Source organism: Sphaerodactylus townsendi, linkage group LG03, assembly GCF_021028975.2.
Source record: "Sphaerodactylus townsendi isolate TG3544 linkage group LG03, MPM_Stown_v2.3, whole genome shotgun sequence".
NCBI lineage: Eukaryota > Metazoa > Chordata > Lepidosauria > Squamata > Sphaerodactylidae > Sphaerodactylus > Sphaerodactylus townsendi.
This window is the reverse complement of record NC_059427.1, coordinates 104,460,634-104,604,812: the sequence shown is the minus strand read 5'-3', so window position 1 is coordinate 104,604,812 and position 144,179 is coordinate 104,460,634. Positions and strand designations below refer to the sequence as shown.

General features: G+C 41.3%; 1 protein-coding gene and 2 long non-coding RNA genes across 3 annotated transcripts; 2 read left to right on the top strand and 1 right to left on the bottom strand.

The window, feature by feature from the left end:
* The first annotated feature begins 45,290 nt into the window (after positions 1–45,290).
* On the top strand, positions 45,291–52,957 carry LOC125430290. The gene is made up of 3 exons (XR_007244122.1): positions 45,291–45,302; positions 45,693–45,694; positions 52,755–52,957. It is a non-coding gene; the product is annotated as an uncharacterized LOC125430290 (long non-coding RNA).
* Positions 52,958–65,442: 12,485 nt separating this feature from the next.
* Positions 65,443–104,356, bottom strand: LOC125430289. The gene is made up of 4 exons (XR_007244121.1): positions 104,292–104,356; positions 81,282–81,413; positions 67,268–67,355; positions 65,443–66,659 (listed from the first exon to the last, which is right to left on the bottom strand). It is a non-coding gene; the product is annotated as an uncharacterized LOC125430289 (long non-coding RNA).
* Positions 104,357–138,664: 34,308 nt separating this feature from the next.
* TPX2 (TPX2 microtubule nucleation factor) lies at positions 138,665–140,266 on the top strand. The gene is given in 2 exon segments (XM_048487387.1): positions 138,665–138,911; positions 139,890–140,266. Coding segments are annotated over 2 exon segments (624 nt in total).
* The last annotated feature ends 3,913 nt before the right edge of the window (positions 140,267–144,179 follow it).

Genomic DNA, 144,179 nt, shown 5'->3' with positions numbered 1-144,179 from the left:
ACCAATTTGTACCCAGGGTGTGGCAAGCCATTGTGCTTGCCCCAGGCACCATTTTGTTACCGCGGGGTAACAAATTTAAGAGAATTAAGCCCAAAAAGCTCAAGCCGACAATGAATAAAATTTAAGGAAATGTTTATTCAGGCCAACATACGGGCAAGCTAGTATCAGAGGAGCCACACAAAATGGATGCAGTTTCTTATTTTTATAGGTTACATCAGAACAGCATTTGAAAGAGTACACCCCAAAATGCAACCATCATCAATCAATCACTGTAAAGGGAGGGGATCATCCCTTTCCCCAAAACATTCAGGTCAGGCAAGTGCCCTTATTGGAAGATGTCAGTATCCCACCCTTTGATGTCCTGTGAACTAAGGCCCAGCCTCACCTTATCAGTATTGTTCTCTGTTGCCCTACTTTTCTAGACAAATCGCCTAAACATTTAGCCATGTTCTTGCTTTGTATCAGAAAAAGGGCAGACTCAAGGTTCCAGCAGGGACAATAAGACCTCAAAAACAACTTAGTTCACAATCTCTTACATTCCCTTGTAGAACAAGAAGCATTCTTCAGGGTTGTTACAAATCTGGTTAGCAAAAGGGAAAAGGGCAAAGAGCAAAAAGGCCTGCATGTATTCTTATTCAGCAGCTTTATGGATGCCAACACCCCATTATAAGAAAGGGAAATAATGGGGGGAAAACAGTCCTGCTTAGGTTACCTATAGGGATTGCGGAAATCCTTTTAACCTGGCTCTGTGCCTACAATTTTAGATAGTTACATCCCTGCTCTAAAACAACCCCATTCTGACAAAGTGGCTAAATGAAGCAGGTGAAAAAGAACTCTTTCTCAACCTGTCAGAAATGTATTGCTGGATGGTTAGCTCTGAATGGCAAGTGCTTGCTCCTCCCTCTTGATTTGTGGGAAGTTCAGTCATCCAGCCTGCTCCCTCAAGAAAGCATATTCCTTATTTAATAAATGGGAGGAACGCCCAAACCACTAGCAATTGGAACTGAATTTGGTGACAAAATAATTGTTGAACATTGTGCAAATTAGAAACTCTGTTCTGATATGCAATATTACAGAATTGTTGTTGGTGTAAAATATAAAATAGCTAGCAGAGTAAATAATCACAGACACTGCTGTAAATAATCACAGACACAATCTGGCCATGTCAGCAAAAGAGACTTCTCCAGCTTCATGGCTGGTCTGCACTGTGAACTGAATTAATTTGTTAGCATGGAGTATATTGCTTTAATTAATGTGCATCACATTGCATATTTTGATCAAAAATGTCTTAGGGCCTATAATTTTGTAACCTTTCCCACTTGGAACATAGCCAGTGAGGATTCTCTCCTGAGCTCTGGGATCCAGCTTCCCCCTTCTCTCCTTGGAAATGTGGGCATAAGCTTTAGACCCAAATGCCTTCAAATGATTTAGGCCTGGCTTCTTCCCATACCACAGTTCAAATGCTGTTTTCCCTATACCTTTGCAGGGGTTCCTATTATAAAGATAGACAGCTGTATTTACAGCCTCCACCCAGTAGGGGTCAGGCAAACTAGCCTGAAAGAGCAGTCAGTGTGTCATTTCTTGGATGGTTTTATGGAGGCACTTGATTGCACCATTTTGCTGAAACGAGTATGCTATACTTTTACTGTGCTCTATTCCCTCTTGTTCAAGGAACTTTTGGAACTCATTTCTATAGTACTCAGTCCCATTGTATTGTATTGTATTGCATTATTTGATTTATATACCGCCCTCCCCTGAAGGGCTCAGAATCAAAACCTCTGAAGCCTGTTGGAACTTGTTTTTAACATCTGCCACATAACCTGTGAATCTCTCAAGCATCTAATCTTTGAATGTTATAAGATATAAATAGATAAAACAACTGCCAGCATCCATAAAATATAAAATGCATTTATTTCCTCCAGCTGAGGGACTAAATGGGTCAATTAAATTCCTCATTGTACACAATCTTATTCCCTTTGTAGCTGGATGCTGTCCCCTATATACATATTTCACAACAACAATCACATTCATCCACATCAATATCACATTCCTTCAGTGGCTTGTGCACAGATTGAAGATTCCTATGGTCCAGTCTTACATGCCATCTTGAATGAGAGCATTCCACTCTCTCTTCAATATTCCTCAATAGTAAAATGTACCGATTCCCTCTCCAAGGATCTCAACATTTGATTCAGAATGAACAATGCTGCCAATATTTCTTTTAAGAAGAATTGAGTTCCACTGTCTACAATTTTTCTCACAGATAATAGGCTCTCACTGAATTGGGATACATGCATGGATTCCTTTAAGTGGAACTCAACCAGCCCCTCTTCTGCATTGAACTTAAGGAGTTTTACAACACCAGTTCCTTCCACAGACAAAGGAGTATCTTCAACCTGAAATAAGCTCTTCCCTTTTATGTCATTCAGTTCCACAAAGTAATTCAAATTGTTACAAACATGAGAAAACGATTTAGAGTCTAAAAGTCACAGATTCTTTCCATTGGAGCTTTTGCTTTCAACGATATAGGCAAAATTCTGAGCTTTTTGCTTTTTCCCAGAGAATCTGCCTCTGGAACTTGCACTTCAATTTTATTTACAAATGTGCACATTCTCCTGATTCTGTTTGCTGGAGTCCTTTTTAAATTGACAGAAATTTGCAATATACCTTTTATGGCAATTGTAACACAGAGAACCTTCACTTCCATGCTGTAATTTTAATACAGACATTCCAACAGAAATTTTATTAGAATGTCTCTTTTCAAACTCATCCTTTGAGAAGGTTAGCCTGTATTCAATATCCACCTCATCTCAAGTTTCTGCAACAACAATGTGATGAGCATATGAGCTTGGCAAACTGTTCAGAATTGTGGCATTAATTTCTTCATTTGCGATTGAGAAATACTGCTGCTTTAAGTAGATTCACACATTCTATTAATTTGTCAAGATGTTCATATAAATCTCCACTTTCATGCAATCTAAAGGTATATAGTTTTCTCCTCAAAAGCTGTGTTTGGTTAGAAGACTTTACACAGCATTTATTTTTCAATTTTTGCCACAAGTTTTTTGCAGTTTTACATTCATTAACTAAAGAGCATTCAGCATCACTAATTGAGCTCAAAATTATACAGCATGCCTTGCAATCTGCTTTTCATGAAGTTCACCAAATGCTATTACCAGGAGGGCCTCCTGGAGCCACCTTGAAAGTCCGGTGCCTCTATCTTCAAAAATGTGCAACCTGCTTACACAGTCAGAAATTTCCCATTGAGTACAACAGAGCCAAGGCACTGCAGAGCAGAGAATCTGGGCAAATTTTTTGGGATGCCTGTCAGACACTCATTTTTAAAGCTAGTGGCACCAAATTTCAGGGTCTCATCCAGAGACTGTCCTGATGATACCACCCAAGTTTGGTGAAGTATGGTTCAGGGGGTCCAAAGTTATGGACCCTCAAAGGGGTAGCCGTTCCAAAGATTACCATAGTGATTGGGTAGATTTTTTGGGGTGAGGGCTAAGTGCCATCAAGTTGCTTCTGACATTGTAATCCTATTAAATAATGATCTCAAAAACATCCTGTCACTAACAGCCTTATTGAAGTTTGTTGAAAATATTCAGGTCCCAAGCCATGTAGTTTCTTAAATGTCAATACCAGAAACTTGATTTGGCATAGAAGCAAACTGGGAGTCAGGTGTAGTAGAATCATGTGGGAGTAATATGGTCCCCACCTCACACTCCTGACAGAATTTTGGCTGCAACATTCTGAACCAATTTTAACTTCCAAAAACTCTTAAAATAGTAGTCTCATTATATGAAATGTGATACCACTCAAAATATACCTTTCAATTGCTTTGAACACTAATTTCTAAAAGGATGGGATAGCTCAGCCCTTGCACCTGTCATTTTGTAAATGAGACCATAAGAAGAATGTTATGAGAAGCACATCTAGTCCAGTGTCCTGTTTCTCATATTAGCTGATCAAATGCCCTGAAGGAACTCCTTCCGCTGCTGTCCCACTGCAAATGGCATTCAAAAGCATACTGGTTCTGAACTGGTCCAGCTAACTATTGGTAGATCTGGCTAATTCCCTTTTACAGTCAGCTAAGATAGTGGCAATCACCAAATTCCTTGAAAGTAAATTTCACAAGGTAATTATGCTTACAGGGATAGTGTTACAAGCCATTTATCATTTTAGTACCCCTTTTGACACCCTATATTTTTCTATATCACTTTTTGACATGGAGCACTCAGAACTGTACACAGTACTCAAAATATGGCTGTGCCATAAAATATAAAAATGCTTAAATGCTGTTCATTATATTTTAAATTCTGTCTCAGAATTGAGTTTGTTCACAGAATTGAGTTTGTTCACAGAAATATGATGGTTACCTGAATCAAAGAAGATTTCCATAGCAAGATGAATGCTTTGGAGCTTTGTCCTTTTTTTTTAGAAATGTAGGCTACAGAAATTCTATCCTCTTTCCCCTTGAGCTTCCAAACTTAACTTCCATGCTAGAAACCCCAAATAAACCAGTATGCCATCTTACAAAGTGTGACCTCCAATTAATTTATGTTTATTCTCCCATCTACTGCAGACACCCTCTATTGCTTAAAGTCCACTGATCATGAAAGCAAAATATTCTGAACTCAGTGGACTGTGTGTGAGGAAATAAAATGGGAAAGTACTACTGCACTGTAGCTTTTTAAGAACCTTACTGAAAAAAAAACAGTGGCGTAGTTGTCACGGGAAAATGTGGGAACATGTGCCCCAGGAGCACACCAATTAGTCACATGGGGGTGAAAAATGCCCCCTTGTGACTATGCCTCTGAGCCTGAGAGCAGGAAGCAGTGCAGCCATGGCTGGAGTGCTCCAGCCATGGCCATACCACTTCCCACTCTGAGAAGAGGCTGGAGCACCCTGCCCTTTCAAAGAGGGAGGGGCATTGCACCCCCCAGCTTTGATGCTTTTTTTAAGCCGAGAGAGACCTCAACTAAAAAAAGTGCCGAGGGAGAAAGGGAGGGACTTTTCCCCGGCCCGGGCGTCTAGCAGGGCTGCTGCCTCACCACCAGTAGCTCCCCAGCCAGTCAGGGAGGGGCTTTCCCTCAACCCCAGCAGCCTGGCTGGGCTGCAGCCACACCTCCAGCAGCTCCGCAGCCAGTCCCTGGGCCATAGAGGGAGGGGCTTTCCCAGGCCCAGGGGTCTGACTGGGCTGCAGCTTCACCCCCAGCAGCTCCCCAGCCAGTCCCTGGCCCTGGGAGGGAAGGGCTTTCCCCTGCGTGGAAGTCTGGCTGGGCTGCTGTCAGGCAAAGCAGGAGGGAAGGCAGCACTCTGGACCCAGGAAGTAAGTGGCGCATGAGGGTGTGGCATGGGGGCATACTGTGGGGGCCCATGGGGACCCCAGAAAACTCAACATCTGCTATGGGCTTCATTTTTGCCAACTACGCCTCTGCAAAAAACCCTGAGGTTTTGTTTTGAAAACATTCAGCTAATCTGATCATGGTTCAAAGTTTGGTTTTCCTTTATGTTTGTTGTTTTAAAGAACTATTGACATCTGCTTCTAGAACTTTTCTGTCACTAAACTTTTTGGATAGAGAAAAGTAACTGCACTAAAATTTGGCCTGGCTCCTCTATAAAGCTACTTCCTGAACTGAGAGACTAGTTTTGTGAGGCCACCTGGATTCAATTTTAAAGAAGCTCAAAGATGATACTGATAAAGTTTACTGTGTGCTAATTGTTTATTTGACAAACAAGATTCTTCTTAGCACCTACCAGAAGCCCAATTAGTAAGAAACTAAAGCCCTATACCTAAGTTTTAACTTTTTGAAGGTTTTTAACCAATTCCTAATACGTCCTAATTAAAACTGACTTCTTTTTAATTCTATCAACTATGGTATCAAAGTGGCTCAGTTAAACCTGTATGGAAAAGCACAATATAACTCCACCAACTCATCATCAGCATCAGCATCAGCATCATGTTTATTTGGACATTGACCCACAAATAAATAAAAAAACAAATGAGCAGATGAACTTCAAAAAACTAACAGTCATTCTATCACAAGGAAATACATTCACATTGATTTTAAAGAATAAAACATTTCATAAGTGTTAAAACATTAAACCTTAGATTGTTGTAACCTTGTGCCAATATAAAGAAATTTAGCCACTTGGTATGTTATATTAAGAACTTTGTCTTCCAATAAAAGTTTAATTAAAATTTCATCCACACTATTAAAAGAACAGGAGTGGCCAAATTGCCGTGATAATGAAGGTAATATTAATCCCTCCCTTGAATCTACATAAAATTGACAGCGTAGTGGTACATGAGCAATTGTCTCAATCTCATTATTAGAACATGGGCATAAACATGCTTCCATAGGCTGCCTGTTAAATCTTCCTGTCAGTAGAGCAGATGGAAAAGCATTAAAGTATGTCCTTGAAAAAGCCCATTGATATTTTTTTTTAAATAAGGTTGGTCAAATAATAAGCTGGGACAACTTCTTTCCATGATTTCAGAGTTCTGTGTGGATTTGGAAGTTGAGCCATTTTATTTTGCAATTCAATATCAAAGATGTGTTGGCTTACCACTTCTCTTGCTTTTTTCAATCCAAATTATATCAAGTGAGTGGGATCTAATCCAATCATATATAATTTTTGGATAACTTTCTTATGCCAAGAAGATTGGTACGTATCTGCTAGGAGTTTTGTTATTAGGTCACTTGGTTGTAGGTGGATTTTCAGCCAGTAACAAGTTATATCCCTCCAAATTCTGGTCTCCACCTCATGGAGACCAGCCTCTGCGTGAAGTACTGCATTTGCCGTGCACTTAGGAGCATTGAAAAGAACTCTTTAAAAGCTTGATTTTACCCGTTCCAGCATGGCAGTACTGATATAGGGGCCCAGTTGGGCTCCATAGGTTAACTGTGATAAACACTTGGCCATAAATAATCTAAGTGCTGCTGGAATAAAATTCCCACCTTTGTACAAAAGAATTTAAGTATGGCTGCAGAGCTTTTCTTAGCCGCATTAACAACTGCTTGGATATGAGCCATTTGTCCACCATTACATTGGAAAATTACTCTTTAAGCCCCTTCCGCACACGCAAAATAATGCGTTTTCAAACCACTTTCACAACAGTTTGCAAGTGGATTTTGATATTCCGCACAGCTTCAAAGAGCACTGAAAGCAGTTTGAAAGTACATTATTCTGCATGTGCAGAATGAGCCTTAGATATTTGAAACTCTTCACCTGCTCTATTTTATGTTTCTCAATTTGCCATAAGGATCTTCTAAATCTGTTATTGAAATGAATTATCTTTATTTTATCATAATTGATAATTAGATGCTCATCGCAACAATGCACCTTCTGAATTTTCAGAGCTCGTTTTGACCCTATTTTTGGCTGTGATAAAATCACAGCATCAGCTGCATACATCAACAATGCTAGTTTTTAATTGTCTAATTTTGGTGCATGAATGTCTACATTCTGAAGCTGCTTTATTAGGGAGTCAATAGGAAAAGAGCCAGGATACACCCCTGTGGAGAAATTGGTCATATCGGTTTAATTTCTCCAACCTGTAGCTCTGTTAGCTGAAAGTAAGGCCCAGCTGAAAACTATGTTCTTTTTAAATAGGACCTTAATCATCTTAGTAAGTAATTACATCTGTTAGCAATCATGACTGTTGGCCAAGCTGACTCAGCAAATTACCATGAGAACGTTACTGGTCTGTTCATACCACCTGATGGGTAGTTTGTGTATAACTACCTCTCAATGCTCTCATTAGTATCTATCTATCCATCCTTTTCTCTTTATTCGTTTTCGCTGCTGTTACTTTGTTTGATATACTGTCTGTTATCTGAAGTATTTTCAACTTGTTCATTGTTGCCAGTTAGTCTTATAAGTAATAGTCATTGTTATTCTCTGCTTGCATTGGCTGTAAGAAAAGCTATGCTACTGAATGTTTTAAACTGTTATAATTATATCTTGCATATGCAGTTTCAGCTGAGTTGTTTATTGAGGAGGAGCAGCTCTCAATAAACCTTAAAAATATTTTTCTAAAAAGTTTTGTGTTTCTGCATTCATGCGTGCACTTTTACAAAATCCTAACCCACATTTCTTTGTAAAGAGTAGGCAGTAAGTTTATCTCTTTCTTTACAACCCCTGTATCACTCCTTTCTGTGTTAAAATTGGGTTTGACAAGTGACCGCAACTATGGCCCTTTCCCCACTCACCTTTTCTTGCGCGCTACTCGAGCCAAGTAATGCGGGGTTCCACAGCACTCCCCACTGCATCCATGGCAGCAACGCAGCCCCCCTGATTCTGCTGCCCTCCTTCTCCTTAAACCGCGCGGCTTTTCTAACCCTGGAAGGAACTGCAGCTTTTCCAAATGCCATGGGGAAGTCCAGGGGCGACGCCGCGTTTCAAGTTCCCGCCACTGATATTTTGCCCTTATTTTGCCCTTATTTTGCCCAATAAGGAAGTAGTTGGGTTTTTTTCCAGTTCCTTGGAGGCTGGGCTGAGGGGATGGGGGCATAGAGGGGGAGGCGACTTCCATTCAAACATTGCATGTCCGCCCGACCAACTCTGCAGGGACAGCCAGAGTCGCTGCCCCGAGGAGGCACAAGCAACTCTGTTTTCTAAAAGCACAGTACATATGCTTGGGTGAGCAGGCAGCTCTCCTTGCAGCCATTAATCAAGTCATTTCACCCGTCTGCAGCCCCTTCAATTGCTCTTCAGTGGTTGAGCTGCGGAGTTTGGCAGCGCTTCCCTCATTCCAATCAGCCCCATTCAGGAGCTCCCCTTGATGCTATTTGTGCTGGAAGGACTCGCCTAGTTTGCCTGCAGCATGATTAATTGAGATGGGGGGCCCTCGCTTTTGTTGGTGTTAGGGAGCCAGCTGCCCATGTAAAGAGGAAGTAAGATAAAGACGTAATGTTATTTATTGATGTGGATACGACGGGGGGGGGGGGAATAAAAAAAGATCCCACCCAGCAGCAGCCGCAGCCAATCAGGATGGCCCCTGCATTGATTTGAACACGCGGAGTGGGGAATCCTGATGGCTGCTTACTGAGGATCGTTTGAGGGCCAGAAGCTACGGTGGGGAACATGAACCCACGCCCAAAAGGTCCCACATTAAACAAACCCGGTGCATTTCTCCTTCTTTTTTGAAGTGGGGAAAAGCCCTATATCTCACTTGGATTCTGGTATTCTAATGTAATGACCAATGCAACAGATCAACCCTCCCTCCCCAATCTTTTAAAAGAATGAAAGAACAAGTGCCTGGCTCAGTCCTGAGGGAATTAGTAGCACCTGGAAGGATACCCATTGTTTCACAGTTGACATTCCATTAAGGGTGTGGTAAGGGATGCATACCACAGCTTTTTGTGGTCCTGTAGTTTAATGCCCACTTTGCTGTTCCATGCCTTTTTTGCCATTCCAGAGGCATTTTCGGCCTGGAAAGGGTTAATAAATGCACATTCTTTCTGAATTTTTCATTTTGGATTGTAGTTCTGGAGTGCATCTAATGCATGCCACAGTTTTTTGTGGCCCTCTAGTTCTTTTAATGCCTGTTCCAGGCCATTTTCTTGCTCCGAAGGCATTTTTACCCAGAACAGGATAAGAGAGGCAGGTTGATTATTTGCTGTAGATTGTAGTTCTTGAGTGTGCCTAATGCATGCCACAGGGGTTTTTGGGGGCCTCTAATATGCTTAATGCCCATTCCGGGCTATTTTCTTGCTCAGATGTGGCATTTAATGCATGCCACATCTTTTTTAATGCCAGTTCTGGGCTGTTCCATGTAGTGACGTAGGTATAAATTTTTTATGGGATGGCTTCGGGAGTGAGGCTCAGGGGGTGAGGCCCCTGAGATCCCTGGGGGCATGGCGCCACCCACCCCTGGAAGCATGGCCACACGTCCCTAAGGCCTGCCCCCTCAGCTCCGCCCCACCAGTCCCCGCCTGGAGATGGACGCTTCGCCCTCACCTGGCTCCACCTATATGTTTAAATAGTATCACTTTTTTGTTAACACCAGTACCTATTTCTTATTCATCTGACCCTTCAGTCCCTCAAACAGAGTAACTTAAGTAACGTAGGATGGTGCCCCTTTGGCACACACCCATTCATAAGCTCACTCTGAAAACACCTCCTAGCCACCAGAGAATGGATACATGCATCAGTTTACTCTGGCACTCTGACCAGCACTCCCCTCAAAATCTCCTCACACAGCCTTTAGAACTCTACTTTTTGCAGCCAGCTAATCACAAGTAGTCCTGACATAACTCCTTGTGGGCTGCAGTCCACCTGCAATAAATTAGGCTTAGTGTTGGAATTTGCCATTGCAGGATAGCCAAGCAGAACTCATATGGAAGCCCACCAGGACTCCAGCCGAGGTAAGTTTAAAGGGGGGGGGGTGTTAACATTTATTTTCTGTTTGGCTGATCTAAATAAACAGCCTTAGGCCTGACTTTAATAAAGCTATTAGCTGGATGGCAAATTGCCCTGCTGCATTGGTCATAGGTTTGCTAAATTTTTGTTAGTAGCTGGAGTTCTCCCACTATTACAACTGTTCCCCAGGTGACCAGGATCAGCTCAACTGGAGAATATGACTGCTTTGAAAGGTGACTTCATGGCATTATGCCCCATTGAAGTGCCTTCCCTCCCCAAACCCTGCCCTCCTCAGACTTCACCTCCTCAAATCTCCAGGTATTTCCCAACCTAGATGTGGCAACCCTAGTTGACCATCAGAGACAGAACTGAGTTCTGCTTTATGCAAGCTGTTGCCAGGTGCACATTTCTTCATCTCTGTTAAGTATGTGGCCATTAGCATTATTCCTGGACTCATACATGCACATAGGGTATTCAACTCATGACAATTTTTTGTTCCCTTAGAGCTTGAGACAAAGGTCAATGATAAAGGAAATCTTCTGTGAAGTATTTCCTTCACAGATTTTGCCATGGTGAAGTTAGATTCTGGAGAGTATAGTCTGCTAAAGCTACCATATATACACATGTATAAGTCGAATTTTTCAGCACATTTTTAATGCTGAAAAAGCTCCCCTCGACTTATATGCGGGTCATTAATTTTTTTTGTGTTTTTACTTTGCTGGACAGCAGGGGGTGCAGTTTTTATGCTAGCGACAACAAAATTTCAGGGTACCCTCAGGAAACACTCCTGATGATACCAGCCAAGTTTGGTGAAGTTTGGGTCAAGGGATCCAAAGTTATGGACCCCCAAATGAGGTGCCCCCATTCCTCATTGTTTTCAATGGGAGCTATTAGTAGATGAGGCTACCCTTTTGAGGGTCCATAACTTTGGACCCTCTGAACCAAACTTCACCAAGCCTGGCTGATCTCATCAGGAGAGTCTCTTTATGATACCAGTCAGGTTTGGTGAAGTTTGGGTCAGGGGATCCAAAGTTATTGATCCCCAAAAGGGTGCCCCATCCCCCATTGTTTACAATGGAAGCTAATAGTAGATTTTCCATTTCTGATAATATCCCTCTTAAAATCTAAGTTGGGTTACATTTGGACATACAGATGATGATGAGGAATCCAGTTTTGAAGGATTTTAACTCCTGTGTTTTAAGCTTGAGTTTGCTTCTGATTGAGCTAAGGTTTTGTACTTTTTTAAAAGTTACTGGTTGAGGATCCATATTGTTCTCATTTACCCTCTTTTCCACTTTGCAAGAGCCAGTTTACTGTTTTTCTTTTGAAATAAATATTCAAAAAGAAACATTTAACCTACTGATGCCTCACAGATTGATGTAATTTTTATTGGTAAAATCTATTTTTTTATTTTTTGAAATTTACCAGCAGCTGCTGCATTTTCCCACGCTCGACTTATATGCGAGTCAATAAGTTTTCCCAGTTTTTTGTGGTAAAATTAAGTGCCTCTAATTTTATATCTGCTTGAGGCCGACTTATATATACACGAGTATATATGGTATATTTGGCTCTCTGAAAAACCAATTCACAACTTCCAAGTAATAAATCTGAATTTCAGTTGCTAATTTGTACAAGAGAGATCACAACTACATGGATATATTGCCCAGGTGTTTTCAAATTACATGAAGTAATGCTCTGCTGCCTGATGTTTCTTACCACTGTTCACTGGCATATGTTTATTGTTGTATATGTGAGCCACCTTGAGAGATGGCATAAATAAATGTAATAAGAAGGTAAAAGAAATGCTGAGGATTGAAGTTAGCCTTTGCTTGATTCATAACTCTATGTCAGAATCTGTCACCGTTGAAATCAGAACCAGAGCAGATGGGTTCTTAAAGGCTTAAAATGACTTAAAGCAAAATTTGTAGCTCATGCTGGAATAAATGTTGCCAGACTTAAACTTCTATTTTTTTTTTGCCACTATAGATAATACAGCATTCCCTCTAGAATTAAAGGAAACTGCCTCAGGTTTTACTGAAATAAGATTATTCAACAGGTGTTTGAATGCTAAAGATGATTGGAACACTTATATGAATGCATACGTTTAAAGGGTGTAACATTCAGACTGAAAGTTGAAATGGCGAGGTGTTTGTACACTCCCTTACTTTAAAAACTGTGAAGAGATCCTGATCATTCATTTCATAAATATAAAACATACAGAACACACAACATTAGAATCACTTCTCTTCTGATGTAAGTAGTACTATGAAGTAGTCAAAGACAAAATGAAGCCGCTCCAGAAAATAGTTTTTTTTACATTTTCAACATATTTCTCAGATAACAATCCAATGAGAAAATGATAGATGCATTTAACTTAAAAATGACTATTTATATTTATGCATTAGAAGTATGGATTGTGGTGGAAATGGACTAGTTCAATTCTCTGTTCTATCTACTGTCTCTGATGTTGATTCAGATTTTTTTTGACACAGACAAAAGGTCCCTCAAGTATTTTTCTAAGGTTGTAGTCTGTGACCTGCCACTGTTGCCATTTTCCCCTTTGGTTTTTCATCTTATCCAAATGCATGAGTTATCTTTATTGGCTGCTGATCCCTGAGGCATTCCTTATTACCACCAGTTTGGAATGCAAATGTGGGTCAGCATACAAGACTAAGGACTGGCATTCAAAAAAGCAAAACCTTTCTAGAAAAGGTGTCAGAAGTTCCCCCTTTATCACCTGTGACAGCAGGTTTTACTTTGAGAGGAAAAACCACTGACTCCATCTTTAGAATATTATCTATCTGCCTGACCAAGGTAAAAACAAAAGTTTTTAGAAGAAAGATTAATTGTCTTTTTTGTTTCAGCAGACAAGCTTCTTTTGCTACTCATGAATAGTACTTTTCTGCTTTTCTTAAATGTAAATCACATTCATTTTGGATTATTTAATTTAATTTCTTTTCCAGATGAACTGGCTTTATTAAATGCCTGTCATGGATGGGAAAACAAAGTTTGTATAGGCTATAAATATCTTATGATTAACCTGGTAGAATATACTGCACTAGTGAGGTGAACTGCCTAACAGTTTGAGTTAAACATGGTACATCACTGGGGAACAAAACACACACATTCCAAATTCATGTTGAATGAGAGCGGGGGAGCTGAAAAAGGGAACTAGTGAGGTGAATAACAGGTCATGAGTTTATTAACGCTTCCAAAAAGGTTGGCATTCAGGGACAGATAGTTTAGCCCTCACTTAACTACTAAAAAGGACCTAGCATGCAATCCAGCCCAAACAATAAGTAAACTTGGGTGGGGGGGAGAATTGGTGGTTCAGACTGTCACTGGTGGTTCAGACTATCCAGACAGCACAATTCAGATGAGGGGGGAAACTTCAACAGCTGGATATAATGTTGTAAAGGCAGTGCTATGCTGCCTCCAAAGGGGCTTTGGGCAGCATGGAGAGGAGATAAATTAAAAAACCCTCTTGCTGCCTGAAAAGCCCAATGGCCAAAACAGGCTTATGGCACATATTTGTATGATATAAGTCTGGGGCTCTAGGGGTGGCATTCTCTGGGAGACCAGTCCGCCTCTCTGTGCTAGTGTTCACTTGAACATGAGCGCAGTTCTGCAGTTGTGCCCACTTCTGAGTTTGCCCACCATGGAGCTGTGGGACAGTTGGCAGTGTTTGCCCTCTTCACCAACTTGGGTACCCCTTATGCTGGTGGAGGGGTAAACATGTTGAAAAGCATTTGCCCCCGCCCCCATTGAGGTAATAGTCATTTCTTTCCCCAGGTTTGATTCCAACATCAGGAAATGAGGAATGTCAAAGAGTATACTAACATTAGAACAGCATGCCACATTTTAATTTTCCTCCAAACTAAATTTTGTTGAGTAGGTAAAAGCAGTGAACACTGTAGCATTTGATCCAGCCACCATACCACTATGCATGAATCCAAACATATAAAGAAACCAGTTTATTTTAACAATGGTTATCATATGATACTAGAATTTGCTTTAATAAATGTTAGTATCATTGTATTCACTCTTTGTGTGCCTCCCCTGCAGAAATGCAAGTCTTTTTGAAACCTGCAAATCATATCCAATCCTGCAGAGACTATGGTTGATTCCACACAGCATATGCATAACAGGTTGCAGCTGTGATAAATGAACCTGTTTCTCCTTTGTTCCATTCACAAGTATTCAGGGAACAATCTCTCTCCCTGCATCTTTGCACAAAGGCATTTTGTTGTTGTTGTTGTTGTTGTTGTTGTTGTTGTTGTTGTTGTTGTTGTTTATACATGTGTAGATACGCATTCACACAGGGAAGAGGCAATGCAGGCACCATTTTTTACCAATTGGACATGCTGGGCCCCCGTCCACAGTTTGATTGGATGTGTCCAGTGGTCCCCGGTCCATTTGGTGTGTCATTGGTGGCCATGGCATGGACAGCCCTCTCCCCACCTTGTTTCTGTCCTGGTGCCCACAATTGAACCTGAAACATGGTGCTCAGATAGGAGAACAGTTCAGGAACCAGGATAGCGATGGCCACCATGGAGCTGGAACAGCTATGGAGCTATTTCTGGAGCTCTGTGACAAGCTACTGGTCCAAATGCAGCAGACTACTGATATCTGGTGGTGCAGTACCACCAGACCCTCCCTCAAGCTGCCCAGAGTGATACTCACCCCTACCACAGAGCCATACAATGCTGGTTCACCCTGGGCAGCACCCCAAGCCACGCATTGTACTGGGTGTACCCCAAGAGCCAGAGCTGGTGGAACAATTGTATCTTGGCTTTCTGGGGAAATGAGCAGTTGCTGGCCAACTTCAAGATGACAAGGAGGACATTCATGCAGCTCTCCGAGCCCCTGAGACACTGTTTGCAGTACCAGGACACCAACATGCAGCATGCCATGCCAGTCAAGAAGCAGGTGAGCACTGCCTGGAACCATTTATAGAATCTAATAATCAGAATAACAAAAGTATCATGGAAAAGCCAAGACAACAGCAAGTTCAAAAGCAGAAAGCAGTGCTTTCCTCCCCATCCAAATAGCACACACATAAAGCTGCCATGTCCCAAGTTGTACTCTTGCAAAGTCAGTATTGTCTACTCTGATTAGCAGGAGCTCTCCAGTTTCAAGTCTTTCACACCACTTTCTATGTGATCCTTTTACCCAAAGATGCTGATGTTTGAATTTGGGCCCTTCTACTTGTCAAGCAGGTGCTCTACCACTGAGCCACAGACCTTAAGTCTGAAAAAATAGGAACATTGTGCATTGTCCTAATACATTGTCCTAGACAAGTCATTGTGGAGAGTAAATTCCAAAGGGATATGCTACAACAGAGAGCTGTTTTTACAGTAAATAGATGTCTGAGCTCAGATATTGGAGGGAGGGGACAGGGTAGTGGTCACATGGTATTCATAGTAAAACCAGCAGTAATCCTTAGACATAATTGCAATGAGTAGCGGCGACTCACTTCCCACCAATCACCATGTGTTCCATTGCTGTAGTCTAGCAAGAAGCCTCCCCATCTCCCTGGCACCCTCTCCCAGTCCAAAACCCAACTCCATCCCAGCTGGGCCACAACAACAAGCCATGATCCTGCCAGAAGCCCCCCCTTCTCCCACACACTCTCCCTCACTCCAAACGCAGACCCAGCTAGGCCACAACAGCAAGCCACAATCCTGCCAGAAGAATCCCATGCACCTCCTCCAGCCCCAAATCCAACCAGGATCTAGCCTGGAGGACCTACAACCTGCACTCACCTTGCATTACCCCCTCCCCCCCACACACAGCCATCCCACCTGGAGGACCTAAAACCTGTGTCCATCTAGTCATAGCCATTCCCCCACAACTGCCCAGAGTCATCCCAGCTGCTGGCCTGCCCAGAGGATTCGCAATTTGCACTTAATTTGCTGTGGCAACAGCTGGCATTGGAAGAAGCTAGCCCAGGGGAGTGGAGGCCTTGGGCAGAAGCAATGGTCTGGCACCAAACAGGCAGACTAGTGTCTTGGAGTTCCCACCAACTGTCCCCTTTCACATTGTCCCTCTGGTAAAGGAGGCACAGAACTCTTCCTTTCTATTCAAGAAGCTCATGGCGATATTGGGTAAGTAAATGATTTACAGAGTATGTGATTAGTTCATTGTCACTCAGCAAACTTCTCTGCAAAATAAATATTTAAAAATGAGTTTCTGTAGTTAGCCATGGTAGCTGCCATGCCCCCTGCCTTTGATGACATGACTTTTCCCTCAGCCCTCATATTTTGAAAGTTCAAGAGAGAGCGGAATAGAGATTACTGGGTTTGAGGTTGAAGTTTCACAAAAAATATTAAAATGTGCTATTTTGTGTACTCAGAACTTGGCTTGCCAACCTTCTGGTGGAGCCTGAAGACCTGACATTACAATTAGTATTTGTCAAAGCATGAATTTATTTATTTATTACATTTATACCCCCCCATATCTCCACAACTCAAGGCGGCTTACAATAAAAGCAGTCAAATAAATACAAGAAATATTATAAATATAAACATTTAAAACCGCATAAACACATACATCTTTTAAAAAACTGATACACAGATGGTGTAAAAGCAAACTAAATAACAATGTAAAAATGTATTGTTGAAGGCTTTCATGACTGGAATCAACTGGCTGTTGTGGGTTTTCTGGGCTATGTGGCCATAGTCCAGTAGTTTTGTTCTTAACGTTTTTCCTATATCTATGACTAGCATCCTCAGAAACATCATGGTAAGAAAGTGTTGAAAAATATCCAGGTACACACTACAATCTAGCTTTTCAGCATTTAACACAGAATACTAGTTTACTAGTCAAGATATATTTCAAAACCAGAGTCATTAAATAGTTTCCTCTTCCTTGGGGCCAAAGACCAGGCAACTAGGAAAGTATGGAGGATCAGGAATTAAATCAAGGAGTCTAAAACACCGTAATGTGTTTTACTGGCCAGTACTCTTGCTTCTAGAGAAGCATTCCATTAGCCTGTAGACTAAATTAAGCTTATAAAATTAAGAAGACAATTGGCTTTTTATAACAGAGGTAGTGAGGCTGCTCTACATAATCACATGTACCAAACCTGAAATGGTGGAGTCATTAAGGAATAATGTGTCATGATTAGCAATGTAATTGTTTCCCAAAGACATTACTTTTCTCTTCAGTTTCCTCACTTTTTTTCTGGCTACTTATTCTCTCCTAATGATTGTCATTATGTTCAAGCAGGCTTAAATATATATTAATTTGTGCATTAAAACCATGTTTTAGTTTCAAATAGCTAGGTGGTTATCTTAGTGGCTAGAACCCTAATGCACAAAAATGAAAACTATTGGGGCTTGAGCTTAACCACCTTTGAATGTGCCCTGTCTTCCCCATACAGTGGATAAATTATTACAGGTTAAAATATTGTTTCCACAAGTGTTTTTTTGGTTAGGCACAATAAAGTTAGTGATATTGCTGAATTATACAATTAATTATCTGATTTGGAATATTAATTTGTTCAGTTCACAATGCTCAGATGTATTACAAAATTATTTGTTTAAACTTACTTCTTAGAGTGGAATTTAAAATTAGAGATTGTAAAATTTAACTGTCCTTTAAAATGCCTTATCTCAGGCAAACATTTTCAGGAGCTCCAAAGGGTTGATTATAAGGTTTTGGCAACCACATAGTCCCTTTATGTGTACGCTTTAAGTCATGGGGAAAGGCACTGGGCTTGGAAAAACAACATGAGGAAGTGGTTCCTGCCTTCCCTCCCATGCAATTTTTCTGAGCAAAACAGCTAGCAGGAGAGTAATTTGCCCATTTGCTAAAAATAAGAAAATTAATCCCTCCCACCCATCCACCATGGCCAATCCAGCTCAGGAAAACCACCTGGAAGGAGGAAGGCATGGATCCCTCTTTCCCCTACATTGTCCTTCTGGGACACACTGGGTTCTACGGACTTTGAAAATGCTTTTTTTTTTTTTGTAATGTGTATTTTAACTCACAGGAATTATATATCACCAGAACCTCTGGAACTTTCTCCTGATTCTTGCATTACAAAGAAGATGAACAAAAGTCAGAAATCAAAATGCATTCTTCAAAGTAAGTGAAAGTCGCAAAAGAATGTGGTTTGTGTTCTTATAATGTTAATGTAATTTTTATTACCTCCTTATACTGTGCTTATTGGCAAAAATAATTCACATGTACCCAATTTGTGGAAAGAGACTTTCTTGCTTATTTATTTATTTTATTTATTTATTATATTTATATACTGCCCTCCTCTGGAGGGCTTCCTGCCGACAGCATGGAGTAGGGAAGAAGAAAATAGACATCAGCTCAGTGATGACTTTCCCCAAACTGGGGTCACCAAACTTGGAGCATAGCAAGTCTGGGAGGCAGTAAAGGATGGGGGATTTGAAAAAACCTCATTTCACTTCACCTGGAAGCAAGATCTTCCTCTCCCCTAAAAAATAACAACTCCCAGCAGCAGATCAGAAGCCAAATCCCTCATCAGCAAGGAGCTGGCTTTTCATGGCATTAAGTAGCCTGTTCCTGCTGATACAAATAAACAGGCTGATTAACTGCCTGCCTTATCACTACTGGCAAACAGGGACTGGCAAATGTTGCAGAATCTGTTTACATGGGTCTGATGTTGATGGTTCCACTAGTGCAAGAAAATCTTTTTCTTTAAATGCAAGAATAAATGCAAGAATGCAAGAATAAAAAAGATTGAGCATATATATTATTATTTATTTCATTTATATCCCACTTCTCTCTTCACTGGGGACCCAAAAGGGCTTACATTATTTTTCCTTCCTCCATTTTAGCCTTACAACAAATCTGTGAGGATGAGTAGGCTGAACTTACATGACCAACCCAAGGACCAACCCATGACACACTAAGGATTCAAACCCAGACCCATATACAATATTCTAATCACTCACCAAACAGGTTCTCGTATAACCATGTCAAAGAACAATCCAGTATCACAAACAAAATGGCTTGGCTGCATGACAATGATACCTGGGCAATGCAGTTGGGCTCTGTGATGACATCTAAAGCCAAATCAGTGTGGCCAAACTTATCTGTCTTCCCCATAGTGTCATATGGGTTTAAAAGTGAAACAAATGTTGCCCAGTTCAGGCAGGAAAGAAATCACTGCTCACAGTAAAAGTTTGACTAGCCAAAAATTGCTGTAAGGGGTATCTAAACCTGCAAAAATGACAGGAAGAGCTAGGAGAGAATTTTGATTTGACACTTGTGACACTTTATCTAACCTCTGATGGGTATATCATTCAATAATAAGGAGGTTTCAGGACATAATTTCACAGTATATCTGCCTAATAAATAAACAATCAGCCAATGGCTGTGACAATCCTTATATAATCACTGTCAAAATATAAAATATAAGTAGCCACATTTAACATTCACTTGTATTCATTTTGAAACATCTATAAATATTTCTCTGGGTTTGCAGAAACATATACCATAACCTCACATTGCTGTCTTTTACAATTTTTAAAATCTACATCAGGAGGAGGAAAGTGGTCACCCATCACTATACTGCTGCCAAGAGAGGCAACAGCAGCATTAGAAATAAGACTACAGAAGAAAAAGGACTCGGCTCTTATTCAAATTCCCATGCATCCATCCTGCAGTACAGGTGGTACTACACCAGGGTATCTAAATGAAGTATTGCTGCAGGAGTGAAGTTTAGCTGTTCCCTTGTAGCAAGTCAGAATGCAAGCTCTTTGCTGAGATTCAACTTCTGTGGATATTCCAGAGGAAGTAAAAAAAGTGGTACATAACTTGGTATGTTGTCTTCAAGAAGCATTCATGTATAAAAAAGCAAGTAGGCACTGATATATTTTGACATTTTGCTTCACAGAGAATCCTTCAGTTGAAATAATGCTCTATTCCAGTTTGAAGGATTTCAATCACAGCAATGGTAATTACTTTTTTTTTTGGGGGGGGGGGTCATCACTGTACCAGAAAAAAAAAGAATGCTACAATGGTTCTGATCAACAAGAACCATAATGCACAATGAATGGTGTTTTGGCAGTTGTTCTCTGCTCCATTGTAGCAGAACTGATAGGTCGGACATATTCCAGTTTATGGGAAAATATCAGAGATCAGAAGTTGTTTTTCAAACTTCTGTAAACGTAGCTCTCATTTGCATCATTTAGTTTGCTAAATGTCACTTTTTAAATATGAATGTATTAAATGTCAGCAGAGCTGGATAATTTGAATAGTTATTTCCTCTCCCTATTATTTTCTTAGCATCTTCCAATTATTAGGGGCATTTCAACCATTGATTGCTTGTTTTCTTGATTGGGACCTTTGTCTGTTTAATTATGTTTTAAAGAAATTAAATTCAAATTCATTCAGGCTATGAAGTTATTCTTAATGTTGCTTCCCCCCCCCCCCTTTCCTTGGGTACAACAAAACACACAATGGAATATAATTGCAAAAGCACCGTGCAGACTCCCACGGAGAGGCAGTTTATCTTGTGCAGTAGATGATCCTGTCTCATGTCCACAGTGCACTGAGTCCTCAATGTGCTTTCACTTTACTATGCCTCATCAGGAGCCTTCTACAGAGACCCAATTAATTGCAACTACAAGTGTTGCTATCAAATTATCAATCTTGTGAGAAATCTGATTTTCTAATTAATGTGGGAGCATATGTGCATTAATCTGTCTGCTACTTCTGCTCTCTAATGAGACAGATACTTATAATGCTTTCTTAAGAAATAATAATAAACTGACTGGCTGTGCATGACACCACAGGCTAATTAATAAAATAGTGGCAGCTCTTCGATTTCCCTGTGCTGTGTATCTTGCATCTTTAACCTATCATTTACCATTTGTAGCTTCAGATCTGGATTGTAGGAGTTCAACTGATTGTGTAAATATGGCAGTTGGGAGTCTTGAAATGAAAAGAGAAGGTGCAACTAGTGCTTCTTGGAGAATATCCTCATGCTTCTCTTTATAAATTGTAAACACAATGGATTTGAAACAAAAATGGTCTGTTAATACTGACATCTAGTGGTATATGGCTCCTCTATCTGTAATGAAGGACCAAGTAGGATGTGATCTCAGAGGGTTTCTCAAAGGACATTATCTTCATCAGCTGAGAAACCACTTTGAACTCCAGAAGATTTACACTGGATGGAGATTTATTCTGAAATGTACCAGTGTACTGCAAATGAATACAGCAGATAACCCTTAAAGCAAATGATCAAATCATGCCTTAAGAGTCTGAACCAGTTGTAAAGGCCTGCACTAGCCATAGCATCAGCAGACATTGCAGCCTGACTTATTTTTGCTTTTGAAAAACAATGTCTTTCTTACAATAGTTATGCCAAAGGAAGAAGTAAGGCCATTTGGAACATCAACATCAAAAAGCAATCAAATAGTAAAATTTCTCTTTTTGGTAAAGTTCTTTGTTTCTAGTAGTGAGCAATTCAAGGGAAAAAGGAAGACTGTTGTCAAAAACATTTTTGAAACAGTGAAAATGGTGTTAAATTGGATGAGCATGTTAGGCAATATTCATGGACTTTTTAATGAAAATGTGCATGTCTTCTGTATTATAATTTAACTTACGTATTATATTTAGAATCAGTTTTGTGCTTTTTAAATTATATTTATTTATTCCAATAGTTATATCTTGTCTTTCCATGTAGCTAAAGGTGGTTTCACCAGTAAATGTAAAAAGGAAACTCTACTTAGTGCTATATATAGCTACCCATCTGTTACTGAAAGTAGAATGTATATTTCATACCAGATTTTAAGCTTGGGCAGCCCATCCAAACCTGGAGGTGGAGGCTACGGCACTGATGCAGTGCCACCCTGCTGCCTCCAGAAGGACTTTTCAGTGGCACAGGGAGCAGGGAAAAGCCCTTACCCTCCCCAGCGCCAAAAAGCTGCTATTTGATTGAATGGATATACGCTGCCAAACGCCAGGCATACATTCGAGGGGCAGTGTTCTTATAGGGAGCCAAATAAAGTTGACTCTGTCCCAGGAATGCCCCAGTCCACCTTCTCCCATACTGGCTTCCAAACAGGATGCCAGCACAGCCCCACCACAGCCCAAACTTTCGGGTTCCATGGTGGCCAAGCTGTGGGACCGCCAGTGTGTCTGGCCTTCCATCGGGGTAAGTGCTCCGGGAAGGGCAAATGCACTGGCTTGAAAACCCACTGGCCATCTTGTTCCCCTCCCCTTTGGATGGGGCTTTAAGACTTCTTCAAAGTGCTGGTTCTTATATTACATGTCTCTCATATCTGAAAGATTAACATTCTCTGTATGAACACATGGTATAAGCAATTAATGTTTGTGGTACACTCATTATGATTGGTATAAACTTCCATGGACCATTTGCAAAACATCTCTGTTGTAGCACTGATCTTGTGGAATGGTATTCTAGAGGAAAAAATGGAAACCTTTGTTAGGATGTGTTCTTTCTGTGAGCCTTTTTTTTTTGAAAAAACCATGGGGTGTTAACTATCAGAAAGTGGCATTGCTGGCTTAATATAGGCAATAGTAAGTACAGGGTGAATATGGGGATGCTTGTAAGTTTCCTTGAGGTAACCATGAGGATAAAACTTCTCAAACATACACATATGTGTAATCCTAGTATAATGTGCCTGCAAAGATGGAGGGTAGTTTATATGTGCAAATCAGGAATTAAGTTGTTTGGCAAATTTTAATATAATTGGGTTAGAATTATTATAGAAACCTGATATGAAATCATATTTTGTCATATTCAGTCATTGTTGTATTGTGTAAATTATTAAAAATAATAGATATTAATCTGCACATAAAATATATTAGCCTTATTTAATCATAATTATTTGTAAAACTCTATATTTTTCTTCTGGTCTAAGATATTTGGGGGATGCAGGATAATTGAGAAAAGTACCTATACATGGAATACACATAGATCATGTGGAAAAATATGTCATAAAACAAAATTCATGTGAACATATTTTCCTGCTAACTTAGATTCTTTTTGTATGTTGGGCCAGGCTGTCACCTTCTTGTTTATCTATAGTTTAAGAGACAGAATGACATTAAAAACAGAGTAACAATCTCTGAAATGATAATTACAAACACTACAAGGAGACCCCTGGGAATATTACAAAGTGATTTTTGTAGACTTTTAAAAAAATGGCAGCAGTACAGCTGAAGATTTTAAAGGTCAAAACATACACACACATACACACACACACACATAATGACCTAACTTGGTGCACTGAAAATTCCTTGCACAGAAGTAATTGTGACAAACACCAATTGCATCCAGATGTGCAGATGCTTTCTGGTGAATAACCACAGGACATGTTCTTGAATAAATTGGGCCGCAGCCCTTTTATTATATTTACATCATTAAGGTGGAAGCTGGGTGTGCAAGAGGAGCGCATCCAATCACCAGCTGGTCAGCACCCCTGGCTGACCCCAGAACCACCCCAATCCATCTTGGGGAGGACAGAAAGGTCAGGGCCACTGGGGCGCCCACCCTTTGTGGCCCTCTAACTGCTGAGGTGTCAGGCTCAAATTCACAGAGCAATAGCAAATAAAAGGCAAGTAAGGGAATCCGAAAATACTAAACACAAGTCAGGGAGCCTCTCCCCCAAACAAAAACTTGCCAAAAAACTCAAGGAAGTGAAGTAAATACTATTTATGGTGATCAATACTAAATATATATACACATACAAGCTAATATAAGAAAAACCACGGTACTTATCATGTAATCAATGCTTATCACGCTCAGTCCATTCATAAGTGCGAAAACTTTTTCTGAATGACGTGCGCAAACGGGAGTAGCTGAATGGAAGCTGATGCGAAAAGTCGCTGGTAGATGGAACTAAATCCTGACGAAAGGAAAGGAGTAGGCAAGCTTCTTCACAGTAAATTTTCTTAGATGATCACAGCCATGGCTAAGCTGGAGTGTATTAGATCTGGCGGTACAAACTGCACCGGCCACAGCAAACTCCTCAACTAGAAATCTTCCTGCGCCGCATCCGGGCCGCGACTTCAAGTATGTGTATTCAACGAAGCAGTATCAATTCGCTTAATAAGCACTAGATAGCAAGCTGCAACTTCTTGTGAATGTGTTCAACAACACGGCACAAGCTGCTTACTTTGCACAGATAACAAGCAAAGCCGCTTAATTTGCACTGATAACAAGCAGAACGCTATGCACTAGAAGGCGTTTTCGATTCTTCATCAGTGCCATCATATTAAAGTGCCCACATGCAATAAATTCATTATATACGTGCAATATCGATCACTCAACTGTATGAACCAGTCACCGGAAGAGGATACATCCGGTGACAGGTTCATGCAGTTGAGTATTCGGTAATGCACGTATAATTTATTACGTAATGGCTATGATGGCACTGATGAAGAATCGAAAACGCCTTCTAGCGCATAGCTGTTCTGCTTGTTATCAGTGCAAATTAAGCGGCTTTGCTTGTTATCTGTGCAAAGTAAGCAGCTTGTGCCGTGTTGTTGAACACATTCACAAGAAGTTGCAGCTTGCTATCTAGTGCTTATTAAGCGAATTGAAGTACATACTTGAAGTCGCGGCCCGGATCGCGCAGAAGATTTCTAGTTGAGGAGTTTGCTGTGGCCGGTGCAGTTTGTACCGCCGGATCTAATACACTCCAGCTTAGCCATGGCTGTGATCATCTAAGAAAATTTACTGCGAAGAAGCTTGCCTACTCCTTTCCTTTCGTCAGGATTTAGTTCCATCTACCAGCGACTTTTCGCATCGGCTTCCATTCAGCTACTCCCGTTTGCGCACGTCATTCAGAAAAAGTTTTCGCACTTATGAATGGACTGAGTGTGATAAGCATTGATTACATGATAAGTACCGTGGTTTTCTTATATTTTAAAGCTTGGCAATATGTGTATATATATTTAGTATTGATCACCATAAATAGTATATACTTCACTTCCTTGAGTTTTTTGGCAAGTTTTTGTTTGGGGGAGAGGCTCCCCGACTTGTGTTTAGTATTTTCAAATTCACAGAGGCCTCCGCAGCATGCCCATAAGCCCGTCCCACCCCAAGCCTCTTAAGGAGACCCCCAAACACGAGGAGGTCCAGGTGCGAGGCCGTCCTCCACAGAAGAATGTGCTCCTCTGCCCAAACCACCAGACCTGCGACGAATAGAGCAGCACAACCCAACAGCAAGTTAGGTATAACAGTTAAGGAGAGGAGGGTAATCTCAACACTCCTGTAAACTAGTCCTGGCCTCGTCCTACTGCTAGCTGCCTTCAGCAAACAGCACCCTCTCAACTTTGCTTCAGGCATCGAAGAGGCCAGAGCAACCGCATGCTGCCTAATATATATGCTCCACCCTTCCAGCTCATGCATATCACATGATCAGGGCCGGGTCTGACTCAGATGCCCAGCCAACCCAGGGCATGCATGCTCACCCACCAGAGCTCACCATGTGCCCTGCCCCCTGTCACAATTTTTTTTTTAGAACAAGCCAGCTGGATCAGACCAAAGTCCATCTAGTCCAGCTCTCTGCTACTCGCAGTGGCCCACCAGGTGCCTTTGGGAGCTCACATGTAGGATGTGAACGCAATGGCCTTCTGCGGCTGTTGCTCCCCAATCCACACCTTTTGGTCCTGAAAGTTAAAGGCATTTGCAATCTCAGATCAAGGAGGATCAAGATTAGGTAGCCATAAATCGAAGCTTCTCCCTCCATAAAATCTGTCCAGAAGCCCCTTTTAAAGCTCATCATCTGAATTAGCAGGTAAGTGGCCATCACTTGCACCTCCTGTGGCAGCATATTCCAAACCCACCAATCACACCGCGTTAAGTGAAGAAGTGTTTCACTTTTATTAGTCCTTAATTCTTCCCCCCAGCATTTTCAATGAATGCCCCTGGTTCTAGTATTGTGGAGAAAGAGAGAAAAATTTCTCTCTGTCAGCATTTTCTACCCCATGCATAATTTTTGTAGAGCTTCAATCATATCCCCCCTCAGCCACCTCCCTCTCCAAAACTAAAGAGAGTCCCCAAACGGCACCAGCCACCTCTCCTCATAGGGAAGGTGCTCCAGTCCCTCAATCATCCTTGTTGCCCTTTCTCTGCACTTTTTCTATCTCCCTCAATATCCTTTTTTTGAGATGGGAGGCGACTCAGAACTGGACACAGTACTCCAAGTGCGGAATTCAGCATCTCACTGCTTTATATAAGGGCATGACAATCTTTGCAGTTTTATTCTCAATTCCCCTTTCCTAATTATCCCCAGCATAGAGTTTGCCTTTTTTTACAGCTGCCCATGCATTGAGTTGACATTCCCATGGAACTATCAACTAAGACGCCCACAAACCCCTTTCCTGGTCTGTGACTGATAGCACTGACCCTGCTGTAGCGTGTAATGTGAAGTTTGGATTTTTGCCCCTATGTGCATCACTCTTACATTTTTTTGCTACATTGAACTGCATTTGCCATTTCTGAGTTTCTCCACTCACCTAATTTCTATTCTGTCATCAAGGTCCGGCTTGGAGCTCTTCCAGCAATCCTTTGTGGTTCTCACCACCCTACATAATTTGGTATCATCTGCAAACTTGGCCACTGCACGCTACCTGGCACCCCTACTTCCAGGTCATTTGCATGAATAGGTTAAAGAGCACTGGTCCCCAAAACAGATCCTTAGGGGACACCACCCTCCCGACATCTCTCTCCATTGGCAGAGAATCTTCCCATTTTACACCCACTCTTTGTTTCCTGTTTCCTCAACCAGTTTTTTTAATCCATAGGAGGGACTTCCCCTCTTATTCCTTCATTGCACTGAGTTTTTTCTCAACAGGTCTCTGGTGAGGGAACTTTTTTTCAAAAAAAGCCTTTTGGAAATCCAAGTAGACAATGTCCACCGGTTCACTGCCCCTGTCCCACATGCCTGTTTACACCCTCACAAAGAGACTCTAGAAAGTTTGTAAGACAGGATTTGCCTCTGCAAAAGCCATGCTGACTCTTTCTCAGCAGGTCTTGCTTTTCTACATGTTTTATAATTTTTATCTTTTAATGATAGATTCTACTTAACTTACCAGGAACAGATGTCAAACTGACTGGCCTGTAATTTCCCGGGTCCCCCCCTAGATCCTTTCTTAAAGATTGGTGTGACATTGGCCATCTTCCAGTCTTCAGGGATGGAGCCTGATTTCCAGGGATAAGGTGCATATTAAAGTGAGAAGATCCAGCAATTTCATGCTTGAGCTCTTTTAAAGCACTCTTAGGGTGAATGCAATCCTGGGTCAGAGGGATTTTGGTAACATTTAGTTTATCAATGGCTGCCAGGAAATTTCTTCTTCCTTGTCTACCACTATCTTCGCTAGTTCCTCTGGATTCACCTCCTAAGAAGCTTGGTTCAGGTGCAGGGAATGTTCCTCCACCTCCTTCTTGGGTGAAGACAGATGCAAAAGAATTCATTCAGCTTCTCTGCGAAATCTCCCTGCCATCTTTTTAGCACACCCTTTGTTCCTTTTGTCATCTAACGGGCCTACTAGCTTCCCTTGCTGGCTTCCATAGCTTTTGATGTACTTGAAGAACTGTTTTGTTGCTGGTCTTGATGTTCGCGAGCCATGCGTTCCTCATGAGTCCTTTTGCCTCCCTTACAGCTAATACTCTAGCTTCTCTTTTGCCCACTCATTTTGGTGTTTCCCTTTCTCATATTCTTTCATCAGTCAAACTGGACTTCCATTTTCTAGCAAAGACATTTTCTTTTTTTTCACTGATGTAATTCCCTCAACCTCTCTTGTGTTAACCATGGTGGCTTTCTTTTGGACTGGGTGCTGCCTTTTCTAACCTGTGGAACACATTCCAGCTGAGCTTTTATTACTGTGTTTTTAAATAACCTCTCCAAGCATCCCTGGACAGTTTTGACTCTCTTGATTTCTTCCCCTTTCAGCTTCCTCGCGACTATCCCCTCATCTTTGAGAAATTTCCCTTTTCTGAAGGCGAATGCTTAACTACATTAGTAGTTGCTATATACTTTGTTAAGCATGCTGAGATGCACTGAATCTGACTTAGCATTGTGGTGCGCTGTTCCCTATCGGCTCAACAACACTGACTTCCTGCACCAGGTCCTGGGTCCCACACATAGAATTAGATCTAGGATCACCTCTCTCCCTGGTTGGTTCCACAACCATCTGCTCTAAGCCACAGGTCATTTAGCATATCCAGGAATGCTCCTTACTATGACCTGAACATGCATTTTTCCAGTTTATATGGGGATAGTTAAAATCACCCATTACCACTACATTTTTGTTTTTGTTGGCCTCTCTAATTTCTTTTTCCATCCTCCTGTGAATCCTCTTTTGGCTGCACTTTGGTCTGGGGGGACGATATTATATTCCCTAATATTAAACTGTCCTTCTCACACCTGGTATTGTGATATCCACAGTGATTCTGTAGGGGGAACTCAGCTCCACCTTGCATTGTCTATTTTATGTGATGCTATGCTCTCTTTTGATGTAAAGGGCAACGCTCCACCCCCAATGCGCCTCTGTCCTATCCTTCCCAAAGAGGCACCTGTATAGCCTGGTATAACAGCATCCCACTGGTTCTCCTCATTCCACCATGTCTCTGTAATGCCCACTATATCAAAGTCCTCCTTTCAAAACTCTTGTACTCTAAGCTCCCCCCCATTTTAGATTGAGATGCTTCTACTATTAGCATAGAGACACCCTGTATACCCTATCTCTGTATCCTTAACCTGGGATTTATGTGCTTTACCCTCAAGTCTTTTTTTGCAGACACTATCCCACTTGTCCCACATGCACATTGCTTATGTTTCCCTCGCTTGTATGTGGTTGATTTAGAAAAAACCGCCTCCCCTCTCTGTCTGCATCCCCCCACTTAGATACTGTATTCCAGAACCCGAAGTCACCCCTCTCCCAACTCCTGTCGGCTTTCCCCAGTGATCAGTTTAAAAGCTGTTCTGCCACCTTTTTTTTTAATGTTGAGCTCCCAGCAGCCTGGTTCCTCTTTGGTTAAGATGAAGCTTCCGTCCCATTTGTACAGAGCCTGCCTTGTCCCAAAAGGTTCCCCAGTTCCTGACAAATCTGAAACCCTCTGCCTTACACCACCTTCTCATCCACTTGCATTTGAGACCCTGTATCTCCGCTTGCCTAGCTCGCCCTGCGCTGTGGAGCAGGTAGCATTTCTGAGAATGCCACCTTGGAAGTCCTGGACTTCCAACCTGTTTCCCTAGCAGCCTAAATTTAGCTTCCAGAACCTCCCGGCTACATTCCTTCCCAATGTCGTTTGGGTGCCAATATGGACCACAACTGCTGACTCCACTCCCAGCACTATCTAAGAAGCCTATCTAGGCAAAGCGTGACATCCAAGCCCAATCCTTAACCGGCACTCAGGCAAGGAATGGCAAGTCACCATCGCGGTCATCACGCCTCTCACAAGAGCTCCAACTCTCTACATTTCCCTAATGATCGAGATCACTTCCACTACAAAGGGAGCTTCCCCCCACCTCCCCGAGGGGAATTTATCCTCCACGTGCGAGGAGGATAGCTGATCACCAGTTAAGGAAGGGATCCCATCTAAAGGGGAGCATCTTCCCCCACCTCAGACTGGCACCCTCCGTCCCCTAGAGACCCAACTTTCATTCTCCATGACATCTAAAGAGATGTCACCTTGGGAGTGGGACCCGACTGTTAGGTCCCTTGAAAAGCCCTCGTCTGTCACCCTCTCTGCCTCTTTCAGCTTCTCCAGGTCTGCCACCTTGAAAGCTTCAAGAGAACGCACACGTTCCTTGAGTGCCAGGAGTGACTCATTGCAGCTGTGGCACACCCACGCACTTCTGTCCTGAAGTGGCAGATAGAGTCATACATGTGACACTCAGTGCAAAAGGCACTTTGGAAGAGCCCCCCCCCTCCCCCTGCTGGCTTTCTGCCTTCATATCTGATTTGTTTAGATATTTCAATATTAAGCTTTTAGTCAGTGCCCCCCTTTATTATGTCCTTATTAATTTAAAAAACAAAACAAATTAAATTAAAATCGCCATGGCCTTGAAAAGCCCTCCAAAATGCAGACACCGGCAGGTCACTCCTGCTCTTCCCTGGCCAAAGTCTTCTTCCATAACTGCTGCTACTCCTCTCCTGCCTGGTTCCAGAGACTGAACTAAAGCCCCACCTCTCAGGACAAAAGCCCCACCGCTTAGGACAAAGGAGGAACAAGAGATGAACTCTGTTAACCCCTGGTTAAGCCCACCTTCCAGATTCAGCAGGCTTAGCTCACAGGAGCCCTTACAAGGAGGAGAAAAAAGAGGATAACCCCTGTTAAAAGATACTGCACTGTTTTAAAAGCTGTGGCTTTGAGAAAAGCCCTCCAAAAAATGCAACACCAGCAGGTCACTCCTGCTCTTTCACAATGGCCAAAGTCTTCTTCCCACTGCTGCGCTCCTCCTCTCTGCTGGTTCCAAAGACTGAACTAAAGCCCCACCTCTCAGGGACCAAAGCCCCCACCTCTTATGACAAAGAGGAACTATAGATGAACTCTGTTAACCCCTGTTAAGCCCCACCTTCCAGATTCAGCAGCCTTAGCTCACAGGAATTGCCTTACAAGGAGAGAAAAGAGAATTAACCCCTAAAATTAAAATACACTGTTTTAAAAGGTGTGGCTGTGGGAAAAGCTCCCTCAAAATGGAACGCACCAACCCAGGTCACTCTGCTCCTCCTGGCCAAGTCTTCTTCCCACTGCTGCTACTCCTCTCTGCTGGTTCCAGAGACTGAAATAAAGCCCCACCTCTCAGGACAAAAGCGCCACCTCTTAGGACAAAGAGGAACAAGAGATGAACTCTGTTAACCCCTGTTAAGCCCCACCTTCCAGATACAGCAGCCTTAGCTCACAGGAGCCTTACAAGGAGAAAAAGAGATAACCCCTGTTAAAATACACTGTTTTAAAAGCTGTGACTTTGAGAAAAGCCCTCCAAAATGAACACCAGCAGGTCACTCTGCTCTTCCTGGCCATTATTTAGCTTTTATAAGATTATAAGATTGCTTTTATAAGATTATAAGATTGCAAATTCTAGGGAGTTAAAAAACCCCCAATGATGTTGAATTTCTCATGCAGAAAACAGCAAACCATAATGGTTTGGTTCCAATTGATTTCTAGGAGCTATGGAGCACCACCTCTTTGAAAACAGTAAGTATGTCAGTGTGGAAATCCTAAAGGATATGTGACACAAATATCAAGTCAAAGCAGTTTACAAAGTAACAAGAAAGTTTTCTGGCTCTCATGTTAAGAAATAGTTCATATGTCTTGGATAATATTTTTCCAGATTATGAAGCCTTAGAAGTATTCAGTTCAACCAAATGAAAATCCAAGAGACTGAATCACTATCTTCAGGCTCCTTTTACATGGGAGGCTTGCACAAAAAGGGATTTGATGACATCTGTGTAAGGGTCAGGCTGAATCTGGCTTTCCATATTTCTCACAGAATCCACTAGTTCATCAGATTCATCCAGGAGGTCTGATGTGATGAACCAGACACATTTGAGTATGCTTCAAATTATTTTTGACATGGCAAATTGCAGTTCTACTCAATAGCCTGGGTCTAACAGAGGGAGTAAATTTACATTGCTCCATTTAACAGCCCTGGAGCTATGCCAGGTTAAGACCAATCAACACTGGATATGATTCTAATGCTTATGTAGCTCTTTTATTTTGCTATTTCAACATTTCACTGTGAATAGATAGCTCTTTCTATATGAATGCTGTTGTGCTTTTTTACTGGCAATCTTATGATAGACAGATTAAGCAGTGATGCTGTAGTAAAGAACATTGGACAAACTTCTATGGTCCTTTCATACATTTTAGAGGAAGAACAGATATAAAATTAGGAAGATAGTTGGTCTATCAGTCTATCAGGTTTATTGCATCATCTGAAGTGAAAATAATGGAATGAAATTTCTTTCATACAGCCCAGTGGACAGAATATTAGATTTGGGAGTTATGTGTTTCTTTGAGTGCAACAATGTTCTTCAGAAGATAAATTATTTCCTTGAATAATGTATCTTCTGCTATATGGCTAACAGCACAATCCAGAGCTGAAGCAAACAAGGACCACACTGCTTCTACACTGCTCTGCCTGCTCCACAGGGCTTTCTAGCAACACATGCCTGAAAAAAGTTTTTTTACTTTTAAAAAAGGGAAACCTCCAACTCTCCCACAGGGTAGAATAGAGATATGCCATAAAAATCATGATGTATCTCCACTAGCAGCTCCACCTGCATATGGCTCCACCACCCTGAAACACCCCCAGAACACTGACTTAGCTAGGGGTGGTGTGCAAGCACTGGCATGAGGTCAGATGTTGCAGCCAGGCACTGCAGTAGCCAGGCGCTGTCAGATTTACCCTATACTGCCAGCAGGCAGGGGCATGGTCAGGTCTGAAGGCCAAATGGGCAGAAAGCACAAAAGTGGTTAGGTCACAGGCATGGGAGAACCGAGAAGCAGGCTGGGAATCAATGAAGAACCAGGCACACAGCGGTGACAGGTTACACACTTGTACCCAGGCAGAAGCAAGCTCACAGGAAGGCTTACACAGAAAGCCTTGTTCAAGAGGCTGGGATTCTGCAAGGAGTTAATCCTCATCAGATTCAGAGACTTCTAATCTCCCATATCTTGCTGCCAGATGAGCACTCCTTCTTTGCTTTTGCAGTAGCAGCCTCTGCTTCTCCCTCCTATGCAAAGCGGGCTCATCACTAGGTTCCCTAGGAGGATCTGCAGGTTTCTCCACCTGTATGTCATCAGGCAGGAAAGGGTTAGCATTGGCTATGCTGCCTGGTCTTCCTCAGGAGCAGCCAACTCTGGCTGCACTTTGTCTTCAGGTTCTGCCTCAGAGTCCTCTGTGTCCTGGTAAGTACCCAGGGGCTGGCTCATGAAATACCCCTTCCCCAGTATAAATGCTTCAGAAAGGGGAATTCAGCACTGCCCTTCTGGATTGTACTGTAGGCTGATCAAATGGTTACACACCCAATCTATTAGGGTTTTGTCACCAGAATGGTAATTCAATATGAAATCTATACGAACAATATGGGAATGTCAACTCAATGCATGGCAGCTGTGAAAAAGGCAAACTCTATGCTGGGGATAATTAGGAAAGGAATTGATAATAAAACTACAAAGATTGTCATGCCCTTATATAAAGCAGTGGTGCGACCACACTTGGAGTACTGTGTTCAGTTCTGGTCGCCACATCTCAAAAAGAATATCGAAAACGTAGAAAAAATGCAGAGAAGGGCAACAAGGATGATTGACGGACTGGAGCACCTTCCTTATGAGGAGAGGCTGCAGTGTTTGGGACTCTTTAGTTTGGAGAGGAGATGTCTGAGGGGGGATATGATTGAAATCTATAAAATTATTTATGGAGTAGAAAATGTCGCCAGAGATAATTTTTTCTCTCTTTCTCATAATACTAAAACCAGGGGGCATACATTGAAAATGCTGGGGGGAAGAATTAGGACTAATAAAAAGAAACATTTCTTCACGCAACACGTGATTGGGGTTTGGAATATGCTGCCGCAGGAGGTGCTGATGGCCACTAACCTGGATAGCTTCAAAAAGGGCTTGGACAGATGTATGGAGGAGAAGTTGATCTATGGCTACCAATCTTGATCCTCCTTGATCTGAGATTGCAAATGCCTTAGCAGACCAGGTACTTGGGAGAAGCAGCAGCAGAAGGCCATTGCTTTCACATCCTGCATGTGAACTCCCAAAGGGATTTGGTGGGCCACTGAGAGTAGCAGAGTTCTAGACTAGATGGACTCATATACTTATGAGGTATATATTAATCAAAGCAGCATGAAAGTCACTGAAGATGTGATACCATTCAGGTTGTTCATTGAAATATGTAAAAAGACCTTAGGCTTGAGAAACATAATTCAAATTCCATAGAACCAATATATCCATTATGTGGTATTTGAACAAAATATGTCATTGGATAAAATTGGAATATCAGAGAGGTTGCTATAGGAGGGAGAGGTAGCAAAACTGTTAAAAATGTTTCACATTCAATGAATTTTATATAATGGGGATAATTTTTCTTGATCCATTAGAAGACTTAGCATTCCCCCATTTTAGGGGATGGAAAAAGTCATGGAACCCTGTCATTAAAAATCATTTTATATGTTTCCTTGATACAGTTGTACTACCATGTTTCAACAGTATCTAAAAGCTGCCACTTAGTGATTTAAAAAATGCTTCATGGGAATGGGAGGAAAACATTGTGAGGGTAAAAGCTGATACCAAACATCATGTAAATAACATCAGTATTTCAGAATTGTTGAGACATAAGGACACTACTATCTAGCTATATTCAAGTCTACTTCACATATTTTGGTGGTACTCATTCCTTGATTTTTGGCTCATTTCTTTCTTATCTATTAAGAGTTATTTCTTATCTATTCAGAGTTATTTAACCACTTAATTTTCTGGACTCTTTGTCAATACTTACTGAAGCAAACAAATACACAAATATATATATTTACATCATGCAGCTTCTAAAAATAAGCCCAAGCACATTCTCAGTCCAGGAGTTTTTGGCAGATGGCACTGAAAGATACAGAGTAAAAAATCCTCTGCAAATGTATAGCAGTGCAATAGTGGCATCCTTTTACTTATCCAAATCCCTAGTGTTTAGTTAGAAGCTCAAACATTTTCTAAGGCAATCTAGTATAAATTATATTATCTCCAGATGTTTTGGTAGTATGAAGGAACTCAAATTCACTTTTAATGAACTGTATTTTAATGTCAGTCTTTCCTATCTCCTTAAATGACAAAGAGCTCATCTGACTTTGTAATGAATCCCACCACTGTATCATTTTCAACCCAGTCATTTTATTGAGCCTCCCTGTCTGTATCTGTGCTGGTCTGCAGCAGCCGCAGGTTGACAGCCTAAGTAAACTACACTGAAGATTTGTTAGGCGAGCTCAGAGCGTTTAAAGAAATGTCACCAGAAACAGCAGGATGTGTTGAAATGCAGGGCTCTAGACAAGAGACAGGTTAACAAGGGATTGGGGAAATGGAAGAATGCATGAAAAGCCAGAAGGTAGTGTTGAACAAAGACAGAGCAACAAATAATATGGCATGAGATGTTCAATGGAAGGTAGCAGTTATATTAAGGATCATTCTGAAATGTGGAAAACCATTGGGGCAAATTTTAATAGGGATGCTGTCTTGTATAATGTGGCAATGTTCAAGGTAACCACAAAATTCCCTAGAAATTCAATTCCCTTTGACATTAGGTGGACTTTGCTTGACTCTGCCTCTAATACCTACTTCAAGAAATCCTGACAATCCCTTCTTAATGGAAAAATAATTGGCCACTAGTCCAGAATGAAACATGAAATTCTAAAGCTGCAATTTTAAGAACAATACTTATTCAAGATTAAACACCATTGAATGAAATAGGATTCACTTTGGCTCAAGACTCAGTGCAGGCTAGGACTTCATTCATACAAGACTATATAATGCACAATTGTTATGCTAACTGGATAAGACAATCCAGGAGATGATTAATTATGATAGCAAATTATCCAATGATATGTGAGTTTAGCCTAAATCAGTGCTTCGCCTGCATATTTGCAAAGATGAACTGAACAGCACATCCTTGAACAGTTAGCCAGTCCTAAGAGTTCAGTGACTCAGCTTTTTTCTTAAAGAGTCTCTTCACTGGTTCCTTAGATCTGGTGGAAAATGTAATCCAAATCCAGTCCATACCTTTTGGGCTGCTGAATCTGTATAATCTTGCTGATTGGAAAACACCCTTTTCAGTTACAATCATATTATGTTGTGATACTCTTCCCCTCAACCAACATACATGGACTGTAATCCAGACATCCAGGTGCAAGATCAACCACTGCCTTTCTGAGTATTGAATCAATGACCTTTTAAAAAAAATCAAATTAGACTCCTAACGAATAGCATATTTTCAGTTTGGATTTTGATTAGTAAGCATTTGCATCACATTCTTTTCATTCATATTCCACTGATAATTTTAAAAAGGTCAAAGAAGCAATATTTAGACAGATGGAGAAAAGAAATCATGTCTAGGAAAGGCATGAGCAAAATGAATGTATATTGTGTTACATAATTAAATGAGTGCATTAACTAAGGGTAATGCCCATAGAGCCTTGTTTCATGAATGCTGACCCTAAGTCCTGTACTAGTAACTGGTGGCCTCTCTTGCTGAGGCACAGCCAGTGTGCCTTTACAGTGTGGTCTTTACATTTTCTTAAAGGAATGAGTAAAGAGTTTTTGCCATCCTTCTTCCCAGGTGTTATTTTGGATCTGTAGGAACTGCAGTCGAGTAGGAACTACATGAATACATTCCCATTCCTGATAGAAGGATACTAGTTAGATGTTGCTTGACATATGTTGCAGTGCTTCCTTGATGTACTTTACCTACCATGCATTGAGTCAGAATTTAATTACAGTAGTACATGTCACTTCTTGTGCTGCAATCTACGAAGGTAAGGGAGTTAATCTCATAGGACAATGTTGAAAGTGTGTAGGGGGGGGGGCACACATCCTGAGCTGAAATAATAGAATTCAGTAGACAAAGAAGTATATAACACTGTTTAGGATGGCACTCAATACAATGAAATGAAGCAAGAATTACTTGATTACTGTTAATACTTTTGGACAGTCAGAGTGCCTAGGCAGCATTTCTGTTGCTATGGTGCACCCAGATATCTGATTATCATGTCATTTATGGCACAGGCAAATGAGTACCTTCCTGCAGGAATCCATCAGCCTGTAATTTTGTTGTTCATTTAATGTATTTCATATGTGCATGAAATCCAGATTATTACATACTTTAAAAAAATAAAGAGTGTCATATCATGTCAAGTTCCTGTTCATAATGGCTAAACCAATTTACCCACCCACCCCCAATATCATGATGTCAGTGCGCTTGAACATATTCCACAGGAAGAAGGCACATAAATGCATATCATTGTGATGTTTTAAAGGTACTATTGATGGGATTGGGGAGGGAGAAACATGCCTGCCATTTTCTAGGGCAGCAATATACTGTAGTTCTGGCCTGTGAGGCTGTGAACATTACTTCAACTCTGTCACAACCTACAAAAAATCTTATTCCTGATAAAAGTGATTTCTAGATATATGTTTTTGACCAGGCAGGCTAACAATTTTAATTTGACATCCAAGCTATATAGGAAAATGTCCATCACAATTATCAGATCTTACTGGCAACTGTGTTCACTACATTAAATTGGGAAATGTGTACTGCAAGTCAAAACAACTGCAAAATAATAGCTGATCCCTGAAAATGCTTTTTGTAGTACCTGCCATATTTATTACCTGTACTGTATCCCTTTTATTAAATTCTGTATCTGAGATTCAATTGTCTATTCAATAACATCTAGCATTAGTCAGATATCTTGGTTGACATAAATATTGATTTACTCTGACTGATAATAGAATCAATCTCTCCAAGGCACATGAAAATACTCTCTGCTGAGGAGACTATTCAATAAGTGACTGTGCAAGGCCGTTATATGTGTATGGTGTACAAAATATATATGGAATGTATTATAAATACACATACATCAAATGGTGCCAAATTGCACCACGTTACTTTAGTAACAAACTCAATAATTATCAATAAATAGCAAAGGCAAATATAATACTTCAACCGTATTATGCACAAGGTACTAGCCTAATCATTCAATGCAACTGATTTTGAAAGAGATTATGGTTGTAGTAGGTTGATTTAATATGTATTGTCTATTCTTGTGTTAAAATTAAATTCTGTAAAATTATTTTTTTTCATTGTAAGGAGAACCAAATAGTCAAGAAGAGGTGAAGTAGCCTCAGTGCTGAATAAATTGCTGGAAGGTGCCAGTCACCACTATTGGAAGGATAACATTTGAAACTGAAGTTTCATTTGAAGGAAACTCCTTAATGCTATTCCACAATATTTTTAAAAGCTTAAAAGCAGCCACAAGGGATGGGTTGAATTGAATTGAGAACATGGTACTGACTGGAAAGGGGACATTTTTAGCTCTGACACACATGCTCTTTCCCCCAGTTAATATTATTTCTGAAGTTATTTGTTCCAGATAGAAAACACAAAGGAACCATTATTATACATGGGAGGGAAGCCAGAATGGTATGTCCCAATCTCTTCAGATTTAGGAAGGTAAGCAGGGTTGGTCCTTAGAAGAATCTGCTGAGAAAGGCAGTGGCAAGCTATCTCTGTTTATCACTAACTTTGAAAGTCATTTGCTGGGGTCACCATAAGTTGATGGTGACTTAACAGCACTTTACTTTCAACAGCTGCTACTCTAGGGACAGAAACTGGGGGTGGGGTGGTGACAAGTGATTCATTATCACATTGCCATAAGAAGTCACTTTGGGCACAAAATCAAAAGTGATGTCATCACATTGGGGCAATGTTCTAGGATTCACTTAAACAGACTCCTAGACCACTGACCTACACAATGATGCCACTTCAATTTTTATACATTTTATGCCACACATTGGCACAATGCCAAATCATCCCGCATTTTTCCTCCACCATCTTGTGGAGAAGCAGCAGGGGACAGGAGTTCAGGCTAGGAAGTCTTCTGATATATTGGGAACTCCACCTGACACAATATGTGTACTCTGTGATGTATGACTATGGCTCAAGTGATTCCCATATTTCAGTTGTATTTTTTCAATAAATTTGTATAATATCTGTGGTTCTTAAACCTATCTTTTCTGATTGTGTTGGGGTCTTGTGTATGAGTGAAATAAAGCATTTCCAGTTTTCTCCACTGAGGAAACTAAGAGTTCCTAGTATACTTAGGAGATTTTCATCAGTTCATTGGAATCTTAGAATGTTCTCCTAGGAATTTTTCAGCTGATTAAAAGAAGAACCTCCCACCCCAGTGATATGTTTATTTATTTACATTTATTTATTTATATATTACATTTTTACTCCACCAATCTCCCAAGGGACTCAAGGCGGCTTATGTGTAAAACATATAAAAACAATGCAATAATATAAAAAATAGTATAAAAGTATAAACATTAAAAACATTAAAAACCAATTCCAACAAGATAGCATAAAAATGTACATAGTAACATAGAGGGCAGATGTACCAGTTGCATCCAGATGAAGGCCAGATGAATATTAAAAAATTATTCAGACTAGCACGCGTACAGGAGGCCTATAGTTTATATTATCTCTCAACAACATGGGGAACTTCCATATGCACTCATTTTTCCCTCTGCATTGTGAAATCACCTTTTTTACCTAAGTTTCTGTTCTCCATTTTTTCTTCCTTCAAAGCACAGGTGTCAAACTCGCGCCCCTCCAGATGTTATGAACTACAGTTTCCATCATCCCCTGCCAGCATGATGCTGGCAGGGGATGATGGGAAATGTAGTCCATAACATCTGGAGGGCCGTGAGTTTGACACCTATGCTTTAAAGCACTAGTTTTCTAAAAAAAAAAAAACACCTCTGTCTCATGGAAAGTGACAGATGCCTCCCTGAACAGAAACTTGACATATTTAAAATGTGCACTTTTCTTTTCCATTCTTGGTTTCACCCTCATTCTTCAGATTTGTTTTTTTAGCTACAATATTTCATTTATTGTCACATAGCAGCAAAGAAATTATACAAATGCAGTGTACTACCTTGTGGAAAATGGCTTTCTAAAGTATGCGACTACTATTGTGTCAATGAACTATGGGTCAGATCAAAGGTGGGATTCAGATGGTTTGCAATGGCTCACTAGAACCTGTAGCTAATTTTTTTCTAGTTCGCAGAACCAGTTGTTACCAGCTTGGCCTCTCTGTCTCTCCCTTAAACCCAGGCTCTTAAAAAGACAGCACCTTTCCTTTAAGAGGACCTTTTTCTTTAAGAACTTTAAGGGAGGGATGGAGGTCAGTCTGGAAAGTGGAGCTTACCAGGCAGGAGCGGGAGGAAGACCTCCAGGCACTGCTGGCTGCCTGAAACTGAAGCAGAGCCTCCAAAAGGGAGTGGGAGTGGTGGCACAACCCAGACAGAAACCTTCCCTCTCCCCCACTCCCCCCAAAAGGCCAGTTGGACCCTTAGGGGCCTGGCAGAAGCCTTTCCTCTCCCCCCACTTCCTCCAAAAGACCAGTTGGACTTCCCTCCGCCACCCTATTTCCCGCATTCCTAGCCTCCCCTTGCCTCCATTGAGGTGCCACGTGGAGTAGAATGTATGATTGTTGTGTTTAGACGTGTGGCCAGGGACTTCAGCTGTGATGTGCTGGATTCATGGGGATCCCTGTTTTCCAAGCAGGTTTTTGCGCCACTGCTGTGCCATGGAGCATGGGATGTGTGATCGTTGTGTTCAGGCACATTGCCAGGGGCATGATCTGCTTTGTGCTGGTGATTTTGGGGTGACCAAGTGCAAAAATCAGGAGGATCCATGAGAATCCATATGTTTTAACTATTTTTGTGCCACTGTGGTGGCACGGAGCATGGAATGCAGGATTATTGTGTTCAGACATGTGTCTAGGGGTATGAGCTGTGATGTGCAGGTGATTTTTGGGTGACCAAGTGGAAAAATCATGAGGATCCACAAGGATCCACATTTTTCAAGCAGATTTTTTTGTGCCACTGTGGCACCACAAAGCATGGGATGTGTGATTGTTGTGTTCATAGTTCTCCCTTTAAGGTGGATTTAAAAGGAGAATCTGGACTCCCTAGTTTAAACACTATTGAAAATGATGCTGTTTGGGGGTGGATTCCAGCATCACTTGTTTAAACTAGGGAATCCAGATTCTCCTTTTAAATCCACCTTAAAGGGAGAATCTGGGGTTCCCAGTTTAAATAACATTGAAAGTGATGCTGTTTCACCCAATTGGGGAAACTGGATACAACACCATAAAATGTTTTCATAGCAGTAATAAAACATTTTGAAAGCATTTTGAAAATATTTTCAAAAAAAATTATTTCTGCTGTGTGGCATGGCCTATTGCTGTGTTCAGATTTGTGATTTGGGGCATGTTCTATAATGTGATGGTGACTTTGAAACAACCTGGTGTAAAAAAATCATTGCTTGGTCATGGTGGGGGAGGGTGGCTGCCCATGGGGGGGCGCCAAACTCCAGTTTGCCTAGATACACCACTGGGTGTTGCTACAAGGGGGCTGGGGTGTGCGCGTTGCACCGGGCATGCACCTGGGGGGCCCATCAAACTCAGGTTTTGCCCAGGGCTCCAGTTTGCCTAGTTACGCCACTGACAATATCCAGTGAAATGTGGATATATAGCCCTGTAGTTCAGAAGCCCAAAACCTTCTGGTAAAATTTTCAACCATCCTATTAGAACAACAAGAAGGACACGTTTCCCAAACTGAATATATCTGATCAATATTTGAAATGAACATGTCAATTTATTTCAGTTCTATGTAGAGCACTACTGAAGTTTTAGCACATACACATTATTAACAATAAAAGCAACGTGTCACTGGAGGGAAAACAAATGAGACACTGAATGCTGGGAAATGAGATAAGTTGAGAAGTGGTTTATGGAATGGATATGATTTTTAAAACTGAGGTTTGGCAAGAAACAAGAAAATACTATTTTTATTACATAAGTTGATGTTCACCAAGGGAGATTAAATTGAATATTGATTTTTGAGAAAGGTGTGACTGTGCTGTTAAAATGCTACAAAAAATGAAACAAAAGTAAACAGTGGAAGAACAGAAGTGTTTCATATTTTACCAAAATCATAGAAAGAATGTTTCAAGTGTAACTAGTTTTTCATAAAACTGAGACAATGTTCCTACACTAAATTGTTGATCTTTGCAGTAAAGATCCCATCTGCCTTACTCACCTACTAATCAGTCACTATGGCTTGAGAAGATGTGGCATAAAATTATGAAAAAAGAAAGAAAAGGCTACCCTGCATGCTTAATCTTAGATTTACATCAACTGTATGTTTCACGTGTTATTTCTTACTGTGTGGATGTTCTTGTGTACTTAGCTCTTCAAGAATGTGAGAATGACTAGTTATACAGAGAAAGGTATACTGTTAACCTTGACTTAAACACAGTCCCTAACATAACTAACCTGCAAACCTCCCTCCATTAGATTATCTTCCCCCTGCAATTAGATTCCCTCAGTCATTGTTGTTGAAATTTCCATTCAACAACTGTGAACCTATGCTGTAGCTACTTGTTTTACAATGCCAAGGCATTGCGGTTTAATTATTGCAGTTCTGGTTGTCAGCTCTGAACTTCTTGTTGTAGTCACCATTTAAATTTTTTAATGCTATAACACTATAATGCTATAATAAAATTTTAATAATGCTATAACATTATTTCTATCATGAGGCAATATCCCTGCAGTGAATGGCAAAATATCACTGATTGACACAGAGTTGGAAAAATATGGAGGTATTTGGCAGGGTTAAGTGATGGTTAAACTTGGAAACCCAGGTTTGAAACTACTCCCTGCTTTGAAAATATGCTGGGTGATGTTGGGTGAGCCATACTCTTGAATCCTAACGTACCACACAGGAGTTTTGTGAGGATAAAATAGAGGCTATGAAAATAATCAAAGGCCGTTTCCGCACGGCCTCCCTGTCGCCTCCACGCCGGCAAGAATTCCGCCGGCGTGGAGGCGAAGGCCGTTCGCATGCACGCATGCGGTGACGAAAACCAGCAAATGGCGAAGCTCCGCGAACCGCCCTCTTCTACCCGTCCACTCACCTTGTCCCGTCGTGTCGCCTGCTGGCCCGTGAAGCCCGCCCACACTGTCCTCCGACCTCCAGAGTGGGAGGACGTATGGCCGGGCAACGAAGCTTCCAGCAAAATGAACAATTGCGTATGTTCAGCGATTAGGTTACGCCCAGCGCCGCTGACGCTCCCTAACAACAACCCTTTAAAGGGTTGTTGTTTAGAAAGCGACCCTGGCGCCACCCTGGGGAGGGCAAGCGCCAGTCAGGTGGCTGCTGCGTTGCAGCAGCGCCACCTGTCGCGAGCAGCTGACCTGGGGAAGTGGCGTTTTACGCCCAGGCGTGGATTTTGGCCCACATCTTGAGGGCCTAACTCAGTTTGGGTCCTGATAGGGAAGAAAGGTGAGGTATAAATGAAATGAGTAAATAAATGAAACTTTATTGATGTTGACATCAGTAAACAAAGAGGGAAGTGGATGTATGATCACAATGACCTGATACTGAAGACACCCAGGACCATTCTGCATGGGCCTTGCAAGTGGAGACACACCAGCATATTTGCCACTGTGAAACCCTTGGGGTCATTTGCACGGTGCCCTGCAAACAGCCCCAGTGGCCCAGCAGCACACGGGGCTGAGTTCGCCTGGGCATTCTGGTGCAGATCCCTCTTACCTTGTCTCCCGGCCACCGTCACACTGGAGAGGCTGGGGCACGCCCCCATGGCCATGGCAATACCTCCAGGGGCAAAGGCCAGGAGACATGTCCCCTGGCTTTTCCAGAGTGATGGCAGAAGGGGGACAAAGTAAGGACAATCTGCGCTGGAGCAGGGAAAACACTGACATCCAACTGGTGCCATTCGCTTTAGCACTAGGTGGATGCCGGCATTTTCCAAAAGACTCACTCCAAAAAAGCCATTGTGGGGGAAATGCACCACCGCTGCTGCCAGGGACGTAGGTATAGATATTTTTGGGGGGGGGGTTTCAGGGGGTGGGGCCACACCCCCACCCACCCCAGTGCTTGTAAAAGCAGCTCTCTGAGGCTGGGGACAGCAGACTACCCTGCCCTGCCCTCCCCCCCACCAGCTGGGCTCCCAGCTGGCAGCCAACAGCCCCTTCTACCCTCCCCTCTGGGCAGAGGCTAGGGAAAATGGAGCCCAGTGCAAAATTTGTGCCCACCCCTCCCGCCGGGCGGCCACTGTGATGCTGAAATCCACCCCCAAACAGCATCACTTTCAATGGTGTTTAAACTAGAGAGCCCAAATTCTCCTTTTAAATCCACCTTAAAGGGAGAATCTGGGGATTTGGATTAAAACAACGTGAAAGTGATGACTGTTTAGATAGTTCTCCACACTGAAACAGCATCACTTTCAAAGTTTAAACTGGGGACCTCACACTCTTCCTTTAAATCCATTCTGAAGGGGGTGGATTTAAAAGGAGAATCTGGGGAAATTTGGGAAGTGCCTGCTGTCAGGGGTGCAATTATTAAACTAGCAGCACCAAACATTCAGGGTATCTTTAAGAGACTCTCCTGATGATAACTCCCAGGTTTGGTGAATTTTGGTTCAGGGGGTCCAAAGTTATGGACCCTCAAATGTGTAGCCCCCATCTTCTATTAGCTCCCATTGGAAACAATGGGGGATGGAGCACCCCCCTTGGGAGTCCATAGCTTTAAACCCCCTGGACCAAACTTTGCAAAACCTGGGTGATATCAGTAAGAGAATCTCCTGATGATACCACCCATGTTTGGTGAAGTTTGGTACAAGAGGCTTAAAGTTATGGACCCTCAAATGTGTAGCCCCCATCTTCTACTAGCTCCCATTGGAAACAATGGGGGATGGGGACATCCCCTTTGGGAGTCCATAGTTTTGGACCCCCTGGACCAAACTTTACCAAGCCTGGGTAGTATCATCAGGAGAGTCTCTAGAACAATTCCTGAAGTTTGGTGCTGGTATCCTAAAAACTGCATCCCCTGCAGGACAAAACAGAAAAACACAAAACCACAAAAATTACCAAAAAACCCACGAATTGAGGGTGGAGCTTCGAACATGCTATGGGGGGTTGAACCTGAGAACTCCCCCTTACCTACGTCCACAGCAGCAGCAGTGGTGTAAAGTCCTTCCCCTACAATGGCTTTTTTACTGGCCCCATGCCTGTCTATCTGGTCTATGCAGAACGGGCTCCAGAGATGAACTTCCAGGTCCTCAACCATGCCTACTTGCAGATAGAACAAAATGATCAGGGTGGAGTTGGGATTCCCCACAGATCTTCCTTTTAGTTTGCATTACAATATGGCTGTAACTAGTTACTATGAGGCTGAGCAGGAATTTTGGAGAATCTGTTCCAAATTGGCCAGTGTTCCCCATGCCCCAACTGTTTCATACTATGAGAGGAAAGTGGCATTATTCTCCAATATGTCCAATTGCAGTAGACTTGTATGACCTTATCTAAAGTGATAGTATGGGCTGGCTAATTAATCAGTTAAATTGGTAAATATTCTGGGGTGTTGTAGAATGGGGATAGGCATCCAAACAACATACTATATGATAACCAGTCTGAGTGCCTGATTCAGCCATTCTCTTCACAGTGGATGTCAGTATTAGAACCTTCATGCTGACTGGTTGTATATAGAGCTGTGCACCTTTTTGGAATTTTTTTGGGTTCAGTTTTAAAAAATCTAGAAATTTTCAAAAAAGGTTTTTTAAAAAGCCAAACCCCCATGTTGACTCTTTTGGATTCATTGAATTATTATTATTATCGGATTTTGAAAGTTGAACCCAAAGAACTTCAAGCCACAGATTGGGGTGTGCAGATCCTGTGGGCTGCCCCATTGTCTCTACAGCCTACTTTGGATTTAGAGGTGATCGGGCAGTGTTGCATGCAGGGATCAGCTGAGCTAGTCCCTCCATACAGAGGGATCCATGACCCTGCAAATATTCTATTCTCCCTTGATTGTTTTTTTTTAATTTTTGGAGGAATTATCTTTCATTCCTCATTGATTTCTTTTAAAAAAATTTTGGAATATTATTACACTATACTGTTATGTTCATCTTAATGCTTGTTTTTATACATTTTTTTCACCCTCTGGATTAAGATTATTTTTTTAAAAAAATCAATAAAGATATGTAAAAAAGAGGTTGTGTTCTGGAATTTCAGAATGGGCTGGTATTCACCTGCATTGTTTTGATTTCCTTCAATTTGACAAAAGGAAAAAAGGAATATTAATGTCTCCTTCCTAAATCAACAGTGTTTAAAAGGAACAGTCTCTAATTTTGGAACCAGTGGATATTATTGCTGCAAACTGAATCTCCCACTCAGATTTAACATTTCCATGCCATTTATCTTATTTTTTTTAAAAAAAAACAAGAAATAAAGCCATTTATTTTTATGCATAAAAAGTTTTTATCTGTCTTTGTGATCTGATTATTTTTTTCCCCACATAAATGCACCTTCCCCTACCTCATTATGTGAGAAGGTTCACTCTATCTACTTTCCCATGAATGCTGCATTGAGGTATAAATGACAAAATGCATATATTTCTGTGGTTAGTATGTAGTTAACTGGCAGCACTTTGGAGGCAACGGTTACTGCTGTACACAGATGACAATGTCATAAAAGGAAGAACATTCCAGAGACACTTTTTTCTGCTTTCTTCCAAGCAAAAGTACAACTAGGGTAGCAGATTCACCCTGAGGGGTGTTTTAACAAAACCATCAGGGTGCTGCCTTTGAACACATCCACCAACCATTCTGAGTAACTAACCTTACAAAGGCACAGGCATTTACAACAAAACTATAGTATGAGCCTCAAGACAGCCATAATGATATCTCAAGTCACAAAACAAATGAACACTGAAAGTAGGGGAATATAAAAAAGAGAGGGAAAGAGAATAAATCTTGTCTGTATTCAATACAAAAGAAAACATTCAAATGTTTTTGTTCACGTTAAGCAGATATACCCAAAACTTTATTTTGTATGCATGGTGTACATTTTTAATCATCAGAATACCAGTTCTCACTTCCCTAATGCTATATCCATTCATAAAGTATCAGTTTAGTCTATTAAATATATTTAGTTTTGAGATGACATATCCATTGATATGAAAGAGCCAGCATAGTATAGTGCAGTGATGGCGAACCTTTTTAAGACCGAGTGCCCAAATTGCAACCCCAAACCCATTTATTTATTGCAAAGTGCCAACATGGCAATTTAACCCGAATACTGAGATTTTAGTTTAGAAAAACAGTTGGCTCCGAGGCACACATTACTCGGGAGTAAGCTTGGTGAAGCAACCATGCAACACTTTGAATGGGTTGTGCCCAGTGTCCCAGGCCACCCTATATATGTGTGTGTGTGTGTGTGTGTATGGGAGGGTTATTTCCTGCCCCCATGATGAACTCTGTGCGTGTGTGCCCACAGAGAGGGCTCTGAGTGCCATCTCTGGCACACGTGCCATAAGTTCGCCACAACTGGTATAGTGGTTAAAAGCAGGTGGACTCTAATCTGGAGAACTGGGTTTGATTCCGCACTCCTCCATATGAGCGGTGGACTCTTATCTGGTCAATCAGACTTGTTTCCTCACTCCTACATTCTAGCTGGGCGACCTTCATTCAAAACTCTCTCAGTTCCATTTACTTCACAAGGTGTCTGCTGTGAGGACAGGAAGGGAAAGGAGTTTGTAAGCTCCTTTGAGTCTCCTTACAGGAGAGAAAGAGGGGTATAAATCCAAACTCCTCCTCCTCCTCCTCTTCTCCTTCTTCACTGCATTCTATGATCTTTGATTATTTTAATAAGAGACTTAATAAAGGAAATACACAAAACTAAAGCCACATAATCTTTCTTTTGAACTCATGTTTCCATTCAGAGGTATGCCCCAAATGTATTCCACATATGAATTTCATCTCTGAAAGCTGATTTAGCATGTCTGAAAAACCACCCAGTGTTTTAAGAGCTTCACAAAGCTGCCAAAAGTCAGTTTTCAGCAGGACAGAAATTAGCCAAGCATCACTGTGCTCTAAGTTACTCTGAAAACATCTCTCAGCAGTCTACTGGACCCTTCTTAAAAGCTGACACTTTGAATGTAAGCCAAATGATAATGCAGAGACACTACATATGTAGCTCAGGTAAGGAATTATACATTCTTTTGAAATTAATGAGAAACTGTGGAAAACTGGTTATATAACAGCAGCTCATCTTATCTGCTATTACAAATGTCCCATTGTAATTCAGTGTTTTCAGAAAATAGAAATGGGTGCTGATGTTTTCTAGGGAACTGACTCCCCATGCCTGATGAAAATAGACTGGATCTTTTTGTCAAGGATACAACTGCTATTCCATTTTTTTGTGATGGGCAGTTTCTCTCTGTATCTGCATTGCTTTTTTATTTTCTGTAAATGATGATGATGTGTAGGTGACTTCTATGAATTCATGCAGAAATCTAGGTTCAGGTTTCTATTAACCATATTTCTTTGGAGGATCTGGAAATACCAAACATTCTTATTTGAACTCATATAAGGTCACATCCTACATGACACCGAGCACTGTAAATGTTTTCCACAAGGCATGTTCTTTACTTGACCCAAAGCAATCTAGAAAGAGGCATTCATAGCTGTTGAGCCATGGATCAATTCACCCCAGTCCAGCTGCATATGAAGTTCAAGGCCAGATTGGCTGGGAAGTAATGCAGCTATCTAATAGGGGAGCAGCAGGGTTAAGCTATTTATTGATGTATCACCTTAGTATTACAGTTTTTGCTGCCTACTGCCAACTCACCCTATCATATCATGGGACTGGAGCCAAGGTGTTCCTAGACTGTAAAGAGGGGCACAGATCTTTCCACCTGCTTTATGATGTTTAGGATGGTGGTAATAATAAATGATTTAAATAAACCAGATAAACTCATGAAGTTGGCTCAGGTCTTTATTTGGGGTATGGGGGCAACTGTAACTGGGATTGTAAACTTGTGCAGATGAAGGATTTGACTCTTTCCTTATCAAAATTGCTTGTTCTGAACTGCTTTGGTTTCTATTGCATACCAACCAACAGAAACTCAAACAAAGCTGCAACCAGGCCTTAATAAACCTTGAATGGCCTCATGGCAAGACTTGTAAGAATGGAAACAAGCTTTTATTTTGCTGATGCTCTGCTGACCTTTTGTGTCCTTTCACCAGAAAAAAAATCAGATGGGGGAGTGGGGAGAATAATCAGGACAGTTTGGGAATCTACCTTGCAACTAGAACTTAGATGTAAATTGTGCCCAGATGTGCAAAGGTTCCATTTGGTGAATAACCACAGGACACATCTTGGAATTAAATTGGGCCACAGACTTTTTATTGAGGCAGAAGCTGGGCAAGCAAGAGGAGTGCATCCGTTTTGTGGCCGGTCAGTACCCCTGGCTGACCCCAGCACCAAACCCTAATCCATATTGGGGAAGACAGAAGGTACTGGGCCACCTGGGCACCTGCCCACTGTGGCCCCCTTCCTGCTGGGGTGTCAGGCTCGAATTGCAGAGGCCTCCGCAGCATGCGCCATTAGCCCGCCCCACCCCAAGCCTCTTATGGAGGCCCTCAACCATGGGGAGGACCGGCGTGCAAGCTCGGCCTCCCCCTAAAGATGCGTGCCTCTGCCCAAACCTCCAAGGCTGCGACAAAGTGAGCAGCACAAAACCCTGCCCAAATAGGGAGGTAGGATGGGTCAGTTTGCTCCAGGTGTCGGAGAAGGCCAGAGCAACTATGTGGTGCCTAATATATAGGGAGCGTGCTCCACCCCTAACACTCATGCACATCACATGATCAGGCCGGGTGTGGCTCAGCTGCCCGGACGGCCCAAGGCATGCATGCTCACTGCTCCAGAGCTCACCATGTGCCTTGCCCCCATCACAATTATGGCCCAGTTATAAGCAGAGGTTCGCAAGATTTCTGGAAGGAATTCCATCTCTTGCTCTCATCAAGGCTTCAGGCTCCATCACCCACCTTAAACTTGTTTTGCTTTCAGATCTAGTATATCATTAATAATTAGTGTGTTTGTAGATTTGGTAATCATTTAAAACTAAAATAGTGAAAGTGAGTTGGGGGAATGGGGGGAGATTCAGCCAATCAGAACACGGAAAACAGAGGTTGTCCATGCATATGTGGAAGTCATTGCGGAAAAGCTCGTGGTGCAAATGGAAAAGCTCCAGCTTGCGAAGAAACAGCTGGGGCATAATGTGCCAGCCCTGCCTCAAATTCTGGGAAGAACAAGGGAGCCATGGGAAATCAGAAGCAGGGCAAAAACTGCCCCGGCAGGTAAGCTCCCAGATGTACCACGGGGCATTTTGACTGTGTAAAATCAGCCTGTGTGTGTGTTTTAATTGTGTATGTTTTTAACATGTGTTTTTATTTTTAAAATATTTTATAAATATTTTAATATGTATTTCAAAAACTTGTTTTAATGTTTTGATTGTTCACCATCGTGGGGACTTTAAGCTGCATGGAAAGTCAACATAGAAATATATTTAATAAATAAATAAATAAATTCTAGCAACATTAGAAGCATGCTTCTCAAAAAATTGGCCACTTGCATGAGGAAGAATCATAGCTGAAGCTTTTCCACTTTGCATAGGGGAGAATCATAGCTGAAGCTTTCTCACTTTGCATGGGAGAGAATCATAGCTGAAGCTTTTCCACGTTGCATGGGGGAGAATCATAGCTGAAGTCAGTACTGAATGCACTACAGTTGCTAAACAGTAGTAGGGAAGCAGACCAGCATTTGATCATCTTTACTAGAAGCTTAGAATATTTGAGTGCAAGTTCCCTTTGTTGGTTTTTTATGATAAACATGAAAGAAATAATTGCTTTCTTAAATTTTTTTGTCCTTGGAAAGTATATAGACTTGCCTCATTAATACTGAGTCATTGAATCAGTTGTCAAGAAGTACAGCTGTGAATGTTGCTAATTGCCTAATTAATCTAATGATATATTTTTCCTATCATGATCTAACTCATATATTCCTGTTCTGGAGACTCATTCTTCAATAGAATTATCTTTATTTTATTTGTGGATTGTGACTTTTAGAATTATGATATGGATGTATATTTTTCTACTGAACTAAATTCAGTAATATTATTCTATTCTCACCTAATCTCAATGAATAATTACCCTTTACACTTAATAACTATCAAGTAATTAATTACTGTAAACACTTGAAATTTGTGCAATAGTTGATCCAAAGTACATTACAGTGCTATCCCTAAGCAGAATTAAACTTTTCTTAATCCATTGAAATAAATGGTTTGGAATTGTGAAACTCTGTTAGGATTGCACTGTTAATTATATAGTGCGCCAGGGGTTATGGAAATATGATTTTTCCCGCAGACATCTGCAATCACATTTTTCAGAATTCCTAACCTTTCAAATTTGGTCCAATTAATTTGATATCCAGAATGGCTGTCAAAGGCACTAATTAGATAAAACTCAAAAGGCATATAACCATTTATGATTTTGTCACATCCAAATCCTGGTTTAAAAAGTTTGGCAGTTGTTCATAAGCCCACCCAGGGTTTATGTGTGTGTATGTTTTCTTTAGAGATGTATTGCATTTTTGTGTGCAAATAAAGTGTTTTTTTCTCTTTTTCATGCCACCACTACAAGTTATGTCAACTTCCACATTTCCAATGATTTAGAAAAGGACAGGAAAACACAACACTAAGCTAAACTTAACAGTACAGAAGATGTACTTCTGATACCCCCTCATCCTCACTCCCACCAATGTCTGTGAAATATCCACCTGTTCCAGACAGGGAAATCCAACTTCCAGCATTTGAACAAAGACTAATGAATGTTACTAAACTTCTAACCCTTCCTTTTTTGGTGGGAAGCCTCTACCCACTCAAGCTTTAGGGACTTATCCTCATGTGGGAAAGTGAATACCTCACTCCCAGTCAAACTAGGGTGCACATCCTCCATAACTCAACACCCAGATCATGTTTTATGGCAATTCTTCCTCTTGCTCTCCTTGGGAGGTAGGAAAAAATGGTTATTTCTCTGCAGAAATACATCTTGTACTCTTTGACCTCTTGGTGGATTTTATGTCTGTCTTCCCTGGGAAAACAGGCAGCTGTCATGATCACAGGAACAGCTTGATTAACTTCAAAGAACTTTACATCTTTGGAACATGACACCACCATTCCTGAAACTTCCACAGTCATGTCTGTTTGAAGGAACAAAGAATGTCTGCTGTGAATAGCTAATATAGCTTATATATTGATTTGTACTGAGATATTCAATGAATGAATTTGACTCTAAACATTTTTTTTAAAATCAGACACATGATTCTGTCACATCTAAATCCTGGCTCAAAAAGTTTCATGTTCATTCTCAAATCCACCATATGTTTAGAGTTTCCAATTATAAATTCTGCTTGTATGAATGGGTCTTGTGTTTTCCCTATACCTGCATACTCATAATATTACAGAGGCTTTCCGCCGAATAATCATTTGTGTTCTCATTACTTTCACCTTATTTACAGCAGGACTTGATTTTTTTTTAAAAAAAAAAACTTGTTGCCATACCCAAACTTTTTCATGAACATAAATGCTTACATTCATGGACTCTCCGTCTCTCCCCATATTGCCCCATTAGGCCCCTCCGCTCCTCGGAGAAGGGCCTACTGGTGATCCCTGGCCCCAAAACAATCAGGTTGGCCTCTACAAGGGCCAGGGCTTTTACAGCCCTGGCCCCCACCTGGTGGAATTAGCTCCCAAAGGAGATCAGGGCCCTGTGGGACTTGCAGAGCTTTTGCTGGGCCTGCAAGACGGACGTGTTCTGACAGGCATTTTGCCAGCCTGGTTAAGTACATCTACTATTCCATCTGGCCTCCCGTGGGCACAAGGGTGGGGTGGGGAGGGGAGAGAAATACGCCATCTGCAGTATAGGGTTCTGGTTTTATTGAGTATATATTGAATTGATTTTATACCATGTTTTTAAAGTATGTTTTAAAATTGCTCTTCACCGCCCTGAGCCCTTAGGGGGAGGGCGGTTGATAGAGATAGATAGATAGATAGATAGATAGATAGATAGATAGATAGATAGATAGATAGATAGATAGATAGATAGATAGATAGATAGATAGATAGATAGATAGATAGATAGATAGATAGATAGATGGATAGATGGATAGATGGATGGATGGATGGATGGATGGATGGATGGATGGATGGATGGATGGATGGATGGATGGATGGATGGATGGATGGATGGATGGATAAAGTAAGTAAGTAAGTAAGTAAGTAAGTAAGTAAGTAAATAAGTGACATTTTCTTGTGATGTGCATGCATGAGAATGATTGTTTTGCAAAGCATTCACAATCTCAATAGTTTGTGATTGTTCATGAAATATATTGCTGTAAAAACAACCAGGACTTTTAACTGTAGTGAGTGATGGACAGTACTGGAATAACTGGAGCATAGATGAAATCAATGGAAATACAAATGAGTTGATAACTAGAACATTTAAAATTCTGGAATTAGAATTGAAAATAGAATTCCAGTTGCAGATTTTTACACTGGTCGAGTTGTACAAGACAAGAGGAATAATTCTGCATTTTGATGTTGTCTGCCAACATCCATTTGTAATTACTTACCCAATGAGGTGTTATTATTGTCTACCAGTGTTATGTGTTTCATAATGAAACAGTCTTATGATAATATGTGTCAGTTCCAGTGTTGCTCATTCCGCCATGTCCTGACCCCATCCACCTCCCCATCCACCTCCTGGGGTAGGGCAGGATATAAATCCAATAAAATAAATAAATACATCTACAGAGAGAGAGAGAGAGAGAGAGAGAGAGAGAGAGAGAGAGAGAGCTTTCTTTGTGGCCATGCATTCTGTGAAGTTGCCTGCTGGCTTTTTTGGGGTGGGTTTTTTTAACCTACGGGGATGGGGCGGTATAATAAATCGAATAAATAAATAAATAAATAAAAAATAAAAACCTATCAATCATTTGCTGACCAGAATTTAAAAAAATCAAACCAGACCAGGAGGCACAGACCTCATCAGTTCTTAAATGCTGTTACTTGGAGGTGGTAGTGGTGTGGCTGGCTGGCTGGCTGGCAGCAGCATGATAGCAGCACTATTCCACTTAAACGTCCCTCGTCAAGCCTTGTCAATTGTACATGGTTCACTGCATCACAAACAGACAGCACCCACATTTTATAAAAGAAAAAAAAGGAATCTACTTGGGGAACCTCTAAAAATTCTGCTGGTCCAAAATGGAGGAAATGAGTGGTGGAATGGGAGGAACTGCTGTGATGTGAGGAAAGGAAGATGGAGGGAAAAACCCACGGAAATGTTTATGCATAGCTGTACCCTTCACTTTCTCTGCAAAAGGAAAAAAGAAAGTTGTGTTTACAGAGCATGTGTGCATCAATAAAAATCAAACCCAAAGGTAATGTACATTGAAAACAAAGGCAACACACATAAATAAATGGCCTCTGCTGCCTCCTGCAGAAACCTAAGAATTGTCATATCCAATAGTGGGCTTTTGCATTAGTACAAAATCTATCTCATATTTTTTTTTAAGATCAACCAAAATGACACAAAACACTGTGAAAGCTTTTGAGCTTACCCAAATTGTTGGTCAGACCAGGAGTTAAAAAACTAAATAAAAGAAGGGAGAAACAGATTTTTCATGTCACGATATTACATCTTGGTCATTTTGGCATTCTCTGTAAAATTCAGGTAGGCATATTGCCTATCTTTAGTTCTGGTAGGTTTCGCCCACCCCCCACCCCGACCTGGATGGCCCAATCTCAGCAGATCTTAGAGACTAAGCAGGTTCAACTCTGTTTACTACTTGGATAGGAGACCACCAAGGTAGTCCAGGGCTTCTACATAGAGTCAGGCAATGGCAGATCATCTTTTCTTGCTTTGAAAACTCCTACAGATTGTCATAATTTGGCTGCAATGTGGCAGCACTTTCCACCACTACCATTATATTTCAACATATCCTCTGGGAAGAGGGATCCAATAAAGGAGACCACTGATTGTCCACTCAGTGAAAATATATAAAGATTAGAAAAAGTCCATCCAAATTTCTCTCAAAAGCCAGATGAGACAGAATTCCCTTGAAGCCTGACAACAAAATGAAGCACCTGGTAGTCCTTGTTAATAGCAGTGGTTGAGATAAATTTAAGGTGATGCACAAGTAAAAAAGTAAAATTTAAAGCCGGGTTCGGTGGTTTTATCTTGTGTTATGTACAGTCTTTTCTCAAGTTTGCTTTCTTTCTGTTGACAGTTCCCTCTAAATTGTTGAACTGCATTCTCAGGAACGTAAAAAAAAGTATCCTCATGCTCTTCAGAAAACTGTGTAAGACTGGGATGTTTAGGAGATAAATTCAGCTTCTTTAGCATTCGCTGGAGTCCTTGTTTCTTTTGTCTTGTTCTCTATCTGCTTTCTTGAGTATATTTTTACAGTGGTTGTTTTTCAATTTTGTTGGAAGCCATTTTGGGGTCTTTTCATGAGTAAAAATTTTAAATTAATTAACAATGAGGAAATAGGAAAATAAAGCCACATCCCATTTGTGACAGTGGCTGAGAGGGAAACCTGTACTAACAGTTATCATGTTGAGATATGATGCATCACATATGTGCACACAATTAATTTTTGAGATAACAGGCTTCTCTCTTCATGTACTCTGTCCACAAATATGAATATTTTGATTGCATAAATATTTCTGGTTCAAAAACTTGAATATTCCTCTGGGATTTCAACTTTATTCTTATGCAAATACAATATTTCCTTTTTTCCCCCTTTCAGACTAGCCACTTTCCACTTCAATGCATAAGTTTTCAAAATTCTGCAGATGGCAATTTGGAAAGTTCTGACAATGCAGATAAGTTATGGAGTCTTAACGGGCCATCCTAAGCAGAGATAACGCCCTCTTAGGCCCATTTAAGACAATAGAAGGATATTACACTGCTTTGAATGGCACTGTTACTTTTCTTTTTGGACATAGGAGAAAATATTTTTGTGGTTCTAGTTTAAATTTGAAAGAGTGGAGCAAAATGAGAGATGTTTGAAGGGGAGGGGAGACATTTTGGCTGATAATCACTTTGTGGATGCTTGAGTTGTGCTGCTGTTAAACAAAATTGCTGTTCAAAGCCATCTGCTGGAATTGTACATTTGTAAACAAACACAGATTAGGATAATTCATTAATCCTTTGTCTCCTGTCCACTCATTATTTCTGCTAAGAAAGTAGCCTACTTTCTTAGCAGTCAAGCATGTACTAACCTCCAAGGACTAAGCCAACATTTTAATTGGCTTCTCAGGAAGAAATGGCTTACATGCTTGCTCAGAGCAGGCACATTTCCAAATCTATTTCATTATTGCAACTGTAGTGCCCATAGGTTTTAAATTAAATATATTGTGTTAAATTTTTGTCAATACAACTGTTGCTTTTCTTTCTTTCCCCATGGAATGTTTGCAGAATATCTCCTTCAGTAGGTCAGCAAACAGTGAACACTGTTTGTACTTTCACGGGGCAGTATTTCGTTACTTTGTACTCTTTTTTTGTCTGGATGGTCAAGATTTAGAACTATAGAAAGGAGTGTAACTTGACTGGGAGATACAAAACACATCCTGGTTGACAATGGGAATTTCTCATAAAATCTGATTGCCTGGGGCACAGAGACAACCTTTATTGTTACTTATAACTTACTCTAGAAAAAGGAAAGTATCCTTTACTTCCAACATTTTTCAAAGTAATGTGCCTTTTTTTAATGAAGATAACTTGAGATGTGTGAAGTGAACGGGATTAAGGGACTACAAACTGGAGAAAAGTCAGTGCCAAAATGTTTACATTCATTTTGGCCATTGACATCCCACAGATCATTATTTATTAAATGTATATTCCACCTTTCTTTCGTCATGGAACAAAAGGCAGCATTCAGCAGAAATGTTTTTGATCCAAACTAGGCATTCCTCAGATGGACCTTTTGCAGACTATTGCATATGTACCTTCCAACATTTTATTGAGAATTCAGTGTGCTGTTTTTATATTAAATTCCAGTCATTTCCTGAATGCATTCCTGTTCTGCTCTTGGACAGTGTATACTAGATCGGCAAACACTAAACTGAATTATTTTGTAAGACACTATACTTTACTTTCTTGACTTTATTTTCATACATTGTACATTATTGTGTTTTATTGACTTTTGATTAAGCTAAGGACAAATCTGTTATGCCGATTAAGCTAAAGACAAATCCTATATGAAAATCTTCTACATTATATTTCAAATAGTATTCACTAAATTTAAAAGAAAAGTGTTACATGTTGTGGGTTCTTTACATAAGCACCCAATGACAAAATGGCGAGATAATAATGAAGGTCAGAGATACTTGTTAATGTTTCACCCTTCTATAATATATTTTTGCTACTTCTTTTAGCATTGTCCAAGGATAAGTGTGTCATGTTATAAACACATGAAAATGATGTGTTTCCTTGTTTTATTTTTCATTTAGATTATAAGGTATGGCCTTAGAAGGACTTGAAACAATGTATGCTTTTTAAAAATATTTAAGTGGAGATCGGGGTTAAGACCTCATGGTAGATAAAAAGTATTTCATTCAGTATGAATATAAATGCCAGTTTAAATTTATAGGCTTGAACATGTAGCAGTGTATTAGTGGTTAATTCAATGTTGTGGAGTGTGCAGTGACCATTACCTGTTGCTAAGAGTACTACGAAAACTTTGGTGTGGTGGAGCAAGGAAATTCCAAGGTGCCTAAGAAAGGGTCAGAACAGGCAAGCTATCTGTTTGACAATTGGAAACACCAATTTATGATTGGTGAATCAAGAAACTTCTAAGGGAAGAAGGGAAAAAAAATCTTCTCATTATGAAGTCCTCAGGGAAGGGTGGGTACATAGCTCAACAGAGCAAGCAGTACAAAGAACACCAAATATTAGTTAATTAGTTATCTACTGATTCTACAGTAATTTGCAGCAAATATAGTTCACCATGGATTATTATGGATGGGGAAGCTTAACTCCTCTCTGCCCTGCTGCAGCATAAGGTGCACCGCATGAAGTGTTCTTGATTTCTGGAGGAAAGCCTAAAACAAGAACAGGAGGTATGTGGCAACTTTCTTGTATGCCAGTACAAGGAAATTTGCCATGCCATGCCATGCCATGTTCAGTTGCCAGTGCACCATAATCAAGCTCTACATGAAAGGGACATATGTCAGAGAACACACAGAGTACTTGCAGATGAGCCCTGTTACTCCCAGCATTCCCTACCAACTGTCAGAATCCTGATTAATCACTTCTCACCTAAGTGTTTTTACAGCTGCTGCATTAATACTTTTCAGAGGCATAGCTGGGCCAAACTGCGCCCAGTGTGCAGTCTATATTTTCCGCCCTCCATGGATGCCATGCAGCAGCACCCCCCCTTACCACAGGCCAATTCACAGTTCAGGCTTAAAAACAACCTGATGGGAACTATACTTCCCAAGAGACTTTGTGAGCCCCAAGGTTTCCTGGGAACTGCAGTTCCTCAGGCTGTTTTTATCCTGTTCTGTGAACAGACCTTTTTTTCAGCCTGAAAAAATTCTAGGAAAAGGAAAGGAACTAATGTAAGTGTGGGAAGGGGGGCACCGCGGGGGGAGCACTGTAGTGGTGGGGGAAGGGGAAGGGATCTGGGGAAGGGGTCAGGATCGAGGTCAGGGGAATTTTGCACCCCCACGTGACCCAAAACCATTAACCTGGTGCATGGCGCACCCCATCCCCTGGTAGTCCCACCTCTGAGCCTTTTCACAGTTTCAGCTGCTACATATTTAATTTGGTGCCAGTCTATTGTTGCTTCCTGGAGGGAGACTGGTAACTGATAGAACATTTAGTGTGACATCACACAGCTGCAACTGTGTGACCCTGCCCTAGTCTCTACTACTCACTTTGTAGGATGTCTTAGCTTTTCCACATTTCTCAGATTTGACTATGAAAAAGTATGGTGCCTTGCCTTGCATAGATCTTCAATAAGGACTACTATTATCAATATCAGAGTCTGGTTAATGTCTACTGACAGGCAACCTTGCACCAACACCTTCCTTTCCCAAACATACTTGATATGGCTTAGGAAGCAAACATAAGACTAGAAATGGTAGAGATCTGTCAGCAAGCTTCCTATGTGTTGAGTTCTAGCTTTTTACAAGCGTATTCTGCAGAGAGCAAGGCTCAGAAAAGTTTGGACCATTACAAACTGAGATGGGGATGTTTTCACACATGTTGTCTTAGGGTTGCAACCTTAAGCACTCCTAAGTGTCAATCCTGATGAAGATAAGGGGAATTCTAACTGAGATAACTTACTTTGGATTGCCCTGCATATCTAATTTTAATATGACTTATGTGTGCCTAACTGTACAGTAGATCTCTGAAGAGCTGGTATATACACTTTCTAAATAAAATGAGTATACTGGACTGTGGCCAGTTTGGATTACTTTTTGGGAGTAGATCAAGAGTATAGCAGTTCAACTACCTGCACTTAGTTATGTTGCTAATGACTTTGTGAATATGAAGAGTTGAAGATTTGCTGGCAGGGGAGGGGGAAAATATACCTTGTAAGTAATGCCTTGATTTAATGAGGTTTTAATAGGATTAAATGGTTTTAACTTTATGACTTTGTTTTTGATTATTACTAGTTTCACTTATTGATATAGAGTAAGAGGGATTTTATTGAATCTCCTGGGAAGATTATAAATAGGAGAAGTAAAGGCAGTTGCAGTATAGGGAAATAATAATTTGAAATAGGTTTGAATTGTACAGAGTTTTCCATGGAACTGTATCCAATTAAAATCAAGTAGTAACAAATAAATGAAAGGGTCTTGAGCAAATGAAACAGTAAAACAGTAAAAATTCACTTATTTAACCACACTATGTGTCTGCAACTAAGTTCACAGATTTTGAAAATGTATTGACTGAACAATCCTAAACAGAGTTCCCCACTTCTAAAACCATTCATTTCAGAAGAATTAGAAGACTGTAACTTTGTTTAGGATTTAATTTAGTATGCACTGTGATTTTTAGAAAGTATTGACTAACATTGCTATAGGAGATATTCTCATTCTAACATTCACTTATTTATATATTGTCAATGATAGCTCTACCCTGACCTGGATGGTCCAGGCTAGTCTGATCATAGCAGAAGCTAAGCAGGGTCAGTCCTGGTTAGCCCTTGGATAAGAGAACACCTCAGAAGTCCAGGGTTGCTCTACTGAATTAAGGCAATGGTAAACCACCTCTAGTCAGATCTTGTCTTAAAAACTGTTCATTTCCTTTATTGATTATTCTCATGATCTTCTTTCCTTTTTAAATGGAAGGGTTTCCACTTCATTTCTTTTTTTAGTTCTCTTTCATCACTTCAGCTCTTACAAATATTTTGTGTTACACATCACAAGATGGTGCTCTGTGAGGAAGACAGTAAGGTTTGGGAAGACATTGCCTGTCTCTGATCACAGCAAAATTCAGAAATTTTGTAGAAATTCCCTTTATGCCCTATCTCCACGTTCCTAAACAAAAGGGAAAAAATGGTTTGATACATTTCAGGAAGAAATTGGTTAAAGATAAAATTGGTTAAAGATAAGATAATGTATCTTAACTATGTTAATAATGACTGGTACAATACTAACAACTCTAACTGCAAAGCTCACAGTGAAAAGGGAAGAATTATTTCAGTGTTTACCAGTGATTATGTGTTGTTGTTTTTTTTAAAAAAGATGTGCTGGAAAATCATTGCCATATACTGAAGAACAGTTATCAAATATCTCTTAGGGTGGTTCAGAAGCATTTGCATAGAGCTGGTAATCATAATGCTGAAATAAGTAGTGGAGCCTAGCTCAATGTAAATTCCAACTATATGGATGGACTTCATCTCCATAGCAGCAGGAAGGAAGATTTTCAGGTGTTCTGTACTTTTGAAGAAGATTCTTGGGCAGGGGGTGGGAAGGTGGGATGATAGCTATTCAATAGATGATTTGTTATATAATCAGCTAAATGTGACAGAAGATTAAAAGTATTTCAAAAGCTTATTAAATATGTCTTCTTTTTTGCTGCCTAGAGAATGAAAGAACATTTCTGGTAGATAATTGTGTTATACTTCTGCTTTTGGTAAACAGGATTTGTAGGGAGGAGTGGATCCACTGACAGTAGAAGAAAAGTAATGGGGGTATAATCCTAAGCATCGCTACACCCTTCTAAATCATTTGTAGTCACAGTATAATCCTGCTTTGGAAACACTGTCTCAATACTCATTCAGTTGCTTAACTTTTGTCTCCAATCTATACACATATTACAAGGTTAAATATGATTTTCCTCCTGCAATTCAGTCTAAGGCTCTTGACAGAATTAAAGGCTCCAACCAGTTTCTTACAAAGAAAATAAGCAACAGCTATAATCGGGGTGCTGTTGACCAACTGGGAATGTATGTATTACACATAGCAGCAACTGTGGTCCTGCTGTACCCAGCTGGGCACCAATGTGCTTGCTAACCATCACAATGGATTGGAAAGCGAGCACAATAGGAGACCTCAAGTATAATGCTGAGCCTTTTTGAAAATGTAACATTAGTGAAGCTCTGGATGTACCTGAACAATTCATAGTGGAAACTTAACTAAACTATTGGGCCACTCATTTTACTGATTCTGTAGTTGAAGTGCGGCATCTGCAATCTTTTTTTAAAGAACAAATTGGGTGCTCAGAAGAAAAGAAATCTCACACAGAGAATTGCATGGATAAAGCATAATCTTCAGAAATGTCTGTGTCAACTCTGCATCTGCAACAAAGTTTTCTGGGAAAGCCAAAAATGCAGATTTTTTTCATGCCAGAGTCAAAATAATTTTAAAAAGTAGCAACAATTTTTCTCTTTCATGATATAATCACCCTAGCGTCAAAAATGGCATAGAAAAGCATAGGTTATATAGAATGTGCACAAGAACTGAGTCTTAGAGATGAACCATGATGTATGAATATACAAAGCTGCAAGAACATCTTATAGGACATTTGTGAAAGCCTATGAGGTGGCAGTGAAGGTTGCAAAGAAGCGATTCTACACAACCTCCATTGCATCTGCAAGCTCTCAGTCAGCACAATTATTCAATGTGATTCATCCATTAACATCCCTACTGATGGGATCCAAAAGAAATGATTTGGCACTTAACTTTGAGGCTTTTGCAAGCTTTTTTTGCAGATAAAGTCTGCAGTCTCCCACTGACCATGGATATAGTAAGTGAACTGGAGGTCCCTTGACCATCTTCTGGTCCTGTGTTGAATCGCTTTGAACTGCTCTCCATAGCCAATGTGGACAGAGTGCTTGCAGCTGTGAGACCTACCACTTGCTCCCTTGACCCATGTCCCTCATGGTTGGTGAAAGTCAGCAGTGAGGCCCTAAGGGACTCCCTGCTGGAAATTATCATGTGTTCCCTAGTGCAGGGAAACTTTCCAGGGAGGTTAAAAGAGGCAGTGGCCCACCTGCTCTTAAAGAAGGCATAATTAGATCCTATGGATCTGGTCAACTACTACCCAGTTTCAAATCTTGTGTTTCTGGGTAGGGTGGGTGAGAGAGTGGTTGTGAGCCAGAAATTAACAAAAACCATGCAAGCGCAGCCAAAGCAGAAGTACCTCCTACTCGGCTGTTTGCTTAGCGCAGTTTGCAGAATGGTGTTTTTGAAAAGACTCGTTCATTTAGTGAGTCAGATATATGCTGATTTGGGGAAAATAGGATGTTGCAGCTTCGCTTCATCAGCAGTAGCTGTGCGAAGTCCTCCCCCAAAATGGTATTTTACCATCTTCACACAGCTGATTTTGACCTGTGCAGAATTTGCCAAACATGGGCATTTCATACAGCTGATTTCAATCTATGAGCTGTCTCTGAAGTGTGCTGGCTATTTCAAACAGTTCTGCTTTTTGTCCACTTTTTTCCATGGTACATCCTTTTAAATATTTTCTTAACATGTTCTGAGAATTGTGCTAAAGCACCATAGCACCATAGCAATCCAATGCATTTTAATGCTGGTGTGATAGTACAGAATTGCTGTCACCAGCATTGGCATGCATTGGATTACTATGGTGCTGTTCAGAAAATCTCAGAAGATATTTTAAGAAGGGTGACAAAGCATATAGCACAGAAAAAGGTGGGGGTAAAAAATGGTCCTTTCAGATATTTTAAACAGCACACTGCAGTGATTTTGAAGTGCAAGTTAAAACTGCAAATGAGAGAAATCTGTTTTCATTTCAATTGACCTTTGCTTACGGCACATGAAACTTCTAGGATGAGAAACAAGGAGGCCAGCCCCACACCATTCAGCAATCCTAGAGTCTTTAGGGCCAGAAGTCCATCGAGCACTTTAATGAAAGGCACTATAATGCTTTCATACACAGTGATGCCACATTCTACAGATTCCATGTACCCATTATATCTATTGGTTGACATTTTAATTGACTATGTTGGATGTCAGATCCAGGCTACAGAGGCTGGAAACATAGAAGTTCCATGTTATTAATTGAATTATACACTTTAATTGAAATAACTAACACCGTGGGTGTTCCCCATAACCTTGTATCAGTATTTGGTATTTGAAATGGTTGATAGTGGATTTCAGACCAACACTTGAGATGCTAGAAACTCCATTGCTCATTTCTGTTTGAATGTGTAAAAGTGTATTTATTGTTAGCTACTATTATACCAGTCTTCCTATCAAAAGAAATACAGAAAGGTATAAACTATAGAAGAAAATCGGTAAAATAAATAGTAAAACCAATACTTGTAATTCATACTGGCAAAATCCCACAAACTTTAATCTATAATTTAGCTGCAACATAAATATTCCCAAAAGGCCCACAGCATAAAAAAAGTTTATCAAACAAGTAAACTATAAAGAAATATAGCCTAGTGGACTTCTATGGGAAGCAAGTTCACAGCAATGACACTGCAGCAGAATAGCTGTGTTCCGTGGCCTCAGCAACCAAATATGCCATAGGTGTGGAATTCTAAGAAGGGCTTCTTAATAATTGATCGGGATGTATGAAAACAGAAAATCTCTGAGATATGCTGGATACCTGACCATTCATACAGAATAAGTAATAACTTCAGTTAGTCCAAGAATTATGTCCTGGTCCATACATTCATTTTTTGGTGGTACAATAGGTGGCAGAAAAACTATTTAAGCACCTCCCGCTCACATAGATATTATTTGTTGTACTAACCAAATCTTTCACATGATTCCCTAACAGAAGAGAGCATTATTTTCCTTAATATCATCTGCACTAATGTTTGATAAAGTCTTCTAAAACTTTTGAACCATGGTTTTATACTATAACTTTAGCTGAAAGATGAAGTAGTGTACAAGCAGACAAGAGAGACAAAATTCCATGGTCTGAATTTATTTATTCATGTTATTAAATTTCTATGCCACCCTTCCCCTCTTGGACTCAGAGCAGCTTCCAACTTATCAAAGTTACAATTTAAAAACATAAAACTGTAAAATGCAATCAACAAAACTGGGATGGTGACTAAAAATCATTTGATAATAACTATATCTTGCATAACCCTAATAACAAATCACTGAGGGGAATGAGGGGGGGCACTTAGGTGGTACCACCATAGCTGCTTCAACCATATTCCTGGTGGTGCCTTACAGATCCTGCAGAACTGCAACAAAACATTCCACCAAGCAGGAGCCAGGTCCAAAAATGCCCTGCTCCTGATCGAGGCTAGCTGAATATCCTTCAGGCCAAGGACCACCAGTAAGTTGTTGCTCGCTGAATATATCCAATAACTCTATTTCTGTAATGATGTAATTGTACAGTTCCTGTAAAAATGCAATTGTAATCCTTTATATAGACAGCATACATTTTAAAAAATTGTAACATTCCTGATTTCTTCAGAGAGCATCCCAAATGTTCCTTGTTTTTACAGAATAGGTCTACACTGATTGTTTTGAAATAAATTCTGATGTTTTCTAAATAGTGATCTCCATCCAACCATGCAGTTCTGAATCTTATAGTCACTTTCTTAAAAAGAGATGGTAACTTTGGCTGATTCATTGAGTACCTAAAGTTTTGTTCAGAAAGATCTGTGGACCTTTAGGAACAATGTATGGGCAGAGTAGGGGGTTTACAATATAATCTGTAGAAAGAATCTGAAAATATTTATTCTTGAATGTCCTTCAACCTTCACAGTCTGATAACTTGGTCTGAGTAAACTCTTAAGCTCATTCCGCACATGCAGAATAATGCACTTTCAAACTGCTTTCAGTGCTCTTTGAAACTGTGCGGAATGACAAAATCCACTTGCAAACAGTTGTGAAAGTGGTTTGAAAATGCATTATTTTGTGTGTGCGGAAGGGGCCATAGGGTCAAACTAGATGTTACAGAGGTAAAAGGTCTAACATATAACCTCTGGTGCCATTTTGAGAGGAGAGCTTAGCCATTTAAAATTGTTATGAGGGCTTGATCCTATTTGGGCCCATGGAATGGCAGTATCAGGCAATCTCACCATGATAACATAGCCAGGGCAGAGGGGGGCCTGCTTCAGAACTTAAAAGGTGGGAAAAGGAGAGTGCCTGTTGTTGCTACATCATGACTTCACAACAATTTTTAAATGGCTAATTTTTTTCCTAAAATGGTGTTGATGGCCACAGGTTGGATCGATGGCTACCATAATATCTAGTTTGACTCTTAGTTGTAAAACACATTAAAATAGCATGGAATAATCATTCCAACAAATTTTAGAGGCCCAATGAGTATAAAAAGAATTTCTGATAAAAGGAAATATTTTTGTTCTCAAGATCTCAAAACAGAGAATTCACCTTTCATGAGACTGGGGAAATGCTACACAACAACATAACATCAACAATTTGGTGGTTCCTCTTTCTATTTCTTTGTGAATATGTCAAATAATTTTAGCATGGATATCCTGTTGTAAGCTTTTTAAGTTACTCAGTTTGTTTAAGTAACAAATATTTTTCCAGTTAATAATGAAATATTTTGAAGATTCTATTGCATGTTGTAAATATTTTTTCTGCAAGCTATTTAGTTAACATCTTTTTAAACAAATTGCAGGGGAAGCTCTTTTATGGTAATATCTGACCATTAAACATAAAATAAGTTTATATGAAATAAATGTATTGTGCTCAATAGACCCATTTTAAACACAGAGACATTAAACATGAGTAGCCTATTTGAAGATGTTTGTTGATAAAAGTGTATTGTCTCATCCATACTGATTTTGTCCTACAGCAATTATTCTAGATTATTTGCCCCCAGTGGACTTCTATATGTGAGGCATGACCCTATTTAGGATGAAGTCTTTTTACACTGTCTAGCATATTATGCTGCTATTTGGTGATAAGGGATGTTAGGTGCTTCTCCAATAAATCAAGTAATTATGAGAAAAATGTACAGTAGTATAGTATCCACTTTAAGCCCATGCTAATGTCACATATTTTTTTCAGCTCTGGGAGAGATGGGTCTTGATCATCCAATTGACTGTATGGCTCTCTTTCTTTAGGTGGATTCTATTTCCATTAATTCTTTCAGAAGCTTGTTGCTGTTGAATCTTTCCTTCAGTTCTTTCTCCTGCAACACAGAATCCAAGATGCTCATAATTTTACTGATGTCTTTTTTAAAAGTTATAGAACAGTTTTTGTATCATGCTAATTTATCTAACCAAAACTGTCACTTAAAAGAAAGTATCTGGCTGAACTACATGCTTATTTTGAGTAACTATATCTGGATCTTCTGACATATACTGAACTGTATACTGTAGTAAAGGAGGAATGTGGCTGGGATTATGGTTATGTATTATTGAAGGGGGTTATCCCCCCTCCCCAAAGGAACTGCTCTGTGCTTGTGCAGAACCACTCTGCTATTCATCCCTGGCCTTAGTAACCTTTGATGTGGCGAGGCACTGATGCTGCATGCTGAAGAATTGGTAGTGGAGGTGGAGCTGAGGATGGGAAAACACCACTGCTCATGGCTCTGCCATTGTTGCTGCTTCTCAGTAGTCTGTGAGGCAATGACTAAAGAATGCTGCATGAAAGGGATCCAGCAGCAGTAGCAGTGCTCCATGCAGGCAGGAGGACCCAATGGCAGGGGGGAAAATAACCAGTACCTATCATGCTTCTAGAAGAGGACCTCCCCCACCCCCACCCCCCAGGATTTGCCCCTGTCTTCAGCCAAGGTACCTGCTAAATCCCCCTGGTGTAGTCACATAGTAGAAGGGTGCTGTTGCTGTCAGGTGACATTCCAGGTAAGTCATGGATGAAAGAAATACTGAAAGGAGTATGTAGAGGAAGAAAGAGAGAGTAAGGGAAAAAAGAGTAACAGGTGTGGGTGCGAGAAAAACAAAGATATTTTTGGCAATCTCTTGGGGTTTTCAAGGCAAAAGACATTAAGAGTTCTTGCCATTGCCTGCGACACAACCCTGGTATCCCTTGGAGGCCTCCCAACCAAATACTAGCCAGGGTTAGGGCTGAAAGTATGTGTCTGGCCCAAAGCCACCGACAAGCATCCATAGCATGACTTGGAACTTGAACCTGGGTGTCCCATTTACCACCTGAGGGAAGTAACTGAAAGCTCTCCCACCAGTTAATAACCCAATTAACCAGAAAACAACAAAACTTTAGTGTGGTAAAATGATATGGCCATAGCCTTTTATTAACATATTGGTTCAAGGTTAACAGAAATGTAAGGGGCAGCATGGGGGTCTGATCTGCATGCTGCGCAGTCCAAAATGCTGTCCTCCAGGAACCAAATTTCTTCCAGCTCACCTGCTGAGGAAAAATGCACCAGGTTGGAGCAGCGATGGAATATTCCAGATGGGCCACTGCCTGAAGACTGCCTTTGCTGCTAGGGGTGCAAGTCATAGAAACCCACATCTGGGCACACTACCCGTTGGCTTGCTCCACCCCAAACCTTTTAAGGAGGTTCCATCAAGGTGGGGAGCACCCTTGCTCACTTGCACCTATAGATCAGTCCCCCATGCGCAACCTGCCAAAGAACTGAGGGACCCGATTCCCGCTAAATGCTTCTCAAACCCTGAGCAAATCACACAATTTGCCCCTTAGGCCATTCAACCACAAATCCATACCCCATGCAGACAAATGTACCCCATCAGAGCAGTAGAGCTGCTCTAGCTTGTGGCTAATGTCCCAGTGTGTGATGCACCGCCCCCCGTGGTCAGTCACAAAACATGAAGCCACACGACATGTCTTCCTCCTATCCAAGTCCACTTGTTTTGGGGAAATGGTGCCGCACCAGCAACACCTCTCCAACAGCCTGTGTAGCATGACGTCCAGTGGACAATGCTGTGCCAGATAATTCAGATGTGCTGCCTAGGACCTGCCGAAACTGAGAGAGAAGACTGATTAAGCATGTGCCAGAGGCCTGATGTAAGCTTTGTAAGCCGAGGAGTGCCAGTGGCCCAGGGACTGTATGTTTTCTATTGACTACCCCAAAGAGGTGAAGCAGGCAGGAGCAGAAGGGAACTTCCACCTGACTCCTCAGGAGGTTCTGACCCTGAGCCATCCCCAATTATGCTTTTGGGGTTCCTTCTGATATCTCCCCCTTGGAGGACTACACTGTCTATGTGGATCACTTATCAAAATGGTTGATGCTTTAGGGATGTCCATTGATCCTCAAGAATCTGAGTGCCAGGTTCAAATTGTGGATGATTGCACTCATCCATTAAAACCCTGTCACCTTGCCTATGGTCAAGGCATTCATTGACATTGCCATCTATAATTAGGACCATCCTGCCTCTTTACACAAGTTCTCTAAAAAGTTTGAGAATTTATATAGGGTTCAACCAGGGTTGTAATTTCCTCTTTAAACACCCTGCTCCAAACTCAGTGGTTCCAGTTAAGTCAAAGATGGGATCCTCTAACTGCCTTCAAAATAAGGAGGGTCATAAATGAGATTCTTATGGCAGAAAATTATACATGAGCATGTACATGAGCATGTACATTGTCAATTTTATTGGCATTATGAGCAGCTATCAAGTGTTCCTATGAGACTGCATTCAGCTTTTGCTAGATTTTCTGCCTGAGGATTGGTGGGTCTTACCTAAGGCTACCTATGAAGAAGGCTTTTGCTTGGGCTGACAGCTGATAAACACTGCAGGACATGTCACTGATACAGCCTCAAAATTGGTAGGGATGTCAATTGCCCTACACCGCTATTCTTGGCTCTTGGCTTCTGCTTTACTATCTGTCCTCAAGCTTAAGCTCGAGGACATGCCTTTTGATGAGAATAATTTATTTAATGAGAGATTTTTTGTTATTTTCCTACCTGGCAAAACATTACTTCTGACAATTGGGTTCTTTCAATAATAAAGTCAGGTTATTTGTTGGAACTGGACTCTATCCCATCTTATTCAGATCTCAATTTGTGTCAGCTCCACCTCCATCTTTACTGCTGGAGGAGTTTGAAGAGCTTCTACAAAAAGGTGTGGTGATTCAAGTCCCATCACACAACACACATAAGGGGCTGATTTGCTGATACTTTCTGATCATTAAAATGGGGGGGGGGGATGCCCCATTCTGTAACTTTGTAGATCAAATTTCCATATGAATGTCTGCAAATTTTTCATGATATCCCTGCAGAAGATTATACCCTTGTTGGATCCCAATGCATGCTTTGCTGTGGTGGATTTGCAGGATGTTTACTTCCATATCATCATCTACCCTGATCATAGGAGGTTCCTGCATTTCCAATGTGGCCACTACTCCTACGAATATGTTTTACTTTTTGGTCTTTCCACAGCCTCTAGGGTTTTCTCTGAACATATGGCTATGGTTGTAGCTCATCTTGCCTCCTTGGATTGTCAGGTATACCCTTACCCTGACAATTGACTGACTGTGGGAAATTTATTAGGGGATGTACATATGCAGGTTTATCAGGCCCTTGGTACCCTAACTTCCTTGGGTTTGGTGGTCAATCTAGAGGCAGAGCCTGGCAACCAGCAGAGGAGCATCAGAGGGGAGGGGAGCTCCCCAGAGTTGGTCTAAATACTTTTGTTTTCCCTAGAAGAGGCTCTCAGAGCTAAAGTATTTATCTCAATCTTCTGACCTTGGGTTCATACTGCATTCCTGCTCTTCATGCCTTCTATAGTGTGTAATAGTATTACAGGACTAGGGACGGGAGGAGAAACAGGGTTTGATATACTGGGGTGATTTGAAGGTTCTGGAAGAACCAGTTTTTCCCCTCTTACCCATGTATCTACCAATAAAGGCTACTTAACCCTCAAGTTACATAATCTGATTTGGATCATAGATCTAGGGTTTGACATTAAGCTGGTTCTATCATTAATCTGCTCTGTCTTCCATGATATCCATCAGTGGAACTACAGGTGGCACCAATGGGACCCGGGATCAGGATATGACCCCCTGGCACCCCAACAGGGAGAGGGCTGATGAGGAGCTCTTCAAGCCCAATGCAGATGGGAACAATGGGGATGGAGATGGGCAGAATGTGGTGACCAAGCCCTTCCAGTCATGGGGCAGGGGATGAAGACCTCAACCTGGATAGACCCCTTGACCCCATCTCATTCCAAAGTATCTCCTATTCCCCAATCCGGATTTCCATGTACCCAACTTTTCACTTTGGGGTAAGGAAAAAGTGCCATATGAGACCCAAGAACAGAGACGGGACTCCTCCTGGTGTAGACATACAGTGGACCAGAAGGAATACTACTCTGATGATGAGACGACTTGGGGCCTTTACCAGGGATTTGCCCCAAGGCATGGACCAGATGCCTGGAGACCACCCTGCCACACATAAGATGGGAGGCCACCCTGCTACACATAAGACTGAGAAAGTTTTGGTGTGCTGTGGTGCACATTGGAAAAAGTACAGCTTCATTGTAGCCAATGCGGCCAAATACCCAGGGGATGCTTTGGCTGGTGGATCATGATCCGAACATAAAGTGGTCCACCCAAGTAATCTGATTCACTGACCAGCCTAGTAGATCCTATAGCAATTCAAACCCTGATGTAACAGACAAAGATTGCCACAGCTCTTTAGCAGGGCCGCAATGGCAGGTGGAGCCCAAGATGAGCCAGCTATTTCCCCTCCCTATCGGGACTTACAGAAGGTTTTCAAAGAGGGGGATTATGATAGGCTACTGTCCCACCGAAAAATGGACTATAGAATTGAACTTACTCCTGGGGCTAAAATGCCAAAGGGGTGGCTTTGCCCCATGAGCCCAAACAAAGTGGTAGCCCTCCAAGAGTTTCTAGACAAGAATTTGGCACACAAATTTATCAGGCCAGCCACTAGTAAATTGGCTGCCCCAGTCCTCTTCAGGAAGAAGAAGGATGGAACTTTGTGACTGCACAGACTGTAGAGACTTGAATGAGGTCTTTATGTGTAATTAATATCCCCTTTCCCTCATCAAGGATTTACTAGCAAGTTTGGGACAGGGGCAAGTGTACACCAAATTGGATTTGCGGGAAGCCTACTATAGAGTTGTAATAGTCAAAGGGATGGAGTGGATTTTAACACCTGCTATGTTCAATTTGAGTACAAAGTAATGCCCTTTGGATTGAGTGGGGCCCCTGGAGTATTTATGAACTTGATCAATGATGTGTTAAAAGATCATCTATTCAAGGGTGTGGTGGTTTATTTGGGTGATGTGCTAATTTACTCTAAATCAATGGAGGAACACATAACATTAGTGTGGGAGGTTTTAAAGAAACTGCTTCAAAATGTTATGTCGAACTATCCAAATGTGAATTCCTCAAAGATAAACTGTACTTTTTATCGAGTGTCGGGGGGTGGGATTGAAATGGAGCCATCAAAAGCTAAGGACATGTTGGGTTGGCAAACCCCCCAAACCAGCAAACAACTACAATCGTTGTTGGGATTTGCTAATTTCTACCGGGACTTTATTCCCAAGTTTGTGGAATTTGCTTTGCCCCTCACCAACCTCCTAAGAGCCAAAGATAAGAGCCCTGGAGCCACACGACCCGGTGCTCTATTGAATTGGACCCCCGCTTGCCAGGGTGCTTTTACTAAGTTGAAGGAGGCTTTCACTTCAAAGCCCATCTTGCTTCATGGTGACCTCACTAAGCCATTTGTTGTGCATGTTGATGCTTTGGATTGTGCGATGAGGGCTGCCCTCCTCCAAAGAGGGGATGACAGTAAATTTCACCCATGTCCCTACCTATCCAAAAATTTACAGGTTCAGAAGTGTATTGGACTGTAGGTGATAAAGAGACTGAAGCTATCAAGAAAGCACTGACCATTTGACCCCATCGGTTGGAAGGGCGGAGTAGCCATTCAAAGTTTGGACTGATCATAAAAATTTGGCCGCTCTCTGCACCCTTGGTAAACTTTCTGCAAAACAGTTGAGGTGGGCAGATTTTTTCACGAAATTCAATTTTACTATCCATTTTCCCCAGGTAAAACTAACTGTTTAGTGGATGCCTCACTTTAAAAAGCATGTGGACAGAATGAATCAGATATACAAGAAAGCCACAAGGATGATCAGGGGCCTGGAGGCCAAACATTAAAAGGAAAGGCTGAGGAATTTGAGAATGTTTAATCTGGAAAAGAGGAGGTTAAGATATTTTTACAGTAATAGTTCAGCAGTAGAATTGGCTGCCTAAGAAGGTGATGAGCTCCTTTTCTCTGACAGTCTTCAAGCAGTAGCTAGACAAGCTCTTGTCAGGGATGCACTAGACTGATCCTTTGTTGAGTGGGGGTTGGACTAAATGGCCTGTATGGACACTTCCAACTCTATGATTCCATGTTCCTCTCATATCAAGTACTGGTTAGCATCTAAATCTTGCTGCATTGATGTCAGATATGCACTTTTTCTCTCCTTAAGTTATAAAATTGACTTTCTGAGTTAATGTTGTGAGTTGTTCAACAGAGTAATAGATTAAGGACTCATTTTTTTTCTTATGATTGCATATACTGTCCCCAGCAAACTGTCATCAGCATGACACTCTTCTTTGATTTTATTTGGTAAGTCATGATTGCTAAAAGTGCTCTTGGATTTCTAATCACATTGCCATATCAGCATATGGTTATGGATAAGTTTATGTGTTAAGTTAACAGTACCATCCTGTGCAGAATTTGACCCTTCTAGGCCCACTGATGCCCTTGGAATGAGAGAGTGCAACTGCTTATGAGGCACTGTTAGTATTTTAACTGACAACATTTGGTAAACATCCTTGCTACTAACATGAACCTGAAGTTATAAGTTTTGGTTGCCAGCAAACCTGGAGGGGAAAAAAGTCATGTTGTTTGTGGAGCCACCTCTCCAACTCAGTAGATCTTCAGGGTCATGGAAAATGGGTCCAAATGGCCCTTTGAATGGTAAAGGTTGCCGACCCCTGCTCCAGACAATTGGCAACCATACTGCATGTACACATTATATGTAGTTCTATTATTCTTTTGCCAAATAATTTCTTTTTAACAATTGGGGAAATGGCTGTGAGAGACTTTGAGTAGATCAAATGATCAGTAGATGAAGAAAGTGCATGTAAATCTTTCCTTGCCAGTTTGATGAAAAATGCTTCTTCCCCCAGTGAACCATATCCCCAAGATATTAAAAGCATAAAAACCATTACCTCTGTTCTCTCAGGAAAGAAATACTAGGGGGCCCAAGCTATTCACAGTTGTTTTTGCTATTAAAGAGAATAGGGAAACGATACCTTGATGTTAGTATAGTATTGTACAGTATAAATAGAGTCATATAGTGTCTATAGGGCTGCTGACACTCTGAAGGAAAAAAAGCAGGAACCCCTAATATAGGTCTCCCTGTAACAGTAATAGCTACATCATTAGGGGCACCTATAAGGTGAACTGAGGTTTAACCATGATGGTTTCTCAGTTAATTGTGAGTTCCAATTTGGATATCGCAATCGGAAGATCTATAAATACTGTTGATTTTCATAGCAAACAAGTAATGCTTTGTTCCTTTCATAAAGTTGTAGCTTCTTTAATTCCATCTGCTAGCATCGTCCTCTTTATTTTCCTCCTGCAATTTACCATAGTTTTAGTAGACAATGCTCCAGACCTTGCCCTCTAGTTGGTATTGCAGTATCAGTAATTGCTGCTTCACGTTAACATTTATTTAAAGCTGCTGATTTAACATTTAAAAATTCTGAGGTTAATGGATTTGTATTCACAGATCCATTAACCTCAATAAAAACAAATGGGACCTCTTGTGAACTAAAATAAGCACAGATCAAGGATACACTTCCACTAATACTTACTGATCACATTTAGATTGTGTTGCTAAAATGTCAGGTCATAAAAAAGAGGTGGCAATGTGGTAATATTCAAGGTGAATTTCATTTTTTTTGGTCACACTTATGACCCATACTACAATAGTTTAAGATCAAGTGAGTTCAAAGCCCTGATTACAGCAGAGTCTCTGACTGCTTTGTCATGTAAATATTAAGCTACTGCAACTACATACTTCAGAATGATAGTGTCTTTGGAATAAATATATAACACACAGCACACTTAAACAGTTTTATCCCTTGTGCTGTAGAAGTGTACTTCAAGGTTGTAGTGACCTACAAAACTCAACTATGCAAGCAAACATTGATCAATACACAAACATACACACAGAGACCCTACTAAAAACAAGGGATCCTGCAGTTGACAAAAATGTGGCTTTTGCTCACAAAGTCACATTGCCATGCTATTAATGTAGTAAGGTTGAATTACCAAAGGAGGAGCCAGAAAGGAATGGAAAGGCCTATGATTGTTTTTTTTCACAGCAGTTTTACACACATGCATTCAGGGGATTTCTACCATAACATTCATGACATGGGTACTACTACAGTAAAACCTGGAGCCCCAGTTTAATGAAATTTGCACACACTGGGTTGGATACAGACTGAACTTCCAGTGGCAGAATAGCATTTTCCTGCTTCCCCTTTCCCACTGATCTCCATGAAGTGCTGCTCCTAAGGCTAGAAGATCCTGATGAATGACACGACTACAGTCTGCAGTGGAAAGGTGAATCTGTGGAAAATGTCTATTTAGTTCAACCCACTGGTATTTATCCCCATGCCAATGACAACTCTCCCTGATTTAATATTGGTATGAATACAAATAGTGATATGGCTACTCCTAAGACGAAAAAAGTTATGTTCAAGGAGGTTCAAAGAGGAGGGAATCACAGGGAACTTGGTACAGAAGTAAAAATTGCTAGACATATAGGTTTGGATCTAGACTAGTGTTTTCATTATGCAAAAATTTCCTGTTTCCAACCATGTGTTGGGAAATTCCTGAAGATTTGGGGTGGAACCTAGGGAGCATTGGGTTTGTGAAGAGGAGAATATAAGTGGGCTATAATGCCACAGAGTTTCCACTGCAAAGTAGACATTTTCTCCAAGGGAATGGATCTATGTAGTCTGGAGATCAGTTGCAGTTATGGGAAATATTCAGCTCCACCTGGAGACTGGCAATCCTACCAAGAACAAGTTTGGGGGGCATTGGGGGTGGGTGGGTCAGAAGTGGAGAGGTGAGAAGGTTGTGTTCTATAGGTGAAAATGCTTGCAGCTGTGGAAATTGATACAGATCACACCATGTATGCATCTATTTTTCAAATGTGAGCCAGTCTGCAGCCAATCTGCAGATACCCAAATCCATGGATTGGGCCTACACTGAAAGAAATGTACCCCCAGGTTTGTACAGACATGACACTTATCTCTGTCAGTGTAGTCTTGCTGGTGATGTGGGACAGGAGCCATGGTAGATCTGTTAGGGAAGGCTGGGAGCTGGAATGGCTTTGCCCACAGCAATGTGAGTGTTGCTGGGGTCTAGGAGCTATAGCAAGTTCAGCACTAAAGCCCAGGAACTGTGGTGGGCTCATTAACATTGATATTAGGGGAAAGAAGCTGTGTCAGACTTGCTTATGACAGCTGTGAGGGTTGAGAGGTTTTGAGAGCTGCACTTGGCCTAGTAGTGAGGGCCAGGAGCAACACTGGACTCACCAACAGAAAAGTTTGGAGAAATTCAGAAGGTCCAGAGGTGAAGACCAGGAGCCATGCAGAGCTGGCTGGTATTGATGTTAAGTGGTTTGGGATGGGAATGTCACAGGCCTTTGGGTGGGGTGTCACTGGGCTCACTAGCAGCTGCTGCCATGGGAGTGAAGGAGCCAGAATACCTGTAGGGGGAATCTCTTCCCCATTTCAGTTTTAATTTAAATGTTATTTAAAGTTGGCAGTGACAATTGGGGATAAGATAGTGAGAAAGGATCCCTCTGGTGAATATTGCAGATCCCAACTTGCATGTTCTTATAGTGAAAGTGTGGCCTAATCTGTGATTAAGGCCATGCTGATGGAAAGGAGATTTTCCTAAAACCTTGGGAATTCCTGAGCTTGCAGAAGAAACCTAAAACTAAAAAAAAGTGGAGAGGGGTTAATCCCCCCCCCCCAAAAAAATAGCATAACTGATATGGAAAGCTCCGAGAACTGTTCTCTGAGTGCAGATAGGCAAGTAAGAAAGAAGAGAGTGGGATAGACAATTGCACACTCCACAGTGGCTGAGCTGAGTGCATAGCACAGTCACCTTGCCAGTGGTGTAGCTGCCATGGGGACATCTGGGAACAAACACCCCCAGTGCCCCCTGTGGGAGTCATGTGGGGGGCGGAATAATCACCCCACACACTTCCGGGAAGGAGGAGGGGCGTGGTTGGGCCTTGACACGATGTGCACGATGTGCCTGCCAAGGCCTGCCCGGGTGGTATGTGCACATTGCGCCAAGGCCCAGCCACACCCCTCCTCCTTCCCAGAAGTGGCTGGGCCTCTCCCTCTCATGGTGCCCCCCACCCTGCCCCCATACCCCCCACTTACTTGAGTTCAGCTGGCTGCAAAAAGCAGCCAGCTGAAAAAGTAGTTTGGTGGAAACAACACTTCCCAGGAGGCCTTGCAGGGCTCACAAGGACTCCTGGGAAGTGTAGTTTCCACCAGGCTACTTTTTCAGCTGGCTGAACTCAGGTAAGTGGGGGGATGCGAGAGGGGGGTGCAGAGGGGCTTGGGGGTGGGGTGAGAGGGAGCGGGAGCGGGACACCACAGGGAGGGCACCGTTGTGGGGGCCCAGGTGCCATTTTGCCCCGGGTGCCATTTCTTCCCCCTATGCCATTGCACCTCGCTCTCCTCCTCCTCTGATGGCGGTGGTGAGCTGATTTCCAAATTACTCAGGACATCAAATTACTCAGCCTGGCAAAGCCCTGAGTGGAGAGCTCCAGTGGCACAAAATGAATTTTCCAGAAGTAGAAAATAATGTCTTGGGAGCATATATTCCTTGGTTGAGGTCATTTTCTCACCCCTATCCCATCCCCATCCCCCAAAATTACAGCACTAGTGAAAATAAAACCACAACAGATTCCACAGTATGTTGTTTTCAGGTCTCTACTTGTAGTGTCTAAACTCTGCAATATTTGCTTTTCCCTCTCATTGCAAATAGTTAGATTTTTGGAAGTATTTTAAAAGGTTACTTTGGTCACTTTTACAAATACCTCTAAAAATCACAAAAATGTATAAAGATGGACTTTCTGTACAAAGAGGAATTGAATTTGCAGCCACAGAGTAAGCACAAATGTTATAGACCACATACTAAATGTGAAATGGAATAACTGTGCATGATGTCCATCTTCCCCCGGAGTCAAGTACAGGTTTTATATGAATTCTGTACTCCACCTAACAAAAAGTTAATTATGATAATTGTTTTCTTATACATAGCAAGGCTCTCTTTAGAAAGTAGCTGAATTCTAGGTGATGTGTTACATGTCAAAGTAAAAAATGCTGTGCTATTTTAGATACTTCCACAATTAGTTGAGATTCTCAATAAATTCTCATCTTCAATAACAACAGCAGCAGCAACTACAACAACAAGGAGCTTAACGTGTACATATATTTCTCCATTTAGCAAAATAAACAATGTCAGCTTCCTACTGTTGTGATTTTTTGTTGTTGTTTCAACTCTACTAAACATCAACTTGATTGGATTCTCATGTTGGTGACAGGAATGCATCACTGTGTGAATTGAAATGCATTACTCTGTGAACTGGAATGAATTAAGTACACTTCATTGTGCTGTTTCCTGTCATATTTTTGACTTTCTGAAAATGATTTCTGAAGGAATTCACTACTAAAGCTAGAAAAAACACCTTCTACACTAAATTTCCTGGAGCCTTTCATCTGTTAAATTTCATTACAATTCATATTAGCTTCTTTAACACTGAAAATATGTTGACGGTCTCAGTACATTGCCTTTAAAAGTTTGTGCTATATCCAGGATAACCTGGTATTTCAAAAAAATGACATGGAGGTGGGGAGTGAAAGCTAATATGATTTGATAATAGATTCTAACACATCTAATTTTAGCTGATAAAAGTTGAGTTTTAAGAAAATTGTACGTGAAGGGACAGCCATGGCTACAGAAGTTGTTGCTTTCTTTCAGTGTGATAACAGTTTGTATGAAAATACCCAGACATCTCAAAGTGTTTTACTTTTGTAGAATGGGCACCTGTTATCAGATAATACTTGTGGTTGAGAAACTAAATAATACTGAAGTACCCAATTCCATTTTATCTATTTTTACAACTTCAATTTAAGGAAGTATTCTGGTGGGGTTGTTTCCATTTCTTTTTTCCTTTTTTTTCCTGGCTATTTGGAGCAATCTTTAATCAAGTAGTATTTACTGGCTGCCCTTAATCTTGCAAAAAACAAATTAACTAGCTACACATTTCTGCAACCCTGAGAATTGGAAATTCTGGGGAAGGTTCATATGAAAACAATAGAACAGAAAAATCATAAAACAAACCCTTTGCTCAAATAAATTAAAACAAAAAATTTTCAAAATTCAACTTGAGAAGGTTGCTTTCTATGTGTTTCTATTTTGCATAAGTATACAATTGCATCTTGTGTTTGCATAAGTATACAATTGCATCTTGCAGCTCAATCTAGATCTGTCACGTTGGTGGGCACTGCATCACTCCAGTGCCTCTCTGCCTACTCCAAAAAACTTTGCCACAGCATGAGAAGCCCCCCAAGTTTTTTTTTTAAAAAAAATACCTTACCCTTAACTCTTCCATAGGGGAAAGTGGAAATACACTGCAAAAATTATGGCATATGTCTGAGTCTTGCTTCACTGGTGCAAGGGGGCTAAACCAACAGTGGAAGCCTACTCAGGTTGGCTCCACCCCTGGAAATGCCCCCTCCATGCCCCTGCCATGCTGACACAGCTCAGGGCAGTAAAGAAGCATTACTGAAGTGCTGGGCACCATGTCTGGGTGTCCCAGGACTCCACAGTGGTCACATGCCATGTATGAGCCCCTCTGCTGATGTAAGTGCCCTGAGGAGGACATTCTGAGGGCACTTCCACCAGTGTAAATCCATGCCACATCCAGAGGGGGATTCAGATTGGGCTGTGAAAACCTATGGATTCTACTAATGGGTTTAATTTTCCCCATGCAAGGAATGTGTGTCTTCTACAGAACACAATGTTCTTTCATCCACTGAATAATCCCCCTGAAATGTTGCTCCTGGAGGAGATGGTAAAACTACCAGGCAAAGCCTAGCAACCACTGCTCCCCCTCCCTATCCTTACCCTCAGGATGGGTGGGCCACAACCAGACCCCCTCTCCTCTTCCCCCAGAATGGGTGGGCCATGACCAGATAATCAACCCCTTCCCCCTCCTCTCCTTCTTCCCAAAGTGAGTGGGCCAGGACCAGATGATGGACCCCCTTCCCCCACCCTCTTCCTTCCCCCTCTGCCCCTTCCACCAGGGTTGGTGGGCCTTGATCAGATTATGAATCCCCTTCCCCTCCCCATCTTTCCCTCCAGATGACCATAACCAGATGAAGACCCTAACTCTACCTTTATTTCCAGGGTGGGTAAGCCTTAACAAGATGACAGCCCCCTCCCGCCAGGGTGGGTGGCTACGACAGATGATGGCCCCCCTTTCTTGCTCTCTTCCCTACACTTACACCCAACATGAAAAGGCCATGATCAGATTATGGGTCTCCTTTCCCTCTCCCTAAGAGAAGCATAGTGTAGTGGTTAAGAGCAGGTGCACTCCAAGCTGGAGAACTGGGTTTGATTCTTCACCCTGTTCCTTGAGCTGTGGAGGCTTATCTGGTGAACCAGATTAGCTTGTGCACTCCAACACATGCCAGCTGGGTGACCTTGGGATAGTCACAGTTCTTCGGAGCTCTCTCAGCGCCACCCACTTTACAGAGTGTTTGTTGTGGGGGTGGGAAGGGAAAGGAGAGAAGGGAAAGGTCCCTTTGAGTCTCCCTACAGCAGAGATAGTGGAGATATAAATCCAAACTACTAGAACTCTTCCTCCTCCTCCTCTTCTTCCTCTTCTTCTAACCCTTCCCCCCAGGATGGGTGGGCCATGATCAGATTATGGGCCCCCTTCCCCCTCTCTCAGGTTGAATGGACCTCAACCAGATGACAAGCCCCTCCCCTCCTCTTCCCTCCCCTTCTCCCCAGGGTGGGTGGGTTTTGACCATATGATGGGCCCTCCCCCTCCTTCCCCTTTCCCTGGAGGACAGGATACAGCTACCAAGCCAAGTCTAGCAACTCACAGGAGGTGTTAGGAGCATGGGTGGGAGATGGAGACACGGACAGTGCTCCCAGGGATTCCTAGAGCTACCAATTATCACTTCCTTTAGGCCAACAGAATGTTAAAAAATCTTCTGCTCTCTCTCTGAATGGCATCAAGCAATCACAATGATCAGCAGGAGGCTTCCTGCCATAGTAGGGACCCTACAAACATAAACAAAACAGGCAACATGGATAACTACTATCAAGAATAAAAACAGAACTGTGTAAAGGCTAGAGACAAACCATTGTGTGCAAACTGGAAATGCACTTCTTAATGATGCATTTTCTGTAGTATAATAAAGATTATTAAATAAAATAACATTTACTATTTCTCACATATGACCACTATATAACTTGCATAAATGAAAATGTAATGTAACCAATTTTACAAACTGATAAGTCAACCTCAACAAATCTATGTTTGTCAGTTACATGAAATCAAACATGCTCAGATTTTGAGACAAAGTTACAGATGAATCATCACAATTTAGCACAAAATCTGTGTAGAGTATACACTTTAACCAAAAATTCTCTGTGAAATCTGAAAACAAACATTGATACATTGGACAAGTATGTGTCCAATTTATAGAAACATAAATGAACATAAACAGATACCTAGTGTTTAGAGCTGTTTTGAGGCTTAAATGGTCTTCTTCAGTATACAGACTTCTTCTGTTTTGAGGGAACTCCAATTTTTCTAGGGGTATGTCAAATCATGACGGAAGTTGTTTAGTCTGATTCTTCAACCTAAAGTATACAGGCCAGTTAGAGACATCATTTGTAAACATAATGCCAAACACAATATCCAGTAAGTGATCATGCAGTCTTACCTCAAAAGGACAAGCCCTTTCTCTGGTGACCAAAAACCACCTAACCAATATTATGTGTTTACATGGACCTGTCCTTGCAAATCAGCTTCTCTAGAATACGGAAGGGTTTTGGCCCAGAATAATATATTATCTCCTATAGAGGTATGGGGAGGAAGTTGAATCTGCTCCTGTGAAAGATGAATCCACATGGTTTCCTAGGTTGTAGGAATGCTGACTGACAAAGAGTGCTGCAGATTCAACAGACATCTAGGATTAAAGACCTTGTAATGTTGGGATCAAACAAGGTTGGATCACCAAGAAACATGGCATTTTATGTAGCAAACAGTATGAAGTAACTGGGATGATGGCTGGGACAATGGTGGAGGACCACTCACACCAAATATGGGTAAAAGCTTGTTTTAGCACTGATTTTGCCTACCAGCCTGAATTTGGGGAGGTGGCATGTCAGCAACTTTTTTTTTGGGGGGGGGGGCCTTTTGGTATATTGATAGTTTGCTGACTGGGAGTTAAAAAATCAAGCTGGTTAGGAGGACAGAGAGAAGCATGGATCATCAGATCTCAGAAGCTGCTGCTCAGGGGAGGAAGGGCAGGTATTGCTTTCCCTACAAAGAAGAAAAAAGTCACATTGGCAGAGCATTCAGAAAATGATGGGATTCTCAGATCTGAAAGTGGGGGTAGGGGCTGAAGAGGGAATATGTGTGGGTAAATGAAAGTCAAGCCCAAAGGGCATATATACTGAAAGTGAAGGAGATCACACATATGCAAAAAAGGCCACTGTATCCCCTATTATCCTCAAGGCTAATTAAATTTACAAGAGAACGTCCATATCTTCATAAATGACACATGCACATATACTCTTGGTGGAAGGTTCCTCCATCTCTTAAAGAAATATTTATTTACTGGGGTCTTTTTAACTAGCTTCCCTCTGCTCAAAGTGTCTTATAGTGTCAAAAGAAAGAATAGAAAACCATTGATGGCACCTTCCGCACATGCAGTATAACGCACTTTCAATCCACTTTCAATGCAGTTTGCAGCTGGATTTTACTGTGCGGAATAGCAAAATCCGCTTGCAAACAATTGTGAAAGTGGATTGAAAGTGCATTATTCTGCATGTGCGGAAGCGGCCAATAATATCACAAATATTTAAATCCAGGTTTCTTGACAAGAAATCTGGCAGCAGTCAACAGACTAATCCACAGAGTGATTAAAGTGGGTACAGCAGCTGATAATAACTCTGCCCCAACAGTTTCTCCCCAGGCAACTAGGTAGGCATTCACTTATTGGGCCTTTTCAAGGAAAAAAATCTTGCTTGAGTTTCTTTAGGCCAGTGTCATGCCTGCCCCTTGTAAGTACTTTCAGGCATTCCTGGAAGAAACTGAAATTGTATGCACTATACAAATCTAGAAACTGGAATAATGCACATACTGTACTTTGAAAACAAGTAGGAAAGGATTCAAATTTCCAGAAATAGATAAAATTTTGGAACTTTGAATTTATTACAGCACTAGAAAACATTTTCCCTTCAAGAACATGAATTACTGATCTCTGTAAAGATACAAAGAGATTCCTCTCTTAATATTTAACAAATCTCAAAAGAAGAATTTGGAAAGTCCTTCCTGGAAATGTTAATTGATCAGTGCTTTCACATCCTGCATGTGAGCTCCCAAAGGTATCTGGTGGGCTGCTGTGAGTAGCAGAGTGCTGGACTAAATGGACTCTGGTCTGATCCAACAGGTTCTTTCTTACGTTCTTATGTTCTTGGCCTTTCCATCTGTTTATGAGGAAGAGGGGGGGAAAGTCTGGGGTTTGAAAAGTTTCTGAAAAGAAAATCTCTCTACATTTTATTAAATAAAATTTATTAAATAAAATGTCACATAGGATGTACCATATGCTGCCTTGTGTTCTAATGTTAGAGCAAAATGGGATATAAATAAATAAATGCAAAATGCATCATTGTACCATAAATGCTTTGAAACTAATAGCACCTGTTGAGTATTCCTTTTACATTATCAAAGTATTCCTTTTACACACACACACACACCCAATATATTTCCTACTTGGAACAAATGTATAATCTTTTTTTTTCATGATAGGGTGGTACATTCTACCCCTTTGTGCCCATAGTACTGAGTGTAGCTGATTCTGTTAGAGCAGCACAATTAGATAACTAGTGGTTTTTTATCACTGGCTGTAAATTTGATGGAGTTCAATGCATTGAGGCGAAATTCACTAAACCTGTTCAGAACGCAATCTACTAAATCAATTCAGTGCATTGGAATTCAGGGAAATCCCTTTGCTCTGAACTGTTTTACAAATGGACTGCAATGCCCATGCTTCACAACTCACTGATCTAGAGCTCTAGGCATACCCAGGGACAAGTGAGAGGAACTAGGAAATTCTTTTTTAATTGTCAGGGAAGAGTGTAATCAGCCAAATGAATAAAATAATCCAGTGAAGAGGAGAAAATTGGTGCAGGCTGCCAACAGCCAGAGACTGTCTCCTCTGGTAAATACCACATGAGGAATTAAGATCTGGATCAACACAGAGAAACACTGAAAATGCCAAGCTGATGGAATTTTTGATTCACACATCAAAATGTGCATGTTTGATGGGGAACTATTTGTTGAACAGTGACTTTCTTTTAAATATCCTTTCTATAAGGTCACCCTTAAGAGATTGGTCACCATCCCACCTGCAGTTCTGCTTGCAAACAGAAGAGCAACAGAAACTTTTAATGATGTTTTCATAGTCTGTATAAACCTTAGCTCAGGTCAGATAAGAACAAGAATCTCACAGCTTCCTTACTCTTAAGGCTCTAGAGCTTCCTTGGCTGTGTTCTGAAGGCTAGCTCAGGGATTGTATGGATACTTGACATCTTTAAAAGCAACTTTAGGTTTTGGGCACTATATATATATAGTGATCAGAGTTTGTCCAAAGGGTTGGATTTTTTCAGTCAACTTGTCCAGTTCTTATTCCTATCACATATGACTTTTGTTCACCCAGATCCAATGATTTCCAGCATAGTGTTGTTGGGGGTTTTTTAGTAGTCAAAAGTTTTTTTTTCAACAGCTACAATTCTAGCTGGATGCAACCCACGACTGCTTCAAAAGTACACCAAGTAACAAAATCAAAAGGAAAGCAAACAACAAAGAAATGTGAATGCCTGTTTCAGTTCAGCTCTCTTCCAAAACCCAGTTGAGGATATTGTCCAGTTTAAGAGCAAAGAAACAGGAGTAGGCCTGCTTCCCAATGCCAGTCAGTACTGCAGTGCTACGTTTTCATTTTTCTGCAGGTTCATTTCAAGGGAAGAGAAATGGTACAGAAATGTAGGACTAGATTGTTCTGTGGAATGTGATCCTTCACCATCCAAATTAAGGTTTAGGTTACCAAAGTGGGGAAAGAGTGGGAAGAGACAATAAATGTGGATGTTTATCATCACCTATGCCAGTGCTGATGCCCCAGGAATCCACAGTGGGCAGCAGATGCATTTCCACATTGACCCTTGCCAGGCAGGAATTGAATTATGTGCTTTCCCTAGTGGCACTGGTTTCCTGACATAATTTATTTAAGGCAGATGGAAGAGGACAAACGTATACAGCCTCTCTTTGAGGGAAGATATCAAGCAGGCAGCAGCAGCAGAGAAGGCATGCCTTTCTGAGCCATGTCACCAGGAGCCATCCATGACAGGATGCGAAGGTAACGGCTCAGGTAGCCTTTGACAGGAATGTTGCAACTGTGGAGCCATTTCACCTTCCAACTTGAGCTGCTATCACTGGGCTCCTTCAAATTACATAGAGTTTCTACAGCCCTTCACTGCCAGAGTACTATGTGGGGGGGGGGGGGGGCATGCTGCTGTTTGGTTCCAACACTCTTAGAGCCAGGAGAAAAGGACAGCCACCCAGACAGGCCATCTTGGAGCCAGGCAGCAGTGGAACTAATCAAGGGGAGGAGCAAATTATTAATTATTACTATTGGCAGGCTCAATGTGTTCATATATTATAAAATACTGGTACTGTGGTGAGCATGTGTACAGAGGGCAGTATTTGTGCAGTATCTCCATCAGGATATTGAGAACACCTAATATACATATGGTAAATTTTATGCATATCAGTACTTTTCAGAGCATTCCATTAGCACAACAAACCCCTTGCAAAAGACCATCTTTGTGGAAGGGTCTCCTGTTCATACTTTTATTAAATGAATGATCTGTATTTATGGATTTTGTTTTTACATTCATGGTCTAGTAATGTTGCTAGTATATATAAGAAGCCAGTCAATAGTGAACTCATCCAAATAAATATATTTATTAGACCTGGCAATGCATGATAGTTATAGTCTTAGGAGTGACTTGAATAAGTGCTTATTTGTCTACAGATCATTCATCAATATACTTTATTCTAATGGATTTTCCATTTCACACAAATAAGTTGCTCCATTGATCTTTAATGTCAGCAGTGTGCCAGGATACAACTTCATCATCATAGTCAGGCTGTGACATGTTGTCTCTGCAGCACATGGTCTCAAAATACTGAAAAATGTTCACAGTCAATACTGAAAAACTGAGCATTACAGTCTAATAAAAGAAGATCTTTCAGATATTATACAGTTTTTCCCGTGATGTAAGACCACTGAATAATGTTTAACTCAAGATCAGCTTTCAGGCTCACATTTTTTTATAGCATGAAAGTACATTTTTAACAGGCCCATCCAAAAGTGGAAACCAAATCCATTCTTGAGAGTGGTGAGGGCTGGCACTGGTGGATTTGCCCTCCCTGACACACTTGCCCTGGCAAAAGGGTGGATCAGGTTTGCACCACTTTGGCAGAACCAGTTGTTAAAATGGTGCTTGTAAGCAACCAGTTGTTAAATTATTTGAATCCCACCACTGGGTGGATCCACCAGATGTAGTGGGGAGGGGATGAGGAGGGAGTGAGGGGTAGAGACATGGCCAGGGGAAGAACTAACATAAGTCAGCTTCCACCTGGCCATTGCCTCTGTTACGCTGGCAGCCAGGGCTTTGGAATTATGTCACCTTTTTGGTGGTGTACGTTTATAAAGACCAGTGTGGGCAGGGAGACTTTTTGTGTGTTTTTTCCTCCTCATGCTATCAGAAAACCCCCTTGAGAATGACGGGGCAGAGCAACCATGCTGCTTCATCCACGCACCTGGCTCTTGAGATGGGGCTGCCCATCATGTAAAGTGGATCTGTGTTACATCGATTTAGTTTTGGGTGAACTCAAGTGAAATGAAGAGCCCAATTCTTGCACCTAGTGTTGCCAGATTTTGGGGAGGTGAGAGATAGGGCTTCCATCATGCATTTCACATGGATTTCGATTTGGTTTAAATCTTTTCTATGGATTGAACTCAGATGGTTGCAGTTTTCATAAGAGTGGTTCCACAAGGTTCAATATTATTCCCCATGCTATTTAATCTCAGTATACTGATGACATCCAGATCAATCCAGATGAAACTGAATTCTAACAAGACAATGCTGACTAAAGACTAATGTGATGGATTTGCCCACCCTGAAGGGGTGGTGTGTGTATTTTTATGGCCTTGTGATACAGGCCTTGGCAGAAGCCAGAGAGAGCACACTCCATATAAGGAGGCCCTACTTGATTGGCTGGCAGAAAACACAGTTCTCCTGGTGCCACAGGTAGAGGGAGCCCAAAGGGCTGAGTATATATAAGCAGGGAAGAGCCTGTGACGGGGTTCCTAAATTCAGAGAGAGACTCTCAGACACAGAGGGAGATCTGACTTAGCTGTGTGCTGACAGGAATCAGAGAACTCTATTCAAGCTGAGGAGGCTTGTTAGCATGTGGAGGCCCTGAGTTTTGGTGGAAAGTGACCCACCAGTCAGTGGCTAGACAGCTTGTCTGTCCAGACCTAGTGTCTGTTCAACCCCAGTTCCAAATCCAGTCTGGGAAGTCAAGTCCAAAGGAGCAGTGTGGCCTATCAGGGGACTAAAGGAGGGCTTGTGTATGCCAGGATCCTTCTAGACTTAGATGTGGGATTGTGAGGGAACAAGAAGGGTGTGTGGATCAGTAGTAGAAGTTAGTGTCTGTGTATAAAAGCTACAAGCTGTGTGCTTAACGACTATGAAGCTGAAACCTGTGTATGTAAAAGCTAAAGTAGCTGAAACCTCTTTAAGAGAAAGAGTGAAGTGGCCACCTGCGTGTGACCAAGTTTTGATAAGAAACTGACTGAAACATCCTCTCAAGTATAAGCTCTAACTTTCTGTAATAGCAAGCATTTAAACCTCTCTAAACCAACTGAGAAGCCTTCCTTTCATAAGAACATAAGAACATAGGAACAAGCCAGCTGGATCAGACCAGAGTCCATCTAGTCCAGCTCTCTGCTACTCGCAGTGGCCCACCAGGTGCTTTTGGGAGCTCACATGCAGGAAGTGAAAGCAATGGCCTTCTGCGACTGTTACTCCCAACCACCTGGTCTGTTAAGGCATTTGCAATCTCAGATCAAAGAGGATCAAGATTGGTAGCCATAAAGCGACTTCTCCTCCATAAATCTGACCAAGCCCCTTTTAAAGCTATCCAGGTTAGTGGCCATCACCACCTCCTGTGGCAGCATATTCCAAACACCAATCACACGTTGCGTGAAGAAGTGTTTCCTTTTATTAGTCCTAATTCTTCCCCCCAGCATTTTCAATGGATGTCCCCTGGTTCTAGTATTGTGAGAAAGAGAGAAAAAATTCTCTCTGTCAACATTTTCTACCCCATGCATAATTTTATAGACTTCAATCATATCCCCCCTCAGACGTCTCCTCTCCAAACTAAAGAGTCCCAAACGCTGCAGCCTCTCCTCATAGAGAAGGTGCTCCAGTCCCTCAATTATCCTTGTTGCCCTTCTCTGCACTTTTTCTATCTCCTCAATATCCTTTTTGAGATGTGGTGACCAGAACTGAACACAGTACTCCAAGTGCGGTCGCACCACGGCTTTATATAAGGGCTTGACAATCCTTGCAGTTTTATTATCAACTCCTTTCTTAATTATCCCCAGCATAGAGAAACTCCCCCCTTTTTCCCCCCCCCCCCCCCCCGCAGATCCCACTCTGTATTCTTTAGACACCAGTCCTGATCTCACCATGATGGAGAAACTGTGGCTTCATGAAGAAGATAGAAGAGTAATCGTTTGGTGAGAAGGGAATTTAGGGTGCACTAGATGTAGAAAGAGAGAGAGAACAGAGACAGAGAGAATATAGAAGAATGCCAAAAGGTAGTTTTAGCCCTCCCCTCAAAACACACCTGTGGAATGTCATAGGAATTAAACAAAGTCCAAATCTTTGCATACTATATTATCAGTTGTTGCATGGAGGTATGCAATCTTTTTAGAAGCTTACATTAATCATTCAATGTTGTCAAAAGAGCAGTTTTAAAATCATGAAGTCTCTAATACCTTGGATATAGTAAAATCTTAAGAGACAAATAAATTGAAACATTTAGCATGAGGATTGTGATCCATTATTCCTCTTACTTGATATAGTGGAACACAGCTTAGTTAGCGAATTGAAGATTATGTACAAATTGCTGGCATTACACCAGCAGCATGTTCAAGTACAAAATTATTCTCTAATGAATCTCGGCACTTGTGAGCTTGGCTTATTTGAGGCTGAGGATAACTCTAATGTGTGGAAAAACACATTTAACCAATATTTCCAATTTAAAAATGTTCATGTATAAGCCCATGAAGTGTGTCCTTATATGCTTAGTGAGTGGTGAGAACAAGATTCAATAAATCAGACTTGTGCATTGGGGAAAGAAGATTCAGGGAAAGGTCTGGGTAAAGACTGGATGGTGCTGCCTAGCTAAGCTGCATCTTTCATCTTAAGATTTGCTTTGTAATACCATCCCAACCAAGACAATGGGAAGGCCAACTAATCACAGTTTGGTAGAACAATAGGGAAAAGACACAGTGATACTAATGGTAAGATAGAAGCACTGTTGCACACTGTTCAGTGTGGTGTAGTGGGTAGAGTAAGCTTGAGCACTGATAGTTTCTATTGGTAAATTTGGGGCTCAGATACTTTTGATTTGGTGAAGCCAAATAAAGCCAAAATCAATTGGCTCTATTCGGCTTCTACTAAAAATATTCAGTTTTTAAAAAATCCCTGAACCTGAAATTATGTCAGTTTTCCACCCCTTACCCTCAGCAGTGGGAAGGGAACTGTCCCCACTAGTGCTTTTCAAGTTTCAGAAGGTTTGAAAAGCAGGGGTGGAGGGAGTGATCCTGCATGAGGGAGGGAGCACACTCACTCCCACAAACAAGAGCATTCTGCTCTCTCCCAATGCCTTTCTTTCCAGGACATGATCCTGCTTCTGGGAGACAGCGTGCTCCCTCTTGCAAGCAGGATCAGGCTGCCTCCTCCCCTGCTTTCTAAGGCTTGCAAGCTTTGAAAAGTGAGGTAGGGGACAGGATTGGGCTGCCTTTTTACCTTACCCTGCTTTCCAAGGCCTGCAAGCTTTGTTTTCTGGCTTCCCAAGCTCACGGAGAGTCAGGTTCCAGCTGATAGCAGGCGCAGATGCATGAGAGGGAAAAAGCAGTCCTACTCTGAGTCCAGAGAAAGAGTCCAAGCAGGTCTGGGAAGAGGCAGGCAAGGGTCCAACAGAGATCAGATCAAGCAATCCGGTCCAGAGTTCCAAGGAATCAGTCTGCCAGTGGGTGCAGCAGAAAGCTGCCAGGCTTTCAACAACATTGCTCCTGCAACTTCCACTTCCTAAAGCAGTCTCTTATAAGCCTGTGCTGTGGCTCAGTCTTGATCCTGAGCTGACTCACAGTATTCTCTGCACTGCCTTAGGTAGAGCTGTGTGTGTGGGGGGAGAATGGCACCCTCGTGCTCCCCCTCGTGCTCCCCCTTACCTTAGTTTAAAATCAGTTTGGTGGGAACTACCTTAGTTTGAAAGCCACCTTTAAAAGTAACCTGGGAACTACACTTCCCAGGACACCTTGCGAGCCCCACTCCCTGCAGGAGTTGGGACTTGCAAGGTCTCCTTGGAAGTGTAGTTCCTACCAGGCTGCTTTTAAAGGTGGCTTTTAAACTAAGGTAGTTCCCACCAGGCTGCTTTTAAACTAAAATAAGTGGGGAGTGGTAGGGGAAAGGTGAGGCGGGTGAAAGGGGAAGGGGGTGATTTTCCACACCCATGGGTGGAAGGGGGAAGGGGGTGATTTTCCACACCCATCCCCTTATAGGTACACATCTTGCCTTAGGGCTTCCAAGCATACACTGCACCTTTTAGAGTGCAGTTCCTGCCGTGAGAATCCTCAGCTGCCTTACAGTCTCCGGTGAGCTGGGTGGACTGCTAGGCTGGCCCTCAGTGACTGGAGGTGCTTCTGCAAGCACTCTGGCTTCCAACTCTTGACTTGGGCCAGCTCTGTCTGTATCCTGTGAGGCTTCTGGCTGTGCTTCAGTTGACTAAAGTTCCAGCACAGTGAGGTCATCCTGCTAGTGCTCCTCTTTAGAGGACTCCTGGCTGGCTGATTCTGAGCCCATGATACTTTGGAAAGTGAAGTGGGGAGCACAATCTTGCTTGTGGGAGGGAGTATGCTCCTTCTTGCAAGCAGGATCGTCCTGCCTTTTCCTTCTGCCCTGATTTCCTTGGAAAGCAAGACGGGGGTATGGTCGTGAGGGGCACAATCTTGCTTGCAGGAGGGCGTGCACTCCCCCGCACAAGTAGGATCTTGCTGTTTTCTCCCTCCCCATCTCACAGCCTCTCTTAGCCAGGCCTAGAGGATTGCAGCCTCTCTATCCTCACTTGCGCTGTCTAAAAACCGATCAAGCCAATTCATGTTCAGTTTTATCAGCCCCCAGGCTATTCAGCTTTTTAATCAGTAAAGTAAAAACCCAAATCAGCAAGCCTAGTTAACAGCAGTGGATTGAAATCTGGAGAACAGCTTTTGATTCCCCATCTCCTCCACATCAGTGGCGGACCCTTCTGTAGTGAACTGGATTTGTTTCCCCACTCCTACACTTGAAGGCTGCTGGGTGACCTTGAGATCGTTAATAGTTCTCTCAGAAGTTCTTTCAGCCCCACCTATCTTTCAGCCCCACCCGTTGTGGGGAGGGGAAGGGGGAAGCTGCTTTGAGACTCTTTATAGTAGAGAAAGATGGGGTATAAATCCAAACTCCTCCTCTTCCGCCTCCTCATGCATTTTCAGGTTTTTCATTGATGCATGGGTGATGGGAGCTATTTTCGATTCATGTAGAATTCATGCGTCTATGAAATTTCTGAAATATAAATAGATGATATCATGATGGTGGATTTGCAGCTACCCATGGTCATTTTTGAGAGCAGAAGAAAATTATCTGGGAAGTATAAGAGGTAGTAAATAAACAAGATGTAACTTGGGTGCTGTGTGGTTTCCGGGCTGTATGGCCGTGTTCTAGCAGCATTCTGTCCTGACGTTTCGCCTGCATCTGTGGCTGGCATGTGTGGCAAGTACAAGTCACAGAATTTCAAAACAGGATATTGTAGTGAGAATAAATTCTGAAGAAAGCAATCAAGTTGGTTAAGAGATTATAGGATTTGTCCTATGAGCCCAAAGCCACTGGGAAGCCGGGGACTCCTTCTTGCCCTTCTGGGCAGCAACTACGGTCGAGATGATTCACGACTGTTCTTTTCTTCATTCAACACCTAATTAAATAGTGGAATTCACTGACAGGTATGTAGTGATGGCAACAAGAATGGAGGTGAGACAGATCTGTAGGGGTCCAGCAATAGCTACTAGCCACAATGCCTAAAGTGAACCTCCATAGTCAGAAGCAGCAAACATCTGAAAACTATTGCTAGCCTTGGTTTCTTTGCCTTGTTATTGGGCAATCTCCCTGGCAAAATGGTTGGTTGTTGTGTAAAACATGTTGCTGGGCTGCATAGACTACTGGTCTGATCCAACAGGGTGCTTCTCCTGTTCTTCAGGAACTGCTTTATGTGTATGGTTAAGAACTCATACTGGTAACTGTTTTAGAAACCAGCTGGTCAACAAGATAATCAAAATCTGTTGTGCATTCAAAAGCATTCACAAGATCATGTAGCCCCAACATTCACAGATGATGCAGTGAGCAACGCTTTATATAGTTAAACTTCAGATGAAAATAAAATTGTGGTGAGATATTGTACTTGATAACAGACAAGTATCTCTGGACTATCTTCAGTACAGCATAGAGAATCCAGTACAAAAATGAGCAGGGTTATGAAGCTTTCATCAAATAGTCCTACAAAGGACAAAGTGTGAGCTTCTGTTTCTCCTAACCCTTCACAATTCAAAAAGGGTGGATGGTATAATTCAGTCTTTCTGTTCTATTAGTCTTTAATTGTGTATTTTACTTCAGCTCATTCGTGTTTAAATGTTGAAATAGAACTAACTATGTGCAAAGAAAAGATTAAGTAAATAAGTTAAAAGAATTGCCAATGCTGCAGAAACAAAATGGGGTGAAGTTTTGTTTTTAAAATTATTAGCATTTTATAAATAGGTCTTGCTATCAGACTGTTTACATAAATTCATGAATATATAAACATTCCAGTGAAGCATTTCTAAGAAATTATAAACCATAATGCTCTGTTTTACTTTAAAAAGTGTATTTGTTTGTTTTCTTTATACAGAGTACCAATTAAGACAATATTTTGCTGAACATTATATTATTCTTCATTACAGAGCAGAGCAAAATGCAAGATAAACTACTCTCAAATCAACTCATGGAGAAACATTATCTTGGCAACATGTTTGTGTGCTGATGTGTGGAGGCTTGCTTACCAATGACCACTGACTCAGCTTTCATTGGAATAAACTTTGTCCACAGCCCGTTTTATTAAAAAGCAACATAGGAAGCTGGGCAAGCATAATGGGCACTTGCTGGCCGCCAGGCAGCAAGCATGCTGAACTCAGCATTCGGGCAGCAAGCATGTTGAGCCCAGAACCGTCCCCAATTGGGAATTGGGACAGAAAGTTACTAGGTGCCACTTGAGAATGTACCCATTTTGTGACACCCCTTCGTGCCAGGTGTAGCGAGCTCTCTAGTAGAGCCTCCGCAACTTGTGTTATTGAGCCCTCCGCCCCCCCCCCAGACCTCTTATGGAGGCTCCCAGCAATGGGGAGGTCTGACATGGAAGCTTGGCCTCCCCAGAAAGGATGTGCTCCTATGCCCAAAACTGCCCAGACTGCGACAAAGGCAAAGTAACAGTCAACAATAAAGGGCAACCAAACCAACCCAGAACACCGGAAGGGAGGGGTGGGTCTGCTCACTCGATGGCCTCCAAAAGAGGCCGGGCTAGCCAGGTGCAACCTTATATGGGTGTGCCCAGACTCCCCTGTCACATGACAAGGCCCTCATCAAGTGACTTGCAGCCTGGAACTGCCACGCCCTCGTTGCCAGGCTTACTTCACTCTCCCCCTCCCCAGCCGCAATGGCAGCCCCGGCTAAGTCCAGGGCTGCGTTTTGCTGTTGTTTAGAATGAAAGAGTAAGAGAATTCTGAAATTTTGAAATTTTATTATTTTACTTAAAGATAATAGTAGACACTCAGTTAACTATTAGCATATCTTTTTGTGTTAAGTCCTGGTGTTGAGTTCTAGATCTTAGCAAATCAGATCTAAACATCTGTAAAATATCTGAGTATTTGCTTTTTAGTAGTTCAATTACAACCCCTGCCATTTTGGTGGTCACCAGAAAAGGAAATTAGGAAACTACATGAAAACAAAGACAGTCTGAAAAGGCAACTAATTAATGTTAACATTAGAGAATAACACAATGTAGTTGAGCATTGCAATACTGATAAAATTGTTGATTGTAACCAGGAACTGATTGTACTGGTTACAATCCCCCCTCCCTCCCTCGCTTGCATGCCACCCCTCCCTCCCCTTTCCCTCCCTCCACTAGGGTGGGTGGGCCAGGTCCAGATGCCAGGCCCCTTCCCTTCCCTCCCTTGCATGCCACCCCTCCCTCCCTTCTCCCTCCCTCTGCTAGGGTGGGTGGGCCAGGTTCAGATGCTGGGCTTCCTCCCCTTCACTCCCTTGCATGCCATGTCCATTGGAAAGAAGGATCTAAATCAAAATAATCACCTCCAGTCATGCATAGTTAATTAACTGCTAAGTTATAGTAACATAAAGCCAGTGAGGAGCATCCATAAACACTTGGCAAAACCACTCAACATGGGGCTATCATATGCATGCTGCTTTGAGTAGTATTGCTGTGGAGAAAGGAATTCACTTTTTTAGTCATTGGTTCCTCTTATTTTCTCTTTTAAAGAAAGAAATTTCACTTCTCTTTCATTTTCCTATGACAAGAAAACTGGGCACCATTTTGTAATTTTAGCACTTACAGTTGTTCTACATTATGTACCACAAGGTGGTGATCCAGTGGGAGAATAAGAAGACTGGGGAAGACATTACATATCTGAGCATTTACAGAGTGGAATTCTGAAATTTTGTAGAACCTCACTTCCTGTCCCTCCTCTCTTCAAATTTATCTTTGATCAAGACAGAATAGATTAGAAACAGACTTCAAATAATTATTAAGAGGAAACAAAATGGATTATTGGATTTCAGGGAGAAGTTGGGTAAAGAGAAATTAAGGGCTTTCCCCACTCAGCATGATCCACCCTATGCCGCGCGCTGCTCTCCTGACGTGCGCCCGGGCGTCCCCACAACCCCGCGCTCTGCGCGGGGTCATCAAAAGGCGCCCTTTGCAAGAGTGCCAGGGATGCTGTGCGCTGAGGGGGCACGACAGCGGCAGCGTCGGGGCAGCTGTGCTGTCGCCGCCCCTCTTGTGGGGACTGCCGGGGGACCCCACGCTACTCTCCTCAAGTAGCACGGGGCTTAAGGTAAGTGGGGAAAGGCCCTTAGATAATTTCTTTTAACCCTAGCTCTGGGCTTCTTGTAGCATAGTGTAGGATTAAATTTCAATAAGACAGACTAGGCAGTAGCAGCTAATGCTTACATGGGAAAGAGACATCCATATGTAAATGAAACACTCAGCCTCACCTCACAGGGTTGTTTTGAGGATAAAATGAAGAAGAAGAGAATGATATAAGCCTCTTTGAGTCCCTATTGGGGAGCAAAGTGTAGTATACACAAACAGTCAAATAATGCAGCAAGGATTGATGAAATGAAGCACACAGATATCAGTCAACTGTGGTTGTAGTGTTGGTGTACCCTTCCAGTTGGTTAATCTGCCCTTCACATTATTTTTTAACTAAGTTCTGACTGACATGTGCAAGAGAATAGGGTGGGAGATAGGTGACTAAGTGTCACCAGAGCCCTCCGTGGGTGGGTGGTATAAAAGTCAAATTAATAATAATAATAATAATAATAATAATAATAATAATAATAATAATAATAATAATAATAATAATAATAATAATAATAATAATAATAATAATAATAATAATAATAATATGTGTCTAAGCATTTGCCAGCCCATGGAAGCTAATGAATCCTGAGAGATTCCAGAATATCCTGCAAGATAATCCCCCCACTGGTGACTCTCTAGATGAGTTGGTAGAGAGCTGGAACACTAGGCTCTCTGAAGCAATCAAGATTGTCACCCCAAGATGTCCTCTCTGCCCCTGCACCAACTCAGCTGCTTGGTATTCTGAGGAGCTGAGAAGGATGAAATGGGAGTTGCAACAATGTGAGCGAGTATGGCGGCAGATCTGTGACAAGGAGATAAGACACTCATATAGGATGCTTATGAAATCCTATGAGAGAGCCATGAAGGAGGCAAATAAAGTTTTCTTTGCCTCTTTCATTCCGGCTGCAAGCTCACACTCAGTACAATTATTTAACATAATTTGGACCCTTACGACTGCATCTGTTGGTCCCAAAAATCAACACCTGGCATTTAGCTGCGAGGCATTTGTAAGCTATTTTGCAGACAAGATCTTATCTCTCCACCAGGCCCTTCCCACCATTATTGGTACAATGAGGGAACTGGAGGCCCCTTTTCTATCTTTTGGTCCTAGTTTTGACCTTTTCACCCTGGTTGGCTCCACCAAAGAGGACAGACATCTGACAGCTGTAAGATCTACCACTTGTCCTTTTGACCTATGTCCCTCCTGGTTAGTGAAAGTCAGTACGGAGGAGTTTTGGAGCCACCTGTTGAACATCATCAATAGCTCCCTTGAGCAAGCAGTCTTTCCAGGTCAGCTGAAAGAGGCAGTGATCCACCCTCTTCTAAAAAGACCAAATTTGGACCCTCTGGATCTGGCCAATATGCAGTTTCAAACCTTTTGTTCCTAGGCTAGGTAATTGAGAGAGTTTTGGCAGAACAGCTTCAGAGGTGTTTGGATGATGCTAAAGTATTGGATCCCTACCAGTCCAGTTTCCGTGCTGGTCATGGGACTGAGGTGATTTTGGTTGCTGTTGTGGACAAACTTCGATGCCAATTAGACAGAGGCGGTTTGGCGTGGCTGGTGTTATTAGATCTCACAGCAGAGTTCAGCATGATATATCATGACCTTTTGGTCCATTGTCTTGCTGATGTCAGAATATAAGGGAGGGCTTTGAGCTGGATGAATTTGTTTCTTTGGGACTGAGGATAGTAAGTGACATTGGGGGAGGAGGGAGTTCCAGGCAACATTCCGTGGTATGTGTAGTGTTGCAGGGAGCGATCCTCTCCCTGATGCTTTTTAACATCTATATGCACCCTATGGCAAAATTGGTCCAGAACAATGCCCTCTGCTCTCACCTCCAGCAACCACATGTGGTCCTCCATTTATCGATTTTCCTGAGGAAAAAGCCAGAAGAAAGGCTAACTAGAAGTAATAATTAATCAGACCAATCTGCTGAAAAGTACAATTCCAGAAGAATCAAGGATCCAATCAGTGTCTAGAATAATCCTAACAAAATGCAAGGTAGGGAGAAATGCTGTTTCCTGATGGAAATTTTGCCTGCCTCAGATATACCCTAGCTGATCTGACATTAGGTAAGCTGGGTGGCTTTTTGGGTCTGCAATACCCTACAGCAGTAACCTACAAAATACCTCCCTTCCTCTGTCTAGTTAGTGATGAATATAGTTTACTAGCTACATTATGGAGTTTCATTAAGATATTTGTAATGCAAATTAGCTGTGTATGTTCTTTATCTAGCTGAAATAATGAGTTTTGCCTATATAGCACCAAGGAACAGTCAACTTTTACCTGACCATTTTTGAATTCTTCCTTTTTAGTTCATGGATCATGTGAAATGTTTCATTGACATACTTTGGCCATTTCCAAGAAGCTGATTCAGAGTGAATATCCAATCCATTTTGCTATTACCTTTATGAGACCGACAAAGAACCTTGAGAAGAGCATGTCTGACCCAATTTAGTCTTTCATTTCTAACACCAAGCTCACTGACTTCTTAAGGGGTACTCAAGATCAGCTTATTAGCAGATCTTATCACTAGAGTCAATCTTTCTGAAATAGGGAATGACAAGTCCATCTGTTCATTTCTTGGTTGATAACCTAGGATTCTATGTGTAAGAAGTCTTGCTGATAGGTCTATTTCCATGTGGTTGCAATACATTGGTCTGTTTAGTGTTCTCTGTGGAATCAAATAAAGGAGGAAGATGAAAATACTTTATTTCAAAGAAGTAGCAGTAACTGAAGTATTTCTTCTCAATGCTTCTCCATCGCCCTTTTAATCCCCCCTCCCCTCCCCCTCGCTGCCTCTGTTTCGAACACAGAAGAAAACAAGAATGGACCATATTTTACCAGATTTGTGTACCATCAATCGCAACAGCATCAAAGGACTGTGATCCCAATAAAAACCTATACACATGTGATAACTGTAGCTATAAATATGCAGTATGGGTTAAAAACTCTAACAACACTGTTTGGCGGGAAGGGGAAACCAGCAGAAATCAGATTCAGTTCACTAATTTAGAATATACATTGTATATTTAGAATATAAATTGTAGATGCTAATCAAAACTTTCAACCTGAGCTACATGTATTCCTGCTGGAAAATTGAACATGCAGCAGCTATTTACTTGTACAGTTCTCCAAGGAGTCTTATTTTTTTTCCTTTTATATTCCATCTTTCTTTTATCATGTAACTCAAAACAGATTACATGGCATTTATATGCAGTGTCCTGTTGATGCTATGACAAGGATGAGACCTGATGAGGTGCATCCAGGTTGCAATAGCATGTCTTCCAACTATATTCTCGGCATTCTGTTCTGGATATTAGCAGGATAAACCATTTTTTTCCAACAAACTTTTTGCTTGCTAAAATGCTCATGCATGATTCAGCCAAAATTAATGTATTGTGAATCCACTTAATACCATATATGCTTTATTTCATCCACATTGTGACCAAACATAGCAAACAATTAAATAGTAATATATGACTGGTGCACATTTCAGAAATATGGGGACAGACTATATGCAAGAGGAAGGAAGGAAGGAAGGAAGGAAGGAAGGAAGGAAGGAAGGAAGGAAGGAAGGAAGGAAGGAAGGAAGGAAGGAAGGAAGGAAGGAAGGAAGGAAGGAAGGAAGGAAGGAAGGAAGGAAGGAAGGAAGGAAGGAAGGAAGGAAGGAAGGAAGGAAGGAAGGAAGGAAGGATATTTGTAAGGAAATGAAGGAGTGATAAAGGGACAGATCAATGGCATAAAGTTTAATCTTCAGAATCCCCACAGTGAAAAAGTATTTGTTACAGGAGAGCTGGTTTTAAAGCTTAGGTAGGAAAATCATTCATCTGTTTAAAGTACAGTGTAAAACTCAGATGTCTTGTACCCCCACACTGATCCCAATATCAGATTGATTTCTTCTATAAAAATGTGCCTTTCCAATCTTGAAGGACACACACTTAGGATGAAAAAAAACAAGACGGCTAATTCTAGAGCAGTACAGAGAAGTGTAACCTGTGAACTGCTTTTATATATTAGTATATATGTAATCAATTTCTACCATTGCTTTATTTAGAGACACTACTTATTTTTGAGAGACATGAAGCTGGAGAGTCATTCACAAGATTAGTTTCACAGATCTTTTTTGCTCTTCCTTAACAGGCACGTTGTGAAACTTCTACTTTGTCTTTTCTAACTTAAACTTTTTTCATCACATGTTTAAACCATCTCTCCTGATCTCGCAAACCTGCTACTGTTGTAGTCATATAAATCAATGCTGGTATAGCAGCCATTAGGACTGCATCAAAGTTTCTTCTACCTTTCCAAAAAGACAGTGTTTCAAAATTAATGCCACAGTGCAAACTTTACTTGTATTTGAACAATTCCTAACTTGTAAACAGCAAATCATTTCATTCCTTTAAAATAAATGAGGTTCCAAAATTACATTTGGATATGGCCTATTTGATTCATTACCAAAAGTCACATGTAATTCAATTTGAATTAGTAAACTTCCCAGGTTTAATAAATGGGATGTGTTCAGTTTTTTTTAACTTTCTGAATGTACATCTCTAGGACTGTGCCAGTACTACCTTAAACAGGTACATTTCTGGTAACTGTGGAAACAGACAGTGGTTCATAATTAGGGAACATGAACACTAATCATACCCATTGTACAGTGATAGTATTTGCTATTAGATAATAACAGAAGTGGTAACTACAACTGACAACAATGGCCTGGGATGCACAAAGATATGTCAGACAGTGAGGGCTTGGACCAAAAAACCTCACATATTTTATTTGCCTACATCATACAACTACAGTGTGTCTTCACAAGAGCTAAATATGCAATTGAGAGTACACCTGGATTCAGACTTTTCTATAGACCCCAGGCACACAGTGCTAATGAGCATTAAGTTTTCAGTTCCTTCCTTAATGACAGTTATGGTAAATGTATTGTCGAAGGCTTTCACGGCCGGATTCAACTGGTTCTGGTGGGTTTTCCAGGCTGTGTGGCCATGGTCTGGTGGATCTTGTTCCTAACATTTTGCCTGCATCTGTGGCTGACATCTTCAGAGGTGTATCACAGAGGGAAGTCTGTTACACACTTCCCTCTGTGATACACCTCTGAAGATGCCAGCCACAGATGCAGGTGAAATGTTAGGAACAAGATCCACCAGACCACGGCCACACAGCCCGGGAAACCCATTAGAACCAGTTATGGTAAATTTTGTGAGAGAGAGACGTAACAGACAAAATGCCTGAGAAAATACTATTTGCCAGAAATGAGCTCTGTAAAAATGAGTTCCCAGTTTAAAGGTATGAACAAATAGTGAGCAATGGATCTTTGCTGCAGTCTTTGAGAAACGGTTTCTGAGTTTTGAAGTGTTCGAAGGAAAAAGGGCAGATCTACTGTCACTCCTTTAGATTAGGATTTTAAAAAATCTATTGATAGCAGTAACATCAGTGTCTGGGGAACATAAATCCTGCTTGCTGTAGTGACATGTTCATTTTCTTCATCACTCAACTGCTTTTGTATCAGGATCCTCTTGAGTTTATATATTAAAAAGTTCAGTAATCATACCTCCTGGAATCCTTGGCCTCTTCAATATAGAAAAGTTTTCCTTAGTGTGTCTGCAATTCAGTTTTTTAAAGTACACCAACTCTTAATCACATTTAAATGGTTACTATTAACTTAATGGTAGTACAATGCCAGTTAATCATGCTTATATCAGTCTTCTTTGGTACTATAAGTAGCCATTTTCAAGATGAAATGATAACTGAAAACTCCAGCTAGTTTACTTTATAACACAATGATTCAACATAATGTCCAACCTACATAGTAACCCATTGCAATGAACAATTGAGTTGGCAACACCATTCATTTATTTCATAGCTTTTACATTTCAAATGAGATCGTAAATAATACAGTTTGAAATGATGTCCCAAAGTACAAAGGAAACTTTTACGGTATCTTAGCAAAAGTGAAATCAGTACTAGTAAGAATCTGGAAAAATTGCATTTAAGGTTGAGGTTGAGTTCATTATGGATATAAAGGGCTGCAGCCATCACAGGAGATGTGAGGCCCTAGACCAGTGGTGGCGAACCTATGGCACTCCAATTGTTCATGGACTACAATCCCCATCAGCCCCTGCCAGCATGGTCAATTGGGAATTGTAGTCCATGAACATCTGGAATGCCATAGGTTCGCCATCACGGCCCTAGACCATTTAGGGCTTTGGAGGTCAATACTAGAACCTTGAACCTAATTTGGTACGTTATCTGAAGCCAGTGCAGGTGGCAAAGCACTGGCTAGATGTGTACCCACCATGAAGTCCTAATAAGGACTTAAGCAACTGCATTTTGTACTAGTTGAAGTTTCTGGAACAGCCTTAAGGGCAGTCATACAAAGAGTAAGTTACAGTAGTCGAACCTGGAGATGGTCATTGCATGGATCATTGTGGCTAGGTTGGTTTGGAGCAAGTAGGGTACCAGAAGCCTTACCTAGTGAAGATGGTGAAATGCCATCTGGGCTACATAAGTGACTAGTCCCACCATAGATAAGGAGGAATCCAGGATCACTCCCATATTCCTGATGGCTGGCATTGATGTCAACCACTCACTGTCACGAATCGAGAGCTGGCCATCCTTTTCTGCAGCCCCATCTCAGGACACAGACACAGAACTTTGGTCTGTGAAATCCCTTGAAACAATGTTTAAATACAGAAAACAACAAACTTTCCCCCTTCTCCAGAAAACCAGCTGCATGCGGGAATCGTTTAACGGGACTCCCAAATGCAACTAGTTCCCAGAGGAAGGGGGAATCTTTAGTTTGTAGTTTTTGCCTTTAAACATTGTTTCAAGGGAGTGAAATCTCTTGAAACAATGTTTAAAGACATAAAACAACGAACTAAAGATTTTCCCCTTCCCCTGGGAAACAGCTGCATGTGGGGATCGTTTAAAATGGGACTCCTGAAAGCAGCCAGTTCCTGGATGAAGGGAGGAAAATCTTTAGTTTGATGTGTTCTGTCTTTAAACATTGTTTCAAAAGAGTGAACTCCCTTGAAACAATGTTTAAAGACAGAACACAACAAACTAAAGAGTCCCCCCCCCCAGGACTTTAAAGAAAAAAGAAAAAACTAAAGAATCCACCTCCCCCCGGACAATCCCCCCAATACTGACCTTGCGGGGCCTGTCAGAGGTGCATTTTTAAAGCTAGCAGCACCAAAATTGCAGGGTATCTTCAGGAGATGGTCCTGATGATACCCCACAAATCTGGTGAAGTTTGGTTCAGGGAGTCCAATTTTATGATTTTATTTTATTATGGTTTTATGGTATGTTATGTTATGTTTTTATGTTATGATTTGTTTTATCCGTCTAGTTTTAAATAGGTATTGTACACCACCCAGAGCCCTTCGGGGGTGGGCAGTCTATCAAATTTAAGTTGTAAGTTATTTAAGTTACGAATATATATAAAGGGGTAGCCCCCCATCTCCTATTAGCTCCCAGTAGAAACAATGGGGGATGGGGGCACCTCTTTGTGGTTCATAACATTGGACCCCCTGAACCAAAATTCACCAAAAATGGGTGATATCATCAGGAGCATCCACTGAAGGTACCCTGCAATCGTGGTGCTGCTAACTTTAAAAATACATCCCCTACAGGCCAACCCCCCCAAAACACCTAATTTTTTAAAAATATTCAGATAGATGTGAATTTTGAGGGGTATATTGAATATGATATTCAACTTATTTGAGTATACCAATAATTTTACACTTGAATAAAGTCGAATCCAAATTTTTCCAAATATTTTCAGTGTTGCTCAACCCTAGGAAATTTGGTGTATCAGAGCATGCACAGAAAGGAGAGCAGAAGGCAGTCCTACCCAGCATTGGAATATCCTGCACATATTTGTAATCCTAGTAGCTACAGTATGCAGCCAATCAAGAAAGTCTAGAACCTTCCCCACCCATGTCTTCCATGAAGGACACAGTTCATGCCCTTATATTATTAGGAAAACTGTAACTGCCTTGTAAATGTGAAACCAGTACAGTTAGAGAGAGGCAGTAATGAAAGAAAGAAAAGAAAATGAAAGCAAATCATGGGAAATTTGTTTTGCTTTCATATTAATTACAATAGCATAACATAATTTGTAAATTTGTATGTAGCATAATTTGTAAATTCTGTAATTCTTTATAAAAGAAAAACAGTCTGGAATTCTATGCGAGACACAGTGTGTTACATTAAAATGGCACTTTGCATTACAACTTCAAAGTTATTTCTTAATGGTGTGATACTCTGATATACCATAATGGCTAAGAGTGTATATTGGTTTCATTCAAATCTCACTTTACTGAATCCACTGGGCAAGCATCTATACCATCAGCTTCACTCACACCATCAGCAAAATGGGGATAACAACACTGTCTACCTCACAGGGTTTTTATCAGAATTACTAAGCTAATGCATTTGAAGTGCTTGCAGCTCTCAAAGGTGCTGCGTAAGTGGTAAGTATTAAATTTCATTAAGCTTAGCATCAAACTGAGCTCTTTGTTATGACACACCCTTCAGATCAATCATATTAGCGACATCTTCTGTCAGAGAAACTGTAATGTAAGCTAAACAAAACCCATAATTAAATTAGAAATCGGCACAAGTTTTTGCATCATTACATACAATAACTATAAATAAGTGCTGCGGCTGCTTTGGCTTTCTGTTTAGCAAATCATGTACTTTCTATGAGCTGATGTCATTCAGACATGATGAAGAGCTTGAGCCAGTTTTTCTTTGCTTTCTTACTCACACCTGTACCATCCAAGCAGTCCCTGGTTATTGTAAAACTGTATACCTTTCCAAATCCAGAACAGTGTAAGATTACTTCAGTGCCTTTCTTATAGTTTTCTATCCCTGACTGACTATTAAACTGAAACACGGCACACAGTAAAACCTTCAGACTTACCCCGTAGAAAATACTTCTCAAAAATACAACTCCTCAAAGATTTGTTTACTCCCAACAAAAAGCTGCTGTAGCTGGATCAGTTCTCTTAATAAGAACCCTAAAATCTGAAACAAAAACCAAAATGTCTAGTGAATTTGGAAATGAGATGAAAGGAAATGGTAGTCACATACCAGATCAAAATAAAAAGAACCAGATGGAGGCATGCATTGTTCAAATAAGGGTGAACAATTTCCGGTATCTGAGTCCAAATATACACTGAAAAACTGAAAAGCTTCTGTTATGCAATCTAATTTTCAGAGGAGGAATCCATAACCTCATAATTCCTTCAGACTTTTTGCATGAGACTCCTTTGTACCTCCAAAACTAGCCACAAATTCCCTAACTTCCTTTCATTATGGAAGCCAATATAATTTACTACAAACTCCAGATCTCAAAACATAAGAGAGCTTAAATATGTTACTTCTTTAGCCCCAATTGCTTGAACAGACATCTTGACCTTTTTGAAAATTATGGTTCCTCTCCCTCTGAGAGGAATGATTAATCTGGGCTAAAACACTGGGGGTTCCAGAATTTTAGACAGTATTCTCAGCCCTGTAAAATTATAACCATCTGTGACCTTGGGCAAATCCATTTCCATGGCTTCTATTTCCCATCACAAAACTAACTTGTCCCTTTTGTTCTTGGTGTAACAACTTTCAATACATCTAAACTTTGAAAAGACCACGAAGTCCAGGTGCAAAAATAACACTGACATTCCTAATCTTACATTACCACACTGAATCCCATAGTGAAGGCAACACTTGAACAGCTGAGAAAAGGCAAATTATGTTAAAGATATCCTTTGCATTTATACAGAACCCAATATACAGAACCCATTTTCAAAGTGCTCCAATTGGGTGACTCACATAGATAGCTCAAGACCTGTACATGGTGAAGAGACTCACACATCTAGGTTAGAGAAAACATATTTGCTACAGCAGACTTCCTATAAGCAAAATTAGAACAATCTGTTAATGTCCTCAGGGTTTTCCTGGGACTACACTTCCCCAAAAAATGCTGAGATATATATTTCTAAGTTTAAATAATTTGACACTAGAATATTGTTATATCAGTATGCCATTGTAACAGAAATAATAGCAGGTTTTGTAAATTCCCAGCTTTATTTTTTAAATATATAGTCTTTATGCCCTACTACTGTGGGCATATGATTTATCCCATATATCTCCAGCAATAAGCAAGAGGCAACGGAGAGTAGGTGTGACAAAGCAGCATGTGGAGCTTTTTTGAACAGTCAATTTAAAATATTTTGAGGCAGATAATAAAATAGAGTTCTGCATTGTTTTTACCCCAAAAGTTGCCTCCATAAAGTTTGTAGCACGGCAAAGGGGAAGGGCATAAAAATATTGCTATAACATAACAGGGTTGGTAATGAACTTGATAACTGCACCAAGGATAATATTAGCACAAGAATGGGAACAGCAGGTTGTTCGAGGAGGAAAGGATTGGTTGTGGTGAATCTGGCATGTAATGTAGGGTAAGATGTCAACACAGATGGTCACCTCTGAATTAATCATTCTGACAGTTTAAACATCAGTATTTGGCCATGTCATGAATTTAAAGTGGTAGCCTGTTTCCTGTTGTGTCCACCATGTATTTAAGAACACAGGGCGAGTTTCATATCAAACACCTACAAACTGTTCCCAAAATGAAAAGCTTGAGAGTGAACCTTTGCATTTCAGAGTAATCTGATTGAACTGCACTCAGAGATGTTGCATAAGAGGGGGGGGGAAACATTGCTCCTTTTCAAGAATCATCTTTTGAATCACGTTGTTGATTGGCTTATACTGGTCAGGAGTCCTGGGGTCCAGTTTCCTATAAAGCTAGCCCATTAGCATCTGGCACACTAGTTTAGTTTTTTTTAAATACATAAATGTGTAATGAGTACATTTGAAAACTGAACAGATACACATACTTGAAATAAATACTGTCATTTCAAACATCATTTTCTTCTGATTTATGGTAGAAAAATCTTCTACTTTTCTGTTATGCCATTATATATATTTGCTATAGATCATCTTTCCTTTATCATCACCATATTCTCCAAATCTTTTTTCCACTTCTCCTGTTTTTTATTTTATTTTTAGAAATGGAACAAAAATCACATTGTTTCTTGAGCAATGCTTTCTTAAGCAGTGTCTCTGAACATTTTTTTTTAATCTGGAATTTTTTTACCCTGGCAATTTTATCTTCACTGGAGCCAACAAACATCAACCTCTTTTAAACCTTGGTCTGTTTTGTTTTCCGTTTGAGCCAACTATTCTCAAGATAAATATATGAAGTTTGCATTTCTCTCTCACCCAGCAGCTTTCCCTCCTGGTTGGTTATCTGAATCACTGTGCATTGTTTGGATGTGGCAAGGTACCTGCCGAGTGTAACATTACAACATGCAGAAAAGGTGAAGAAGATTTCAGAGTCATTTTCTTCCTTTTCACATTTAATTTTTCACTCAGAGCTCTAAAAGACATCCCAGGTGGTAAGAACTTTCAAGGCCTTGTTGGGCGCCTCTGCTGGCTTAATAGTGATCATGACACTTGTAGAAGTGCGGCACTGAGAGAATTAGTGAACTCATCAGACAGAAGGAAGGGATGATCAATTATTCACCACACGCCACCAACTACAGGAACCATGAGTGCTACCTGTTTTTCTTTCCTTTTCATTACCCTAGACTCAGAAGCCCGGTTTAGGCTTTTTGTGCAATTAGATTATTCTAATTCAGATAATCTCCAGAACGGTTGTTTGTATGAGTACATCAGACAGTCAGTTATTAAAGCAGAATATTATTTCTTTGGGCTGTTTTGCCATTGCCTTCATTCTTTTTTAGAAGGATTTTTGTTTTTAGCATTATATGCGCTTGTATACATAGGTTTGTGATATGATATTCATGGATGTCCTTTAATCTTATGTATTCTTTCTTTTGTAAATCACAGCACTAGAATCAACTAGGCCCATAATTGCAACAGGGGGCAGAGCACGTGGTAAGAGCTCCAGAAGAGAGGTATGCGTGACTCTGGGCCGGCCTAGCGGCTGCACCGAAACACCCAGCAATGAGCGTGCTGGCACACGTGGGAATTAGGGTAGAGCATGTGCCCTATATAAGGCAGCACGTGGTTGCTCCAGCCCCTTTTTTGATGCCTGGAAGTGGAATGACCCACCCACCCTCCCTGAAGCAAGGGATGGGATTTTAGCTTTATCGTCGCAGTCCTGTGGGCAATTTGGGCAGACGAGCACATCTTTTTCGGGGGGGCGAGCTTGCATGGTGGACCTCTCGCCTATGGGGGCCTCCATAAAAGGCTTGGGGTGGGGCGGGCTCGGGTGCATGTTGCAGAGGCCTCTGCTAGTGAGCCCAACACCCCAGCAGTGTGGGGGCCACAAAGAAGGGGCAAACGCCCCATGGCCCAGTACCTCTCTGTCCTCCCCAATAAGTTTGGGGTTGAAGCCAGGATCAGCCATGGATGCTGACTGGCAAATAAGATGCGCTCCACTTGCTCGCCCTGCTTCACTATATGGTAATAATTATATTAATAATTATATTAATAAAGGGTTGCAGCCCATTTCAATCCAACCCATTTCAGTAATTATTAGAAAGTAGCCTCTGCACATATGGCTGCAAACTACCCCACTATGGGTCAAAAGGCGTCTATAAATATATTACTAAGCCAATTCCTTATAAGGGTCATAAGATATTCCTAATTTAATTAAGTTACTGTTTTGATGCATGGTCCAGCATATCAGCATGTTCTAGAAAGAAATACTGGATTATTTGGTCACCTTTGTATTTGGCATTGTAGATGAAACAACAAATGGAAAATTTGAATCCTTCTAGGCTATCCTTCTGACCAAAATGTTACACTTGTATGCAATGAACTGTTTATCAATAGAAGCTTTCAAATTAGTCATTTCCTTACCACTTGTCTGCAAAGGTGCAATCAACAAAACCTGTTCATGTGAGAATGCTGATTGCTCATGGCTCTGAATTAGGGATGCTTGAACAGCCGCCATTTTGATTCACATTCTACTTCCTAGTTTTGCTTTTTAAACAAACAGTTTGGTTGTTTATTAGCCTGTTCACTAAGTTACCTTGGATATATCCAAACAATATCATTTCTTAGGTGGATTTTCACTCATGTGCATTGTCAATGGCAATCTAACGGCAGTCCTAGTTTTCTTCATCCCTATAGGTGATTCGCTTTTAAAGTGGGAATATACTCTTACAAGCTTGGTGGCAAAGTCATGTATGCGTAGTATTGGGGCATGGAATACTTAATAAAGTAGCTATATTCCAAGGTTGTATGTTGCTGCTTTACGACAGAATGCATACTTGCCATGACACTAGGTAGATGATTTTGGACATCTACTTGTCTTCAATAAAGAGGCCACTGACAATTTGTCTAGGTAACACAAAGCCATTCCCAATAAATAACAGTTCTTGACTAATGATGAATGAATGTGTCTGAAACCCAATTTAGAGCACTTGATTACAAAGTGAGCATTTTTAGAGTTCTGTGATCACACTACACTTTGTTTGGAGGTGAATTCACACCTAGCTAATTGTGATTTTTGCCAACATTTACTGTAAGAATGGGCAACAATAAGCATGCTAGGAATATATTCTTCCCTTTTTCTCAAGTAAAGTTGGTTTGTAGTGGCTGAATATGGCATCATTTTAAATAGAAAATGATACATTCTAATCCTCTGTGGATCATATTATTTCACTCCTCCCTTTGCAAAGGCGAAGTTTATTGTTCAAGGAGAGGGTAGCAGCTTATTTTGGAGTATGTATGTGTGTTGTGCCACCAATTAGCTTCCAACTTATGGCAACTCTATGAATTAATGACCTCAAAAATGTCCTGCCATTTGCAACCTTGCTCAGGTCAGGGGCATAATGCCCATTGGGCAAGGTGGGCAGCTGCCCAGGGCATCACCTTGTGGGGGGCACCAAAAATGCAGGGTTCGTTTTTGGGTATTTTTAGTAGTTTTCCATTTTTGGCCTGCAGGGGGTGCAGTTTTTGGGCTAGTGGCACCAAAATTTCAGAGTATCATCAGGTAACTGTCCTTATGCTACCCCCCCCCCCAGTTTGGTGCAGTTTGGTTCATGGGGCCCAAAGTTATGGACTCCCAAAGGGGGTGCCATCATCCCCCATTGTTTCCAATGGGAGCTAATAGGAGATGGGGGCTACACCTTTGAGGGTCCATAACCTTGGCCTCCCTGAACCAAAATGCACCATACCTGGGGAGTATCATTAGGGAAGTCTTCTGATGAGACCCTGAAAGTTTTGAGGCTGTGCCTTCAGAAATGTGCCCCCCCCAGCTTGCAACCCCCATTGACTGCAATGCAGAAAACTCAATGCAGAACACAGATTCTTGGGCAAATTTCTGGGATGTTCCTGAAGGGGGCGCATTTTTGGATGTATTGGCACCAAAAGTTCAGGGTATTATCTGGAGACTGTTCTGATGGCACCCCCCAAGCTTGGTGCAGTTTGGTTTAGGGGAGTCAAAGTTATGGACCCTCAAAAAGGTAGCCCTTTGAGGGTCCATAACTTTGAGCCCCCTGAACCAAACTGTACCAAACCTGGGAAGTATCATTAGGGAAGTCTCCTGTTGAGACCCTGAAAGCTTTGATGCTGTGTCTTCAGAAATGTGTCCCCCTGCAGCCTGCAACCCCCATTGACAGCAATGCAGAAAACTCAATGCAGAGTAAAGATTCTTGGGCAAATTTCTAGGATTTTCCTGCAGGGGGCGCATTTTTGGACATATCAGCACAAAATTTCAGGATATCATCTGGAGACTGTTCTGATGGCACCCACCAAGTTTGGTGCAGTTTGGTTCAGGGGGGCCAAAGTTATGGACCCTCAAAGGGGGTGCCCCCATCCACCATTCTTTCCAATGGGAGCTAAGGAGATGGGGGCTACCCTTTTGAGGGTCCATAACTTTGTCCCTACTGAACCAACCTGCACCAAACTTGGGGGTGGCATAAGGACAGTCTCCTGATGATACACTGAAATTTTGGTGGCAATATGTCTAAAAATGCACCCTTGCAGGCACCAATGACCTGGTGCAAAAAAATTTTTTGGTCGTGGTGGGGTGGCCGCCCATGGGGGGGGCATCCAACTCAGGTTTTACCCAGGGCTCCAGTTTGCCTCATTACACCCCTGGCTCAGGTCTTTCAAACTGAGGGTCATGACTTCCTTTACTGAGTCAAACCATCTCATGTTGGGATTTCCCTTTTCCCTGCTGTCATTAACTTTTTATAATGTTATTGTCTTCTCTTTTATGACGTGAGTGGATGATATACGTGAGTGGGTATCTCATACAATAGCTGTTCAACACCTATGAAAAGTCATTTTCTTTTCCTTTCTCTTATTTTCTCTATTGTTTTCTTCCTTTTCCTTTCCTTTTTTTTGAGAACTCACCCAGAGATGCTTGCAAAATTGGATAGGGTTGTGTCTGAGATTAGGGGCAGTTGCCCATGACTGGTCTCTTGAACTCAACAATATACATCAGTTTTTTTCCTATTAGGAGTGGAGGGCAAAGTATCAAATAATTGAGAGAGCATAGTGGAATGGGAAATATAGTGATATCTTGTGTCCCAGTGTTTGTCAATTACTGAAAGAATTCTTTTTAATGTCTCTCTTTGGTCGATTCTGCACAGAACAATTATACTGGGTTACATTTGGTATTTAGAACATAAGAACATATCCCGGTTTCTCCCTTTGCATGAGTGCCTGTTTCTGTGAAGGAGTCAAGTTAAGACCAGGGGAAAATACTCCAATTTCTTTTGCACGAGCCCGGCTTTTTTTGTTTTTACAGCATAGATGCAGCACGCATGCTTGAACATCCCCAGTGTGCTGCATTCTGATTGGCTCTCCCCCCCTCCCAAAAGCAGTGCTCCTGATTGATGGATCCACATCAACTGCAGGAAAACCAAGTAGGACACACACACACCTTATCTCTAGCTTTGGAAATGAATCAGTGCAGTGAGCAACAGGGCAAGCACATTGCGCTATACAAAGTAAAAACTTTTGACCAATACTTTTCAGAGCACTATGTCCCATTCACATTTAAAGGTGTGCAGGAAAGCAAAACACAAGACATGAAGACTCTACTCCTAACAGTACTTTGTTTTCTTTTTCTAGGAGATTTATATATCACATCTCTAGAGATCTGCTTATAGCCACAAGCAAAGAAAAGCAAACCTTAAAAGTTAAAAGCAGAATAATAAAAAAACTATAAGTGTCAATAATAAAATATAAACATGCTCTTGGCTGACACTGAAGAGTGACTACCTTTGTTCTTTCCTGCGATGCTTGTTGTAGTTATGGGAATAAGAAGCAAACCAAAATTTCTCAAATTACTAATAGGCCTTAATTTGTGCCTTATTTCAACTTTCTGTTATGTAAAAAGGTTAATATTTTTAGGCAGCAAATGAGTATGTCAGTATATGTACAGTATAATTAAAGTAATCTTGCACTTTGCAAAAGTAATGGCATCTACTTCTTACTTGATAATAGAATCACCATATTATCTAGCTAAGACTAACTCAAATATGTGAGGGAAGAATCAAGTATCTTCCACCCAGCATTCCATCTTAGGTAGGTTTGGATTGTTCTATGATAGAGATAACCTCATAACTCACAAATACGATGAAGTTAAATATAAACAGAATTTCAGAATTTTCTAGTAAGCTGTTTTAGGACAGGTGTGTGCTACATCTCATCTTTATGGACTGTTTGAAAATCACTTTTCATAATTTTCCCCCTAGTAAATACATTTGTTAATATGTGTACCAAAGTTTAGCTTTCTAGATCACAGGAAATTACCCTAATATTTTTCATTCCGTCTGAAAGAGTCAGCTGAGCCTCGAGCATTATTTTAGATATAAAGATAATCTCCCACTGATTTCTCAGTGTATTCTGTAAAAAAGAACAATAACAAAACAGGTTCTGGTGGGTTTTCCAGGTTGTGTGGCCGTGGTCTGGTGGATCTTGTTCCTAACGTTTCACCTGCATCTGTGGCTGGCATCTTCAGAGGTGTGTCACAGAGAGAAGTCTGTTACACACTGTGTACAGTGTGTAACAGACTTCCCTCTGTGATACACCTATGAAGATGCCAGCCACAGATGCAGGCGAAACATTAGGAACAAAATCCACGGCTACACACCCCGGAAAACCCACCAGAACCAGTTGAATCAGGCCGTGAAAGCCTTCGACAATAACAGAACAGTTGCTTCAATCATATGCTAGAGAGAATGTTTTGGGTATCTGAGAGAAATGTGCCTTAATGAGTCACATTATTCTCATGCCAAAATATATGGTACTTTTGTACTTTGTTTTTCCACTGCTACAAGGGTCAAATAGAGATTTATTAGTCAATACTAACATTATAGGGGTGTTAAAACCACTCTAATTACTTTTCTTATGAAAGCACGTTTTAAAGGCAGTTTTAGAGGTTTAAACTGCTCTTTGGAGATAAATGAAAAAAGCTGTATGGTTTACTAGCACAGATAGATGGCTGAACTATAGTTCTCCTGATGAAAATGCATGACCCAACTCTTCCTTTGCCCCGTCCCAAAACTTGTTAAATGATAGTATGGTCAATTGGAAGAACATTGCCTAGACCAATAACATTCTGTCAAGCAGTTATTTCCTGTTAGCACCAAAGGAGGATGGTCCTGAAATGCATATTGCTTGCTGAAGGCATAGAACTGATAGCAGTGAGATGCACATTGCTTGCTGAAAGAAACAGAACTGATAGCAATGGATAAGATTTAGACCCCACACAAAACATCTCCGATCAGAATTGAAACTCAGTGCTGCCAAACTGTCGAGAACAACAACATGTGGACTTTCTAATACCGGAGATTAGATTTAAACTAAGTGCAGATGTCCAGTGGAAGATGAAAGCCTTTGAAGATAATATGGAAGTGCTTTTCAAAAAATTGAAGGATGAAGTTGTTGTGTTATAAATCTTTTTGGTACTACCATAGTTGTTAGGGGGGGAATCTAAACTATATAATATGTTTATTTTCTTTCTGTATTTAACCCCAATTACCCTTTAGTGGGGAATTCTTTTTCACATTTAATTCCCCCATCTCACTTTTGTTAGCTTCAACAAGCTCCTGTTTCCCCTATATAAATTGCAGCAGGTGCACTGAATTGAAGGCATCACAATTAAATGTAATCAAATATTTTAGGCACTAATGAACAGCTCCAGGAAAACAAGTCAAAAGGAAAAAAAAACCTAAATGAGTGGATTTTCAAACACCCAAGGCACCACAGGGCCAATTAAGGGAGTCAGATACCAGGACACACACTGGCATTAATTATCTTTGAGTTCAGGGAAATAAAAAATAAAAGCAACAATTATCATAATACATCTCCACACACTGCTTGTAAGTTGTGCTAATCTACAACACACCTGGGTTTCAGAGATTTAAGGCATGAAAGTGAATACTCAATCAGTTAGTAACAACCTCACATAGATTCTCATGGGATATGTTTCTTTTCTGTGATCTGCCAGTCAGACCAAGGGCCTAAAACAATGTCCAACAGCTTGGGTAGCTTTATTTTGTACTCCTCAGTAACACTAGAAATGAGAAAATGCAGTATTATATATACAGTTTGGAAAGTTACAAATCCCATTCTGTGTTAAGAAAATGTTTACCCTTGGGGAAAAGTAGGAAGGAAATTGAAGATGAGAGATCTGAATTGCAGTCTCCCCGAAGTATCTGAAAGTCGCTTTATTTTTTTCTTACTTGCTAAAGCTAGAAGTACTTTGACTAAAGCAAACAAATATTTTCTTTTGTACTATCGGAACAACTGTGGAAGTAGAAGGTAAAATGAACAAGGATGGTCTCAGTAAATAACAGTGGGAAGGAAACATGACTATTAAAATATATTACCAATGATTCCATTTTCAACTGGCTGAAAATAATACTTATTAAAACATTGTAATAATAGAATACATATATTATTGTTCTCATATATTGTGAAGTGAGCAATACACTTTTGTTTTTTTAATCAGGTTGGTTCTTCTAAGGAAATATGATAGAAGAATAAGTTCTTTTTGTTTAAAGATCCAAACACCCATCAGAATAGGCTGAGTGGTCACACTTAAGAGGCCAACAGAATATAAGCATTTGTTTGATCTAAATGAGTCACCTGGGAATTGAATTTTAGAGTACCAGAACAACTGCTAAAAAATCTCTGTTCCTACTGAATGCTAATCTCACACTTGCAAATCATTGTAGCCTCAGCAGGTCTTTTTTGACAGGTCTTCAAGTGTCCCCACTTCTGTACACTTGAAGTGTCCTTCAAGTGTACAGAAAGCTATGAACCCTGAATCACATGGGACTGATCTGGTTGCTGAAACATACTGGTTGCCAGTGAAACTATTTCACAATAAAGTTTAATATGCTTCCATTGGTTCATACCTGTTAAAGGCTAAATGACACCATTGGGAACCAACTAAGGTTTATTTACTGTCTACAATGGCAACCCTACAAATAGTGCATAATCTGGAAGTTTATGAAATCAGTGAAATTTGGAAAGGCACCCCAGCTGTAAAAGCAAAGCTAGATCTCAGGACAAAACTAAATTATTAATCTGTCCCTTGAGGGTGAATAAATGAAACAGAACGTGCAAGGGCCAAACAGGGCATATTGTTGCCAAATCAGATGATCTAACTAACCTCTTTTAGAACAGAATTCCTGTTGGCATTGTTTCACAGTTGAATTTCTAGTGCTCTCAGTGATAGGCCCATGCATTTTCATCTACTGGTAATACCTTTGGCAGTGGAATTTCAACCCAGTTATCCAATAAGAGGTTCTGCTTAAGGATCTTTTTGTGGATAAACACCATTATATTTTCCTTTGTTCACAATGTTCTGCACAAATCCACTATTGTGTTCACCCACAAAATGACCCTCTTATTAGATAAGTTTATATTTTAAAGTGTAGCCCATATGCTATTGCTTTACTTTTGGGAGCAAAATCATTCTCAAAGAGGGACCCATGAAAAGCTAAAGAATGGCCAAACAATGCTAGCTAAAACTAGATTCTGCTTCCAGGAGCTTCACACTGGAAAGGGAGAGGTATATATGAATTAAATGCTCTGGGGATGCTTACCAATTGGTTTTTCTACTCTATGAATGTTACATCTATCTTCACCCTTAATTAACATGACTGGTTTTTCTATTGCCAGTCAAACCACAGATTTAGGGTCTTTTCCAAATTGAAGATGTGATCAGGCCTTTATTTGTGTCTTGTATAGCATCAAGGATGTGGTTCTTGATAAATGCCTTCCATTAATATGGTTGTCAAAGCAGCACAATGCTTTGCAGAGCTCCAAAGTGCTTGTCTCAATTTGGCAACTGGGCAACTAAATGGCAGATGGAATTTAAATTGGGTGAGTGTAGAGTAATGAAACACCGGGAAAACTAATTTGAATTTTACATGCATGCCTCTGTGTTCCAAATTAGCTGACACATCTCTGGAAATAAGATCTGGGGGTAATTGTAGACAGTTCAATTAAGACGTCTGTGAAATTTTCAGTTGAAGTCAAAGGCTAATAGGATTCTATGTTGCAGCTGACACTCTCTCTACTTCTACTTATACAAAAGAAGAAACCTGCATTGTCAACACTCCTTTCTGTTTAATAATCACATTACAAAGGGTTTAGATCAATCAGAGGAAATTGCATACTGCTCCATCTCACACCAGAAAGGGGTGTAACATGCACAATCAAGGAAAATAAATTCTTATATATAGTGGTGCCAGGCAAGGGGAGTGTCTGTAGAAGTCAATGGACAGAAGTAGTAAAAACTGCTTCACCTACCCTGATATCAAGAGAGGATTGCATTAAAATTGGTGAAATTTCTTCTTGGTACAAATCTTCAATGGATAACAAGTTTTGAAAGACATCTATAAATGTTAAAACAATGGCATATCCAACTGCTTTCTTTTAAATGTATAAATCTTTTTTATACATCTGTTTTTACACTTCCATTTAGAGGTTGTGACCATTCTTTCATTTGATAATTGAGGGCTGTGGAAGGCAGCATATTGTTTAAGCAACTGTGTGACATGACTAACAGTTGGACAAGTTTCAGGTTGAAGCTCTGGTCAGAATTGCCCACAGACTACAAAGGATCATGCCAGTTTATTTAATCAGAGAAGAACTTCTCAATCAGTGTTGCAGTTGACAAAAACAAAGTCCACCTGAATCTTTCAGAATCATTCTGTAATGAGATATCCTAATAATAACACAGTGTGAAGGTACTGATCCATTGCTTTATTTTCCCATTTTCAGACTTGAAAGAATGGTAGGTGGCACTCAATGAGATTGACTGAAATAAAATTGATGGCCCAGAGCACATCATTCTGCGAAATTTGTAAGAGCTTTCTCCATTTGATATCCATGAGAAATCACTAAGCCAAGAACTTAGGGAAATTTAAAAGGAACAGTATTCATTTGAGAGTGTAGCCTATAGAGTTTTCAACCACTGAACTACAGAAAGGTAGATTATAAACCTATTGTTCAACAGAGTGACAATAATGTATCAGAGCTTGAACACATCTTTAACTTGGTTTGAAGTGACTATGAACTTGGGCCCTGCCAGATTCTGGTAAATCTTTTGAATTTAAGGCTTCACAGCAGGAAAGGGGTACATTCTTCTCTCTCACACATGTTGAAAAACATTTGGCTTTTCCATTTCACTATTTCTTGGAATTGGTTATTGTATATTTGGGCTTACTGTGTAATTATTCTACATGGTATATTACATGGTATATTGGTCTTACTGTGTAATTATTCTACATGGTATATTACATCATTCTAAGCAAATTGCCATCAATTGAATTTGAAGGGTATAATTCTGCTAAGGATTATACTGTTAGTGCATATATGAAAGGGAGAGGGCGTTTCCCTCTGACTTTTGGTGTCTTTATTTTTGTTTGCCATTCTGATTAGGTGGAAAGGTATCCTTAAAATGTTTACATAAATATAAAAATAAATAATATTTCTATTTTAAAGTATATGATGTACACTTAAAAATTAAAATTAATAGAATCTTATTCTGGTAAATTTGGAATGGGTCACCTTCACTTATTTTTCTAGTTTTGATGGTTCAAGGAGTAACTTTTAGGCTCACAGAAAATATTAAAGCTGCCAACATTCTACTTATTATTTGAAACATTTATTAGTTGCCCTTCTCCTTTGCAGAACTCAAGGTGGCTTACAATATAAACATTACAGAAACATAATAAACACAATTATAAAACCCATTAAAAACACAGTTCAAAAAACTCCAATTAGAACTGCCAATAATAAAAGCTAAATAAACCAAAAGACTTTTCTAAATAAAATGATCTTCAACTGCCCAGAGTTCTGCACTTGCCCCACATATCAAAACTGTGCAGAGAGATTCTGTGAATCATGGGCCCTTTCTGAACAGCACAAATAAGATGTCCTTAGGACATCTTAAAAATAACTGTCTGTGCTTGTTCTTTCTGCATAGCACAAATAAAATGTTCTTAGGATGTTATAAAAAGAACCCCTCTGACTTTTTTGTCTGCACAGCAGACATTTTATTTTTCCTGCCTTTCCCCCCCCACCCCTACCCCAGTTACAGAACTTACTTCATTTTCTCAGCAGCTTGTCTCCGCCATTTCCTGCATCTTGAAAGTCTGTTCTGCCGCCATTTGCTGCAAACGGAGGTTTCCTCTACTATTGCTATTTCCGTGTGAAATGTTCATGAAAAGTTTGTTTTCCCTGGTGATCCCACATGTGTGCTTTCCCCCCCTTTTTAAAAGGAGGTGTATTTCTAGCTATGCAGAAACCATCTAAGGTGATTTCCTCACTGGCGATTAATCCTGGGATAGTCACTTGAAATATCCAGGGTCCCTCTAGATCTCCTCACAGCTGAACCATGGAACACAGATCAGTCCCGTTTCTGGAGTTCCCCCCCCCCCCATATCATGGGATTTTCCTGGACCTGCTTGAATATGCACCTTTTTGAAAAAACACTCCAATGGGAGCTAATAGGAGATGGGGGCTACACATTTGAAGGTCCATAACTTTGGCCCCCATGAACCAAACTTCACCAAACCTGAGCAGTATCATCAGAAGAGTTTCCTACTGATACCACCCAGGATTTGTGAAGTTGGGTCTAGGGGGTACAAAGCTATGGACTCCCAAAGGGGGTGCCCCATCCCCCATTGTTTCCAAAGGGAGCTAATAGGAGATGGGGACTACACATTTGAGGGTCCATAACTTTGACCCCCATGAACCAAGCTTCACCAAACCTGGGTTGTATCAGGATGGTCTCCTAAATATACTCTGAAGTTTTGGTGCTGCTAGATTAACAATTGCACCCCTGACAGGAGGAACCCCCCCTCAAGGGGCAGGCCTAGGTGTCTACGCTAGAAACATGCTGCAGTGAGGATGTTGGAACCTGGATGAAAAGGTGCCAATTCTTTTGAAACTTGGTTGTATCTAGATTAAATTTTCAGTCGAATTTGGCTTAAGAATCACAGCCCCTTAGAGAACTGGTCTACCTTTCATTAAGAAGAATTGGGTGGACCTGTCCTATGAGAACACAAGCTGATGGAGGCTGAATGAATATATTTAGCTTGTCCCCTACACTTTGGAAAGGGGCTATGGGACATTTTATGTGTGCCAGTAAAAAAATGGGGGAGGATGTGGATATTTGTGAAAACTTTTAATCAAAATGGGACCCGTCAAATTGCTGAAGCATGAAAACTGATGCTTTACCAAAACAGAGGTCCTCAACATTTTAGAGCCTGAGGGCACCTTTGGCATTCTGACAAAACATGGTGGGTGCACCCACAAAATGACTTTTGCAAGAGGTGAAACCTGTTACAAAAAATGGTGACTGCAGCTACAAACATCCTTGCACTGTGGTGGCAGCTGCTGTCAAAACAATGGTTTAAAAATCTGTACAGCCAATCAAATCTCCAATGGTCAGTTAGAAGCCTTGCTGGGCAAAACCTCAACAGGTCTAGCCCTTTTTCTAAAAACCCTTGATAGGCAATAGGAAAGGTATCATCAGGTGCCATGAACCCCATAGGCACTATGTTGGAGACCCATGGTTCAAAACATCACCTCTTTTTTTAAAGTGGGAATTTTTATTTATTTTAAATATCTTAATACCACATACATAGAAAGAAGAGATCCTGATCTAGTCCCCCTCCCCCGTATTTAGTATTAAGAAAAAAGAAAAAACACCTACACAAACCCCTACACATATATATGGTGACTTCCAGCTATCTCACTAAGGATCCAAGCATAAATCTAACTCCATGCTTATAATTAATATCTACATTTTTTAAAAAAAAACTTTTAGTCCTTACAAAGTTGTCTTAAGCCAATACACTGTTTTCATTTAAGTCTCAAATCTTGACATTGTTTCTCTGTTTGTATATGTATTCAATAAGTAGTTTGCAAAGGATTTCCAGTCATTCAGAATATTGCCCCATGTTCTTGACTCTTATAAGCGGCGTTTATAAACATCACCCTTCCCTTTCCCCATATTCTGCCATCACCTCTTTTGTTGCTGGTGACTGAGTAACTCTGAATGTATTTAAAAGTCTCAGATGTATCATTAAGAACATTGAACAATTTTCAGCATGTGGATAATAAGAAGGAACCATCCCTGGATCGACTGGAAACATCCCAGTTACAAGGTTCATGTCCCATCCATAGTCAATTCTGCACAGCATAATTATACTGGGTTACATTCAGTATTTTAAAAATCTGGATCTATTTTATCCTGGTTTCTCCCTTCACATGGGTGCCTGTTTCTCTGAAGGAATCAACTTAAGTCCGGGAGGAAATACACATTCTTTGTTTCGCACGAGCCCGGCTTTTTTTGTTTTTACAATGCAGATGTAGCATGCACTCTTGAACAGCCTCGGTGTGCAGCATTCTGATTGGCTCTTCCCCTCCCAAAACAATGTTTCTGATTGACAGATCCACAGCAACCACAGGAAAACTAAGCAAAACACCACACCACTTTTCTCTAGCTTTGGAAAGGATTGCAGTGAGCAACACAGCAAGCATGTTGTGCAATACAAAGTAAATCTTTTGACCACTACTGGGCAGAGCACTATGTCCCATCCACATTTAAAGTTGTGCAGGAAATCACAACACAAGGCACTCTCCCCCGATATACCAAATAACATTTGACTGGACTTTGCGGCTGATGTGCTTCCCCCTCCCCGCCCCAGGACCTTGTTGGGAATGTGAGCCTGGAGCTGTTTGGCTGGGCTCTCCGGCTTGTGAGTGGTGCTTGGCAAGAGCAAGGGGAAACAGGGTGAGCACTCGTGCTTTCCCACACAAGCTCACTTGCTTGGCTCCTGGAAGAACCCCCCAGCCCCTCCCATGATCCCACTGGGAGTAAGCCTGGAGCTGCAGGACTGGGTTGGCTGGACTGTGGCTCAGCTAGTGAGCAGCACTTGGAGAGAGAGAGCTGGAACAGGATGAGCGCTGAGGCTTTTCCCCATGGCCTCACTTTCCTGGCTCCTGGAAGAACTGATAAAGGGCAGAAAACTTCCTTGGGGAACGTTTTGGAAAGGACAGGCTGCAACTCAGCAGAAATGAAGTTCTGCTAACATGATGTAAAGCGGAGATATCAGGCAGCAGGGTGGGAAAAATCAATCGGTTTGGGCCCTGTGGCATTTGCATGGAAGTGATTCAATGCGGGATTTTGGAAAAAAGATCAACATTTTAGTAGTTCTTGAAAAAACCAGTATGAGGGAAATATTGTGGGACAAACCCGCTTTAAAATCATGAACTGTGCAAGCTTCTTGGCCAAACCAGGATATTTCCCTTGCTCAATCTGGGATATTTGGACCATGCGAAATCGACCCATGCCAGCTCTTGACTAGAAGTCGTGTTAGTTATTTTATTAAATAGAAATTGTAATTGTCCTGTACAGATGTCTTCATTTCAGTAAATTAAATTTTTAAGTTGTTGGTTCTCCCCCCCCACCCCTTTCTCTGAATTACTGAGTTACATAGATTTACACAGTGGTTAACTGCTAAAAATGATCTGAAGTATGTATATTGTGAAACAATCTATGCATATCCAAAGCATCTCAGATTATGTGCAGATGACATGATTTTTCCTTGTTGTTTAGCAGAAAACTTTCATACTATTGTCTATGAAGTTGCTCTGTGAAACAATTTCACAATGAATCTATTACTTTCTCAGCTTGCATCGCTCATTATTTTAATGCATTATGTTTAATTGGTCTTTTTTGACCCTGTTATGGTATGCTGGACATTGGAAACATGTAGGGCAAGCAGGGCTGGAGCTAGGGGAAATTCCACCCGGGGCAAGCACGTGCCTTGCACCCCTGCCACACCATGGAATATCCCCAGAACACCATACCATGCTACACCTTCACCATACCCCCGCACCGGCGCACACCCGATGCATTGCACACACACACACACACCGTCTCCTTGGTGCTACGACACTGAGGGCAAGCAAAACTAAATAAATAGAAGTAAGAAGGCAAACAGCAAAAAAGTGTGCAATGTGATTGACAGTAATTTATATTTCATAAATATCCAAAATACCACACAAGCCACAGTAAAAAGGTGAAAATTGGAAACAATTGATATATCAGTAATTTAGTTTCAATTGATATACAGTAAACTGAGGACATATTTGGAAGTCCCCCAAGGTAGAACATATTACTTTGGAAATGAGTGGGCAGATACTGTGCTTTTTCATATCCCCTTTCAGATTCTGTTATGTTATTTTTCCCCATTGGATACTTTTATAACTATTGTACACAATTACATATATGAATCAGAGCAGGCACAACATATTAGTGGTAGAATGGAACTCTTCTGCAGAATCCTTTATTCCATCTCTTGTTTTAAAAGATGGGCAGCCCAATTCAGGGGTGGGAATGTGTGGAATTGGCTGTGGGATTGATGTGGGCCAATGCCAACAAGTTTACTTATTCCACCAGTGTAAGTGGCACATGCTGGAGGACAGGGCAACCAAGGAGGTGGTCAGATGCCGTGAGCTCCACAATGCCTGACCTGAAAGCAGCCTCTGGCTCCAGAGGTGTACCTGCCTAAACATGGATACCGGCACAGCTCGGGGCAGGCTAGGAGAATTCCTGAGGTGGAGCTGACCTTAGTTGGCTTCCACCAGGCTTTCAGCCCAGGAACACCCCCGGCACAGGTTGATTACTTATGCCATGATAATATATGGCATGTCATTATTTCTTATGGGCAGCAGCAGCGTTTTTTGTCCTGCTGCTTGCTATGCTGCCTGGAACTCCATTGGAGGTGCTGCATTTGGAGGTGGTGCATTGGAGGTGGTGCTGTCTCCAGTTGTCAAAGAGCATCCCTCCCATCTGGATTGTGCTGTTACAGTGCAATCTTAAAAGAAAGTTACTCTAGTCTAAATTCTTTAATTTCAATGGTCTTAGACTGGATTAACTCTGCATAGGATTGCACTGCTAAAATTGATTTAATTTAACTTTATCGTTGACCAATAAATAAAGAAATTCCTTTCTAAAGGACACTTCATCTTTATTTGTGTAAATAGTGAAGCCATGATTACCTGAAATAACTCTTATATTAACTTTCTTACTTCCATGCAAATTGAATCCTCTAAAGCATGGGGCAGGTACGGTAGATGGGGGCCATATGAGAGACTGCGGGTGAGAAGTAGTTTTGCTCGTCCACCTTCTGACCTCTGGTCTATCTCAAGAAATGAGGGTTGCCCTGCTTCATCCTTGGTGTTGATTAATGCCAGGTCCATAAATAATAAGACCATAACTCTCTGGGATTATCTCGGAGCCCAGCAAGTGGACCTGGCCTGTATAACCAAAACCTTGGTGCGCGATGGCGAGACTGTGGCTTTAGGTAAAACCTCACCCCCAGGTTTTGCGTATCTCCACCAGGGTCGAACCCAGGGCGGGGGGGGGGAGGCGGCATGGCTATGTTAATCCAAGATTTGATCCCCTTCAGGGCTGTCCCCATTCCAAGGATCACCAGTATGGAGTGTGTTGGCCTAGAGCAGGGGTAGGGAACCTGCGGCTCTCCAGATGTTCAGGAACTACAATTCCCATTAGCCTCTGTCAGCATGGCCAATTGGCCATGCTGGTAGGGACTGATGGGAATTGTAGTTCCTGAACATCTGGAGAGCCACAGGTTCCCTACCCCTGGCCTAGAGTGTATTGCCATGGAGAGGTTGGCTGTCTTCCTGGTGTACTGGTCACCCAGTGCACCAGGGGATGGCCTGCCATAGCTGCTGGAGGCGGTGGCTGACTGGGCGCTGCGGTTCCCCAGACTGCTTGTCTTGGAGGACTTCGACGTCCATGTCGATACTGCCTCATGCTCAGTGGCTGTGGACCTGGTATCATCCATGGCAACTCTGGGCCTCTTCTTGATCAACTCTGGCCACACTCATGAGGCTGGGCACACTCTGGATTTGGTCTTTGGGTCAGGAGTTGATGTGGTCGTATCCTCTATAGATAGAGTGCCATGGTCCAACCACTATGCCCTGAAGGTCATAGTGGAGTTGCCACTCCATCCCTGTCTAGGTGACGGACTGACTTATGCCCGTCCACAAAGACGTATGGATCCTATGGGATTCCTGAATGCTCTGTGGGATCCTGAACCTGCTGGCACCCTTGATGAGCAGGTGGAGGACTGGAATTCCAGGCTTTCCGATGCCATCGAGGCGATTGCTCCCTGGCACTGTGCCGCCGATCTCGCTAGCTCCGTGGTATACTGAGGCGCTATGCCACATGAAGCGGGAGCTCAGATGGCTAGAGCAAGTGTGGAGGAAGTCTCGTGACGATGCTGCATGAACATCTTATAGGATGTTTATGAAGGCATATGAGATGGCAACGAAAAGGATGAAAAGAGATTATTTCTCGTCTTCTCTCGCATCCGCAAGCTCTCGCCCAGCCCAATTGTTCCATATTATTCGGTCTCTGTCCTCATTAAATGAGGGCTCTAAAAACCCACAATCGGCTCTTGGCTGTGAGGCATTTATGAGCTTCTTTGCGGGTAAAGTCTCGTCACTCCGCCAAGACCTCCCTGCCACCTTTGATACAATTAGTGAACTGGAGGCTCCGTGGCCATCTTCAGGTCCTTGTTTGGACCAGTTTTCCATGCTCACTGAGGCTGATGTTGACAAGGTCCTGGCTGCTGTTAGACCTACTACCTGTCCTCTGGATCCATGCCCCTCTTGGCTGATTAAAACTTGCCGTAAGGAGTTGCGACCCTACCTGTTGAATATTATCAACTGCTCCCTTGAGCAAGGAGTGTTTCCTGGTGGGTTGAAGGAGGCAGTAGTCCACCCACTCTTAAAAAGACCATCTTTAAATCCTAGCGATCTGGCCAATTACTGCCCTGTTTCAAACCTTTCATTTCTGGGGAAGGTAATTGAGACAGTGGCATTGGAACAGCTTCAGGGCTTCCTGGAGGACACATCAGTGCTCGATCCCTTCCAGTCCGGCTTCCATCCTGGGCATGGGACAGAGACCCTCCTCGTCGCCATCACAGATACACTCCGCATGCAGCTTGACCAAGGCGGATCAGCACTGCTGGTATTATTGGACCTTACTGCAGCATTTGATGTGGTTGACCATGACCTTTTGACCCATCGCCTGGCTGCTGCCGGGGTGCGGGGCACTGTCCTTCAGTGGCTTGCCTCGTTCCTCCGGGAATGAAGTCAGCAATTGTGGTGTGGGGATCAGGCCTCTCAGTGGTGCCCACTTTTTTGTGGTGTGCCTCAGGGAGCACTGTTGTCCCTGCCATTATTTAACATCTACATGCGACCCCTTGCTCAGCTGGTGTGGGGTTTGGGGCAGATCTGTCATCAATATGCTGATGATACTCAGCTCATTCTGTTGATGGGGGGAGGATGGCCACTGCCCCTCCAGCTCTACAGCATTGTTTGGAGGCGGTCGCTGGTTGGTTGAAGCAGAGCAGGTTAAAACTTAATCCAATGAAGACGGAGGTCCTCTGGCTGGGTCACGAGGGGGAGATTAGGGATTTCCAGTCGTAGGTGCTGGAAGGGGTCTCTTTGGCACCGACCCTTTCGGCTCACAACCTGGGTGTCCACCTGGACTCATCTCTTTCAATGGAGACCCAGGTGGCACATGTAACACGGGTTGCTTTTTTCCATCTTCACCAGGCCCGGCGGCTGGCCCCCTATCTCTCCCAGGTCGACCTGGCCACAGTGATCCATGCAATGGTCACTTCCAAGCTGGACTATTGTAACTCGCTCTACGTGGGCCTTCCCTTGCGGCTGATCCGGAAATTGAAGCTGGTCCAGAATGCAGCGGCCCCTCTTATCACGAGTGGTTCAGTTAGAGATCATATTACCCCTGTGTTGTGCCACCTGCACTGGCTCCCAGTGGAGTTCTGGATTATTGACCTTTAAGGCCCTTTATGGCCTGGGACCCTCATACCTGCGAGACAGCCTTTCCCCATATGTCCCTAGTCGCTCTCTCTGTTCGGCAAAGGCAAATTTACTGGTGGTCCCTTGTCCCTCTATGATGCGGCTAGCCCTGGCCCCTTCCTGGTGGAATGCTCTTCTTCCAGCTGTTAGGGCCCTGCGGAACCTTGGGGAGTTCTGCAGGGCCTGTAAAACCAAGCTGTTCCACTGGGCTTTTGGGGAGGCTGCCCGCTGAGTCCACCCCTCTCTGTTGCCCTACGTGTCATCGGCTTATCTGAAAATCTGCCAGTCCCCTTCTGGGGTTTTACCAGATGTCATCCACCCAATTTATTAATTATGGAAAGGTTATTTTTTATTGTATTTATTGTTTTAATTGGGATTATTCAATTGTTTTAGTTGCAATGTATTGTGTTTGGTTGCCTGTAAACCGCCCTGCATCCTTCGGGGGTAGGGCGGTCTAATAAATCGAATTAATAATAATAATAATAATAATAATAATAATAATAATAATAATAATAATAATAATAATAATAATAATAATAATAATAATAATAATAATAATAATAATAGAATTTTGTCCTTGTAAATTTCATTTATGGATTGTCTTTCTTCCATTCAGTTTGTTACGTTCTTGCCTTTTGGGATAATGTGGAGATTATATATGTGTGAATTTTCCTGAATATAAGTAATTTTCTCAAGTATCTTTAAGTACTTGCACAGCATTAAGACTTCAATCAAACATTGCAATTGAGCCTAAAGATACAGCCAAGGAATTGTAAAAAATGAAAAGATTATTGGCTGCAACACAATAGCAAACCTAGAGGAGAGAATTGTATGCTTTCACTATGTACAGTGAGATACTGCAGGATCTCTTTTCAATGTCATATCTAAATGCAATAGGAAAATACATTACATTAACCTACATAAATATTTGCTTGTGGACTCTTGAAATATTTATCACTGCAGTCATTCCAGATTCATTCTTTAGGCATCACTTTACAAATTGGTTCTATATGTTTCTTAACATTGCACACCTCAATTCATTTATCCCACAAGAAAAGACTGAATCATGCTTGTTGTGGCATAAAAATGAAACATCATTAACACATCATTAACACATATCTCCACTTTTGCTTCTCTGAAAGTTCTCAGTGCCATTCCTAAAAAGACAACCTTTGCCATTTATTTAACATCTGAGCCCTCCGGGGGAGGGCGGTATATAAATTAAATATCAAATCAAATCAAATCTATATTATTCTTGGTCTCCAAACAACTATTTTCCAAATGTCACTTACTAAGTGTATGTTAGGCAGACAAACAATGAAAAGTAGCATTTCCAGATGCTACTGAGTGAGATCACAAACTCTTGACCCAATAAAAAATCCTGTGCCTTAAATCATGGCATAACTGGCAGGTACATCTTTGCAGGTCTTGATACCACAATTGCAGAAGAGACTGCTGGGCAGGAAATGAGTCTGCAAAATGCAGTTGCAGGAATGTTCACACTTCAAAACCACAAAAGGAAAATGTGTTCAGATGATATAAGAGGGAAATATACAGCATATACTGATCAATTATTGTTTGAAATGTATGTGGGGGGTGGCTGGGCTACTGAATGCAGAAAATGAGCTAAACTATTACACAATATTCCCTCTCTTTTTAGTGAAAAAGCAAGGGAAATATAAGTATGAGCAATACCTTTATCAAGATAAAGATGACAGGATATTTGTGAATTCATCAGCCATTCCAGGACCATCTTTATTTTAGAATGCTCCGCTTGGGTTCTGGTGACTACCTAGTTCTGTTCCCAAGGCACTAGAATCCGAGTGGAGCACTCTAGAACAAAGACAGTCCAGGAAATGACAGATTAATTCATAAATCTCCTGTCGTCTTTATCCTGAAAAGGGTATACCAAAGGCAGATATGGCAGAAAAACTCCAAATTAAAAATGTAATTGAATGCTTCATTTTAAGAAAGCATTTATTATAACAGATAAACCCTTGAAGTGTCCCATTACAGTTCAATATGGTCCCATGGGGAGAAAAAAAGTACTTGGGGGAAAGATGTTTGTTGTATTGAGGGGGCTAAAAGAGAACAAAGACTGAAATGAGGTTGCCGTGCACCGATGACTTCCTTTTATCTGTGTAGGTAAATGACAGACATTTCGACCCTCTAATCAAATGTTGGCTCAACTGTCAATTATTGAGTCCTCACTCCATGCTTAGAACAGGCTGTCTACCTCTTTTATTTTGTAAAGCATTGCATGAACATCCATGGGCTTTATTTGTCATTTGGCCAGCAGATTGCCAACTTGTTAGGAGGGAAAGTACAATACTAGTTCAGGAATTTACTGGAATGATGTTACGTCGTCATAGATATCAGTCAATCAGTACGGTGTGCAGCTTGATTCTGCCTAGAATAGACCAGAGATTACTGTTTCTTATTCGCCAGTTGTATTCCTCAACTACCTGTCAAGTTCGTTGTGATCGTGCGGGCCGCCTAACTTCACCTATAGTTTCTAACAAGGGAGTCAAGCAGGGTTGTATTCTTGCTCCTCTCCTGTTCAGCTAATCTTTTATTTAAACTCGCATCTTTGCTCCTCATTTTCTCTTATCTCAGACTGAAAGCTCACGCACTCCATTTTGGGACAAAGACCCACATGTGCACTTCTCTATGCAGACTCGACACTGTGTTACTTGTCTCGGTCCAAGGTGGGCCTGCAAAGACTACTTCAAGCCTTTGCGACGTACTGCACAAACAGTGCCCTGTCGACATTAATTATAACAAATCCAAAGTGCTGATCTTTTCGAATTCAAAAAAACTCAGCACGCGGAAAATAACGGTAACATTTGATTGAACAGGTCCATTCATACAGATATTTAGGAATCACCTTCCATCATTCCTTTAACCTGGACCTCTCCTATATCCACCACCGTGACTCTCAATACAAGTAAAATCAAAGTGTTGGCAATATCCAGATTTTTTTCGCTTCACACCAGAGGCGGCTGTCAATTTTTTCCTCGCCGCGAATGGAAGTTTTTCAGTTAAAACTACTGCCACAATTACTTTTACGGAGTCTCCAATCTGGGGAGCAAAAACCGCTGGAGAAATTAGAGAGCGTTCAATCTTTTGTTTCTTCGTCGCTTATTGGTCTTCCAAACTCAGTCAACTGTGATCAAGTTCCTGTTTAGAAACCGAGCCAAGACAATTTTTTCCCCGGTTTGGCTCTCTTTGTTTAAATACTGGCTCTTCATTATAGATACGCCCTCCCCGGCAGTCTCACATATTTTCTGTTGGGTTTACTCACTTCCACTCCACCTGGCACACCAAAAAATTATCAAGCAAATAAACAACATAGGTGTATCTTTTGACCAACTCCTACTGATGGATCTAAAGACATGGCTTTCGGAGTTTTGGAAACAACGCACTCTTTGACATTGAAGGGCAGCGCTTTCACAGCTGGGAGCCTTGCAGGAACTTGTTCTCCCACATTTTATGGCATTTCACCACCATTGCTCGGGTTTTTATGGCTAAATATAATGAGTAATTTAATCAATCCACATCTCCGCAGAGATATTTTATGCTTTGCTCGGCTAAATGTGTTACCCACTGCCCAAACAAGAGGCAGATATCATGGCATCCCCACAGGAGAACAGAGGACTTGTTCCTAAAAGTGCAGCTGGCCTAATTCAAACAACTGAACACGTGCTCTTTCATTGCAAAAGATTTGGCAGTCTATCGGTTGCTTTTTTCTCGAGGCCCTCTTGAAGAAATTTTCAGTGAGATCAGACAAGGAAATAGTTTCACACCTGCTTAGTGACCCTCATCATCCCCACACTACTGAAATCCTTCAGTTGCCAGGTTTTTAACAAAGGCACTTGGACTCAAGGAGTGAAACCCTTTGTAGTAAATTTTAGTCAATTGGGTTTTAACATAATCTGTATTTTACCACTCTTTATATGCCATTAAAGGTTTTGTATTTGTATTTGTTGTTGTTGTTGATTCTGCCTAGAACAGGGGTAGGGAACCTGCGGCTCTCCAGATGTTCAGGAACTACAATTCCCATCAGCCCCTATCAGCATGGCCAATTGCCCATGCTGGCAGGGGCTGATGGGAATTGTAGTTCCTGAACATCTGGAGAGCCACAGGTTCCCTACCCCTGGCCTAGAACTTTCAAAATCTTTCTTTAAAAACCATCAACCCTAGAGAGGAATATGTATATTTGAATGGAAGGAGAGCAATTCCAAAGCATTCTTGCTGTTCTAAAAATACAGTATGTCTTCAGCCTTTTCAAATTCCTTTGGTTAAAATGGTAGCACAAAACACTTCTGTGGTCATAAATTGTGAACATGCTGTTTGAAAGACACATATCTACATGATCAGATATTCCTAAGAATACTTTGAAATCCCTAAAGGTATTAAGAATATTTTAGAATTACACATATATGTAATTACACACACACACACAGTCATCTGAGGAACAGGAAGCCAGCAGTCTAATGTCAAATTATCTGCTTAAATCTCACACAAACAGAAGAACTAATGCATTGTGTGTGCTTGTTCCAACAAAAAGGCTCTAAGATAAATATATTTATTTATTTATGAAACATTTGTACATATGTGCAGCTTGAGTGCTCATTGGAATCTCTTTCTCTCCCTCCTACCCAAGCTTGTGAATCTGTTCACTTGGCTTGTAGGTGAACCTAATGCCCACAGCATTTGCCCCTCCCAAGTAAACTTTAGCAAATAGGGCTGGTTCCTTTCAGGAAATTCACAACAGCAGCCCCCTGGGAGCGGTGAGAGAGGTGGGTTGAGAGAGTTCAAAGAGACCTCAGTCAGCAGGCTTTATGTGTAGGAGCAGGGAAACAAAATAAGGCTTTTGGGGGCCCATAAAATTGAACCCCCAGGAGGGCCTCCCAGAGGCACCTTGAAAGTCTGGTACCTCTATCTTCAAAAATGTGTAGCCAATGCTACACACTCAGAAATTCCCCATTGGCTACAATGGAGCCAAGACACTGCAAAACAGATAATGTGGGCAAATTTCCTGGGGTGCCAGTAGGGGTGCAGTTTTAAACTTAATAGCACCAAAATTTCAGGATATCATTCAGAAACTGTCCTGATGATTGTACCCACATTTGGTGAGGTTTGGTTCAGGGGGTCCAAAGTTATGGATTCTCAAAGGGGTAGCCCCCATCTTGTGATAGCTCCCATTGGAAACAATGGGTGATGGGGCCTCCTTTTGGTGGTCCGTAACTTTGACCCCCCTCAACTAAACTTTACCAATATTAAGTGGTATCATCAGAACAGTCTCCAGATGCTACCCTGAAATTTTGGTGTTGCTAGCTTTAACAATGCGCCCCCTGCAGGCTGAAATGTGAAAAAACACCAAATATAAAACAATTCAAATGCACCCGAATTTTTCACATATACCCAAATATTCGGGTTTATCCGAGTATGTTATTTATCTTATTTAGGCATACAGATAATTTTATGCCCAAATAAATCTGAACCCTAATATTACCGAATTTCTAGGGTATTTACCAACCCTATTCCAAATCTATTGGGCATAATATGCAATCTTCATAGAAAAATATCTCAATTTTCTTGTGCCATCTCTTAAATCACATTTCAAGCCTTGACTTTTGGCAAATAATTAACAATTAAAACAAAAAGTGCTGTGTGGTGACAGAAAAGCAAGAATGGGACATGACTCAAAAGTCAGGCTGTTCCCGCACAGCCAGAGGCAGCGGCTTCCCACCGGCATAAATGAAGCTGGTCGAGCATCAGGACCGTTCGCATGGTCCCATGTGGGCAGTCACGACGTCGCACTGAGCCACTGAGCCGCTCTGCACTGAACCACCCAGGGTGTCGGAGAGGGACTTACCTTGCTTTCCTCTGCAGCTCTGGGCAGCTGGAAAGACATGCCCATGCTGCCCTCTGACCCTCAGGGGTCACAGGGCAGCATAGGCATGTCTTTCCAGCCACCCAGAGCTGCAGAAAAAGGCAAGGTAAGTCCCTCGCAGATACTGGAGGGACCAAGAGCAGCAGCCTCACGCTGCTGGAGGGGCCAAGAGCAGTGGTTTGCACCACGCCAGCAGGAAGATGCCACTTTTAAAAAACATTGCTCAGGGAGCGAGGTTTAAAAGCAGCATCTTCACGACGCTTTGGCAGGCCCAGCATGGTGCTGCTGCAATGCAGCAGTGCCTGCTGTGCGAACAGTGCCCCAGGGACACTGTTTTAACTGTCCCTAGGGTGCTGTTTCCCACCCGTGCGGAAACAGCCTCAGTGTGTTTTTCACAGGATGTGAATCTATCAAGTCAAAAAGCATCAGATATCAATCAGATGAAAGTCAGTAGCTGCCAGTTTAGCATGTATCCATCACACTGTTTTCATATATTATGTCCCTACAAACAAGGATATTGCAGGCTGGGTTCAAACATATGAGAAGGACCAGATGATTTTGGAGCAGAGGCGTATTAGGGGAAATGGTGCCCAGAGACAAATGGTCTCCAGGAGCCCCCCCACTGTGCCTAAGGGTGGGGCTCCACCCCTGCTGCCAAGCTGCATTCCCATCCCCCAGCCTCTTGAAGCCCAGCAGCCCAGCTTCTGCCCTCTTTTCTGGAGAGAACAGAAGAGACTGCCATCTTTCATTCTCCAAGAGGTGCTTTTAAAGGCACTGAGGCTGGGGGTGGGGCTCAGGGACATGGCCATGCTCCCACCCCACCCCAGGGATGTGGACACAACCCTAAGTCCTGCCCTGGCCTCAATTATTATAAAAGTACCTCTTGGAGGATGGAGGATGGCAGTCTCTTCTGCTCTCTCCAGAGGGAAGGCAGAAGTCAGACAGCCGGCTGCCATGCTCCCAGGAGCCAGGGGGAGGGGTGAAGGAGGGGGTGGGGGAGGGAGTTGGGTGGGGTGGCATTCTTGGGTAATCTTGGCCCCACCCACATTAGTGACAACATGGGCAGGGTTGAAGGAGCCTGGAGATGATGAAGCAGCAGGACTTCCTGCTGCCTCATTGTCTTCATGCCGGACCTAGTCACATGTGCCCTTCATGTGATTAGATTAGTGGTGCCCGGGGACAACAGGTACCCCCTGTCCTTGGGCAGATATACCACTGTTCTGGAGTGTGGCCTGAATCAGGCTGCAAGCCCACCACCTGACAGAGTCTATTTATTTCATTTCATCTATGACAATAGAATTAACAATTATTACCAAATGGGATTTGCAGGTTTGGCTGTAGTTGAACTCCGAATAACTGCTGGATGCAGAATCAGCTGGAGGCTTGGGTCTAAGCAAATTCCAGTCTAAGCAAATTCATTGCAATCAACTTAAACTGTAACAACTCTGCATAAGACTGCACTGAATTTCTGCTGTGGGTCAGGTCAACTTGTTGGCCATGTGGGAAAAAGAATGATGGATTAGAAAGACCATTGGTAGCATCAATACAGCTCCTCTTATATTCTTAAAATATCACTAGGCACAATGGAAAATTTCCATTTATTCTCCTATGTGTAAGTTCTTTGTCTGAATGGACCTGGGATTTTCTGAAAAGTATTTGCTGATTGGCTGGTGGCTTCAAATCTTTGGGAGAAAAAAACATTTACCAGAGGTACATATATGGTGTCAGATGAGCTATTTATAACATTGCTGTATTTTAATTGTCATCCTTTTAATGTCCTAATGTCATCATTTTTATATCCTATGTTTTATGTCATATTATTATATTATTTATGTCCTATTATTTTATTATGTATTATTGATAGCATGTTTTATTCAGTTGTAAACTGCCCTGAGCCTTGCTTTGGCAGGAGGAGGGCATCATCATCATCATCATCATCATCATCATCATCATCATCATCATCATCATCATCATCATCATCATCATCATCATCATCATCATCATCATCATCATCATAGTGCAAGGAAGCCAACAAAACTGTAGATCATGTACTCAGTTGCTGCAGAAAGATCACCAGACCTGAGTATAAACAGAAGCATAACTCAGTGGCCAAGAAGATCCACTAGAATTTATGCAAGAATTACAGCATTAGTACGGCTAAAAACTAGTGCGAACATTGTCCAAAGAAAGTCATGGAAAATGAGATCAAGATCTTGTAGACTTTTGAATCCAAACAGACAAAGTTTTGGCACATAATACACTGGACATCACAGTGATCAAGGACAAGGAAGTGACCATCATCGACATAGTAATACAGCAGGATCAATGAAAAAGACAGAAGGATCAGTGAAAAAGAACATGAGAAGTTCACTAACTACCACAATTTGAAAATTGAGATTCAGTGACTATGGAATAAACCAGCTGAGGTCATCCCAGTGGTGATTGTCATTAGGGCAGCACTTGAAACATCTTCAATTAGACAAGATCAACCTGTGTCAGATTCATAAGGCAGCCCTGCTGGGATCCTCACAAATACTATACTGATACATTACAACGTCCTAGGCCTCTAGGTGAGGCTCAAGTTGTAATGAAAGGCCAACCATCAGCTAAGAAACTGGCAGCTGTGATATTAACCAAAATAATTCTTAATCAATGTAATCCATCGATGACGACGACGACGACGACTTTTACTTAATTTTACGACTTTAATTTGACGACGACGCACCAATACTACCTACCACTAATTTTATCTACTGTACTACCACACTATCATCACTACCACTTACTCTAATTTCCACGAATTTTATCGCACTGGATTTCTGTGTCTGATTTCCCATACAACTTCAAATCATCCATGTACAGCAAATGTGAGATTTTTTCTGAGTCTTTGGCCATTTGATAGCCCATCTTTGTTTTCTTTAAAATTACTGTTAGTGGGATCATGGCAATGATAAACAGTAAAGGTGATAGTGAATCACCTTGGAAAATTCGTCGCTTAATGTTGACTGTTCCAAAGTTTTCATTTCCGACCATCAGTTCAGTTTTTCACTGTCTCATCGCTTTTTCAGTGAATACTCGAATGTTTTTGCTGACGCCAATTGTTTCCAAGCATTTCATGATCCAATTATAGGGCAGTGAGTCAAATGCCTTCTTGTAATTGATCCAGACCATATGCAAATTTATTCTTTGATTCTTGCAGTTCTTCATTATCATTTTGTCTATTAGGATTTGACCTTTTGTACCCCTGCTCCTTCTTTTGTTCCCTTTTTGCTCCACTGGCAGGATGCTATTTGCTTCAAAGTAGTCCATGATTCTATCTGCTATTATGCCGGTGAGCAGTTTGAGCATCGTGGGTAAACATGTTATTGGCCTGTAGTTTCCAGGTGTTGTTCCTTTGGCTGGATCTTTCTGAATCAAGTATGTCTTCCCACAGGCAAGTGAAGACTGTTGTCAGCAGAGAGTACACCCAGAGGGTCAGGAAAATTTTGAAATCTAAATTAAATGGTGGGAATACCATCAAGGCCATAAACACCTGGGCCATCAGGTTCACTGCTGGAATCATCAACTGGACACAGGCTGAGTTGGATGCATTGGATAGAAAAACTCAGAAGCTTATGACAGTGCACCATGCTTTACACCCACGCAGTGATACTGATAGATTATACCTTCCCCAGAGATCTGGTGGCAGAGGCATACTGCAAGTACAGCAAACAGTGGAAGAGGAGAAGCATGCACTGGCCGATTATGTGAAGGATAGTCAAGAACAGGCATTGATTGAAGTGAAGAACAGACATTTGCTGAAGACCCAAAAAACCAAACAAGAATACAGAAAAAAATGTGATTAAAATGAGGACTGAAAGCTGGCACAACAAAGCACTGCAAGGCCAATTTCTGGAGAAAATCAAGGACAAGGTAGACAGCAAAAAGACCTGGTTGTGGTTAACAACTGGTACTTTGAAAAAGGAAACTGAATCCCTGCTTTTAGCTGCTCAAGAGCAAGCCATTAGAACAAATTCGATCAAGGCCAAAATCGAAAAATCCTCAGACAATACAAAATGCAGATTGTGCAAAGAAGCTGATGAAACTGTAGATCATGTCCTCAGCTGCTGCACAAAGATTGCCCAGACTGAGTACAAAAAGAGACACAATTCAGTGGTCAAGATGATCCATTGGAATTTATGCAAGAATTACAACATAAGAACAGCTAAGAACTGGTGGGAACATTGTCCAGAGAATGTAATGGAAAATGAGAAGGTCAAGATCCTGTGGGACTTTCGAATCCAAACGGACAAAGTGTTGAAACACAATACACCAGACATCACCGTGATCGAGGACAAGAAAGTGAGCATCATCGACATAGCGGTCCCCAGTGACAGCAGGGTCATTGAAAAAGAACACGAGAAGGTCACTAGATACCGCGATTTGAAAATCGAGCTTCAGCGTCTATGACACAAACCAGCTGAGGTCATCCCAGTGGTAATTGGCACTCTGGGCGCCATCCTGAAAACACTAGGGCAGCACTTGAAACATCTTCAAATTGACAAAATTAACACTGGTCAAATTCAGAAGGCAGCCCTGCTGGGATCTGCATGAATACTTTGCCGATACATTACAACTTCCTAGGCCTCTGGGTAAGGCTTGAATTGTAATGAAGGCCAACAACCAGCTAAAGATCTGGCAGCTGTGAAATCTACATTAACAACAACAACAACAACAACAATACTTAGCTGGTGCAGGAAGATCGCACAGATGGACTACAAGCAGAGGCATAATACTGTTGCTCAGATGATTCACTGGAACTTGTGCCACAACTATCATCTGCCTGTGACAAAGAACTGGTGGAATCACAAACCTGAAAAGGTAACTGAAAATAAACACGTAAAACTACTCTGGGACTTCCGAATTCAGACTGACAAAGTTTTGGAACACAATACTCCTGACCTGACGATTGTGGAAAAAAAGAAAGTGTGGATAGTCGATGTTGCAATTCTTGTTGACAGCAGAATTGATGAGAAGCAACTGGAAAAACTTACACGATACAAGGATTTAAGGATTGAACTACATAGACTCTGGCACAAACCAGTAGAGGTGGTCCCAGTGGTGATCGGCACACTGGGTGCAGTGCCTAAAGACCTTGGACGGCACTTAAAAACAATTGGCGCTGACAAAATCACCATATGTCAGTTGCAAAAGGCCACCCTACTTGGCTCTGCACGCAGTATTCATCGATACATCACACAGTCGTAGATGCTTGGGAAGTGTCCGATGTGTGATGTAATACAAAATCCAGCATATTGATCTTGTTTGCTGTGTATAATTGTTTTGTATCAATATAATAATAATAAAAACAACAACAACAGATCCAGTACTTTTTCAAATATTAGTTTTATGACTTGCAGATGTTTTATTAGAGGTCAGTGCTTTCTCTTAGTGCTAAATTAGAATTCTATCAACTGGATGTCCAATTTTAAAATCAGCAACAGGGAAACCTGAATAATCTCGGTGATCACACTTTATACAGTAAAGAGAATAAAAATACATCTGAAGGGGTCTCTGTGTGTTAGAATTTATTTTGTGTAGGTAATGATGGGTTCTAATTTTTAATCTTTAAAGCTGTGACATTTTTGAACTATAGTGAACTGGCATTCAAAATCTATGAAATAGAAAAGAGAACTCAGTGCCAATCTGATCTTTCCAAGCAAATGCCCATTGATCAGGACAGAGGCAGCCATTTTAGCATTAATGGCTTTTGGAAAGTAATTTTTGGTCCAAACGGTTGACTGCTCACAAGTTGTTGTAATCAATAGATTCAAATTCTTTCTCCACTTGGTTATAGACAGAATGAAATGCAGGCAGTTTCTAGTTTAATGGAATAACTTTCTACTTTAAGTTGGAAAGACAAAGTGTAACAACTGTTCAGGAATAAACCATAAATGAAGCAACATATTGAGCCAATAAAACCTAAGGGCAAAGTAATCTTTTAAGAATGTAATTCAGATAATTACATGCATAGTTTATATGTATCTCATTTCTGTGTTGCTTCATTTATCTAGAAATGCAGCAATGCTTTTGGGTATCTCTTCCCCTGATTAACAGAGAACAGGGTCCATTCCTGTTGCAACAGTACCCCTAATAAAGACTCGAGACAACATCATGAACTAGTTGATATGAATCAACTGATGTACATAATCAATTAAATTATTATAATACTGTAATTGATGACAGGCTGTGCTATCCATGTCTTCCTTTTTCTGGAAAATCCCCCTGCTTCCAGTTCTGATGCCAGCCACAGATGCAGGCGAAATGTCAGGAGAAAATACAACTGGAACATGACCATACAACCCAGAAAACGTACAACATCCTTGTGATTCTGTCCATGAAAGCCTTTGACAATACACTAATTATTTTACTTTTACTAACATTTTTAATATTAAAATCATTTATTATTACCACCAACCTAAACAATATTAAGCAATTAAAAAAGGGCTCTGCCCCCTTGCCAATCTGGGAAAACCCTCCAAAATTCTTTCTTGGCCCACTTTGACAACTGATTATTCATTTGATATTTGAGGATAGGTGGGTCAGCAGCAGGCCACAAAAGCTGCTGAACAAGGGTGAAGCAGCAATAAATAGCTTCTTCCTATTGTTCTCTCATTGGTTGACTGTTTTACTCCCCAGTCAATCTGGCCTTGGGATTCATTTGAAGCTGGACTTAGCCAATTCAGTACATGGCTCTATTATTTTTCAGCATTGGGGTAAGGCAATGTATGGCTATGCTGCTACAGCAAACAACAACCAGAGAAAATACAGCATGCACTGTGTGTGCTGACATGATCAAACAATGAAATGCAATGCACTTGTGCATTGAGTTAATATTCCTTCATTACAATTACACCATCACAACAGTAGCAAAAATATACTGTAACAAACCATCCATTTATTGTGTATGCTGAAACATGGTGGATTTTGCAGCTGTCCTGAGGAAATATCCGCCATCTCCGGCCTGCGTCGCAAAGAGAGCCACGATCCCAAAGCCCTTCAATCTGTCTCAGGGCAACAAACGGAAGCATGAAGTGACTGTCACTGAGTTCGCGTCTTTGGCTCAGGAGATTGAAAAGTTCCAGAGAAGCACACCCTCTCATTACCATCTGCGGAGCAAAAAAGAGGATGTACTTTCCAGAAGACCCCTGAAGGCCAAGCTGAGTGTAACGAAAGGCTCTTATATATAAGTTCTACTTTCTGCGCTGCCACCAATAATATATTTTCCTCTATATAGCCCACTCAATACTGATTTTCCACACGGTCACCACCCTGACTGGGGAACACAGACACACAGACAAATAAAAGGCAGGAGAGGTTTTTATATAACAAAAACTTAAAAAACGTTTATTTGCTGGCTTTCACAAAGAGGCTTCTCAGGTAAACTGGAGAGGTTTCTAACGCCCATTGTTGGCTTTCAGTTTAACTGTTTCACCCCAAGAATAGTTACTTCCCAAGATTCATATGCACACACCGACCTGCCACGCATGATATTTTGTGTCTCTTAAGGGAAATTTAGCTTTGAACTAATAAATTCCCTTAAAAGCACACATTTATTACACTCTTCCCTCACTGCTCCAATACCCACTGATCCCACCCAAGTTGTTTACATAGTCCTAAGCCCAGGAGATTCTGTCAGCACTTGGCCTCCCATCTCTCCCACGAGGCCTAATATGGCTTCCAACTGCCTCTGGACTGGCTTCTCCCAGACTGGTGATTCTGGTGACACACAGGCAGAGGCAGACTAGATAGGAGTTCCTGGGCAGGTTTTAAAACCACCAAGTTCCTTGAAGGGCACGTCAATCTGCACCCAGTCAGGACCTCCTCTCTCTGTCAAGCATACACCGCTTAGACAGGGACTGGACTTCTGTCAGCCAACTCTGCTGAGACAGAATCCTCTTCTTCCAGAGCTGACAGACTCCTCTCTGCCAGACTCTCCTCTGCTCTCCCTGACTGACTCCTATCAGCCCTCAACTCTCCTCTCAGTGCTGTAAGCCCACTGGCTCCCCCTAGCTCTTGCCAAACGTTACTGGACCTTTTTCAGCCAATCAGGTTGGTTCTCTCCTTGTGGAGCCTTTTTTTTCTTTTTCTGGCTGTTGCTAAGGTCTTCTCCCTTTGGCCTGCTGTACACCAGCCCTTCAGGGTGGGGCAAGTTCGTTACACTGAGCAATCCCAAAACTCCCCACCTGGAAGCCAAGAGTCACTCGAGACCTGTCACCTACAAGAGTTTGGCAGAGATGGAGGCCGATGAGCTTGCAGCTATCGAGCAGTACAAATTCAAAACTCAAGAGCTCGACCCCCAGATCTTGGAGGGCAGGCCCATCTTTTCCTAGAAGCCACCAGTGAAAGAACCCACTAAGCCCACTGGATTTGACCTGGAGATTGAGAAGTGGATGCAAGAGCGCAAGAGCAAGAAGACGCAGAAGAGCACTTTGAACAGGAGGAGTTCAAAAAGTGGCTGGAGAGCACTGATGCCAGGAAGGAAGCCAAGCACTTTGAGCTACAGAGGGAGAGGCTAGATAAGCTCAGGGAAGAGCTGGTGCACAAAGCCAACCCAATCTGCAAGTACCAGAATGTGGAAGTCAAACCTAGTGATCAGCCCTGACAGTACCAAAGTCTCCCAACTTTTTGTACCGGTTTCGGTGCTGATGACTGGGGTCTTCCCTGCAAGAAGGAAGGCATGGTGTTTCCCCTCTAGACTTTGAGTTGCTTCTCAACTGGGACTCCTCAGACTGTGTTTTTTTTTAAACTGCCATTTGGCTTTTCTTTGTAGCTTAGGTTCCTGGCCCTCGACTAGACTGGACAATGACCTGACTGTCACACCTTCCGGGGTTAATCTGAAACAGATTGAGCCGGGGGTTCTTTTTTAGTGGACATCCCTTTTTTAGTGGACATCCCTAAACTAAAACCTTAACCCCTGGAAACAAATTTTAGAGGAGTGAATTATTCTTCCGCTTTCCAAAGTCTTGAAACATACTTCTCTCTATCATTAACCCCCCTCAATAATGTTCTTTTCTTGCAACTGACAAACAGTTTCTTTTGTTGGGGTGGCCTTTGTTTTTATATCTTGATTGCTGGTTCTAGTTAGGGACTGTGATATAAACTTAAACATTTACATGAGCCTAAAAACAGTGAGGTTAAAGAAAAGTCTGTTTTTGGTGAAAACCAGTTGAAACAATAACACTCCAAACAATTGCACAGAGAGACAGCAAATTACAAAGTTGCATGAATGCACAACTAGGTCAAGAAGAAGAAAAGTCTAGGCTTGGTCAACACCCTGGAAATTCAGTAATATTCACATTTATTCGGGCATAAAATTATCTTTATGCCCGAATAAGACAAATAACATATTTGAATATACCAAAAAAATTCAGGTCCGTCACATTTTGCCCTGCAGTGGGTGCATTTTTAAAGCTAGTGGCACCATTCAGAGACTCTTCTAATGATACCAACTGAGTTTGGTGACATTTGGTTCAGGGGGTCCAAAACTATGGACCTCCAAAGTGGGTGCACCATCTCCTATTGTTTCCAATGGGAGCTAACAGAAGATGGGGGCTACCCCTTTGAGGGTCCCTAACTTTGGACCCCCTGAACCAAATGTCAAACTCGGGTGGCATCATCATGACAGTCTTCGGATAAGACCCTGAAATTTTGGTACCACTAGCTTTAAAAATGCCTGAAAGGCATTCCAGGAAATTGCCCAAGATTCTCTGCTTTGCAGTGCTTTGGCACCATTGTAACCAATGGGGAATTTCTGTGACAGCTGCACATTTTTGAAGAAAGAGGCACCAGACTTTCAAGGTGGCTTTAGGATGCCCTTCTGGTAATAGCATGCAGCTTTGGTGAACTTTGTTTTTTGAGGCGGTGAGAGGGGTGGGTTGAGAGAGTTCTGAGAGAACTCAGCCAGCAGGCTTCATGTGTAGGAGCAGGGAAACAAAATAAGCCTTTTGGGGGCCCATAAAAATTGAACCTCCAGAAGCAAAGTTCACCAAGCCTAGATGCTACCAGGAAGGCCTTCTGAAGCCACCTTGAAAGCCTGGTGCCTCTATCTTCAAAAATGTGCAGCCTGCTTACACACTCAGAAATTCCCCATTGGCTACAATGGTGCCAAGACACTGCAGAGCAGAGGAGAGTCCCCAAGTGCATATCATACATATGCTCTGAGTTTCTCTACTGTCTTGACTTTAGATGAGACATGGTGTTCAAATTCACCCCGGTTTCCACAATGCAACAACTGAAATAGCTGATAGTTGTCTCCATCTACATGCAGACTATAACTAAGAAATATGAAGAAATATTAATTCAGTGTACATGTACATTATGTACACCCCTACTTGTGATTAATATGTTGACTTTGAACTTGGATACTAGAAGAAAATAAAATAAAATGGGAGGGAGTTGTGGACCATCTGTGCAACTAAGTGTAGTATAATCATTCTTTATGTACCATTGTAAAACTATGATTACAGTTACAATGAACAATATTAATATTTGTTGTCATATATACTAGTGATATTGTTATGATTTACAACATAATGTAATCACCACTTATAGTATATTGGACAATGATAAGTGATAAACTGCTTTTCATACTGTTTCCTTTAACGGTATCAGTCTAGAAAGTTTTACACTGAAGCAAAGTTCTCAGAGCAGCTCAAGGAAGAAAGCTTTTTTTCATTTAATGATGAACTCCCCTTTTCATCTCTTTGACATATGCTTTCTTCTAATAAAATGTCGTCCATATTGTTGGGTGACTTCACAAGAGAACTTTGCTATAACAGGAGTTCTGTTTTGGAATAGATGTCATCTCATTGCTATGAGAAACGTCAATGATAAAGCCAGAAGCTGACATTTGAAGGATGCTCTAATAATGAAATGAATTAAGATAGTTTGCCCACAGGGCATTTCATTGCATGCATGTGCAAATTACAGGCATTATGCTAGGTGAAGGTGGGTCTTTCTGCTGGAGATGGTGAATTTTCAAGATGGATTTTACTTTTCATTTAAAAAAAAGGAAATTGTGGATCAACTGAATTGAATTGTTGGTGATCCAAGATCTGTGTTTGTCTAAATTTTCATTTCTTTGTTGGGCAGGATTTTCTGAATCAGTTAGCAAGTTTCATTTTTAGAGATTGAAGGTACCAATCCACAGTTGATTTTTTTAGTAGTCCTTCCACCCTTAGAGCTCTTATGATCATAGTTCATTGGGGCTTGGTCAATGGTTCTTAGGAAAACAAAGCCAACACAACCAATCTGCATATAGGGGTTTTTCTTTGTCCAGCACTGCCCATACATGAAAACTTTTCCAACTGTTATAATTAGGTCAAAACATTCATGATTTAATTAGCGGGGGGGGGGGACCATTCTAGAAGACCAAAGAAATTATTTAAAGTGGAGCATGTGCTAGAGAACAAAATATTGTCTCACTTAATGATGTATTGAGCTGAATACCTGATACCTGCAATTCAGATTCAGTTGACTGGTTGAGGAAATAACTCTTTGATGTGTCCCATATGCATATTTTGTTGCCTATGTCAGCCCTGCCACTCCCAGACTATCATCAATACTAAAATAAAAGGGAAAGAAAAATGGTAATAGGTAGCAATTGAATGAATAAGATTGTTGAATCTCTTTTGGTGGCACTTTTGGTCTCACCAGTCTCTACTTGTGCAGCCTTCTGATTGCCCTTGAAAACCAGATCCTTCACACACAACTAAAATACCTTTAAAAATAATGAGAAAAAGATTGACTCACACCACAATGCTGGAATTCTCAGTATTTCTCATTGGAATAAATGAGAAGTCAAGTCTGGCAAAAGGGCAGATATGACTAGAAAGGTCTGACAAATATCAGACAGAGAGAGAGATTCCACACAAAAACATGCTGGCACCTTATTTCTTTAAGGGAAATTTCACAACATGTTCTTTTTCAAAAATCAACTACTGCTAAATTCCAAGAGTCATTATATCTCTGTAACTATGATCATGTTGATCTTATAATTGGCTTGGCCTAAGAGCTCACCTGTAGGTTGATGCCACCAGCCATTTTATCAACTTTTTAATAAATCCCACAGATTGAGTGAGATAAATAATAAATGACACAGCACTTAGTAAGTCAATATTTAATTTAATATAGACCTGGGGAAACTAACACTTTACATGCACATATTACCATAGTTCCTGCTTAAATGAAAAAGAGCTAGACTTTGTTTAAATTGAAAATTCTGGAGAAACAAAAACAGACTAGAATAAGTTGAAAAAGCACCTGAAGCAGAAATTCTGCACTTACTCTGCTGTCATTCTGCTGATACATATACATATCCCAGCATAAGTCTTTTGAAGATAGTGTTATAACTGTATTAAAATTAAGACATGTATATAAACACATCACAGGCAACCTGGCAACAAGTCAGTCCATGATTTCAGAAGTTCC